Genomic DNA, 144179 nt, shown 5'->3' with positions numbered 1-144179 from the left:
GGTTCAATGATTGATGGACTGAGTTGTCTCAAGGGTATTTTCGGTTGGGAATTGAGCACGGACGAATGATCAGAGGCAGGTTGCAAAGCAACAAAGATCTCTCTTGGCAGGGGAAGCAGGCTTTTGAAGAAGGTGAGGGATATGACTGAGCAGGACAAGAGGAGGAAGTAGTGGAAATGACACCAGCTATGTAGAGGCAATCCTGGGTCTTTCAAGTTCCATATCTATCTGCAAATTCACCCACTCACTAAAACTTAAGTGTAACCCCAAGATCAATACTCACAATGCTTTCACAGCCCCGCGTGGACCGGGCACAGCCATGAGAATCTGTGTCTCCTTGTGCACACATTCCCAGCAGAGGTCAAACAAGGCGGTGCTCTGCCTTCTTGTTCAAGCTCTTGTACCATAAACCCGTGTCCTTTGGGGATTTGTTTAGTGCCATGTTTTCGCATTTTTGTGCTTTTTGTTGGTGATTTCACTGTTTAAAATGGCTCCTAAAGGTAGAGCTGAAGTGCTGTCTGGTGTTCTGAGCACAGAAGGCTGGGGTGTATCTTATGGAGGAAGTACATGTGTTAGATAAGCTTTATTTGGGCAGGAGTTATGGTGCTGTTGGCGTGAGTTCAATGTTAGTGAGTCAACAGTGTACATTAAATAAGATGTCTTTAAGCAGAAGCACACAAAACGAGGTCATTTATCCATCAACTGATGAACATGCAATGGCTAGAGGCTCTCAGCAACTGAACCCTGTCTTGCTCCCAGGAACAGTGGTTCAATATTAGCTGATTCATTGTTTGTGGCAACTTTATAGACCGTGATTACCACGGATAATGAGAATCGGCTGTGCATAAGACCACCCCAATATCCACTGGTAGGAAAATGAAATGTCTGACTTTAAAGAAATGTTCCTCCAACACAATCTTCATCTTCATATGCCTGATCGTGGCACTTAGGGGCTGATGAGGATGACCAATCTCAGCCCACACCTTCCTGCCATCCTATCCATCTCGCCATCTGACCTGCTGCTCATCCCACTGCCACAGTGTGGACTGTCCCCATGCCCCTTTCACTTTTCTGGTAGCTGCCCTCCAGGGGTTCAGACTCCTCCCAACAACTCAGGGACTCTTACAGATTGTCTGCACAAGCCTCCTGGTTGGCGTTGCAGGAAGGGACAGAGTGGAGGCTAAGATTCTCCATCTGACTCTTGCAAACATGGCCACAGACTGAGGCCCAAGTAGCAAATAATACAGAGCCGTGGTCCCCAAGCCTGGTAGCACATGACAATCACCTACCCAGGCCCTGCCCAGGTAATTAAATCAAAGTCCAGGGGTGGAGTGAGAGGGACTCAATCATCAGAGCTCCCCAGCTGGTGGCGATGAGCAGCAAAGATGGGGAACCACTGGGAAAAAGCCTAGTCAACATCCTCGGAGGATATGGGGTATTTGTATATGCCAAACAAATGGTTTCTACCTACCACCAGTGTTCCTAATAAAATACATTAGAAGGCCTTTCATCTAACACATGCGGAGCAATGAATCAAAAAAGCTGTTTAATGTGGGGAAATAATGAATGCGATATAAATGTGCCTTAGATATTTGACTTGAACTTCAACCTAAAATTGCATTCACATTCATTTACTCACTGCCAATCTCTCATGTGATGCCAGGCCATTGCCCCTGAGTGTGAATCTTGATTTGGCATTCTGTGTCATCTTTCTTACCTAAATCACACCCATGAGCCCGCATCTCTATTTCCAGTTACAGCTTTGTGGAAGCAGAGGAAAGGCTCGCAAAGCCATCTCTCCCACGGTCTCTGAGCTTCTACAACCGCTTCACTACCACCTAAATAATTCCTACATCAGCAGAATTATTGCTTTTACCATTTTACCTGTGACTCTTTCCAAATATTCAGCTTGGTTTACATAGAAACAACTCTTTCACTCATTTTTCTAAGTCTCTATTTAATTAAACTCCCTATCTATCGTATCAGGCACACACTGACATAAAAACAGCTGGAAAGCCTGCGGGGAAGAGGGTTCACTTTGCTGGAGGGATCCAGCAGGTGTTTACAGAGGCAAGCTTGAGTGCTGACTCATCGAGAGTTCTTTGTTGGGAAGACTTTGATTGCCAGGGGTTTCTGTCACAACTACCGGTGAGGAACTAGGCAGGTTGCTTTAGGTTAACGCCTTCTATCAGTCCTCACAACAACCGGGCTTTCCTTTATACATTTGATAGATAAGAAGAGAGCCTCGAAAGAGGAAGGTGACCCACCCAAGTTCACCTTGAAGTGGCATACACTGGATTAGAGCCCCATTCTGTCCACCTGACATCATAGGTCAAGCTCGAACGTTTGGCTTACAATGCCTTCTGGAAAGTCCCAGCTTCTCAGCCTGGAATACCACAGAAGCAATACTCCAGAAAGCACACGGAGCAAAAGCTGGGCCAAGTCCTTATCAATCCTTGGACATTGTAAAGGAATAACCAAACTACCTAAACGATCAATTATTTAAAAACTGAGCTAAATAATGACGGCAAGCATACCAATAACCTAATTGAGATTGGAATCTTATCAAATTTTTAAAATATTTGTCACTCGATGATACACAAGATTGTACTACATGGTAATTAGACCACAATAGTAAAGTATGTGTACAGAAAGGTCTCATGTGGTCAAACTGGGCGTCTGGGGGCCTACTGGGGAATGTCCAGAAGGTAAGAAGGAGAATTGCTTGTGACTTCATTTCTGTTTTCTCTCAGAGGGAGGAGGCCCCAGTGCCACATTCCCCTCTTTCCAGACCTTCTGATCTTCAGCAAGTGTGCCTAGCCCCTCAAATCAAGCTGGTCTCCTGACTCTGGGATCTGCCCTGTCCCCAGTTCTAATTCTAGAGAGGCCAAACTTCCTTTCTAGGTGCTCTTATGGTATCTAGGAACTCATATACTTAGCATTTCATAACTTCAGACTTAAAGTTCCAAAATGAGCACAAAGAATCACCATACCTCCTTCAGCCAGATTCTCCAACTGTTAACATTTAACCAGATTTGTGCTCTATCAATCGATAAGTGTTTCTGAAATGTTATTTGAGAGTAAGTTACAGACATGATGCCCTTTTACTGCTAAATCCTTTGGTGGGTATTTGCTAAAAACATTCTCTTATCCAGAAACTAACATTGATACAACACTATTAATGAATCTGCAGACCATTCAAATCTCAGCAATTGTCCCACAAATGCACTTCATAGTGAAAGAACATCCCAGATCATACTTTGTTTTGGGTTTATGTGCTATTTCCTCATAACTAGAGTCAGGCTATGACTTTCTACAGAAGCATCCCTCAGGTGAAGTGCTACTGACTTCTTGTCAATGGAGCTATCAAGAGGGTCGGTTTCTGTCCTCACAAGTGAGGTGGAGTTTGATCACTTAGTTAAGGTGGTGTCTGCCTAGTTTTTCCACTCTGAAGACACTATTTTTCCCTTTATAATTAATCAGTATCTTGTAAGGAGATACCTTGATAATTGTATAGGTTTCCCATTCTTCGTTAAACTTTTACCCACTAGCTTAGCCTCCATTGATGATTCTTGCCCAAGTCTGTAATTACTGTGATCATTGCCAAACAATATATCTGACTTTTGAACAGAAAGAAACTTCTGGAATTGGATTGTGTCAGTCAAAGGAGGTAGAGAGCTTTGGAAAAATAAGTAGCAAGGATCAAACAAAAAAGCATAAAAAACCCACTTAATTTTCAGAACAGCCTCATGATGTCATTTATTTATTTATTTAGTAATCTCTACACTCAACATGGGACTCGAACTCACAACCCCGAGATCAAGTCTCATGCTCTACTGACTGAACCAGCCAAGACATCCCATGATGTAGTTGAATCAGAGAGCTTTCTTAGGAGGTTATGAGCATTAAGACTGGCAGTTTGGATGAAGGTGGTGGTGGGAGGAGCGATGGTCAGGGGTCACGTGGCACCCAGGACCTCATGCAGAAAGAGGTGGGCTTTGAGGGAAGTAAGAGTCTAGAAGCAGGGCTGGAGCCTGTGGGAGGTGCTGGGCAGGAAAGGGCTGCAGAAAACAGACTCCCTCACCCCCTCCCCCTGACCCAGGGCAAACCTTGGAAGTCCAGGGGTGCATCGTACAGACACTGATCTTGAAGGCTTTATTGTATAATTAAATTTCCTCTGGAAGATGCAGCTCCACTAATCACCTTTAATGTTCACAGCAACACACAAGCCATTAACAAAGGGGGCAGTGGATGGGGTGCCAGTCTCGAAGGGCGAGCAGAGCCAGCAACCCCTCTGTCAGAAACTGGGCAGCATCCGGCTCAAGTGGGCTGGGCCGTGGATACAGACGCGGTCTAGCAGTCAGTGCTCAGCGGCAGTGCCTCTAGGCCCTCCCACTGTTTCTCCTCCATCTTTTTTTACATTCTCCTCATCTAGAAGGCAAAGGCTACCTGAGTCAGTTGGATACCATCATGACGTGAGTGTGTCTGGAAGAGGGCTTGCCCGGTAGGCTGGATTCTGGTTTCAGAGCTGTGGGTGGAGGCTTTGGTCCAGGCTCACCTGCTTCTTCTGGCTCAGGACCTGGGTTTTTCTCCTTCTTGGAGACAAGGCTCTGCCCATTCCATCGCTTCTCGCTTTGTCTCTTCTCTACGTACCAGAGATTTGCTTCTATTCTCGTATTGGGCTCCGCCATCCCCCCACCTGGAAACCAGCTGTCCTAACAGCAACATCCCCACCCAGGGCCTCTCCTGGCCCCAGGACCTCCACTTCTAAGAGAATCGCTTGTATACATACATATGGGTGAGTAAAACAGTAAGCTTTAAAAAAATCAAGCCTGTGTTACCAGCAAAAAAAAAGAGTGACTTTAGCACAAATGCTTATTAATAGAGGGAATTATTAAAGAAAAAAGAAAAACCATAAAAACCCTTTCAGGCTTCAAAAATCTTTCATTAAATACTGTTTATGCACAAATTACCACAAAGCAGAATTTCTTGAACTGCTCATCAAATATTAATAGATGTTATGTGGAAAAACTTGTCATGGTTAAATTGTCTGGGGGATCTTGAGATGATCCCAGCCTCAGAGGTTCCAAGTAGCACAGTGATGTTGCTGTGGGTCTTTAGGAAGGGGCCCAGGTATGCGCGTGTTCTAACTCATGGACCCAGGGGATGAGTGTGCTGAGAAAGGCACTTGGGACCAGCTGTCAGAGAAAACACAGCTGCTTGTGATCATCGAGAGCCCTCACTGCCACCTGGTGTGAGCAGGGCGATGCATCGGAGGCAGGACCCCGGGAATGTGATGCTGCCTTGCCCACCACCACAGACATGACAGCAAAATAGGTTAAACCGTGAGCATGAACAAAGTGCCCATGGATGTTTGCACCCCTTTCCCAGTATGAAAACAAACCCAGCCTTCTTCCCAGAGATCTATGTCAGTCCATTTTAACAGAATTGTCCCTCAGAACTTTTCACTATGAGCCGGTCCCCTGGGGTCTCGCTATTGCCATCACCTCTCATTCATCCCCCACCCTTGCAGTCCGCCTTGTTTCTGTTCACCGAGTACTTGTCATGGACCAGAAAGAAGCTATGTGCTGAATACAATTCCCCCAAACAGCTGTCTTGTGAAGACACAACCAGATTTGGACTTTTGTGTCAAGTTGATCACGATTTTACATTCTGGTTACATTCTTTAACTGCACTGACCAATGTTGTGTTGTTTTTATGAACATTATGTATGTAGTTTGCTAACCGCCTTGGATGTTGTCTCTCAGTCTGTGCTGCCTTGGCATGAATTCTGCTCCAAAGCCTACTTCTGTTTTTTGCCCTGGTAAGAGGCAGGGCAGCTGAGTCCTCCCAGTTCTCTGGAGAGCCAACCTGATAAGATGATTTGGTTATTACCATCGCTATGAGAAGGAAAGTATTTCAGAGGAATCTATAGATTCTAACTATGTGGAAAGAGGTGTTGGTGTGCTTTATTTTTTTATTTGTTTGGGGTTTTTAAAATGATTTTATTTATTTATTTGAGAGAGAGAGAGAGCAAGAGCACAAGTTGGGTGGGGGCAGAGGGAGAGGGAGAAGCAGGCTCCCTACTGAGCAGGGAGCCTGATGTGGGGCTCTAATCCAGGACCCCGAGATCATGACCTGAGCTGAAGACAGATGCTTAACCGACTGAGCCACCCAGGCACCCCTGTTGGTGTGCTTTAATATGAACCCCATTGACTTGTCTTCACAGAGTAGTTCATACCAACAAGCTAGTGATAGCTGAAGTGTTAGGGGGGACCTCCATGGCCTCACTGTGCTCATTTTCCGTTACTCACCTCCACCTCCAGAAATGTCCAGAAAATGCAAAGGATTCCTACAGGTCACTCAGTAAAATCTCAACCACCCTCTAAAGGTAGAATTCGTTCCAGGATGGATTTATGATTTTCTCTGACTTTGGGTGTGCCTTTTTGTTGATCTAAATAGTTTATGTGTGCCTATTCCTCTGAAGTCCTGTTTATTTTGAATCGCTATTGTTAAGCTCTGAGGACACCACTATCCTAAAAATATAGTGTCCTATGAAATATAATATTTGATTCTTACTTAAGGATTCTTCAGATCTGATTGTAGATAAGATTCCAAGTTATAAGAGAAAAAATTCACATTAATTTAGAATTTGAGAGTATATGTATTTGCCTTACCACCCAGTGGGAGAGTTTTGATTAAAAGGTATGATGATGAGCCCAAATTGCTCATCTACATGACCCAAGGATATCAGAAGAAGTCCTTTGTGATTGCTGGGTAGACTACACTGTAATTCGATTCTGTTTGCTCATCTATAAAGTGAGTCATGTCTAGCTCATCCATGTCCTGTAAAGGCCGGCAAGTTACTCAGTTTTCCTAGTCTCTGCATAAAGCGATGGCAGGAGGGGAAGAGGTGGGAAAGAAGAACTGAAGCCCAACTAATACTTTAGGTACACAAGATACTGAGAATATTTCTATGTGGTTTAGTTCACACTGACATACAACTTTATGTCTTTCTTTTCATGTGTTTCCCTTTCCCTCCATCTTCACCTGAACAATTTTTACCCATCTTTCAAGGACCACTTCAAATGCCACCTTATCAAAAATTCACTAAAGCTTCTTTAGAGTCATGGCATCTCTTAAGTCCTTAGCATCCTATGAAAGGTCACCTCTAGCTCTGTTGACACTTGTCACTTTATACTTCTCTTCTACTATTGTTGTTTATCTACATGGAGTTCCTACACCAGAAGGCAAGTTCCTGATGGAGGATCCAGGCCTGTTCCTTCTGTCTTGATTTTGCGTGTTGTTACTCTCAGCACTAAGCACGGTACATAAAAGCAGCAGGTCCTGAGAGCGAGTTTGCCAAGTGAAGAGTTAGTGTGGCAGGAGAGGCTCTGTTGGAACCCAGAGAAGCAGTATTTTGCTTTGGTTCAGCAGTATTTTGCTTTTGGTTTGCTATGAACTACCTATGAACCACCACCAGCTAGCAGTAGTTGTTCTGGGTTGAATTGTATCCTCCAAAAGATGTTGAAGTCCTTATCTCCAGTGCCAATGGGTGTGACATTTTTTGGAAACAGGATCTTTGCAGATAATCAGGTTGAGAAGTCATTAGGGTGGGCCTCAATTCAGTGTGACTCTGTCCTTATAAAAAAAAGGAAAATATGAACCCAGATAGCCACGCTTGCACACAGGGGGAATGCCATGTAAAGATGAAGCCAAGGATTGCCAAATGTTGCCAGGAAACCAGCAGAAGCTAGGAGAGAGGCATCGCACACACTGTTCTTCACAGCCTCAGAAGGAACCAAGCCTGTCAACACCTTGATCTTGGACTTCTGACCTCCGGACCCAAGAGACAGCAGATTTCTGCTGTTTAGGCCACTAGTTTTGGGACCTTGTTACAGCAGTCCTGGCAAAAGTATCCAGTTTTTGAGTCCCTACCCTGCTTTAGGAGCTGGGCAAGTCACTCACAGACATCATGTATGTAGTTTTCACAGCAATGTTTGAGACCCATGCTGTTTCCTGTGTCTTACATGTATGAGAATGACGTCAGAGAGGAGTTACAAGCAGTTTTCAAGATTGCGTGGATCATTTGCTCACACCTTGTGGATAACAGAAGCAAAATTTGACTTTAAGTTTAATTAGCCAAGCCTATGGCCTTCCCGCGGCACCCTACTGCCTCTTTCCCTCTCCTTCCTTCCTAGATTCTTCTGTAGCTTTAATGTCAAGATTGACCATCTGGTAGCAATGAGCATCTATATAGCTCTTGCTACACTTAGCTAAAACTCAGATATTTAGGACCCCTATATTCACAACATGGGAACTGCAGACATATTCAGGCTCAGTCCTAATATTTGTGGGACCATTTGCGAGTGGCCTAAATAATACGTATCTAACATGTCTAGTCTATATAAAACCAGTGACAGATAAAATATGATCAATCCTCTTACCTTGAAAAATAAACCTTTATATTAGGATGCTTCAGAGAAACAGAATCAGTATCATATAATATGAGAGCAAGAGAGATTTTAGGGAATCAGCTCATGCAATTATGGAGGATAGCAAGTCCCAAATTGGCAGGGCTGGCCAGCAGGCTGGAAGCCAGGGAGGAGCTGATGTTGCAGCTTAAGTTCAAAGGCAGTGTAGGAACAGAATTCCTTTCTCAGAGGACCACAGTCTTTGCCGTTACGGCCTTCAACTGCTTGGATGAGGCCCACCCACATCACGGAGGGTAATCTGCTTTAATCAAAGTCCACTGATTGAAATTTTCATCTCATCTTAAAAATGCCTTCAGAGCAACATCTACACGGGTGTCTGACCAGATATCTGGGTACATGGCCTAGCCAAGTTGACACATGAGACTAACCATCACAACCTTCAGAAGGACTTGGAAAGTTAGAATCAGAGTGTGGCAGTACCAGGGCTGGCTGAAGGCCCTTCCTGTGCACTGCCACCCATCCTCTGCCTCTCACTCTGAGCAGCCTTGCCTGCAGGAGTGTGGCCCTCCTAACCCACATGTCCAAATACCATCTGCATCTCTGCAGACAACGGTCTCTTGGCCACCTCTCCACATAGGGCGATGTATGCTACCATCCTCTGTTCTCTGGGGGAGGAGACCTGAACATCTGGTCTGCTCAGGGACACTTGAGCAGGGACTCTGTGCTTTGTGGTACTTCAACATGGGTTGGGAGGGGCACAGGCTCCAGGAGGGCATGAACTCATGGTCTCCTCTCTGGAGGGGCATAATGTGCTAGGGACAGGGCCTCTACCATGTGGGGCATCAGGCCAGGCTCTCTTCTTGCCTGGCTCCAAGAAATAGGCATAGCCATGCATTCCAGGTTTCTTCTGCTGGATGTGAGGACCTGCAATTCAGAGAGCTTCCATGATATGCCTCAGGGAGTCAACTCATTCGATTCACGGCAAACACTACTAGCTGTATATCCTAATTCCCTTGAGAGCTTGTTTAGAGGTTCTAGCAGGGGAGCACAGCTATTTGTATGCCCTGACTGAAGAATGGTCCTCCTCTATCGGGGAAGGTCGTCCTCTTCGACTGAGCATGCAGCTTCAGGAGGGACGCACATGGAGTGGTGAGGGAGGAAGAGGACACCTGCCTAGCCAGCCAGATCAGCTGAATCAACCTTGGCGATCGATGGGGTGACAGATGTCACAACCAGATCGCCCTCACATCCAGTATATCCTAATCCCCAACCAGTACAATATACATTATTCCACTCAGCATTCCACTCTAGACACTGGAGTTAGTTTCATCCCAAATGGATTGTTTGGGAGACCCCTATAAGCTGCCCTCAGGTATGTGTTATGAAACCACCTTATAGCTAAATGTATATCAAGGGAGAGTCTTTCTTTTTAAAGATTTTATTTATTTATTTATTTATTTATTTATTTGAGACAGAGAGAGAGCACAAGCAGGCAGAGGGGCAGAGGGAGAGGGAGAAACAGACTCCCTGCTGAGCAGGGAACCCAATGTGAGACTCGATCCCAGGACCCTGAAATCATGACTTGAGCCAAAGGCAGACACTCAGCCGACTAAGCCACCCAGGTGCCCCAACGGAGAGTCTTTCTAATATTCCCATGACCACTGCTCTTGAATAAAATATTGGGTTTGACTATATGAAACTGCCATTTTTACAGATACAAAAATGGTTGTATATTGGCAATTTTACATGGTTCAACATATTACAAAATTATTAATATCTTTATTAATCCTTAATATCTTAGTATCTGTGATATCTTTATTACAAATATAGACTAGTCTTTCAGTAAACTCCGCAGAGACAAAACAAAAACAAAAACAAAATCTTGATACACTGAAAGACTGGAATTACTACCTAACTTCTCTGGGAACTTAGTGCAAAAATAACTTTGATCGAATAGCAATGGGGTCAGGCACACAGAAACACAACTTCTTCCTTAAATTATCCTCTTCTTATTCTGCTCTTTGTGGTTTTTGGAAGGTAGACAGATGGATTTTGTTTAAGTGGTTGGAATGCTTGAGCTGGAAAGAAACAAGGAGTAAGCTAACAGTCATGATCATATTGGGGTGAAAGAAACATAATAATAATATTTACAAATTATTTTAGAATGCATTGTTTCATTTAACCTAAAAACAGAGAGAGAGGCAAACCATAAGATACTCTTAACTCTAGGAAATAAACTAAGGGTTACTGAGGGGAGGTTGGGGGGGGGATGGGGTAACTGCATGATGGGCATTAAGAAGGGCACTAAATGTAATGAACACTGGGTGTTATATGCAACTGATGAATCACTGACCTCTACCTCTGAAACTAATAATATACTATACGTTAACTAACTTGAATTTTTTTAAAAAAAGTCTTAGAGGTATAGAGGGTAGATGTGATTACTACCTCTGTTTTTCACCAACAGGGAAAAGGAAAGGTAAGTAACAATTATTGAGTTCAAAGTACATTGCATGTATCCTTACATCATTTAGCCCTCAAATGGTTACTCTGACCCTTATTCTACAAATGAAGGAAGCATGACACGGAAAAATTAAGAGACTTACTCCAAGTCATGTAACTTGTGAATGGGAGGCTGGGACTCAACTCAGGTCTTCTGAGCCAGAACCAGGTGCATTCCATTGCTCTCCACGATCCACTGGTCTTCAGTGACGACCCCCCTTACCTGTCCATTCCCTGCCTCAATGCAGATGGACATGATAAGATCCCAAGTTGTGTTCAACAGGTACATCTAGGAGGACCCTGAGCTTCCGTCAATCGAGGACAGTGTTTTCCACACCTTTCCATCCCTGTGCCTAGCGCAATGCCAGACACGTGAAGCTGCTTAATGAGTATTTGTTAGATATGAGTTTTCCAGTGTATTAAAAATTAATTTTATAAACAAAATAATTTTGTGTTTTTATGCATTAGTAAAGCCTAAGTTCTCTGGGATTTAAGCTGGTAATAAAAATAACCTTTCTTTGGGTGCCTGGGTGGCTCAGTTGGTTAAGTGGCTGCCTTTGGCTCAGGTCATGATCCTGGGATCCTGGGATTGAGCCTCACATCGGGAGCCCTGTTCACTGGGGAGTCTGCTTCTCCCTTTGCCCCCACCCCCCTGCTAGTGCACTCTCTCTCTTTTTCTCTCTCTTTCATAAATAAATTTTAAAATCTTAAAAAAAAATAACCTTTCTTTGAGAGAAAGAATACTGCATAGAAATTATAAGATCTCTGTTTCAGCTCTGGCTTCACCGTTCATTAGCTATGAAACCTTGGTTTCGGGGCGCCTGGGTGGCTCAGTCGTTAAGTGTCTGCCTTCGGCTCAGGGCGTGATCCCAGGGTCCTAGGATTGAGCCCCAGATCAGGCTCCTCTGCTGGGAGTCTGCTTCTTCCTCTCCCACTCCCCCTGCTTGTGTTCCCTCTCTCACTGGCTGTCTCTCTCTCTGTCGAATAAATAAATAAAATCTTAAAAAAAAAAAAAAAGAAAGAAACCTTGGTTTCCTCACTTTTAAGCTTAGAGGCTGGTCTGCATGGCATCTATAAGAACTTCCAGGTTTCAGAGTTCATGTTTCTGACAGTAAGACGTGGTGGGAGCACTTCTGTTGCCTGTTCAGGGCATTTTACCCCAGACGATAATTCACGGGACCTGGAGCAATTACGTGAGCAGTATAAAGCACCATTTTTGCTTAGGCCAATCGGAAGCAGCTTTTTGTTTCAGTAGGAAAATAATTTGAGGGGCATCTGCATGCGAAAGAGGTGGTAAGAAGATTGCTTGTACTAGGGAGATTAAACCTTCACCAACTATTATGAGCTCTTACAAACCAGTCCAACTAGATGCTTCTGTTAAATGGAAACAAAGAAAACCTTACAGGGCGACTGAGAAGCTAAGGCTGCATCTTCTAAAGTTCGTTTACATGTGAACGTTTTTGTGATCTGAACTTGAAAGTTTAGAACACTGCTCAAGTACACGGTTTGATTAGGGCACATTCCCGAGAGAACACAAATGGTTGTGCTTAATGTTTACTTATTCCTCTGGCAGTGCCTGGCTTTCAGCCCTAAGAGAAGGGGCCTTCAAAGAAACCAGCTCTGGATTGAGAATGATTGGGAACCAATCAAGCTAGAGCCGTCAAAGACGTTAGGCTAACATAACAGACAGATGTGGGGGGGATTCAAATTTTAGGACAATTTATTAAATGAGGTTGAAGAGACTGTAATTGTATATCTGTGTACATGTGTGTGTATGGCCTGTATTATGACCTATGTGTGGTATAAGACTGGAAAAAGGAATAAGAAATATCCCCCAACCCCTATCCCCCAACCCCACCCCCAACACCGAGAGGGGGCTCCATGGGAAGCGGCCAGAAGATCCAGCATGCCTGAAGTCCAAGACCTTCATTGGCACAGCTCTGTCAGGAAGTGGGAAATTCAAAGATGTGATGAGATTTCTGAAAACTGGATTCTGTTTCCAGCTTTTCTTCTTCTTCTTTTTTTAAGATTTTATTTATTTGAGAGACAGAAAGAGATAGAGTGTGGGTGTGTGTATGCAGAGAGGGAGAGGGTGAAGCAGACTCTCTGCTGAGCAGGGAGCCCCACGTGGGGCTCCATCCCAGGACCCTGGGATCATGACGTGACCTGAGCTGAAGGCAGCAGCTTAACTGACGGAGCCACCCAGGCGCCCCGTTTCCAGCTTTTCAATCAATGTATAGTCTTGCACACCTCTCATTACACCAACCAGGGCACAGTGGCCCAGCTCACGTAAGCGAGGCTGACTAGCTATAGGATTAGTGACGGCGTGGATGTACAAGCCCTAACTATCACTCACTCTCGCTGCGTGATCGTTCTGCATTTGCCACACACGTCCTCTCAGGCACCTCTTAGATGCCACCTATTTTTCATACATGCTTCATTTGTAGAAAACTATGATCAGTCTTGGGGAATACCACCATTCTTCTTACAGCCTGAAAGCACCTATATACGCTGATGATACTACTTATTTTCTCTCCCAATAAAAATCTGTCAGGTTTTTTGTCATTTTTCCCTCGAATATTAGAGTAAAGAGTCAGAGAGCAGGAAGGATCAGGAAAGGGAACCCGGTCGCTGCCTACCAATGGCCAGCAGTGTGCAAGGGGCTTCACATGCTCATTTGTGTTTCATCTCATCAGAAGAAAACTGAGAGGCAGAAAAGAGAAAGTCCTTGTCCGATATCAAACTAGGAAATCGGTGGTTCTGGCCGGAACACAGGCTTTTTGACTCCAGAGGTTGCTGGTCATCCCACCCACCATGATTGCTTTGTTTTCATTATGTGCTAAGCAGGACACGTGCTGGATGATGTTTTATTTACTTCTCATAACAATGATATGCTGTTGGTATTGTTAATCCCTAGGTTGCAGAGGAGGAAAGTAAGGCTCAGAGAAGCTAAGTAACTAGTCCACTATCACAGAGCCAGTAAATGTGAGAAAGAATAATTATCAGTCATGCAGTACTTATGTATAGATATATTAATATCTATAGTTAAATGTTTAATTAAGCTCAACTAATTGCATGTTTATCTTTTGGGTTAGATTGATGATTATAACTTTTTGATATGAAATAAGATGCTTAAGATATTTGAGGGCATTTGTAAAAAAACAAATACAATTCAATTTGTTAATGTTTACTAAGGGTCATTCTCGCCAAAGAAACTCCAAAGTTTATTAAGTAAAACCTGAATAATAACTTGTTAATTTCTTAACTGCTCATCCTGTTTAAACATATTAGCTGACTTTTACTCTATTCTGGTGAATCCTGAACCATTTTCATTGGTGGCCCACGGTCTACTGTCTACTTGATCTGATGATTCTGTCACCACTCCATTGGGAAGAAACGTAAAATCATTTCAAAGTAGATGTGGGAACTCTGTAGAAAACAGCATGTTAGCAAAACAAAATTAAATTATATCTCCTTTAGCCTTTCAGAGAAATCCCTTCTTTCCCAGTAAAAGAAAAAGAAATTGCCAATACTAAGCACATGGCAAGAGTAGAAGTAAGGGTAGAAAAAGTACAAATGAGTAAACATCAATAGAAAGGGGATTTGTGCTCTAAAAAAAAGTCTGTTTTGCAGAGATGTTATCAAACACAACAGTCCTTCCACAGCATCTTTACGATTCTTTCTTTTTGTATACAATTGCAACTATCATTATAGCATGTTTCAGTATTTGGTTAAAATTGGGTTGCCTTTGTGTCTCATGCAGAGCCAGAAAAAAAAAATAAGGAAAGAAAAGAAAAGAAAAAAAAGAAAAACTTAGAAGCATTGGAAAAACTGCATGGTGCCTGCAGGATGTCCTGTTACATTTATCTGTTTAGACAGACCCATGACTCACTATAAAACTTGACACATCGGAAATGGTTTTATTGTGCATAGTACTTTTCTCCTCATAAATATTAACGCATAGATTTGAGGATAACAAAGTATATTTGTCCTAATATAAAAGTTTCTACTCTCATTCTTTTAAAAACGAAAGAAATTTAACCTCAGACATATAGTTGCTGAGAACCCAGAATGTGCAAGTAGCATGAAGTCAAGCCTTTTATCTGAACTCTCAAAAGCTCTAGTAGTTCTACCTCTGTGAGTGGTTGATAGTAAATTGTCTGAGGAAGATACCTCTTGATGGAATCTCTGTGTTTTACCATTGCTTTGCAAATCTAGGATAGCACTTGCTCTACTGAAAAGCTTCTTAGCTCTGGAACCATACAAAGGTGACCTATTGCAAAAACTCGCCGGTAATTGAATAAGAAGAGCAGCCTCGCATCATAAGGGCTGGCAACATTTTCTCACTGTAATAAAGAAGAACAAATTCCATATACTATTCGGCCATCAAAAAGAATGAAATCTTGCCATTGGCAATGACGTGGATGGAGCTGGAGTATTATACTAACCAAATTAAGTCAGTCAGAGAAAGAGAAAATACCACGTGATTTCACTCATCATGTGGAATTTAAGAGACAAAATGGATGAACATTTGGTTGGGGGAAAAAGAGAGAGAAAGACGTAAACAAATCACGGGAGACTCTTAACTATAAAGAACAAACTGGGGGTTGCTGGAGGGGAGGTGGGCGGGAAGATAGGTATTAAGAAGGGCACTTGTGAGGATGAGCACTGGGGTTATATGTAAGTGTTGAACCACTGGACTCTACTCCTGAAACCAATATTGAACTGTAGGTCAACTATCTAGAATTTAAATTTAAAAAATAATAATAAAATAAAATTTAAAATTTTTAAAGATTTTATTTATTCATTTATTTGAGAGAGAAAGACTGGGGGGAGGAATAGAGGAAGAAGGACAAGCAGACTCTGTCCTAAGCCTGGAGCCCAATATGGGGCTTGATCCCACGACCCTGAGATCATGACCTGAGCCAAAATCAAGAGTCAGAAGTTTAACCGACTGAGGCACCCAGGCACCCCAAAATAAAATTTTAAATAAAAAAAATGCATTCCATAATCTTTTTAAAAAGCAAAACAAAATGAAGACACGCAAAGGTATCTACTTCTTCCTCTTTTTTTAAATGTAGTTACTTACACCATCTTACTTTGGGTGGCCTAAAATGTCTCTTCTGCACAAAAACTTCTGGACTACATTACCTGAAATGATCTTTCTCCTCTTAGTATATATTAATTGCCAAATAACACTATTAAGAAAATTTAACAAAGAGAGAAGATTTCCTTTAGTCCCATCATTGGAAATTTAAAATAACATGTAGCCTTAGTGTCTTCCACTTTCATCCATATTCAGATCGTGGCTGAGTGATTGCGTGTGTCAGGTGTGCATCTGCGTGCAAGTATCTGTGTGTCTCTAGAGTATGTATTTAGGGGTGCGTGTATGTGAATGGTATTTGTATGTGTGTAAGGGTGTGTATATGTAAGGGAATGTGTGTGTATAGGGGTACGCATGTACATAGATGAGTGTGCAGGGTGTGAGTATGTGTAAAGACATTTGTATGAGTAGGATGTCTGTTTGTGCTCAGGGGTGTGTGGGTAAGGACGTGTATGTAGGAGCGTGTTGTAAGGATGTCTGTATGTTTATGCAGGAGTGTGGGTATGCAGGGATGCGTGTGTACAGTGTGTTATATTGCATGTGTATATGTTTGTGTGCTTGCAGACACGGGCTTGTGTGTGTGTGTGTGTGTGTGCATGTGTGTGGAGTATCATGTCTGGGGAAGAAATTTTGAAATGTGAGTCAGCCATGGGGAGGCACTGAGCGAAGTTTGGAAAAGAAAGAAGACGGGATGGTTGAGGTCTGATTGCGCTCTCTTGAATACTAAGGCAAGGAGTTGTGACTTCATTAGTGGACAGCAGAGTCACTGACCATTGCTAGGAAGGCAGGGAGGGGACGACATGAAGCTGTTTTGGGGATTACTGCAGTCCTGCTGCCTCTTGTGGATCGAGGTGTGGGAATTTGATGGCGGGGCTGGGAAGCTTGGGGGAAGGAAGGTGGACGCTGCTTCTCCGCATCTGAGTGATCACGTCATGGGGGACCAGAGGCTCGGTTATGTCTCAGCCAGAATTCAAGCTCGGGAACCTTGGAACGCACTAAACTCCAGTTTCTGATTTTTAAAACGGGAAGACTATGACATCAATGAGACTCAACTTGTAAAGGATTTGGTGTAGCTTGGCTCATGGGAAATTCTCAATAGATGATCTCAAAAGAGAAGGAGAAGAGGTAGAAGAGGAAGAAGAAATTTCAGGGAAATGCAAGGAATGCTTTATTTTGGTATCGAAAGAGGAACGATTGTGTTTTTGACTTTTCAAACTCTTTCTGCTGTGTCTAATTCAGAGTCAAGGGATGAATGCCTCCAGACTGCAGGGAGGAAAACTTAAAACATAATTCAGATACGAGTTGCCGGTGTAGGGTAGGAGAACGATGCCAGGGGGGAATTCGGTGCACTTTTATTCACGCTGGAAGGTGCACGGTGGCCATCCCGGGGGAGTGTGTCCCCCAAACTGCTTCCTACTGCAGTGGCAGGGGAGATGTGACTCAGGGGATTTCAGAGGAATTGCAAATGCATCTCCAGGTGAAGAGCTGGGTCTGAAGACTGGATGTCCGCCCAGAGTGCAAAATGGAACAAAAGAAAACTGTGATGGTTTGTGTAATCTACCATATCAATATAAAGATACAGGATGGTTTATCTAAAGAAAATGAGTGACAGTTCCCCTAATTTTTGACTTACCTTCTTCCACACCAATTACTTAATCCTTCATCCTATAGATCTACTGATAGAAATAATTAAACTTGCCATTTATCTCTCTTTTTCTACTGCCTTTTTTCTTGATTCTTCTCTTGGGCTAAGGAGCACTGTTGCAGAGGGTTTTGCACACGTTATCTCTTTTCAATTCTCACATTTGTTCAACACTGTTATTGTTGAGCATTTTCCGTGTGCAAGGAGCCCTATTGATAGTGGCGAAGATCCCATTTTACAGCAGAGGAAACTGACTCTCAGCAAGATCAAGAGTCTTTTCCCAAATGGCGCAGCTGGAAGGTAGTGGAGCTGGGCTCTGCTGCCTGAGCCATGATACTGAGCATGCATCCTCCCCAAGCTTGTTCAATAGAGCCTGATGCAGAGAAGCTCTGTGAAAATCCCTCGTGACAAACATACATTACTGTTGGCCAGAGGGAGATCAGATAACACCCTTGTGATATCCAGCATAAAATGCACGTGGGTGTGGGGACCCCTCCAGACAGTCAGCCCCCTTGGCCACCCTTATTTCACACCCTCTGTGCCAAATGCTGTCTGGTTAGAAAACTGAAACCCAAATGGGAGGGAATATTCTCTGGTCTTTTTCAAACATTGTGCCACATGAAGGAAAAAAGAGACTGGGAAAGAAAAGGAACAAACAATGTGGTTAACCAGAAAATCAAGTTTTAAATTCACTGTAAGATGAAATTACTTTTTTCCTAAAAATCACATTCTGGTTGACTTTGAGGTTGCTGGCACATTTCAGATTAATGAATACTAATTTGTGAAAAAAGTAAGATGGAAATAAGTGGAGAAGAAATCTGTTTCTGTTCTAAACCAGTTTAAATGTTAAGAAAAAAAGGGGGATCTTCTGGTTAAATGTAGAACTGATGATACTGTAAAGCAAAGAATGGAATTTTTGAGAATAGAAATGTTTCCATGCTGTTTTTACTTAGCTTGAGGGTCGGTCTTAAAAAAATGGCTTTTTAACAAATCAACGAACTCTAAAAGGACATTTTTTTCAGGACATTACAAGTAAAATTAAAATTAAAAATTGAATATAACTGCATTACATATATTATGGAGAATAGAGCCCCCACAGACCTATGGGAAGTGCCTAGAAGGAAAGGTCTTTAACTGAAGGTAGTCGTGGCCCATTGCAATTTAGACAGTCTTTCCACTAAAGAAGGGGAATTATGATTTTTTTAAAAAATCTTCATTACCGTTGGTTTTGTTTGAGCTTGACTTCTCCCGATTTAGAACATATAGACCTTTGCCAAGTTGCATGCTGATTTTTCTGGTAAATTAACTATTATAGGCTAAATTGTATCCTCTCCCTCCCAAACTCAAATGTTGAAACCCAAACCCTTAGTACCTCAGAACGTGACTGTATTTGGAGATGGGTCTTTAAAGAGGTATTTAAGTTAAAATGAAGTCATGTGGGTGGGCCCTCATCTGATATGACTGGTGTCTTTATAAGAGGAGATTAGGACACAGACATGCACAGAGGGACGACCATGTGAAGACATAGGAGAAGGCGACCATCTTCTAGCCAAGGAGAGAGGTCTTGGGAGAAACCAGACCTGCTGACACCTTGATCTCAGACTTTCATCCTCTACAACTGTGAGAAAATAAATTGCTGTTGTATAAACCACCCAGTCTGTGGTATTTTGTTATGGTAACCCAAACAGATTAATATACCAACCAACCAATACACAAACGAAAACCAGGAAAGAACCGAACTCTCAGGATCCCATACCTGTTGGCAGCATCCACCCTATCATATCCTTGTCCAAAGATAGAACCACACATTAGAGAGATATGGATAGAGAAATAATTTATAAACATAGCGTGTGTGTGTGTGTGTGTGTGTGTGCGCATATATGTGTACACGTGCATATAGGTATAGCAATGCTTCCTATTCTGCTCACCAAGATGGCCGGGGAGCAGCAACACCCTCATAAAAATGAACACATCCAGTGCTGAGATTTTTACTTCTAAATACAATCACCCTCTGAAAAGATATGCGACTGCTTGGAGAAATGGTCAGCTCCTGGGCTGGGGCAAGGAAAGTACAAGACAAGGCTGGAACATCTTGTTGAGAGAGCAAGCCAGGAAGTACTTTACAAAATTATGGGGGCATGGCAAATGGATATTGGGGCCACTTTTTAAAAGCACACACTTGGTAAATCTGGGTCAATCTGAACATAAAAGGAATAATGAGAGTCACGAGTTATAATGGACTGTAGTTATAGATTATAACCTATTGAGTAAAATAGAAAGCAAGAGTTTATGCAGATACATAAATGGGAAGTTTGACAAGGAACAGGGTATTTACATAGTTTCAAAGTTTTTTTCTCCACAAAATACTGATTAATTATAAAGGATAGGAGTAACTGTTCCATGGAAAAGCCTGGCAGATACCCATTTCATCAAATGATCCAAGTCACCGGGCGAGCTGAGGCTGTGGTGACCCTGCTGGGACATGCTGAGGACACGGAATCATTTCTGTGATATTTCACCAAAGATGCAGAACCTGAGTCTAATCATGAGAACGAACAGCTGATGGGTGCAATGGAGGGACTGCCTACAAAGTAACTGCAATCTGTAATCTTCTAAAAGGTCAAAGTCATGAAAGCCAAGGAAAGACTGAGGAACTGTTCTGGTCTAAATGATACTAAAGAGGCCTGATAACTAAATGTGATGTCTGATTCTGGTCTGGATCCTTTGGCTCTAAAGGACACGATTGGGATAATGGGCAAAACTCAAAAGGAGTCTGAAGGTTAGATGGTAGTAGTGTTATCAGTGTTCAATTCCAAATTTTAAGAGTTGTTTTCAGGGCACCTGGGTGGCTCACTCAGTTAAGCATCTGCCTTTGGCTCAGATCATGATCACAAGGTCCTGGGATGGAGCAAGACAACAGGTTCCCTGATCAGCAGGGAGTCTGCTTCTCCCGCTGCCCCTGCCCCACTCGCATGCACGCTCTCTCACTTGCTCTCTCAATAAATAAAATCTTTTTAAATAAAAGAGTTGTTTTGTAGTTATATAGGAATTAATACATGAAGCATTCACAGATTATTGTGGTTTAATTGGTTTTATTATTATTATTTAAATATGGTAACAGTAACAGATCAGGAAATGACTATCAATGAAAAGATATTTTGTTACCGTTTCCGGGGGGGGGGGCGTCGCCACACCACACAGGCCCACAGGGGAAGCACCCCAGGCTGTAAGGAGGCAGAGGGAGCAAAGGGAAAATGTCAACAAGAGCTTTTATTGTGGTTTCCATGGGAAGAACAGGCAAGGCAGGGCAAGCAGATGTGGGATTGGCTATTTTGAATTATTTCAGTGGGCTCTAGGGAATAGGACCTGTCCTTGCTTGTCTGGTACCTGCCTTGGGGTGATTAGGGTAAGTGTGTAGTGGCCCAGAGTGCAAGAGTTGTGGGTGTGGACTCTGGCTTGGTTGGTTTGCACTGAAAAGCACGTTCGATGGGCAAGTTGTTTGTTTTCTTGAGAAAGGGGGCTACCCTGTTAGGGCCAGTCCCTCCAAGGTCAGCAAGACCCCAGCTGTCAAAGCATCACAATATAGAAAATAAGAGACATGGTTATTATAAATGGGACAACAGATCAGCAACTTAGTGTAAACTGATGGAAGAAAAATGTCTTCCTATTGTACATGCAACATTTCTGTAAGTTTCTGATTATTTTGAAATTAAAAAAAAAAACAGAGAGAGAGAGAGAGTGAATGATATGTGGATGTGTCCACCCTCTCTACAGTGAACTTCTGGAGGACAAAAGGGATGCTTATTCACTTTGCATTCCCAAGGTGCCCAGAACACTCTAGCAGTCAGCAAGTGTTCGACAAGAGTGGGTGCACTAATGAAGGAAACAAAAAGGTCTCGCTGCTTCCCTTTGTGTGTTCCCTCCTCTGATGCTTCCTATTAAAGAATCTGTCCCTTACATTTAGGTGGAGGACAGTTTAATGTTATAGATTGCGCTTCCCTCCAAAATCAAAGTCTGCTGCTTTCTCAAGATTCTCAATCAAGTACGAGAAGTCCAATGTAAAATCATTGCACCTTAACTTTGTTACTCCCTCCTTCTTCTTTTGCTGCTTGACCTCTACTTAGACCCCAACAAGTACAAAATCAGAATTACTCTTACAGGTGCTACTAACAGGCTTCCATTGTTTTCTGTACTAGACAAGTGTTCATATTTTCTCAAAGGGGAGGTAGGTCTTGGCAAACAGAAAGTTTTAAATTAGAACTTTCTGGAAAATCAGGTCATTGTATTTACATGAAATGGAAACAGCTTTCTGGCATGAGTTATAGAACAGCCATTGTGGGGAAAGGGACATGAGGGCCAGAGATGCTGTGATGTGCCAGCTTTGAGGCTGAGAGAAGGCAGAAGGGAAGGTGATTGGTGGAGGGTCATCCATCTTCCCTTTGCACTGACCTCCCCTCTACTTAGGTCCTGACGATAGGCATGGGCTCAGAGAGGAGAGGGAGAAGGAGGAAGAGACACTCCAAGATGCTGAGAAGAGAAAGGAAAGGAAGTACTGTGGTTGTGGAGCCACCGGATCTGGACCCCACTCCCCAGTCTGGTACTGTTTAAAGATGATGATGGGTTAGGACCTGGAAGTCAGAGGCCACCAGAGCTAATAGGGGACCATAGTGCTACCTCTGGAGATACCAGGGGCGACAGAAACCAATGAACAGAGTGTCCTTTTCTGTGAGGTGAGGAATATGAATAGATGATTTTCTCACTGTAGGTACATTCGTGGGAGATAAAACCGTAATGAGATATGTAGGAAGTTAGAGTTTTGGGGTGGGTGATTTTTTTGAAGGTGACACCAAAGCTGATGGATTATTCAATAGACAGACTATGTGGGTACACAGGGCACCAGCAAAAGGGGGGCAGGGTCAAGAAGGAAGGAAGAAAGAAGGGGAGGGAGGAAGGGATAGAGAGAGAGGGAGGGAGAGAGGAAGGAAGGGAGGAAAAAATTACTCCAAATTTGACAATAGAGAAATTTAGAATGAAAAAATTTTGTTTTAGCATACATGTACTTTTGTATTGTATGGCTTACTTCTGTCTCATTGCTGTTTTGCATGACATATGAAATGTGAGCTGGACTTTTTGGTGCCATGGGGCATGGAGACAAGAGGAGGTGAATGCCAGAGCCCATCGTGGCATGGCCAGTGATGCGAAGTCAGACATCTCACCAGTGTGACCAAGTGAGGCACAGCTTATGTGGACAAAGATAACTCTGGCCTTTCAAGCATTTAGAAAAAAAACCCGCCCACTTGGGAGAAAGGTTTGAAAAGGTCTGAAAGCTTCGCTTTCCTTAAGCCTTTGGAAAATGAAAGATACTTGCCGTGTGCTGTCATTCTTGTCCAGGTTATCTTGAACCACCATTCCCGGGCCTGTCTGCTCACATACTATTAATATGAGACTATTCCTTTTTTTTTTTTAAGATTTTATTTATTTATTTGATGGAGAGAGAGACAGCCAGCAAGAGAGGGAACACAAGCAGGGGGAGTGGGAGAGGAAGAAGCAGGCTCCCAGCAGAGGAGCCTGATGTGGGGCTGGATCCCAGGACCCCGGGGTCACGCCCTGAGCCGAAGGCAGACGCTTAAAGACTGAGCCACCCAGGCGCCCCGAGACTTTTCCTTGAAACAATTGTTTGGGAAAAGATACAGTCCTCTGGTCCTGAAAATAGACAGCAAGGCAATGTGTCCCAGTTTCCCAGACACAGGGACAACGGAGGCCCGGCCGAGGCCCAGCGGACATCTGCCACTGTGGAGGTCCCTCAGCTTTGTCCCTCAGAGGTGCCCGGAATCTCTGGACCTCTGAGCCCCTCCCTCGCCACCAGCTTGGGGTGTTTGGGGACCTCTGGCATGTTCCATGGCCGTGCTGGAATTCTGCCTGATTCGCTGTGCTCTCCACGTATGACCAACGGAAGCTTTTCCCAGAACCTCAACAGAGGGTTTGCTCTGTGCTGCGCTCCTGAAATAACACTCGTGGCTGCTCGGAAGAGAGATGGCCGGTTATCAGGAGCCATCCATGTGTGGGCGTTGCCATCCATTTCCTCAAACATCTGGAATCAGGAACTGCCCCCCCTCCCTGGCCTGTGCTCCACTATCAGTGGTTGGTGTAAATCTAGTATCCTCCAGCCTTCTCTGATAACTCGACCACTTTCATAAATCTACAGCTGTCTTTATACCAGGCCCGTACATTTGAATGAATAGTTAAAACCCTTCACCTGTGCGTCAGATTTTTTGTCGTAATAACACCGACCATTTGGATGTTCTTAGGTTCCAGCTATTCGGCACCATGCAGATGCCTTCTGAGATCTTGTTATTTCCATCTGCCTTTCATCACTTACCTGGTATTGTAACCCCTACAAGGTAGGGAAAGNNNNTTATCCCTTGGGAAAGAAGATTGCTCTTTATAAGCATCAAAACAATGTGAAGTCCATTTTCCTCTTTTATAGGCACAGAGGAATGTGAAACAGGTAGAAATCTAGACAAGATTCGAGCCAAGATACCTGGTTATTGGAATCCGTGTTTCTTTCCCTCTGCTCTGGGGTGCTGGGCAAGCCATGGTCTCCCGCTGTCAGGTTATTCCGTGAGATCTGTGATTCTTCCAGGCAGATACTGTCGGATGCAAAGACTGTCTCAGGAAAGTGGGGCTCCTACCTGTTTAGTAATAAATACCCATCCTGGATGTTACATCACCTTTGGAAAAGACCTGAGATGGATGTGGGGCTATGATGGAGGGAGATATTATAATTCTCGTGGTAAGGCCTGAGATTATTATCGAACAGTGAAGTTAACTTGAAGGGGCAAGTCCATTCTCCTCGTTATAGGAGAGGGTCCTATCTGACCACGATGGGCTGTTTGGTTGGCTGTGGATGATGTAGGTGACTGTTTCAGACTGAAGAGCAGAATTGAATGGGAGGAATATGGGAGGTGAGAGGCACAGAGAACTTTTGTCCTGGATTGGTGCCAGGAAGTAAGCAAGTCCCCTGGAGAAGGCTCCCGCGAGGCAGGAGATGAGGCCGTTATTTGAGAAGCCACATCCAATGGAAATATAACGGTAGTCACATGCATCATCGTGAATGTTCTAATAGCCACTTTAAAAAAGGCAAAAAGAAACAGGTGAAATTAATTTTGACCATAGTTTTTGCTTCTCTCCAAATATCCAAAATGTTATCATTAAACATGTAACTAATATAAAAAAGTATTCATATATTTTGGATTCTTTTGTGGTACTAAGTGTTTTGAAATCACGTGTGTGTTTTCCACTCAGAGTTCTGACCTTTTCTCGTTGACCTTAGCCACGTATGTACGGGACAGGGAAGCTCGGCAGACTTGCACAAGACGGAGTCAGTGACCCTGGGACCCCGAGCTTGTCCTCTGGAAGCAGAAGCTATATCATCGCCACTATCGGCAACCTGTTTTTTCTGTTTTGGTTTGGTTTGTTTTTTTTTTTAAGTTATTCCTTCTTTGGTCGCCCTTCCCCTGTTGTTTTCAAAATGCCAGGCTGCTGTGCTATACTAAGTAGAATTCTAAAATTCATGTGCTTGAGCCCCCAGTGGGAATACTCAGATAATTAAAGAGACGGAAAGAGAAATGGCTTTGAGCTGGAGACCACGGGTGAGGAGGGAGTCACAGAGAGAGATGCCCTGCTGTCCCTGGGCACTTGGAGCTCTTCCAGCATTTTCTGCGGCTGTGGCCAGGACAGTAACAGAACTGGTGCCTTCCTAGGGCTCAGTTAAGTGGGGTCTGGAAAGGGACGAAGACGGCGGGAATAGAGCCTGAAACAAATGGTCACAGATGGAAGATAACAGATACAGAAACATCAAGCTGTGGTTTGTGACTCAAAGGCTACAGAAGCCACATACCGGGACTGCCCTGACCGTGGCACGAATTACACAGGGTGTGTTGTAAACTTTTGAGAAGTAAGGAGAAGGACAGATCAATAATTACAATAGAAGATCCCCCTCCTGGGCCCCTGCCCTTTGATCCGTCGTTCAGCATGAGTGCATCTGGGATGGCCTGGAAATTAAAGCACGAAGGATTATCATCGCCAGTAATAAAGGGAATAATTACACAACTCAGTTGGTTTGGGGCCAGACTTTTGGCATGCCTCTGGTAATCAAAAATAGTAGCACAGACAATTTAATAGATAAAATAAAAACAATGACAAAATATAATCCCATTGAAAAAGATAATCCTTTTCATCCAAACTTCGCTGCAGCCAGGTAATTTTTTTTTTTTAAGATTTTATTTATTTATTTGACAGAGAAACACAGCCAGCGAGAGAGGGAACACAAGCAGGGGGAGTGGGAGAGGAAGAAGCAGGCTCCTAGCGGAGGAGCCCGATGTGGGGCTCGATCCCAGAATGCTGGGATCACGCCCTGAGCCGAAGGCAGACACTTAACGACTGCGCCACCCAGGCACCCCAACAGCCAGGTAATTTTTAAAAAACGTCCTGAACCACTTAAACAGTCACTTAAAGTGCTCCTGGGGACAGGAGTTGGGATTAGAACGCTTCTTAGCAAACCAGCAATTTCGATCTGAGGCTCCTGGCTGAGAAATTCCATTCCAGCAAAAAGCCCTCCTCTGGCTGCTGCTGCTCGCACACCTGCGGACAGGTGTCTGTCAGGTAGTGCGCGGCATGGCATTTCTGAGAAGCCAGGGGAGGGTCGAAGATTCCAGCGATGCCCTGCCCTTGGCATGGAGAAGGGCCCCTGGCTGTGCCGAGTCCTCTCGGCATTCATGGGGAACAACAGAGCCTTGTTGGGCGCGTCATAATGGGAAGCTTGTAGGGATGACGGGGATACTGTGACACCCCATTGGGGTTTCCCTTTGAAATCCCTCTAGGGTCTGAGTCCAAAAGTGAAACAGCAAGATCTCGGAGGGAGGGGTCGTTTAGGTGGGGGCACGGGGATGCCACAGGCGAGGCACTCAGAAACCCACGCTTATCTTCACTGGCCTCCACCCTCTCCCTGGAAGCCTGTCTGAGTGGCAGTTGGAGCCACTGTCTTTCCGCATACTATCTCTCCACCCCTGCCCAGGATTCCTCTCCGCTCAGCCTGAGGCTGTGAGATTAACACTTCAAACTGTGCCATTACCCCTTTCTTCAAGTGCATTTCTGCATATTTCAGACATGTGTGCAGAGAGAGGTTTACCGAGCTGTACAGAGTATTCCCCATTTCTCTCTACAAGAGTAGTCGGCATCCACGCAGGAGGGTCATGCAGACAGACGCTGAGTGGGAAGGCATATGGTAGCTTTCTTTTTGGTTTTTTATTTTTAACAACGCTCCCCGTCCCCCCGCCGCTTTCCTTCCCAACCATACTTTGCACAGAAATCTTGCTCCGACTTCATTCATTCGGCAGCCTTTCGTGAGTCAGACTTTGTTGGAGGTACTGTGCCTATGCTAGGCTTCGGGGACACAAAGACAGCTGCTAGCTCTACCTGGAGGGGAGCCAGCTCTTCATCAAAATGAGGTCTCCATGAATTACAGAGTTCAAGGTGCATGTGAGTTACGGTAGAAATGCAGCCCGCATGCTGCCCTATTACAGATGTGCATAATAGCTGTGCAACGTAGTTTTGGTGGGTGACTAGGTTAGGAAAATAAAAGTAGAACACTAATTATGGAACAGAGTGGAAGCTTTTAACTGGAAGTTGAACAGTGTTGGACTTTTATTTTTAAGAAATTGCAAGGCACATAATATCAGGTCCTAGAGACAGAAGCCTGCAATCGAAAAGGTAATTTAATGATAAATGAAATGGCTTCATCCAAATTAGGAACGAGCCCAAACAAGACAAGACTGGGGGAGGGGGCCATGAATGTGGTATTCCCTGCAGAGTGAATAGCGTCGGAGCCCTCCTGGAGCTCCCTGTCCGTTCAGCATTGCTGGCATTTTGCATCCCCTGGAGCAGGGAGGGCGTGGGCATTAGGTCTTCTCAGCACCTTGGGCGGCTCTGAGGTCTTTCTCATTCCAGGACCTGGGGCAGAGATCTAATTTTCTTTCATTGTCCGAAATAGTTCACTAATATTTGGAGGAACTCCAAAATCTCCTCCACCAGCATGTAAATCCTTCCTTGCTCCATGTGTTCAGCAGCTTCTAGCTGTCTGCTTACGGTGTCAGTGACCGGGGAAATCTTGCGGCCTTGCAGAAAGGCTGGACAGACCCCCAAGAGCCAGGGGCCCGGGAGCCCTCCCGCCGGCCCAGAGATAGAACACTGTTAAGTCCTCTAATGCCTCCTGCCTGGAGGGCCTTATCAGGGCTACAGAGAAAGGGCCAGCTGTTAGCCAGCTGGTCACCCAGGAGGAAGCCCAGGGAATGGAGAAGTGAGAAGTTTCAGCGCTGTAACTAAGGGCACAGCTCCTCTGACTGTGGCCGGAAAACCACGAATGGAAAAAGAAAAACTGCCCTGAGAAAACTTTGAGAACTTGCATGAAGTGCACAATATCAGTGCCTGCACTTGATTTCCTCACCCGAATTCAAAGAGGCAACTACACACTTTTCTTTTGAACTGCGGAGACCCCTCTGCCTGGCTAGTCCAAGCTTCTGAATCATCTGACAATGGGCTTCGATGAGAAAGACTGGACTTGTGGGTCCTCCTCAGTTAGGTTTCCAGGAAGGCCTCGAGGAGTTCCCTGCTGGCAGCTTCACCGAGGCCCGGACTGGGACCCTCCAGTTGTGCCCTGGAGCGCGGCTGCCTTTCCAGGCCCCCATCCCCCGGTTCTGTGTGACCTGCCAGGTTAGGGGCCGACTTCGTCCAAGCTCAGTTTCCTCGTCTGCGAAGTGTAGCCACTGGGGGCGCCTCTGTCCCAGGCTGCTGTGATGAGTGCAGGAGATGAGATCCAAGAAAATCATTTTGGAAAGCCTTAAAGCACGATTTCAATCTTTGGGTTAACTATTAACTAAACAAATCACTCACATAGAAATGTCAGTGTCTACCCCAAACTAACTTTCCCCCACTCTTTTCTCACTTCTTCTTTTTCATAGAATCGTTACACATTTTGTTATTAGGTGAAGTCAGTAAACATCTAGTGAGTTCTACAAGGACACTGGGCTATATAGGTTTGGGTTGAAGTGCCCCCAAGAACCTCACTGTCTAGTTGGGGATAAAACAAAACACACTAGAAGTTTTAAATGGTACTCATGACATATAAAAACAGGTAAAATGTAAAAAATATATAAAAATTATGTTAAAAAACTCCCTAATGCACCATGAATTACTGTATTAGTTTGCTAGGGCTGTCATAACCAAGTGCCACACACTGGGTTCTTGGAGACAACAGAGATTAATTTTCTCATGGTGTCAGAGGCTAGAAGTCCAAGATGAAGCTGTTGGCATTTCTTCTGAGGCCTCTCTCCTTGGCTTGTAGATGGCCTTCTTCTCCCTGTGTTCTCCTGTGTCCTCACCTACTCTGTCATCTGTGTGTGTCTAAGCCCTAATCTTTTCATATAAGGACACTAGTCTTTTGGGATTAGGGCCCACCCTAATGATCTCATTGTTACTTAATTACCACTTTAAAGACCCTATCTCCAAATACAGTCACTGTCTGAGGTACTGGGGACTAGTACTTCAACATAACAATTGTGGGGACATGGTTTAGCTTATAACAATAACCGAGTAAACGGTGGAGACGAGGGATCCAGATGTTACCAGGGGCGTCTTGATGAGCCACAAATGGACTTCCCACAGCAAGCACAGACAGACGCAAACGCAAAAATCCTTCTTTGGTTCTCTTGGTGATAGGTTGCCTGCAAATTAGTGCTATATAAATAAATTACTATCTTCTAGTTAAATATATTCAATAAAATTCCTAATGTAGTTTTATCTCTACAGGCTATAGTATCAAATATTCAAATCCAAGGAGAAAGTTCACATAATCATTTGAATAAATGACTTTGCGTGTGGAAAACGGCAAATAAGTTTATTGCAATAAAATTACTTTTGTCTCTCCCCTCTCTCTCCCTTATTCCTTTTTTTAAAAAGATTTATTTATTTATTTTAGAAAGAGAGAGAGAGAGAGTGAGCATGGGGGGAGGGGCAGAGGGAGAGAGAGTCTCAAGCAGACTCCCTGGGGAGCGTGGAGCCTGATATGGGGCTCGATCTCAGACCCTGAGATCATGACCTCAGCTGAAATCAAGAGTCGGATGTCTGCTTAACTGACTGGGCCACCCAGGTGACCCTCTCCCTTATTCCTTGGAAATGAGGATGGCCCACAGGCTGTGGAGACTTTACTAGAAGCAGGCCATAGTTACAAAAGAGGTGGGCAGCAAAGCCAACACGGGGCAGGAGAGATTTTGGGAAACTCGGTGGTGTGGAGCCTCCATATCTAGGAGGTGGCCCTGAAACTGGGGACTGGATGTGCCCCTATATCAGTAGCTCCAGTTTCACCAGCTTGTCATAGGACTGCACAGAACTTCTCAATGGAGTTTTACAGACTACTTCCACAGTAGTTCTGCATGGTTCTAAACTGTGTTTTTCTATGTGTATGCACCACAGTCTATTTAAAAATTCACTCTTTTAAAAAACTTTTTTGATATCTAGACTGTTTTCAACTGTTTACTCAAAAGAGCACAGCAGTAAACATCTACATGATGAGTTTTATTTGGATTTAAATTCTTACTCTCTTGTAGCTGGACTTTTTTTTAGTACAAGCAAAGTTTCGGCTCTCTGGACCTATGATGGCTTGCTTCTGGTTATACTCAGTTACTGAGCTGGTGTGGCTATCACACCCTTTCTTTCTTTCCTCACACACACACACACACACACACACACACACACACACACACACATAGTTCACTGACTGCTTTCTTCTGTAGGGGGACACAAGGCAGAAGGAAGGAACAGCAAAATCAGAGGCTAAAGCCACTCCAGAGACTGGAACACTTCAGTAAGCCCCAGGAGGCTTGTAAAGGAAAGGCTTTGAAATTCTAGGCTGGATATAGTCAACGATAAGGCCTGTCTTGCCACCAAAGTAAAGTAGAGAATTAAGGGAATTGTTTCAACAGTTGCTAAAATCTTGAATAATTTAGCCAAAGCCCCCAATTTCATCTTTTACAGTACCCATCTCAGATTAATGTCTATTCTAGAACAATTGTTTTGTTTGTTTGTTTTGCATAAGTATTTCAGAGACCACCATGGGATAGCAAGTGCTTATCTGACACTCGGTTTAGAGAATAAAGATTAAATACAATACTTTTTGACATGCTTTTCCCCTTTGTTTAAGTCAATTCCTAAATATTTATTGATTAAATTCTGGAATTAATTTTTAACTTCTAGCACTACTGGCAAATCAGAATTTATCATATTAAAAGGCAAGTATTTCTTGTTTTATTTATTAATTTATCTTTGTTCAACTAAAAGGCAGTGGGAACTTCCCAACTAATAGTGGAGCTCTGCCTCTGCGGTGTGAAAAGCTCTCATAAACAATATGTAAATGAATGGGTTGTGTTCCAATAAAACTTTATTTATAGACACTGCAATTTGAATTTCATTTCATTTTCATTTGTCATGAAATAGAATACTCTTCTCCTTTAAAAGCCTATTGATAAATGTAAAAACCATTCTTCTCTGACAAGCCTTACAAAAAAAGGTGCTGGGCCAGATTTGGCCAGTGGACCATAGTTTGCTGACCCCTGACCTAGAAGAACTGAGAAATTGCGAATATTCACCACTATCCTTTGGTTAGTTACAGGAGATTGAAGGGCGGTTGCTGTAAGAGAAGTGAGATAAGGTGTAGGAGCCAAGGAGTGAAGTTTTCTTGCTTTAAGTGCTTCTAGAGAAGCTAGAGCCCTAGTAAGTCTGCACTTGTCGGGCCCTCCCAGGCTGCACTGGTGACTTGTTGCACGGTGGCCTTTAACAAGGGCCACAACATGTTTTGAATGAAAAAACACCTGCTTATAATGCTAACCAGACTCAAAGGCAGAAAGCATAGCAAATGAAATCTTTCCATCCAAGCAGGCTTTTCCGGTAGTGAAACTAAAAATGCAGCAGCACATACTGGTGAATCTGTTTTCACATTTGTACTTGAGGGCACGACGTGGTGACCCCACCTGGGAACTCTGCTACTCTGAGTGGCTGTGCAGTAGAAACCACCAGACTTCCCAAACAGGGAAGCTAGCTCAAGAATGTTTCGTGTAGTGGGCCCGTAAGTGCCTCTAACCTTGAATCCTTTTTTTTCCAAGTCGTGTTACTACAGGAAGCAACAGAAATGATAACCTATATTTTCTTAGCGCCTTTACAACACTACAGCATCATTTCATCAACATCCCCATTATAGTTCTGATGTTTTGAGGCAATACCGTTTCTGGAACAGCTGTGTGCTAAGCCCTATATCACCTATGAGAACCTCTCAAGCAAAGGGGCTTCATTAAGACCCTGGGCTGTAAACACAGGTGCAAATGACTCTATGACCTTTAGCCACTCTTTAGCATCTCTTCATTTCTTCTCCCAATTATTTTGCGAACCGGCAATTGTTATTTCCATTTTAACATGCAAAGAGTCAGAGACCCTGAATCGCTTGCCCAAACTGGATCACATCACCGTCTTATGACCTCAAGCCCAATACTGAAGCTTCTTTAGGACTAAAACAATGTGATCAGGAAGGTGAGGGTTTTAGGTTCAAAAACGAGAAGACCTAATGACCCTAATGTTCACACCTCTAACTTTACTCATTTGCAAAAAGAAGAAAATTTAAATTTACAAAATTCGTAAGAAGGTAGTTTTTATGTAACAAAAATAAAAGTTTTCATCAACATTCTGACAACCATTTTTTTATATTGAGATATAACTGATATGTAACATTATATTAGGTGGACAGCATGATGATTTGGTAGATGTATATATTGCAAAATGATAACCACAATGAGTTTCATCATGGATACAACTCTTTTTTTTCTAGTGATGAAACTTAAGATCTACACTCTAAACAACTTTTTTTTTTTAAGATTTTATTTATTTATTCGACAGAGATAGAGACAGCCAGCGAGAGAGGGAACACAAGCAGGGGGAGTGGGAGAGGAAGAAGCAGGCTCATAGCAGAAGAGCCTGATGTGGGGCTCGATCCCAGAACGCCGGGATCACGCCCTGAGCCTAAGGCAGATGCTTAACCGTTGTGCCACCCAGGCGCCCCTCTAAACAACTTTTTAAAAAAAATATTTTTTTCTTTTTTTAAAATGAGATTTAATTGTTATAACACATGATATTTGTTTCAGGTACACAATGTAATGATTTGATATCTGTATGCATTGTGCAGCGATCACCACAATGAGTCTAGTTAACATGTCACCATTATTACAAACATTTTTTTCTTGTAATGAACACTTTCAAGATTGACTCTCTTAGCAGTTTTCAAATATGCAATATGATATTGTTATCGATAGTCAATACGCTGTACATTATTATATCTCTGGGACTTCTTTATCTTACAACTGGAAGTTTGTGCCTTTTGACCATTTGCCCATCCCCTATCTCTGGCACCATCTGTTTTCTGCATCTATGAGTTTGGTTTATTTTTAGATTGCACATATAAGTGAGATCATATAGTTTTGTCTTTCTCTAATTTCACTTAGCATAATGCCCTCAAGGTCCATCCATATTGCCACAAATGGCAGGATTTCCTTCTTTTTATGGCTAAATCATATTCCATTATCTCTATCTCTATCTATCTATCTATCTATCCATCATCTATCTATCTCACATTTTCTTCATCCATTTATCTGTTGATGGACACTTAGGTTGTCTCCAACCTTGGATTGATTCCAGTCTTAGGTTATTTTCAACTCTTGGCTATTGTGAATAATACTGCAATGAACAGAGGGTGCAGATATCTTTTCGATGTAGTGATCTTGTTTCCTTTAGATAAATACCCAGAAGTGGAATGGCTGGATCATATATTAGTTCTATTCTAAAATTTCGGAGGAATCTCCATATTGTTTTCGAGTGGTTGCATCAATTTACATTCGCACCAATGGTGCACAAGTATTCCCTTTATCTAAATCCTCACGGACACTTGTTAATCCTTGACTTTTTGATAATAGCCATTCTAACAGGTGTGAGATGGTATCTCATTGTGGTTTTGATTTGCATTTCCCTGATGAGTAGTGATGTTGAGCACAATTTCATGTACCTGTTGGCCATTTGGATGTCTTCTTTGGAAAAGTATCTATTCAGATTCTCTGCCCATTTTTTAATTGGATTTTTTCTTTGAGTTGTATGAATTCTTTATATATTTGCATATTAACACTTACCAGAGATACAATTTGCAAATATTTTCTCCCATTCAGTAGGTTGCCTTTCCATTTTGTTGGTTTCCTTTGCTGTGCAGCTTTTTGGTTTGTTGTAGTCCTTTCTGTTTATTTTTACTTTTGATCTCAGGTCCAAAAAATCATTGCCAAGACTTGTCGAGGAGCTTACCTCTATGTTTGCATCTGTTTTTATGGTTTCAGGTTTTATGTTGAAATCTTTAATCCATTTTGAGTTGATTTTTGTGTATGAGGTAAGAAAGTGGTCTGGTTTCATTTTTTTTTGCATGTGGCTATCAAGTTTTCCCAGTCAAGCTTTCCCTTTGATTGAAGAGACTGTCCTTTCCCCAGTGTATGTTCTTGGCTCCTTTGTTATAAATCAATCAACCCTGTATGTGTGGACTTCTTTCTGGGCTCTAATGCTGTTCCATTGATCTATGTATCTGTTTTTGTGCCAATACCATACTGTTTTGACTAATATAACTTTGTAATATAGTTTGAAACCACAACGTATGATGCTTCCAGCTCAGTTCTTCATTCTCAAGATGGCTTTCGCTATTCAGGGTCTTTTGTGGTTTTATCAAATTTTAGGATTGTTTGTTCTATTTCTGGGGAAAATGCCATTGAAATTTTGATAGGGATTGCATTCAATCTATATATTGCTTTGAATATTATGGACATTTTAACAGTATTAATTCGAGTATAAAATATCTATCCTTTAATTGTGCCTTCTTCAATTTCTTTCATTTCAATAGTTCATTATTGGTGTATAGAAATGAAACTGCTTTTTGAATATTGATTTTGTATCTTACAACTTTCCAAATTTATTAGTTCTAACAGTTTTTTTGGTAGGGTTTTGGGCGTTTTCTATATATGATATCATCATATCTCCAAATAGAGACAGTTTCATTTCTTCCTTTCTGATTTGGATGCCTTTTATTTATTCTTGTCTAAATGCTCTGCTTGGATTTCCAGTACTATGTTGAATAAAAGTGGCAAGAGTGGGCATCCTTGTCGTGTTCTTGATCTTAGAGGAAAAGCTTTCAGCTTTTCATTGCTGAGTATGATGTTACCTGTGGGCTCATTTTATATGACCTTTATTTTGTTGAGGTACACTCCTTGTATACCCGGTTTGTTGAGAGTTTTTATCATGACAACCATCTTTGATTCCTAATTTTTCCTTAAGAACAATGATTAATACTAGATAGTCCTTACCACATGCCAGACATACACAGCACTTTACAAAGTCATGTCCATTAACTCATGTAATCTTCATGACCACTCTATGAGATAGATGTCATTATTATCTGTTTTTCAGATGGAGAAACCAAGGCACAGAGAGAGAAGGTCCATTTCTAGATGTATTTCTGTAGCCTTATAGGTCTGGGGCATAAAGAGATCCCCAGTTTGTTAAGTTTCATTTGGGCAGAAGAGTACAATAATTCGGGAGACAGAGTACCTGGGTTCGAATCCCAGGTACTGTTTACTAGCTCTTTGAACTTGGGATAAGTTACTTAGTCTTCCACTACTTTAGTTTCTTGATCTACAAAATGAGCAAAATACTACCTATTTCATAGATTTCTTATATGTGTTAATGAGTTAATATATATAGAGTTTTTACAAAGCTGAAATCATCAAAACAGTATGGTACTGGCACAAAAACAGACACATGGATCAATGCGACAGAATAGAGAACCCAGAAATGGACCCTCAATTCTATAGGCAACTAATCTTCGACAAAGCAGAAAAGAATATGCAATGGAAAAAAGACAGTCTCTTCAAGAAATGGTGTTGGGAAAATTGGACAGCCACATGCAGAAGAATGAAACTAGACCATTTTCTTACACCATACACAAAGATAGACTCAAAATGGATGAAAGACCTAAATATGAGACAGGAATCCATCAAAATCGTAGGGGAAAACACAGACAGCAACCCCTTTGACCTTGGCTGTAGCAACTTCTTGCTAGATACATCTTCAAAGGCAAGGGAAACAAAAGCAAAAATGAACTATTGGGACTTCATCAAGATAAAAAGCTTTTGCACAGCAAAGGAAATAGTAGAAAAACCAAAGGACAACCTATTGAATGGGAGAAGATATTTTCAAATGTCTTCTCAGAAAAAGGGCTAGTGTCCAAAATCTATAAAGAACTTATCAATCTCAACACCCAAAAAACAAATAATCCAGTCAAGAAATGGGCAGAAGACATAAACAGACATTTTTCCAGAGAAGACATATAAATGACCAATAGACACATGAAAAAATGCTCAACATCACTTGGCATCAGGGAAATACAAATCAAAACCACAATGAGATAGCTCCTCACACCAGTTGGAATTGCTAAAATTAATGAGTCAGGAAATGACAGCTGTTGGCGAGGATGCAGAGAAAGGGGAACCCTCTTACATTGCTGGTGGGAATGCAAGCTGGTACAGCCACTCTGGAAAACAGTATGGAGGTTCCCCCAAAAGTTAAAAATAGAGCTATCCTATGACCCAGCATTGCACTAATAGGTATTTATGCAAAGAATACAAACATAGTGATCTGAAGGAGCACCTGTACCCCAATGTTCATAGTAATAATGTCCATAATAGCCAAACTATGAAAAGAGCCCAGATGTCCATCGACAGATGAATGGATAAAGATGTGGTATATATATGCAGTGGAATATTATTCAGCCATTAAAAATGAAATCTTACATTTGCAACCATGTGGATGGAACTAGAGGGTATTATGCTAAGCAAAATAAGTCAATCAGAGAAAGACAATTATCCTATGACTTCAGTCATGTGGAATTTGAGAAACAAAACACAGGATCATAGAGGAAGTGAGGGAAAAATAAAATAAGAAAAAATAAGAAAGGGGGACAAACCATAAGAGACTCTTAACTATAGTGAACACACTGATTGTTGCTGGGGGGGTGGGGGGGGTGGGGTGGGGGGGGGATTGGGGTAATTGGGTAATGAGCCTTAAGGAGGGCCCTTGATATAATGAGCACTGGGTGTTATATACAACTGATGAGCCACTAAATTCTACCTCTGAAACTAATAATACAATACATGTTAATTGAATTTAAATAATAATAATAATATGGGCTGCCTGGGTGGCTCAGTTGGTTAAGCAACCGCCTTTGGCTCAGGTCATGATCTCTGGGTCCTGAGATAGAGCCTCGAGTCAGGGTCCCTGCTCAGCCAGGGAGCCTGCTTCTCCCTCTCGCTCTGCCTGCTGCTCCCTCTGTTTGTGCTCTCTTTCTCTCTGTCAAATAAATAAATAAATAAAATCTTTAAAAAATATATATACACAGAGCTTTTGGAGCAGTCTCCACCCATTGTGAGCACTGTATTATTTCCTTTACCACAGTAGGTGTTGGCTCTGTGGAGCTGTTTCCCAGCCCTGAAGATGACTTGTGCTGATGTCACCCATTTTGAATCTGCTCTCTGGAATGATCAACGGTTGGGCAGGCAAATAGCTTAATGAGGAAGTGAGACAGATAAAGCCACATTAAAAATGATAGTTATATAATTATGTAACAAATACCACGTATTGATGTATACATAATTATGTAATAAATACTACATATTGATGTATGCTACACGCACACACACTCTTTTCCTTTTTTTATTGTGGTAAAGTATACATAAAATTTACCATTTAAAATGTGACATTAAGTACATTCACATTGTTGAGTAATCAACACAACTGTCCACCTCCAGTTTTTTCCATCATCTCCATCATAAATACTGTACCCATTGAACAATAACTCTCCAGTCCTCCCTTCCCCGAGCCCCCAGTACCCACCATTCTACTTCGTGTCTCTATGAATTTGACAGTTCTAAGTACCTCACGTAAGTGGAATCATACAGTATTTTACACTTAGACATATAGACTGAGCACCAAGAACTGTGTACATGAATTAGAGGTTATCCATGTGCCACACACCCATTATTTTCCCTTCTTCTTTTTCTTTCTCTTCTTCATTTTAAAAATAAACAATCTTTCTTTTTTTTCATGTGGAAAAAAAGGTTCCCCAAATCTGACGAGAAGGCACATAGACTTTGGGGCAGGGAAAGAGTGGCACAGGAGAAGGATGAGCCTCATAAGAGAGGAAGAACAGGAAATCATTAAGACAGGAAAATTATCCCTCTAAAAAGAGTAGTAACTCTCTTACTTTAGAGTCTTACCTTCCTGCTGGTTGAAGTGACTTAGACTGTGTGTCCACTTCTAATCCAGTTGTTGTGACAGAGCAGATGTGACTACACTGATTTGCTTTGGCTACTCTCAGCCCACCCTTGGAACAGAGGCTGGTGGCCATCTACCTAAATCCCATGACAGGGAAATTCAGGATCCTTTCAGAATGACTGGTAGGTTGGTAACCATTAATAATATCCTCTATGATAACACATGGGTTATTAACACGAAACAATGTATATTATACTTCATAGGGTAATTTAGGGAATATTAAGTCAGAGCTTAAAATACCCCAAGTCCAACTGGCTTTGTTTTGATTCAAGCTCTGACTTGAGAGACTTGCCCCCTGGCTATGATGTGACTCTGATAATTGAGTGTTAGATCTTGGTTTTAAAAGATACACATTGTGGCTCTAGCTCTTGATAACAAATCCACTCCTAGAACCATGCCATAGGCCCCAAGCTTTAGACGCTCCACATATCATCAACACCAAAAGGCACACAGTATGTGGACCTCCACTGTACTCTTGGCCCGGGTCCTGCAAATGGTAAGTGGGGCAGGCCATGGATTCATTGAAACTCGCTCGATCCCTGCTCATGGACAAGACAGGGATGATGGCTCTCACACATCATCCTGGGGTGTCAGGCAGACTGACTGAGGTAGTAGCTATCTAGAGGTACATGCTGAACTATGAAAGTACTATACGTAGATATGAATTGCTACAACATACAGTTGTTGCTCTATTCTCTGGAAGGATATAGATTGCTTTATAGGTTTTGTTTTTTCCAAGTGCCCAAATATTTAGTTTTGATTACAGATCTTTTTTTTAAATGATTTATAGCTCACTTTTTCAACTGGAGTAGGTTGCAATTTTTTAAAACTGGTCACATTGCAGGCTTCCAAATTAAAAAACTAAAAAAATAATTTAAGAAAGAAATTTAGAAAGTTTAATGTAAATTTATAAGCATTTAAAAAGCAGTAAATAGTAAAATTTCATCTTTAAAACTGTCCTTTCACGTACAAACAGTAAAAAATCTGGCAGAGCTAGGCTAGAAATTAACTTAAAATTAGTACTTTAATATCGATCACATGGTGACGTGAAAATCTCACTAATTTTTTTTTATTGTTTTCATCAATAAAATAGAAAAAGTAAGTTTATCATTCAGATAAACTTGAATGGATATGAGTTTTCCAGTTAATGGTAAAAATATTTATGTAAAGATTTCTCTGGCCAAACGTATTTGGGGCATATGTAGTGTTTTGTAATGCTGGCTGGGTGTTGCCTTTTGTCGTAGGCAGAAAGGAGAAGTCAATGGATTTGTGAACATGAGTAGAGAGAGGAAGTGTTCGTAAGAGCTCAGGGCAGAAGTCAGAGATTCAAGAATTGTATGTGCTGTTCTTGATTTTGAAACTAACCAATCACGTGATTGTGGGTCAGTCTCAATTTCTATAAATGGAAAGATTAGATGATGCTACAAATCCTTACCATATATTGGATGCAGTAATTTGTAAGAATTTTTTGTCATCTTCCCACAAAAGTAAAAGGACAATGACAACCTAACTATTTTAGCTGAGGACACAAAAGGCTGTGATGAATACGGTTTTTTTTTTTTTTTTTTTTACATTTTAGCAGAGGTTTTCTCCTCAATGCTTCAACTCGAAGAAGGGGTCCAAAATCTGTGCGAGGACACTGTGAGGGGTCTGCAGGTGAGTAGGGCAGAGAGTCACAGGAGCTCAGGGAAGGGTCTGGTCCACAGAGGGTGGCAAGAGGGGACTGGAAGGCAAGGCAGTGACAAGGGAGGCCTCTGAGCTTGGAGAGCTAGGCTGAGTTGGTTCTAGTCAGATGACCACAGTGTGTTGGGGGAATGTCCTAGCCGAGGAAATGACCTGTACAAAAGCTGGAACTGAACAGTAGGATCAGGGCTGGATGGTAGGATGAGTGCAGAGTGAGTGGTGTGGCTGGGAGATGAGCAGGAGTGGGCTGGCTGTGCTGGCCATTAGGCCATGGGAAGGCTTTATGAGGGCAGCATGAGAGAGGGTTCAGGAGTGATACTCAGGGTTTTCTCTTAGATGGAATAGCCATTAAAGAATTTTAAGTTGGGAGAAATGTGATCAGATTTGGAATTTAGAAAGCCTTGTTCTGGCTGCAGAGTTAGAAGATCGATTGATGGGAACAGCCCTGGAACCAGAAAGAACAGTTAGGAGGCCATTGTAGAAATTCATGCTAGAGATGGCCCGAACTAGGATATTATCCGTGAGAAACAGTAGAGAAAAGATGATTCATTAGTTATTTAGAAATTTGAAATTCTTGCTTATAAGCTATGAACAAAAAGTCAAAATGTATTTGGTCAACCATGTGGCCATAGTAGACTTCATTGCTCAGTTACTGTGTTTGTATCTATAGCCATGTAACTAATTATCCCCAAATTCAGCAGGTTAAACCAATATACATATTTACCTCACAGTTTCTGTTGCCTGGGAACCTGAGTGTAGCTTAGCTGGCTGTCTCTGATTCAAGGTGTCTCCTGAGATTGCAGTTAAGCCTTTGGCTATGGCTGTGGTCTTATCAGAAGGCTCCACTGGGGAGGGACGTGCTTCCGAGCTCACTCATGTACTTGTTGGCAGGTGTCAGTGGCTTGCCACACTGCCTCTCAACATGGCTTCTGGTTTCTCTCTGGGTGAGCAAACCAAGAGTGAAAAACAGTGCCCAGATGGAAGCTACAGTCTTTTTGTAACCTAATCTTAGAATCAGATTCTTTCACTTCTGCCAAATTCTATTTGTTTGTCCCCTCACACTAAAGGGGAGTGTATTTACACAAGGGTGTGAATACCAGGCAGGGATCACTGGGAGGCCATCATAGAGGCTGCTTACTAGTTAACAATTATACTTTACATTAAAGACATCATTTTAGGGGCACCTGGGTGGCTCAGTCAGTTAAACGTCTGCCTTCAGCTCAGGTCATGACCTGGGGCCCTGGGGTCCAGTCCAGCATCAGGCGCCCTGCTCAGCAGAAAGCCTGCTTCTCCCTCTCCGTCTGCCCCTCCTCCCTGCTTGTTCACTCTCTCTCTCTAATAAATAGATAAAATTAAAAAAAAATGAAGACATAATTTTAGGTTGTCCAACAGTAAAAATTTTACAAGGTACTACTGTAAAATGATGCAAAATTCCAAAGGGCAGGAATTCTGAAGATGCACACCTGTTTTTAATGTCTCATTATTGGTGTTATTAAGAAGCACTAATGATTATCTGATGACAGTGCAAAGATCTACCTCTCATATCCTTTGTAGATTTTATCCATCTTTTCTATGTCTTTTCCCGCTATACTGCTTGCCTGATTTATTATCATATGCTACAGTATAAAATCTCAAAACAGATGGTGTCTCAACTGTTAATAGTTGTCTGGTAAAATGCAACTAGAAACAATTTCTCTCTAGAGAGAACACTGATACCAAATGGTGAGACTGTCAGTAAAATGTGATGAGCAATTAAAAAAAAATTAAAAACTTTTTTTGTGCAATTTAATTCTGGGGAAGTGAGCCATAATGGCTTCAAACTGTGCTTTACACTTTCTCCAAGAGAAGGGCATGGGACTATTCCAAGGAATGCTGTCTTCTCTAGCCCAGGTGTTAATTTTGTGGGCATAAATCAATACACTCAATGATTCCATGCAGTGCGGCACAGAGAGAAGAACAAATGGCCCGAGGGGCTGCAGTCCCAAACGGTAGAGCTTGAAATACCCTTTACAGCCCACTCTCAGTTATCCAGGGCTCCCCAGTGTTTGTCTTGAGGCTGAACCAGAACAGAGCAGGACAACATATTTGTGCTGGCTCCTGCAAGCCTGAGCAGACAGTACTCACAGGATCTGCTCTGATCAATGGAGAGAGGGTAGCAACACCTAAGAAGGGGGCCTCAAAGTGCACTGCTTTTTGTTAGAGAGTATGCTATGGAGATTCTCTTGAGCTATAAATGCATTTACGTGCTTTCATAGTCTTAATAGTCACAGTGTAAAAAACCATTTCTCTTTAGAGAATATTTGGGTTGTTCTCAAAATTTTCCTTAGATGCAATGAATATCTTCATGTATATGCCTCCCCCCCGCCCCCGCCCTTAAGTATTTATTTCCATAGAGTAGATCCTCAAGAGTCAGGTAAGTGACAGAGGGAGTATACTCAGACTAGACTGAGGGCTGAAGATGAAGAGGCCAGGATGGATCAAGGCCATGTCTAGAGGTGAAATGGAAAGGAACTGCTGTGAGGCCAGTCCAGTCAATGCATCTGGAGGAGCAGCAGAATCTGGGGATAAGCTGTTAGATCCGAGGGACATGAGACAAGAAACTGTGTATTTGGAACTGGAGGTACCTGTTGGAACTTGAAGTCTGAAGCTGTAGCCACCAGCTTGGGTTGACAGTGAGCGCTAAAGGACTCTGAGCCATCTCAGATTCCATTCCATTGCTTTTGCAAAAGGTGCTAATGATGGACAGCTCCTGAATGAGTGAAGTATTTATCATAACAAGTTAGCATGGGATGCTACCACTTTTAAACTGCTAATTGATGAGATAAAATCTGTATCTAAAGGGTGTTTTAACTGGTATTGTGAATTCCCAACATCTAGCTGTGCCGGGCATACTTATTTGTTTAATAAATGATTATTCAGGAGAAGTACATTTCTTGTGTTTGCATACAATTTGCATTTCCTCATGTACATTAATGTTTAGATGCTTTTTTCCTATTTATTTACTAGAAAGGTAATTTAAAGAAAATGAATTTGAATACAGGGAGCATACGTCTTAAAACTTAGAGTAAACTGCTTCTTCTGTCTCTTGCTGTGGTGCAGGTTGAGAAGGAATTCCCCAGAATGGCAAATTCCCCAGAGTTCTCGTGGAGCCCGAGCTATTCATTGGCTCCCAGAGAGTGGCTGTCAGGCCTAAAAGAATTAAAGCAAATTCATCTAAGATCCATAGCTCGTCTAGGCTCAGAGACAAGTCACTGTACAGTTACAACAAAAGCCTTGAGCATATGTGTTCACTATTTTTAATCTCAGTTATATTATTGCTAATTATTTAAAGGATTAAAATCATGATTATACTTCATTTGGGACAATTAAACTGTTATAACCTTAATGTAGGACTTTCTAAGCTCTTATTTGAAATACTGTAAAAGAATCTCCATACTTCTGGTTGGAAAGAGGAAGACCTACGCACTATTTCATCCTATGTTATAAATTGCAAATCTGGTCATTTCCCTTTCCAGCTTCAAGTACTATGTCTCCTTATCAGCTGAGGATGAAATCTGAATTCCTAAGCATTTGAGGTTTAATTACAAGATACCAAAGCCTCAAAATTTAAGTGTACTTTTTTATTCTCTAGAAATCTAGATCCACAGTCATCAGCAACTGGCCTCCTGTAGGTACAAACACAAGAAGCGTAGCTGGTACCAATGAGATGTACCGTAAATTTAAAATACACACCGGATACCGGAAACTTAAGTGAGAAAGTAAAATATCTCATTAATAAGGGTTTATATCATTTACATGTTGAAATAATATTTTCAATATAGTTACACGTATTATTAAATTAATTTCACCTGTTTATTTCTACCTTTAAATGTGGCCTCTAGAAACTCTAAAATTACGTTTGTGGCTCCTGTGATGGTTCTATTGGACAGTGCTGATTTAGATGATCCCCATTAATACTGTTCACTATTTCCACAGGGCATCTTGCTTAATTACAGAATGCCTTCCCCATTCAAAGCTGGAGAATGAACCCACTCTTCTTCTTTTTTTTTTTTTTTAAAGATTTTATTTATTTATTTGACAGAGATAGAGACAGCCAGTGAGAGAGGGAACACAAGCAGGGAGAGTGGGAGAGGAAGAAGCAGGCTCATAGCGGAGGAGCCTGATGTGGGGCTCGATCCCAGAACTCCGGGATCACGCCCTGAGCCGAAGGCAGACGCTTAACCGCTGTGCCACCCAGGCGCCCCTTGAACCCACTCTTCTGTTGCAGAAAGGAGAGTTTTGTCTTAGAGTCCCCAGGAACTGAGTGTCTCCTAGGAAAGTAAGGAATTGCCCATGGGGCTGATACTGGCTTGCCTCTCTCGTGCGAACTCTAAACCTCTCTTAGATCTGCCTCTGCCTTTGCTCCTCCCTGCCGCACACACACCACTGATGTGGATGAGGGCCTCCTCCTTGCCTCCGGCTCCTGGTCAGGCTCATTCCTGAGTCTGAGAGCTCTCTCGAAGGGAGTTCATCTGGAGCCTGTGGCCGCCACAGGGATCAGGGCTGGAACTCAGGCAGTCTGTGAATATGCATGGCATACACAAAAACAAGATCCTAGAGGTACCTGTGCCCTGCCACCAATAGACATTTTATGTTTCCATGTAATATTCCAGTTGTTGCTGCTTTCTTGAAATACCATTTACAGGTCTCACTACTTGGAAACCCCAGTAGCTGGTAGATCCTCCAGCGGATTTTATTTAATGTGTTGATTAAAAAAAAGCTACACTGTGTTCAGGATGTAGTGGGTACTCGTTAGCACAGCATCGAGCAGCATGTTTGTTCTTCAGCAATTTCACCATGGGTTTGACATTTACTGGATGCTCAAACACACTCTGCATGCTTTTGCCTTTGTGTCTTCTAAATGCTGTTTCCATTCTTGGGGTCTCTTGTCCTGATTTGTTAACCTGTGATAACCTACCACGCTACTCAAAGGGCAGCCTTTTCATGGTACACATGTCACACTTCTCGGCTCCTTGAGGGGACAGTGTGGGTCTTTATCGTTTGCCATCCATCCTACTGTTCTCAAAGTGTGGTATCTAGCATTGTTTTTGGTAGGAAATGAACATTTTTTAAATCTTAGTATACAAATATTAAAAGGGAGAGTGATTTTTCATTTATGGCAATATTTGAAATTGTTTTTCATATACATTTTAAGTTTAAGAAAATTAGCTGAGTTAAAAAAAAAAAAAAACTAACCCTACACATTGACATGTTAGACATGGCGACATTACGATGGTAGCAGACAACTGCCTGAAATCTGGGCAGCCCTGGCCTAGCTCATGTCTTCCTTCTGTCTGGTTAGGCTGTCATCCCGGTGGCTGAGGGCTTGAGGAGTGTTTCATGTTTTCTCTTAGACCCTCCTTTATTATCTCCAGGATTCACCCAGGTCTACTTCTGAATAGTAGCCTGAAATTAGACATTAACCTTTGGAAAATGAGTGACCTGTACACACACACAAAATTTTTTTTAAAGATTTTATTTATTTGACAGAGAGAAAGAAAGTGAGCACAGGCAGGGGGAGTGGCAGGCAGAGGGTGAGGGAGAAGAAGGCTCCTATTAAGCAAAGAGCCCGACGCAGGACTGGATCCCAGGACCCCGGGTTCATGATGTGAGCTGAAGGCAGACACTTAACTGACTGAGCCACCCAGGCGCCCCCAACGGAAAAATTTTTAATGCTAGTTTTTCAATCTTTTTATGACAGAAATTGTCAAAAAAAGTTAAACAATGCAAGTGCAAGTACATTATCATAAGAAAATGTACAACTATATATCAATAAACCAAAATCTAAGTGAATGAGTATTTCCTAGGAAATTATAAATTATTAAAACAAAACTTATGAAAGAATTAAAAAAAACTGAAGAGGATTTAAAAAAACGATACAATGAATATCTCTCTTGAAAAAGTATCAGGCCCGGTTTTCCTGGAGTTCTAACCAAGGGTTCAATGAACCAATAATGCTAATGTTATTTAGGATTCAGAAAAAATGGAAGCATTTCCAAAGCATTCTGCTGGAATAGCCTAACTCTGATACCAAAACTAGGTAAGGTGAACAGAACAAAAACCAAACATAAACAGAGCAAACTTACCAAGTGAAATCCAGTAGTGGACTAAAATAATACATTATAATAAAGTAGGATTTAATGACAAATGCCCATATGGTTGAATAATTTGAAATTCTAAGAGTAATTTACTACTTTATTAGATTAAATAAGGACAAAAAAAGCCTCTAGGATAAAGCACTATCTCTAATTTTAAAGGCACGCTCTAATATTTAATAGAAATGCTTCTAACTTTTCACTGCAAAATAAAAAGCAAGGAGTAAGTGCCATTAGCATAACATTCCTGGCAGTTCTAACCAATATAATAGGAAAAGAATAAGAATTAAAAGTCATACATATTAAAAAAAAAAGGCATACATATTGGCAAAGAGAAAAACTCTTACATGGATGTCACGACTGCCGATTTAGAAAATTAAAGTGAATCAGTTAATAGAACTATTAAAAAGAGTTCAGTGAGGTGACTGGATATAAGAAAGTAAAAGCATTGTTACATGCAAACAATACATCCAAAGGAAATGTAACAACAAAAAAGATCCCCATTCAAAATCAAACAGTAAGTGTGAAATACCAAGCAATAGACTTGGCAAAAATATGCAAGATTTATACAACTAAAATAATGAAGGCTTTACAGAAAGACACAGATCAGAAAGGGACATACAGTTTAAGTCTTTGTATAGAAAGATTCGATGTTGTGACATCATTCTTCCTAAACTGAAAATTTTAAATCCTAAAGGGGATTTTAAAAATAGAACCGACAAATTCAAGCTCATCTGAAAAAGTAAAAAAATGCTCAGGAAGAGCCAAGAAAAATCTGAAAGACTAATGATGGGGCTATTTGCAACTATTAACATGTACATTGAAAACTACAGTAATCAAAACATGGCACAGGAATGGACAAGTGATTGATGAACAAAAAGAATTTCAGACACGGAATCACACACACACACGATTGATTTCAAATTAATGGAGAAAGGTTAGTTCATTTATTAGAAAATGGTGAAAAAATTAGATGCCTAACAACACATGCATTTGAATAATAATTATATGTATGAAAAACTGCTCATACCTCACTGGTAATCAGGACATGCCAATTAAGATAACTTTATTGATCAGTTTGGCAACAATAGGAAGTGAAGACATGCCATGTTTTTGAAAGTCTGGGAAGTGGCCCCTTTCATGCATAGTTGGTAAGAATATATAGTTTTCTAGGGCAACTTGATAACTTGACCAAATATAAAAATAAGCATGACTTTTAACCTAAAAATTTCACTTCTAGGATCCTACCCTACTTAGAAATATGCACTGCAGTATCATCTGCAGTTGCAAAAACTGGGAACAATTTCAATGTTCATAGTAGGGTAATGGTTAAAGAAATTCTCACATCTGTACTATGTGACGGTTAAAAATGATAGTGCAAATGTGTATGTATGCATGTGGAAAGATCTGTAACGCATATTAAATGAAAAACAAAGTCAGGTGCCGAAATAATATAATCCCATCCCATCCCAGTGTGTGTGTGCAAGCGTTTATTAGATAGGGAAACGTCTTGAAGCACACACATCGAGTGGAATGGAAACGTGGGAGAGGAGGTGCTCCAGACAGAAGGTGAGGGTAGGGGTGTCACTTCTTGAGTTGTTCACTTTGTGTTGAAATTGACAATACTCATTTTTTACAAAAATGTCTTTTAAGAAGTTTAGCAATGTTAACAAAAGAAAAAAAGAGTTGGAGTAGAACAAGGGCTGCTAGTTTCCTCACTTGTCTTATCTGAAGCAGCTCCAGCAGCTTTACTTTTTACCCATTTTATGTATATTTGGCTTTTTGGTAAGATTTTATTTGAACACAGGAGCTGCACAACAAAGTTCTTTTGAGCACTGATAATCTCTGAACAAGTCTATAAATGTTATATCTGTGTGTGATTAGTGGAGAGAAATATTTTAATCTTGGTGAGGCCTCCTTTTCTACTCATTTAAGGTTATGTATGTTCAGAAAGATAATTTTAATACTAACAATACATAAATAAGAAAATGTATTGTGGGGGCGCCTGGGTGGCTCAGTTGTTAAATGTCTGCCTTCGGCCCAGGGCGTGGTCCCAGGGTCCTGGCACTGAGCCCCACATCAGGCCCCCTGCTCCGCTGGGAGCCTGCTTCTCCCTCTCCCACTCCCCCTGCTTGTGTTCCCTCTCTCACTGGCTGTCTCTATCAAATAAATAAATAGAATCTTAAAAAAAAAATGTATTGTGGAAAAAAGGTATGTATGAAAGGTTAAGGGACACAAACTAACAAACAACTGGTGATTTTGGAAATCTGCTTTTACTCCTCCACCTCCTACCTCAGTGGCTCAGTCATGTTCTAGTTCTAGAGGCCACGTTTATGACCAATGTTGCCATTAATTTAAAAATGATGACAAATTTATGACACATACACTAATGTTCCATAATGGCAAAGTATAAAAACAAAGTGCTGACAGATTTTGATGCTGCAAATCAATAAAAAATTAACCTTTCATGACTGGCTCTGTTGCTTCTACAGTGCAGGATAATCGCACACACATTGTAAAGTTTAAAGAGACAGCAGTTAGCACTGCTTCTCCATTCTCCAACAAAGTTGTTTTTATTTAATAGTTATTCTTTCCGGGACTTACTGAAAATCCCCTAATTTATTTCAATTCCCCAGCTCCATCCCAGCCCAAACCATGTTTTGTTTAATGTTTAACATGCTCACGATATTAAAAGATAAAGGCCCCAGATCCCTGCTGGCCAGAGTCCTATGTCCCTCTCTTTTTATCTACCTATAAAACTAACCAAACATACTTTTTTAGATGAATAATTAAGCACCACACATTCTTCCTTTCATTGCCATTTTAATAGAAAAAGAATATAAATCCCAATGTTACAAAATATATTGCGTATTGTTCTTGCAATGGAGATTAAAAAAAAACCACACTAACTTTATAAGAGGATGTTAAAAAGCAAATTCCAGATGAAGCAAAGACACAAAAACAGTAAAATTCTAGAAAAAAGCCTGAAAAATGTATTTGTATTCTGCCAATGCAAAAGCTCTTTCAAAAAACCATAAACCCAGAAGCAACAGAGAAAAAGACTGGTAAGTCTGACTACATGAAACTTAAAAACTTATGAATGGCAAGTAAAAGTCACAAAACAAGCAAAGGCCAATAACAAACTGGAAATACATTATTTGCTACACCTACTGAAGACAAAGGGCTCTTTAATTTATGAAGAATTCATACATATTAATAAGAAAAATAATCCAAAAGGAAAACTGATAAGATAGGGCAGTCAGTTTAAAAGGGGAAAACTATTGTAAGACCAAAATATATGAAAATTATGTTCAAATCTCACTCATAATTAAGAAGTACTTACAAACACTAAGATACCATTTTTCTGACATGAGATAACAAAATTAAAATGCCTGATGATGCCCACAATAGTTGATAGTTACAAAAAACTGAGAACAGCCCAAGTGTCCGTCACCAGGGGACTGGTTAAATTAATTAATTCCATCTTTTAGATGGAATACAAGATAGCCATGAAAAGGTATGAGGTAGATCTCTATATATGTAAGCACAGGAAAGGTCTTCAAGATTTATTCATAAAATGTACATAGTTTAAAACAAGATTAAGTAAAAAAAAGGAAGGAGTATTGAACAGTGAGTGCATCAACTAGAGAGAAAAAAGTATATTAAAATATACTGCAGTTCCTTTTCTGTCCTCTAAGGGAATTATAAAATACTGTTGGCTGTAGTTTTCTTTAGATAAATGAATAAAGGGTAGGGCCAGGGGGTGAGAGAATTTTACTTTTTATTTTGTACCCTTCTGTACTGTTTATGTTTCTACCCTTAAAGGTTTAACATTATTTATTTCAGCAGGGGTCAAATGGGCAGACTACGGCTCATTGTTTTCTTATATCTCTGTTAGAAAAAACACAGTAATTATTTTTTATACACACTTACAAAGATGTTATACCAAAACATATGCAATTATTAAAAAAAAAAAAACCAGACACACACACATACATAAATATACATTGTCTGACAGTTAAGCACAGGAGAAATCTACCTTTTCCATTTCAGATACTTACTATCCTAATGTATAATGTACAGAGTTAATATTATCCAAAGATGTCAAAGTACTTCATTAATATGCCTTAATCTACCATAAGTTTCCATTTCATATGGTGATATAAGATGGTGGGTACAAAATATTAGTGAATACAGAAATTCCAAGGGTCTCATGTGAATAATGTTCTGACCACACATGAACTTTCTGTCCTTGTACCACCTCACAGCTACGATTCAGAGGCTGATCTTCGAATCAGGTCCCCAAAATAAGCAGTGATTGTTTTCAATTTATTATTAAGAAAGTTTTGTTCTATTTCCACTTGCCCTCCAGGCCCGGCTAAGGACGCCACCTAAAAAAAGGAATGGAAGAAAGTCACACATAACATAAACATGATTTCAAAATAAATCTTTTATTTATATGCTTTATCAAATAATAAGACTCTGGCTTTTCATTTAAGTTTTTCAAATAATGAGGCATCTCAAATGTTCACTGTTACTTTCCAGGCAAGCATTAATGCAGTTGTTTGGTGGCGGAAACACTTGTTTCAAACACTTTCGATAATATGGGTAAGGCCATTGTGCTATGTTATTTGCGCAGGAGCTAACTTCTCCAATGCCAGAAGCTAAAGAACTCAGAGGAAGAGAAAATGAACGTATTTTCCCCAAACATCAGTTTTATTTATTAAGATAGAAATTTAAAGAATAACTTTCTTCCCTGAAAACTTTTGTCCTCTTCACCTTACCATCTCACTCATTGAACATTATTTACCGAGCATCTGCTACATGATGCTAGGAATACATCAAAGAGGCTAGACAGACATGATCCCACTCTCCTGTGAGAGTTCTAGTCTCTATTATATACTTTTTCCTTCTCTAACTGGTCTCTTATGCTGGTGTCCCAACCAGAACCACTTCCTCCATCTGTTGCTCTTGTGTATGTATTTTTAAGTCCCCCTACTTTTTGAGGTCTACTAGAATACAGTGACCAACGTTTATTATTTTTTTTAAAGATTTATTTATTTTAGAGAGAGCACGTGGAGGGGAGGGGCAGAGGGAGAGAGAGTCTTAAGCAGACTCTGCGCTGAGTGCAGAGCCTGATGCGGGGCATGGGGCTCCATCTCTCGACCCTGAGATCACAGCCTGAGCTGAAACCAAGAGTCGGACACTTAACCGATCATGCCACCCAGGCGCCCCAAACCAACCTTTTTATTAGGAAGCTAAAAGCATCACCCCCTTTCCATCTCCACACAGTTAACATCAAAAGGATGCTTCAAGCTTGCAATGCTTTCCCCTAAGTTCTTATACAGATAAAAGTTTTGTTTTCATCCAACAGCTTTTCATGTGACCTCTCAGGTCTATTAATTAGCAAATAATGTTACCTTCTAACCCCATGATTATATTACCAGAGATAAGCTTCATCTTGGTAGCAGTGAGAATGATTATGGGGAAGGGCATTGCATCAGGAAAGCCCTGGGAGTCTGATAACTGAAGACGCACAGTGATGGAAAAAGGGATACTTAAAATGCCAGAGGTAGGTTCAAACAAGAGGAGATGTGTAGTTTTTTTTCTTTCTTGCTTTCTTTCTTTTCTTTCTTTCTTTCTTTTTGAGAGAGAGCAAAAGAGGGTGAGCAGGAGTTGGGGTGAGGGGGAGAGGGAAAAAAAGAATCTTAAAAGGGCTCCACAGGGCTCGATCGCACGAACCTGAGATCATGACTTGAGCTGAAATCAAGAGTAGGATGCTTTACCAACTGAGCCACCCAGGTGCCCCAAGACATGTAGTTTCTGTAACTCATTCTGTGATCATAATTGGCAAAACTGTGTATTTTGCAAAGAGAGGTGCTGTTGATTTATTTTGGTTTGAAGGTTCAGAGATCTAATCTCAGTGGTATTATACATGCTACACCAGCATCTGGCTGAGGGGAAGATTTATTGTGCATCACCAATGAGTATGTATTTTAAAGCATTTCAACTTCCTCTTAGAAAAAAAGTCACAGATACAGAAATAGGGAAGAAACCACAGGTCATTCTAAAAGAAACCGTCAGTAGCACTGTCAATATCAACCCCCATCTGCAAAAGGGACACAAAGAGATGGCTGTGTTTTTATCAACAGGAATAGTTGACAACTGGAGTCAAACACAGTACTTGTCATAATGATAAAAAGCACATGTGTATCCACTATTCACTAATAAGGAATATATTAAAGTAAAACTTTTGAAATTAAAAGTATCCAGCTAGTCTCAGAGTGGCAATTATAGGAATAATTGTTTTATTTTCTATTTTGGGATCTTTATGCCAGTCTGATTTTTTTTTTCTTTTCTTTTATAGTGGGCTCCACATCTAAAGTGGGGCTTGAACTCACAACCCCGAGACCAAGAGTCACACGCTCCACCGCCTGAGCCAGCCAGGTGCCTCTGCCAGTCTGACTTTTCATAAGGAAGGGCAAAATAAAAAATTTTGTCTTTAACCAATGAAAGGCATTCTGACTGGTACATCTAAAATATAATTTCATAGTAATTTTTCTAGGAGTTAGATATAACTCGGATGCAGTATTTCTCCTGTTCCTTTAATTAGTGATTTACTTAGAGGAAGTAACATTGGCAGCAAAAGCTCTAGTTTTCCCTGGGGGAATAGTGTTGGTTGGGGAGGAGAGAGAAGGAGAGGGGAGGAGAGAAGAGGGCAGGTTAAGAGAACCAGAGCAGAGCTGAAACCATAGCAAAAATCTGCTAGGGTAGGTCTAGCAGAAAACCAAAAGCAAAGTCAGAGGCATATCTTAATACCTGTTCAACCATCAATTTAGAAAGATCTGAAAAATAGGAATACTACCTATCTCCCTAAATGGTATATTTTGTGAGCCATAAATAGAATTACATTAAAACAAATATCTGAGAAGGTGGGGTACTTTCTTTTCCCTTTTCCCCCACTTTTTAAAGGGTTGCCTGGACTTGGGTGCTTTGGATAGAGAAAGGAGTGGAGATGTCCTCAACGTGTGGGGGTTTTCCCATGTTTGTTGCAAAACAGTTAATGAATTATTTATTATTTTATTCAACAACTATGTACTGAGCACTTAGAGGTTTTTGTCCCAGGCAGCTGATGATCTCTGCCTTCATGAAGGCTGGAGAGTCAAATGACAAACTAATAAAACAAGTGTGCACCGTTCCTGATATTGGAGGAAAAGGTGAATCTATGTCAAAATACAATGAGAAAACTTGTTTCTATTCAGTGTTTAGAGAGAAAATTTAAAAAACCCACCTTAATATGTTACTCTCACATTCTAATTAAAAACATTTTCTAACTTTAGCCTTTTTATACTTTAAAAGGTTAGCATTCTGAGGTTGAAAAGACTATAAAGATTATGTAGTTATTAATGCTTTGCTTCAAACTTAACGCCATTAACTTCCAGCTGTCTTTATTTTTCACTAGCAGGCTTAACTGGCAAAATACTATTTGATTCCTTACCCTTTCTTAAAGTTTAATAAATTGAGAGAGACAATGAGGAAAGGAGGGGGTGAGACTGAGGGGAGGGAGAGAAAAACATAGGTAAGAAAATAGATAAAGGTTAACAACGGCTCTGGATTACACTCTTATGTTTTTGGCATACTACCCAAGTATACTAACTAGATTCACCAAAGAAATCTCAATTATTTTGGATTGGAACTAGAACTAAGGCTGAAACTCTCATCAACTAGATTTTGTAGTAGTTGTTCCTTGGGGACTAGGAATGGAGAAACGGATAAACATCATGGTAAAGGTGAAAAGTTTAGTGAAAATGAAAGGCTTCTAAGATTTAAAAGCCAACTAAACATTTAAAAGTGCATTTCTTTCTTTCTTTTTAAAAGTAAACTCTACACCCAACATGGGGCTTGAACTCACGACTGACCCTGAGATCAAGAGTTGCACGCTCTACTGACTGAGCCAGCCAGGCACCCCTGCATTTTTTTTTTTCCTTGCAAACTGATTTGAAGTAAAAATGTATGGCAGCTGAACAAATGAGAGAGACTAACTACCAAACTGGATCCTAATGGAAAAAACATAATCAATATCAAGGACAGGAACACTTTATTGCAAGAAAGATACAGAAATATTAGAGCACTGAAAACAGTCCTATTACTACACTGGAGAAGGGTTTGTATCCGCAATATGCAAAAACTTGCTTAGACACAAATTACATCAGGTGAAAATGAAGAGCATTTTTTACGGGGGTCTATGGATTTCTGTCAATTAGTGACCGGAACAGCAAGCACCTGAACGATTATTGGTTGTGATTAGAAACCTAGTGTCCAACAGGTAAGTACCTATCTATGGTTCCTTTTGCCTTCATGTTCTTTTTCTGACATCCCATTAATAATTATACACAAGTGAAAGTAAGCTGGGTAAAATATTTCTGATGGACAGTTGTCCAGGAGATAAAAGGAAATATTTTTTATCAGTAGAAAACCAGGCAATGCTCAAAACCTGTAGATATTTATTAAGATTAGTTCTATTTAGTAGCACATGGTAAACAGAAATGAGATTTTTATGCTTAAGTGAATGAATCTTAATTTTCTGCTAATAGTTTTTCAGATAACTTGAATGCTACCTCAGGTTCTCACATATCATTTCCTGTTTCTTTCCTTTTTCAATATTTACTTGTTGATTAAAACAAGTATGATTTTTAAAAGCCACCATTGTTAACAGAAGGGCAGTGGGGATACGTCAAAAAAATTCTCCTGGGCATTAAAAGTTTACCTGCTTTAGTCTCTTAGGAGAAGGCTACCAAAAATCAGTTCACTAAGCTTTACTTCTTACCTGTTCTCAGAGCTGGAACCTGGAAACACGAAGACTTCTCAAATTTAACTAGTTACATAAAGCACAACAGACCGGAGAATCAGGAAGTCCCCAGCTATTAGCACAGGACTTGTTCGTAGCACTACGTGTGGTATCCTCTATTTATCTACATCATTTACTGAAAAATTTACCCAAAGGGATGAAGGAAATATAAGCTTATGTTCAGAAGCATTTGTGCCTTTCCAATTCCACTTACGAGACCAGGTGCACGGCCCCTGTGGAGAATGAGAATATATGGAGTACAAGAACGAAAAACACTGCTCTATGGTCCAACAGCAAACTTCACAAGGGAAAAGCCAGCTAATAAACATGAGAAGCTGGTCAACTATGTACTTAACTGCAACACGTGTACTAAGCAGTGGGGTTCGCTAGGAACAGAGGTGGTCTAGGAACCTGGTAGCAGTTACTAGACGAGATAAGAGAATACCTGTAGCAGACAAAGCTCAGCAGCAAGTGCCTTCTAGTTTGTGGTGAATTTTTAGCCTTCTTTTGCTTTTCTCACCGATCAGGAATGGAACAGAACTGATTCAGCAGAAATTCTTCATAATTCCTTTTGCTTCTCTTGTCACCTCAACTTCTATTCATTGCTCCCAATTTCAGGGTGGGCTAACTCAGTGATAAGAGATGGGATCTGTTCCTTTTGGTAATGAATCCCTTGTCAGTGGGAGACAGTAAGGCACTGCCATTGTGAAACAGAATGACCAGGCAAATCACTGAACTCCCCTAGTTCACTTTTCTATAACCTTTAGGCGGATAACCTGACCTGTCTACTTTAGCTGCTGTGATAATCCAATGAAATGTGCAGGGGAAGCCCCAAACTCTAAGTATGACATCCAGACAAGAAACATTTATTAAGCACTTATAATTAACAATTGTGTTGTATACAAATGCAGGGTACTGGTCCTTTGTAGTATGTACTTTTGAGTGTTCGGAGTCTTAGAGGCTGGTTATTTTCAGGTTCAACGGTTTGAGTTTACTATTCCTACACATACCAGAAATCCAATCCAGTTCTTGGTCCTCCTTCTATTCTCTCATGCTTCTGGTATCTACACCTGGACTAAGGGTCCTCTACTTGTTGAGATGACTTCATCGTACTTACTACGTGGACACAGTTTTGGCTATCTGACAGTGCTGCCCTTAGACCAGATTTCTACTATGGAAATTTCATTTAGAAGAATTTGACACAAATTTCTTATCACTCTTAATATTCAGAAACCAGTAAGGCCCTAATTTTTCATTTATTAAATGAATAGATACTATAATAGCTTATAACTAATATTTGCAAACAAATTAGTGGTAAATTTTTATTGTACTCAGCTAAAAACAAATATTAAAAAATGTTAATGAACTGAATTTAATTATATTTAAAATATTTTCCCAAATAACATTACTTAATAGTTTCCATATTTATAAATAACTTTAATTATTCAACTGCATAGCTGTATTCTTCTATGTGGTTTTAGAAATGTTACCTATAAATAAGTACTCCTTTCCTTCCTTTCTCCTTTCCTGCCTGCCTACCTACCTAATGAAATAAGCTATTAGAAGTGTGATGACTGCTCTAATTAGGAATCTGCCCCTTCCTAGACACGACATACTGGTTCCAGTGGGAGCTTCAAGAACTCTGCCCACTAGAAAGAGCCCTCTTGATTAAATCTCATAATTTCTATACTTAAGGATACAACTTAAACAATTGCAGGTTAAGTTTTACCTATGGTATTAGGTCAATTTGCAAGTATTTTCCTGTTTTATCAGGAAATAAAATAGGTGGGGTCTGGCTTACTTGTTATCATGATGTCTGTGTGGGGGAAGTAATGGAAGGGTGGAGCATGGCTACTAAACAAGTGCCAGGAGTTACATGATAAAGGGCCACCTCCCAGTTCACTTATGAACACAATTCTTAGGGATGCTGCTCAATGTTGCTTTGCCTTCTATACTGGTTTAAACAAATTATAAAGGAAAGAGCTTTAAATTAATTTGACCTGAAATGCATAAATGCTATCACTTTTCTGAGGCCAGACATTTTGAGAGAGAAGGATAAGGAGGTGCTGTATCACCCCAAACAGCAGCCACTCCTCCCCTTATTCCAGTGTCTGCCTAGGAGACAGGGCTCCTCCTGGTTTGAGCTTCTGCTCACAGGGACTTCATACAAACATTCTACTCTGCTCAGAGACCTCTATCCATATTGTGTATGTTTACTTTTTAAAACAGAAGTTTTCCATATTTGGAATGCCTGGTGGATCCAAAGCTAGTATTGGCTGCAACTGGATGATTGTCAAAGGAAAGAAATGAAAGAAAACACAGCAAGAAAGAGGCATCCAGTAGATAAATACATATATTCTGGGCCTTTGAACTGAAGCTAATCAGTTCCGAAGTTTCACTTGTGATTTCCCTCCAAAGAGCCTAGCACAAAAAGACTTTCTACATTAGTTAGTTCTTGAGTTGGACAGTGAGAGTTTGGGTAACAAGGGAATTTGTGTCCTGGAGTAACCCCCACACGGAAAAAGGGAATAAAAGACTGAGATAATAGGGGACCTAGAAAAATATTTTGCTAGATACAGAAAACAACTGGCCTCATCTCCCATGTGGAGAGACTACAGGACAAGCTGTATCTGTATTGGGCCCATACTCAGTTTAGTTACCCTAAATATAAATATAGTCCAGGGTATAAGTCTCCCTGGATGGGAAATTAACTGTTCTTTATAGACATTTCTATGGGAAAAATGAAGTCTGAGTTTCCAAGAGCCAACTCATAAACTTGGGGAATCCAGCCCATTTGTAAGTTCAGGTCGCTGTGACATTCTAAATGTTCCTTAATAGAGAAGCTGACTTCTCTGTAATGCTGCGTTCTCTCATTCTTGCAGTACTGCAAGTTTTCTCATTTAAAAAATCCTACATATGGATAGATTTTCCTCATTTTAAAAAGAAAAGTTGACTTCCTTCTGTAATTTGATCCAAACTTAATACCAAACAATATAATATACCTGAAATCTCATTTCCTTTTGACTTCTATTATTCTTCAGTGTCATTACTCCCTCTACAGGTAGAAAATGTGAATGAACTACCAACTATGATTTAGCAGGTTTCTGAAGTAAACCAAAAATCCAAGTTAAGGAAAAAAGTTAACTTTCTCCTTGGAAAAGTGTTAATTTAACTAGAAAAAATGTACTCATTGTAACTTTTGCAATAAGTAGTAAATTTCCTATTGTCATTCAAGTATCCAAGTAAGCTCATCTAATATTTAATTTTAGGATATATAACCTCTTATGAGACTAGTTATAGAGCATAATATTTACATGGGCAAATAAGAATTATGGAATCAACAGGCTCAACCCTATCTGGGAGTCTAGGATGCAGATCAGAGTCACATGAGTAGCAGGTATGATTTAATAACAAATCTGATATAAAAAATGCAGGGAGCAAGGGGACGGTGCTTTTTCTTGTAACTGGTACAGCATATAGCATACAGTGTTTTGGAGGTCTAATGTTTAAATAGAGCGGCTCATAAATAGATGACAGGTGACAAGATCTAATTTCCTCTCCTTCTAACCCACACAGTAACAGCTCAGGGTTGTTCATTTTATTTATCCTTCTCTTAACCCAGAGAATCTCAACTCTGGCCGCACATTACAATCATTTGGGGACTTCTAAAAAATTTATGCGTGGGCCTCACCCAGAAAATAAATCAGAGAGAATCTTTCCGAGCGGACCAGGGTACTGGTAGTTTTAAAAAGCTAGTCAGCTAAAATGATAAAACTCTCAGAAGAAAACACAGGCAAGAATTTCATGACATTGGATCTGGCAACAATTTCTTGAATATTACACCAAAAGCACAGGCAATACACAGGAAAAACAGCTAAGTTGAACTTCATCAAAATTAAAACTTTGTGCAGCAAAGAACACTGTCAAGATAGTAAAAACGCAACCCGCTGAATGGGAAAAATATGGGCAAAGCATATACTGATAAGGGACTAATATCCAGAATAAACGTATGTGAATAGACGGTCAACATCACTAATCATCAGGGAAATGCAAATCAAAACTACAATGAGATACCATTTCATACCCGTTAGGATGGCTATTACGAAACAAAACAAACAGAAAAAACAAATGTTAGCAAGAATGAGGAGAAACTGCAACTCTTAAAGAACTGCTGGTAGGAACGTAAACTGGTTCAGCTGCCATGAAAACTGTATGGTGGATCCTCAAGAAACTAAACAGAATTACTCTATGGTTAAGCAGTTTCGATTCTGGCTATATACCCAAAACAACTGAAAGCAGGAATAGATACTGTATGTCCAAAGAAGCATTATTCACATCAGCCAGGTGAAAATAACCCAAAATGTCCACAGATGAATGGATTAACAAAATGTAGCATATACATACAATGGAATATTATTCTGCTTTAAAAAGAAAGGAAATTCTGACACATGTTGAAACATGGATGAACTTTTAGGACATTTCGCTCAGTGGAAAGAGCTAGATACAAAAGGACATATACTGTATGATTCTACTTATTTGAGGTTCCTGGAATGTCACATTCATGGAGACAGTAGAATGGCAGTTGCCAGGTAATGGGGAGTCAGTGTTTATAGAGTTTCAATTTGGGAAGATGAAGAAGTTCTGAGATGGATGGTAGGGATGGTTGCACAACAATGTGAATGTATGTAATGCCGTTAAACTGTATGTTTACAAATAGTTTATGGTAAGTTTTGTTATGTGTATCTTACCACAATTTGAAAAAAAACCACTCAGGCAATTTCAATTAGGAGCCAGAGCTGAGGGCCAGGGTTCCAAAGACCAAGGAAATAAGCCAAGATTGGGAGAGTGTGACAAACTGACACAACAGTATGTCCTTTCAAGCGAGTGTACGTCTCTGATAAAGGAGAAAAACATATGATCTGGGAAGTGTGTTTATAAATTAAATTCTATCATTTCACAAACATAAAACCTTCTATTCTATCTTCTAGAGAAAAGATGTTATCTTTCTGTACTGGCCCTCCTCCAAGTGTTAGTAACATCTACATTCTTCTCACAAAAACTTTGTAACAGGATCTTCTGAATCACATACACAAGACTTTATTGAGAGTTTATGGGCTAGAGGTACTGTGATAAGTGCTTTACCCACATACTTATTTATGCCTCAGAACCATTGCCACACAGACTAAACTAGGTCTGTGTGACTCTTAATCTCTCTCTCTCTCTCTCGTTTTGAGCCCATTAACTGAACATTATCCACACATGCTCACTTCCATGTCACTGGTGCTCTTGCCACCTTCTCAACTCCTACAATCAAAGCTTCTTTAAAGTCCAGTTTACATCCTAGATCATCAGAGCCTTGAAGTCATCCAATGAGAGAGATGGGGCATTTAATCTCCACCTTCTTAATAAGAAGGTTGCACTGCTATTTATGTCCCGATGACCAAAGCCCTAGGAAGATGCTAAACTAGCATGAATGTTGGCTACTGCAAGACAGCCCTAGAGACACAAGAGAGGGAAACCACCAAACAAAAGAAACCTCTGGAGACTCAGGATGGTCTGAATATGTGTGTGTAGGATGGAGGGGAGTGCTTCTGGCCCGGGGCAAGAAGGAAGTGCTTGTGCTTGTGAGAAGCTAAGACAGGAAGAAAGAAAACGAGAACTTAGAAATTCTGCTCTCTGGGCACCTGGGTGGCTCAGCTGGTTAAGCGGCCAACTCTTGATTTCAGCTCAGGTCATGATCTCAGGATTGTGAGATCGAGCCCCGCATTGGGCTCTGCACTCAGCGAGGAGTCTACTTGCAATTCTCGCTCCCTCTCCCCACACTTGTGTTCTCTCTCTCTAAAATAAATTAAAAAATTAAAAGATATTCTGCTCTTGCTGCTCCCTCCCAATCACCCTGTATTTGGTATATGATGCCTCACTTACAGGAACTGGGAACTCTGGTCTATGTTCAGGAGTAAAGTTAGGGCAGTCTGCAAAGAAATCTTGCTGTGAAGAGCTGAGAGGAACAGGTGGGAATTAATCCCTGAAAGTCACTGTCTCACTCTTCCCTCTCCATGCCAGTGAGCTGATGAATGACACTAGAAGATTAAAGAGTATAGCCTTTAAATCTGGTTTTGTCCAGCTCCTACCCAAAGCTGAGGAGCTGTATGAGATGGTGTTTGGTGATAATTAATTGCAGTCTTCTGGTGCCTGGGTTGGCAACCCCATAGCTTACCCACTTTCATCCCTTGAGGTTATCAGTGGGGCTAATACAGACTTCAGCAGTGGTTCTCAACCCAGGCTACATATTAGAATGATCTGGCAGCTTTAAAAAACAGGTTAGGTCAATTTCTGAGGTGAGGCTTAGATAGTTACAGTTTTTACAAGGGTCCCCAGGGACACTAAAGCACAGCCTGTATCCTTCTGCATTACTTGAGAACAGCCAATACACAGTAAGATGAGACATTTGAGGACCACAAGTACTTCACGGAAGAAAAACAAAATGGATTCTAAATTATAGGAAATACAGAAAGGATAGACCAGATTAGGAATTTAAACTTCTTAAAGTAACACTAAGAAGGTATTATTATTAGAGTGTAAAAGAAGAAAACAAAAAACAGTGCAGAAATACTAAGTATAAAGAATATTAATAGTTGAACTAAAAAATACAATAGATGAGATAGATAATAGAACACATATACCTGAGGAATGAGCTAGTTGGAAGACCAAATCTCCCAGAAGAAAAACGAAGAGAAAAAGCACCACGAAATATAGTTATGAAAGATTAATGTCCACATAATTGATGCCCCAGAAAAAGGAACAAAGGTGGTGAGAAATTTAGTTGAATACCTAATGGGAGATAATTTCTTCAGAACAAGATGAAAAAGGTCAGAATGACAGGGTCAGCTATCAGTATCAAACAGGAGAGAATGGAAAACCTCAGAGCTAGTAACGCTACAGTAAAATTCAAAATATAAAAAGACAAAAGATTTTCAACAGAATACTTATCACACATTAGATATGTAGTGTTTATAGAAAGCAAATCAACAAAAACATGAAGAAAAGACATCATTGAATCTTTAGGAGGCAGTTATGCCAAATCCAATTCTACAAGAGAAAAAAATAACATTATTAAATAAGCGTTTATGGGAAGAATGGAATAAGGACATTAAACCATTAGTCAAGTGTCCTACATTTCAAGACTATAATTAAAGTTGCTTCTGGCCAAATTAAGGTTTCATCTGTCTGTATGTTTCTATTTAGGCTTCTTTTGAGGAATACCTAAAACCTCTACTCTCAAGGTAGGTCTCAATAAAGACAGATCTTGGCTAGTTTAGGTATGCGCATTTGAAACACAACACATGCAGTCATCCTTTCAGAACATATAACTAAAAGACCAAAGGGTTCTATTTATGTGTATGTCCTCCAGGAGATGTGGAGATGAAGTGGATGAAACAGGCATGGATTTAATTGCCAAACACCTCCAGTTTTCCAATAATAGTCAAAATCCATAGACTTCTTATAAATACATTCTCAAAGGAAGGCCTTGTACCTTTTTTTCTGCCCATTTTTTGTAAGTTATGCCAGAGGCTCATAGGAGTTCTTTAGTAGTGGCTTACCTGGTCAATATCAGCATTTCTTGGAAGAAAATAAACAATATTATTAGTGATCTTCTGGGAAAGCCTGAAGATTTCAAAGGTGGACAACAGTTGAGGAATGGTAATAAAAAGAGCAGCTAATTTCTGATCAGAGATATGTTCTTATGTCATAACCCAAATGTATTTTGATACATAACTTTGAGACACACATTTAGATCCTCTAATGGAACCTAAAAGAGAATTAAGTAGCAGATTCTGTAATTCAGATGGGTCAGAGATTAGAAGTTGAGCCTATTCATTTGATTATCCTTGTGGAAAGCAGCCAAGAGTCAGAAATACACTTTCTCTTTCTGCCATTTCCTAATTATTACGAAAACAGAACAGGAAAGCATAATACCACCTCTTTACAGTAAAGAATAAAGACAAATAAATCTGGTCGTTGTGGTTTACATTCTAAATTTTAATTAGCAATTTAGAAACATGCTTCCTGTTAGAGTCAAACAGTTGATTCCTCTGGGGAGGAGAGATAAAGAAAGGGACAAATAATAAATGCTATTCTTTATGAAAGAAGGGTTTGCTTCAGTTATCTTGGAAGAGGGACAGGAAACATTTGAAGATGCAAAGAGAATTAGCACAAGTCAGAGTAAGTCGAAGAAAAGTCTCTGGCCACCCAGAGTCTACGGACAGATATTTGAGGAAACTCCCTATTTCTAAGACAATAATTTCAAGTAATTAATATTTCCTAGTTCTTGTATTATAATGATAAAATTGGATAGTACCCGAAGAAAATATGACTTCACATCTGCCATTCCTCTTGGAAATCAACCACCACTTAATTTTTACATACTGGCTTTTTATGCAAAATAAACTGGAATCTATCAAGTGCTATTAGTATTTCCCCACTTCACTAATCTCTCTTTCCGAAACACACACACACACAACACACACTCACTCACACACACACCATTCTCTCCACAACCACTGTTTGAGTAAACCCTCAGCCTTTCAAAGGATATCCATCAGGAGACATCATGGTCCTGATGTCAAAGGTCTCCGCAGTAGCGTAGTCTGGTCCTCCCCAAGGTGGGCTAAGAAATACAACATCAGCCTTTAAATGTGAAGCCAGGAGGAGAAAATCTCCACAGATGAACTCTATCTTGTCTGCTATTCCATAAACTTCTGCATTATTGCGAGCAAGATCAATCTTCACAGGATCAATATCAATGGCAATCACTAGAAGTGGGAAAAGAAGAGTCAATGACACCGACCTATAGAAGAGTTCATCTTCTGAGCAGTCTGATTTTTTTCTCTGTGTAAGAACTTTTTTTAAAGACTTGAGGGAGTTTGGTACATATACCAGAGATAAAGAACTTAATTAAATTAAAGATTTTAATTTAAATTAGAAAGATTCACTTGCGTAATACCAAGAAAATGTGACTGAAGGACCTGGCTTTCAAAGTTGTGTCATTCAGCCAGCTTTGCCAGAGCAAGTAGTGACAGTTGCCACACAGTATCTACTGAGAGGTAAACATGCGCTCAGCACTGTGCTCTGAATGGCCTGAGCAGCAAACACTTGGAAGGGTCACTGCATAACAGGCCTATAAGACTAGGATTTCAGAAACGACCAATTTCCTAAAATGAGACACAGCTTCCAAAGACAAATCTGACAACTTCTACAGAAAAGCAAATTTAAACATATTTTGACAAACCCATATAGCCAGCTTACAAAGAAGAAGTGTAAAAACATCTGCTGATAATGTTTAATGAGACATCTTAGGAAGAGGGAACCGACAATGTTATGTTTTCATCGAATGGGCTTTCATTTAATTTATTCCAATTTCATAATTAGCAATACAAACATAAGTTAATTTTAGCTTACTCCTATCTGGCAGTCAATAACTCAAGTGCACCTGTATGTGCACCAGTATGCTGGTGTCAATATTTTATATTTGGAAGGGCTAAGTGGAACCCTGATGCATACACCATGGTTGTCATGGAAACATAGCTGGTTTTCTAGAAAATGCCAGTTTCAAAATTTGTTAACACTTTTGAGAAATAATACACTAAATAAATCACTCGAACAATGAATACAAGCTACAATTACGTGTTGAAATCATGTTTACAATGCTATTTTTTTCTGTTCTAAATAAACTAACATTCATAAGAGAAAAGATGAAAATGCCCTTTTCAGCTGTTCAATCTGCTCCATTAGTAGTACAGAGACAGATGGAAAGATATGCTGACAACACCAAAAACTCAATGGTAAAAATGATTTTTAACATCAAATATATTCAGTCAATCCTCATGTTTTTATCTTCATTTCTCCTAGAGGCTGCTTTGTTTTTAGGCCTAACAGATTATAAGCACTCAGTCTATCATGTAAATGAAATGCTGGCAAATGTTGGATGACATTATATAGAACTGCACTGTCCAATAATGGTAGCTACTAGCCATACGTGTTATTAACTTTAAACTGATTAAAATGAAATAAAGAATTTAGATCCTCAGTCACACTGCCAAATTTTTTAAAGATTTATTTATTTATTTGCAAGAGAGAGTATGTGTGTGCACATGTGAGCTGGGGGAGGGGCAGAGGGGGAGGGAGAGAAAATTCTCAAGCAGATTCTCCACTGAGCGTGGAGCCTGACACAGGGCTCCATCCCAGGACCCTGAGATCACAGCCTGAGCTAAAATTAAGAGTTGGCTGTTTAACCCACTGAGCTACCCAGACACCACCACACTGCCACATTTCAAATGCCCAACAGCCACATATGGCTAGTGGCTATCATACTGGACAGTGCAGATACACAACATTTCCATTATCACAGAAAATTCTACTGGATAGCAGTAATACTGAAGTACATAGAAAGGGAAAAAATCTTTAACATCAAAATGCAAAACTTTGTGGATTCTCTAACCATTCAGTTGAGTATATGCCTAGACAACAACTGGGTCTGGGAGAACATGGCAGAAGTAGCCTTCCTTTAGCTTGGGACCCATATTAGACATTTTTCTTTACCAAATGTGTACTAAGCTACAAAAAGCCTTGGCAAGAGACCTACATTCAAAGAAATATAAATCTACAATATGGATGGTTTCCATATTTTGAAAAATTTCCAGATCTATTTGCTGCTTTATCAGAGGGCAGATATTTTAATTGTCATGTTATGATACAATGTCAAAATGAAGACAAATTTGAAAATTTTTGAGGAAAGATCATTTCCATGCAATAAACACTGATACGAGCTCACAGGACTGGCTTATTTGGCAAGCACAAAGGAGAACTTTAAGAGTAAATAATTTAAGGGAACAAGAAAATAACTCCTATTCCAGTAAATGTGAAGACAACTTTCATTCTGGCTACTAGAAGACCATATGAGGTGAGACCTGTCATGCCCTGGAGCATGATTTAATAAAGGTCACAGTTCATCAGCATGGGTCAGGGTCTTCAATGTTAAGTTGTCCTTCACCATTTTCTAGCTTCCATATTATGCTTCCAGAATCATACTTTCCTAATTAACATTAAAAACTTTATATAAATTAATGAGACTTAACTACAATTCACTGAAATGGAAGCTACATGTATAATATAAAGATATTGGGGGAAAAAAGCATCTTCACAGTATGACTTAACAACTGATATCTTTAAAATGTCACATTACACTACACTTTCAAAAGAATTTAGAAAGAACAGGGATATCAGAAAAAACTGAGTAAAAATCCTGGCTTCATGACTCAGCTATGCCCATTTGGGCAGACAGGTCCAATTCTATAAAGTTTTCTTTTCTCTGAGAAATAGCACACATACAACCTACTTGACATAGCTCCTGGAACATTTATAGTGACAGAGGGTTTCTTTTTCATGATTCCAAAGTCAAACCACCAGGAGAATGATCTAATACTTAGATGATTTTTAGAGTTTTACAATGCACAAGCTGAAAGGTATTACAGAAGTTATCTCAATTTAAGGTCTCCTTTAAATTGAGGTTAAACGATGTCCAAAGTCATAAAGGTGGCAAAGCTGGAACTCCCTGTCCACGCTTCTTCTAAAGAATGGTTCCCCATTTTAATATTTTTAGTTTTATATACTATTATAATCTTGGCTTCACCAAGCTGTGTCTGTGTAATCCTGGACAAGTTATCTCATCTCTTTATTTCCCAGTTTATCTGCGAAACGCAGACAGTAAAAGATAACACCTCACAAGAGTGCTGACTAATAAATTAATACATATTAAGCACTTAGACCAGTATGTGATACAAAGTGTATGCTTACTATAGGCTAGTTATTATTTTAAATATTTAGCATTAAATTACTAATTATATATTTAATCTCAGCCAAGATAGGCTAAAGCAAAATGAAACATTTGCTGAATAAACTAAAAAGAATTACTTTTCTTCCTTTGATGGCTAATTACCTCTCTTTCCTGTTAAGGCAAACTGAATAGTATTTCCTCCAACTCCACAAAATGCATCTACTACAATGCCACACTTGAAGGACTGGCTGACCCGGCCAGCAATGTGTTCAGCAATCTTCTCAGGAGTAACTGAAAACCAGCCCTCTGTGAAGGGAAGAGCATGTCTGTTAAGATGTTCAGTTTCAAGAAGTCAACCCACGCATAAACACAGCTAAACATTACTATATATTATACATACTTAAGCAAAACTTAGTTTCTCTTTTCCAAAAATTATAAATTACTTAGTTTTAAAAAAAGTTCCACAAAGCTTGTTTAAAAATGCTCCACAAAGGAGCAGTTCCATCCCCATTCCCAATTTCCACCAAAGCAACTGCCTCAATTCTTGCCTGATTCTTTTGTAATATACTTCCAACAACTGAATGCAGTTTTAGTTTTTCTGTTTGAAGTATTAACTACTGACAATTATGGAAAATGGAAAGTTAGCTATTCAACTAGCCAACTCCCCAGACTCCACTGAGTTTCCTGATTATTTCATTTCTAATGGGGAAGCAAACTGACCTCCTTTCCCAATAGAAGAAATTAACATTTTTTTCAGAGAGCTATTTCTCTGAACAAAATGATACACCAATTTTCCTGTTCCCTTTCCTTATCAAAACTTTAAATGGCTCCTCATTGCTGGAAGAATAAAAATATAAATTCCTTTTATAGAATTAAAAAGATTTTATTCAATCTTATTTCTCCAAACTCCTATGCACTTCTTCACTACACAACATTTTGTAAATTATTATAAGAGGTTCACAGAACCCAAAATTCTAACCCCAGATCAAGCCTCCTAATTTTGACAGTTAATAAAGATTCCTTTAGTTATCTATCCTAAAATATAGATTAAGTATAGATTAAACCTGAATGTGAAGTTTTAAAAAACACATATATATCCAAATTGAGAGACACTGTAGAAAATAACTGGGTGCTTTTCTTTGGAAAATGTCAAAATCATGAAAGACAAAAAAGCTAAGAAACTATTCCAGATGAAAGGAAACTAAAGAAACATGAAAACTAAATGCAATACATGACCCTCTACTGGAAGGGAAAAAATGCCAAAAAGGACATGATTAGGATAGCAGATTAAACTAGTCTGGACTGTAGATGATAATATTGCAGCAATGCTAAATTCATAATTTTATCATTGTTACATAAAGTATCCTTGTTGTTAGAAAATACACACACCAAGCGTTAAGGGGTAGAAGGAACTGGATCAGAAACACAGACGGAATGATAAAACAAATGTGACAAATGTTAAAAATAGCCAAATCTGGGTAAAGGGCATTATGAAAATTTTTTTTACTATTCCTGCCACTTCTCTGTTAAGTCTGAAATTATTTCAAAATAATGTTAAACATTATATATGTATTTTACCTCTGTCCAATTTAATCCCATCATCAAAACGGGAGAAGAGCCTGTATCTCTGGGCCCAGTACTTTGCCAGCTCAGGAACAGCAGCTATCTCAGGAGGCAGACCAATTACCTTTTTGTTCTTGTTTTTTTTTTTCTTCTTCTTCTTTTTACTTTCAGCTAAAATAAAAGAATATAAATACAGATGCTCACTATGAAAAAAGGCAATCATAGATGAATTTATCTAAAAAATATAGCCACATTCAGTATTTACAATTTGGGAAGGCACTGCAGGAGAAGCAGGAGGGTACACTGCGAACAGCACTGACTTTAGATTACAGCCTCTATTTTGCTATTTATCAGCTCCCTGAGCTTGGAATGGTAACCCAGGCTTTCTAAGATCCAATTTTTAATTCCTCAAAAGGAATGAATGAATAGTATTTTACCTACTTACTTCACAGGATTGTGAGGACATACATAGATACACTATATAAGTATAAAAGTTATTACTGTTAGAGAAGACACTGCTTTAGTTGGTCAATTATGGAAATCCAAACATTTCTTTAAAACAAAATCTCCTAAGGACTGATTAAGCCCTTAACTTTCAGCTTGGTCAATCCTCTGAATCCAGAAGTGACCTGAAGGTCATATGGCCTCCAGAAAATTAAAACAGGTCACTGCTTTAATGTTAAGAGAAAAGGATCTCATTCATTCAGAGATTGACCTTTTCTGAGATAAACAATTTTTATTAATTTGGTTATGTGGTTTAAGTTCTGAGCAGATTAGAAACAGCAACTTAGAAAGACTGCTGTCACAGCTAAGTATAATGACCAGAACTGAAGTTAACAAATAAAACTACTACATTTAAATGATCCTCAAGGATAGGACTATGTCTTAATATGGTCATCTGATCACTGCAAACAGCACAAGGTGTCATCAACAGCAAAGTGTAGTAAGAATTTTTTAGGAGTGGGGACACTAACATTTTGAGTGAACAGCTCCTTTCTGTGCAAGACCATCCTGTACACGACATAACGTTAAGCAACCCAAAGTACTGAATGACAGTACCCCCAGGTCATTCTAACAGCAAATGTCTTCCAAATGACCCTGAGGTGGTGGTATCACCCCAGGTGAGAACTACCAGCACTATGAGGTAAGGTAATTAGGGAAGTTGGGGAGGGCGGGAAAATGGGACTAATCAGACAACCTGGTATTGAGTCCTAGCTATGCCACCGACTGGCTCTGTGATCTTAGGCAAATTTCTTAGTTTCTCTGAGCTTTACTTTCTGTATTTTTAGAATGAGGATAATCCCACCTACCTCACTGGGTGATTTCATACAGTAAATGAAAATAAGGCACATGAAGGCATTTTAGAAATCTGTAAGTACCACATGAACATCAGTGGTACATGACAATAAAAAAATTTAATCTACCTTGAGTATGCTTTTTAGAAAGAGAAAGAAATATGTGATAGAAGAACACAGCTCTACACACACACACACACACACACACACACACAGGAAAAAAATTAAGAATCAAATGAGGTATTTTCCTCACTACTAAATTAAGAGAGAGACCATCACAATATAAATTGTTTCACTAGAGCAAGTCTAAAATCATTCATCAATAAAAATGAATACACGTCAAATCAAAATTTTTACCTCATAAAAGACTCAATGTTCTACTGAATACAATTATAAAAGAACATTTACTGTAGAATACATTCAAACAGTACAAAAGGGCATAAAGTGAAAATGTGACTCCCTGCTGCATTCCTTACAGGCAACTACTATAAATACCTTATGTCAGCGTACCATCCAAACACCAAACTACCACTACCCAACCATTACCACAAAAGCCAAAAAAGAAAAAAAAAGAAAAAAAAAAAAAAAAGAATTATCAAAAGGAAAACCAGGGCAATACCAAATTTCAAGAGGGATAAAAGGGACTGCCAGTCACATTTAGCCCAGGGAAGAAGGTAGTGGCACAAACCAATCTTCATGGCCTAGACAGAGGTACTCAGTTTTCCCATGTGTTTGACCTTTCATTTTATCATGCTTGCTCAGCCAAGAATGTAGTGTTCTGGTGCCAAATCATAGCCACTAGCACATTTACACTTGCTATGTCTTCTCTCCACTTAAAAATAAACAGCAGTGAATCCTTAGTTATAGACGATTCATAAATGAAGACTAGGGAAGCACATTATCTAAATTCATCAGCAAGTTGAAGCATACTTAGTCTTACCTTCAGTTTCTACGTGAAGAGGACCTGGCGTAATCTGAGTAATACCATCCTCCTTATCTGTAATAGCTACTACTGCACTGTCTCCTTCATTATTTTCTGTTTCAAGTTCACCAGCTAAAGACATGGCAGGACACTTTTCAGGCTCTGGATTACTTGTCTCCAATGGGTCATCACCTTTTTTAACAGACATTTCTTGTTCCTCTGAATCACTGCTTGTGCAGGTGTCTTGCACATTGTCATGAGAAACTGACTCCTGCGATGCTTCCTCATCCATGGGTTCATTAATCCATTTTAGGAATTTTTCTACCTGAAATTGTAAGTCATTACAAGCATGAATGAATTCCAAATGTACATAGAACATTCCCACCTGTTTTACCATTTGGACTTCGCTGAGAAGCTGTTGTAATTATTAGCTCTAATAAGTATACTATATCATACAAGCTAATTATACATAAGTAATTCTGAGCTAACTACACTTTTGTATCTGGACATACCATGACCTTATTAAAGATTTCTTTAAAAGGAAGAAAATATCAGATTAAACACATAATGATGACCTTCTTGTGATCAATTAACACTAAGAGGATAAAGCTGTCCCAGTAGCTTTCCATAAAAGCTTCTAACAATATAACCATACTATGTGATGTTACCATTACAAATGTACCTACTTATTGTTGAGTCATTATTACTAGCTTTTCAAATTATACAGACCTTTCTTCAATGGCCCAGGCTATGTTAAATTGTACTTAGCATCAAAGATAAACTCTAAAAAGGTCTAGTGCCCATCTATCTGTAAGAAAAAGAGCAGTGCTATTTTAGAATGCAAGCTGCCCTTTAATGGAGTAGAGCCAGTAAAATGATTCCTAAAAACTGGGTTTCTTAGAAATGTTAACAAGGTGTTTACAGATGATATGTACTTCCTTGCAAACTTCTGTAACAAGAACATTCTTCATAACAAATCTTTGTGACCTTCCTATGAGTCAGGAAATTGGAAGACGAGGATAGACAGCAACCCAGAATCTTCAAAGGGACAGTGCCTATACATCAGTCAGATATCTAAGGACATAACAGCCATATTTCTTTTCTCCTTGGCAATACTTAGCAGTTATGTTTCTGGTCTTTGTCTATAGATGGATGTATGGGGACTATCACAACCAACATGTAAAAAGTTCTTTAAGACTGATTGGTCGGATACTGGGAAATGTGTTCCAGATATAACTAGGGCTACTAAAATACTAAAATATCACCAGCAACCAACCAATCTAAAATATAACAAAAATAAAGCCAGCTACAAATCTGTCGCAATTTTTGGAAGAATGCTGAAGTTGGGAAGGATAATGTATCCTAAGGGTAAAACGGGGTCTGAGATTTTGTTTTGTTGCCTGAAGGAGCTGCTGGAGAGGTAACTGATACAAGGTTTTGCTCACTAAAGGTGTTTTTGTTTTTTTCTCCTATAATGGATAAGTATCACTCATCAAACCAAGCAAAAATAATTCTAATTACCCATGTTTTTCAGGTGCTTGGACAGCAGGCATAGCAGAGTCCAAGAGAGGGGACATGAATATTCCAGTTAGCAGTGTAAATCACTAAATTAGCATGAGACTATTAGGATGAACTGGTTAGGGCAACGTTTGATTGATTACCTCTAGATGACCTCAAAATTAAGGCTTACAATAAAATGCTGGACCAAAAATTGACTTCCAAGATCCTACTTAGCCTGAGGCAGATGAGAAATTCTCACTGTTACTATGTATACAAAGCAATTTTATCTATTTATCTTCCCAGACACTGATACTGGCTTTCAAAGCATCCCCTTTTCATACTACTTCCAACTTACTCTATTTCAAATTTGGTTCACATGATATATGCCTTTAGGAAGCAAGGGGAAGAGAATTTTAGGTACCCTTATATCTGATAGAAATTTCCACTTAAAGAGTCAAGCTCACAAAATGAAATTTTATCTGTAAATAAAGAACAAAATCTATACATACCTTAGTCAAAGTTTTGCTTTTTTTGAATGTTTTTTCTGACTCTTCAGTAAAGAAAATGTGTTTGTTTTTCATATTTATTTGTCTTCTCATGTCCAAGAACTTTGACTTATATTTCACATTCTTCTGTAGGTATCTGACCCGCCGATGACTGAAATTTGAAATTCCACCGTATCTGTGACCAAACCAAAGAAAGTTGACTCAAACCTTAAGTTCTATGACTTTGTTTTCTTATATGAAAAGAGAATAAAACCAACAATTTTCACTATTTTTCTACTAGCAGCCACCATTTTAATCTTATTTTTCTAAATTATAAAAATTACGAAATAAAGTTCGAATGTAGAGGAGTTTAAGGTCTTGGTCATATGCTAATTTTCAAGTAAATGTGAAACACCAGTTGGGGATATCAACATACCTTGCATACAACAGAAAGCAGATATTACATAGAAAAATGTAACAAAGAAATAGCAGAAAAATATAACCCCCCTGCACGTTAGGGAAATATAATTTTTTCTCATGGTGAGATGATACCAAAACGCTTTAATATTAAGATTTTGGTACATTTGAGTTACTTTATCTTTTAAATTTTTATTTAAATTCCAGTTAGTTAACATACAGTGCAATATCAGTTTCAGGAGCAGAAGTCAGTGATTCATCACTTACATACAACCCCCAGCGCTCATCACAGGGTGCCCACTGCTAACAAACCCTCAGTTTGTTCTCTATCATTAAGAGTCTCTTACGGTTTGTTTCTCTCTCTTTTCTCCACCTTCCCATATGTTCATCTGTTTTCTTTCTTAAATTCCACGTGAGTCAAGTCATATGGTATTTGTTTTTCTCTGACTTATTTTGCTTAGCATAATACACTCTTAGCTCCATTCACATGGTACTTGAAGGCAGTTGCAAATTGTAAGACTTCATTCTTTTGGATGGCTGAGTAATATTCCGTTGTATATATGTACCACATCTTCTTTATCCATTCATCAGTCGATGGACATTTGGGCTCTCTCCATAGTTTGGCTATAGTTGATATGAATTATTTTAAAAGTGGTCACTAACTTTTTAACCTAAATTAATCAGAGCTTACCAAAGAAGCAAACTCGTATTATCAAAATAATTAGAGAATATCTGCTGATCTAACCATATGAATTTTTCCAGTCCTAAATCATACAGATCTGCTACAAAGACTTCTCTGACCATACCTCATTTAAGTACCTCTTCCACAGTCCCACAGACTATTAGAAACTTAAAGTGTAATATACAATTTAGCACTTATAAACTCCTGAACAGTTTAGTGTTAAATGTCAGGTGTTATCTTCTAGCCATAATAAACTTCTTTATAAAAAGTCTATTTTATGTTTTTTTTAAAAATATTTATTTATTTTATAGACAGAGCATGCATACACAGTGGAGAGGGGCAGAGGGAGAGGGAGAAGCCTTAGCACGCTCAGTGCTGAACATGGAGGCCTGCCCCATGACCCTGAGATCATGACTTGAGCTGAAACCAAGAGTTGGACATTCAATTGACTTTGCCACCCACAGGCCCAGATGTTATCCTTTTAAGTAGAACTGGGAATCCCAAATAGAAGAAAAGTTAAATTCCAGGTAACAGAATAAATCTCCACAAATGTACTAGAGCAAGAGCCACCCAAGTAATTTCTCAATAAAACTGTATGTGCGCAGAAATAAATTCTGCCAGAAATTTAAACATCGCAATATTAGGAAAATATTTTATATTACTAATCTTTATGATCTTTAGCTTTAAATGCTTATATGAGCTGCAACTGCCTTCAAGAACCATAAAAGAGAGACAACTGATAGTTTAAAATATGTTCATAGTATTATAATTATAAGCATGTATTTCTGTACTAATTTGGATTCAATTTATAAGTCAATTTTGAGATCTATGTCCTTTTCTTGCTGACTTCATAATATATAGGTATCAGTTAAAATTTTACAACTAACAAAATAAGTCTCACCCCTTAGAAATATCAAAGACCTTAATCTTGGTTTAAATCACTGGTGCAAGCTGACATAAATGGTAGGGCTTTGGGGCGCCTGGGTGGCACAGCGGTTAAGCGTCTGCCTTCGGCTCAGGGCGTGATCCCAGCATTATGGGATCGAGCCCCACATCAGGCTCCTCCGCTATGAGCCTGTTTCTTCCACTCCCACTCCCCCTGCTTGTGTTCCCTCTCTCGCTGGCTGTCTCTATCTCTGTCAAATAAATAAATAAAATCTTTAAAAAAAAAAAAAAATGGTAGGGCTTTAGTGTGCCTTAACTACTCAGTTCAGTCCTCACGGTATATGCAATAGACCCTTCAGTTTTCTTTTATTTTCTTCAGTTTCAGATTTCTTATAAATTTCAGATTTAAAAGTTTGGGCATTTATTCCCAGAGAAAACTTGTACTTTCCACATACAAATGTTCATAGCAGCTTTATTTGTAATAGCAAAATACCACACACAATCCAAACGTCTCTGCATAGATGAATGGTTAAAACTGGGATATATCCATACAGTGAGTACTATTCAGCAGTAAGTAGGAATGAACCATTGATAAACACAGTAACTTGTGGGGAACCGCAAGGGCATATGCCAAGATCTTAGTAACACCTAGGAGTACACACAGGGTGGTCAATTAAACACACAAGATAAATGTGCATGTACTGATAAATCAGGATGTTCATAGTACATTGTTGAGGGGAAAAAAGCAAGCAGCAGAACATGTATAATATTCTATTTTTGTGTTTTATAAAAAGGGAGTAACCTGTTTATATGTATGTAAAAACACACGAGTAAATTAGGAAGGATATATGCCAAACACTGTCTACCTCTGAGGAATGATTTGAAAGATTTTTACTCTTTGTTACTTCTGTTTTGAGTTTTAATGTTTTCATAATAAAAGAGAAAAAAGGCTACTGCAGATTTGAACTTTTCATGACATGCTCGCTATACATGTCAGATGTATATAAAGGTAGACATGTGAGATGCAAGGTGAAAAAGGGAACCATGCTTAGAAGTCTCAAGAGCTTGGCCTGAATCTCTGATGTGATCCTGACCAAGTCACACCTCCGCGGGCTGCAGTTGCTTTATCCATGAAATTGCAATAATGATGTTAGATTGCTATGAAGTACAACTGAGTTAATAACACATGTGAATATATCAAGCATGTAGCAATGTCTCTATGAGAGGTTAGTGTTTTAACTGTAATATCTCAAATTCAATCAAATCTCTAACCATCGTTAGCTATCTGAATATCAGAGAACTTGAAGATAGCTGACGTGTTACGATTTCAGGAAGACAACAGTATTTATGTTATATTTATGTATAATTACTTTTGTCCTGAGCCATGCTTGAATCCTAGAAGGGAACCATTGTCATCAAGGTCCGAATCTGGGTTTTCATCAACGTCCAGTTCATGGCTAAACAAATAAACAAAAGGTAAACAGTGATAAGCCATTACATCCAGAGCCCACCAGAGCAGGCAAATATCAAAAGAGACATACAGTCAACCTACACACACTTTCCTATTCCAACAATCAACCACAGCTCACAAATCCGGGAAGACAGGAAAGAGTAGTTTAATCAGATTTTCCAAATCTGATAAAGTACCCAGCAGTGTTTGGAACACAGCAATAAGTACTCAAATCCTAATTACCTCTATTCTTGAACGTGACACTAATACAGATCTCTCCATTTGCCTTTGGAGAGATTGTTTTGAAAAAGATTGCCTTAAACTAATCTCCTTAGAGTGCTATTTTTAGTTTTCCTTAAAAACGAAGTCAGAAACATTTGAGATGTATCAATGCAACCAAGAAAATTACAAAAAAAATATATTAAGAAGAATAAGGTTGTGATACAAGTGATAATAAGTAACCCATGATCATCGATCTATTGCGGATGCCTTCTAGTGATCCCTACTACCTGGTGAGAGTACCAAGTAAGAGAAAGTGGTGAGAAATAATTCTTACAAATTAAGTTAAGGTCACTGAACATTTATGGTGGACCTAGTAGGTTCCAGAAATATAAGTACACCACACATAGTCTCTGCCTCCAGGAACTGAAGCAGGAATTAATGAGCATTGTATACCATGTAGGAAGAACACGATGGAGGCATGCTTTTATGTATATACTAAGTTAATGAGCCTCCAAAGCTTGCATATTGTTTCTTTAGAAGCTGTATGGAACATAAAAGTCTTATGTGGAACACTTCATATCCTGTCAAAGAAATGTTATTAGCTAATATCTAAGTTCTGCAATTTCCACCCTTTCCTTGTATTTTACAGAATTAGCATTTGACCATATCCTACCTATATTACTTGCTACTTGTTTATGTATCAACAGTATACTAGCACTGCTTCCAGAAGAGTTGGTCTAGGTATTAGACTTGGAGCTGCCACTGTTTTGCTGTGTAACTCTGAGCAAGGCATTTAACCCCATTTCGTCTTAATATTCCCATCTATAGATTAAGAGCATTAGATTACATACTTCTGGAGGTCTATTTTAGCAATAAAATTCTGTGATAATATACACTCAGACTTTTGGAAAAAAAAATGAACTTCCGTGAGAGAAACCATATCAACTTATATATTAGTTAAAAGCTGTCATCCATTGATAGCTACTGTCAGATATATTACATGCTAGTTTTTGTCTTCCCAATGAGCTCATAAAAAAAGCATCAGTTTCATTTTAGAAACAAGAAACTGTGGCAGAGAAAGAGTTGGGATTTGCTGGGTGTTCCAAGGTGCAGTGTCTTGCTAGCATGTCTTGTCTTTTCTCCTCACAAGATTAACGGTACTGCAATATAACAAGCACTTTATAGCCCCTCCCTCACGGACAGCAGTGCTTATGCTACCACACTGTGGAGAGAGAGGTAATATGCAACTTGCCTCCTCTTGAGTTTGCTTGGCTTACGTTCAGGTGGATCTTCTTCACTCTCATCTCCATCAATGCTGTTGGGATGTGGTCTTTCTTTGATTGTGTTTGCTTCTGAAGAGTCCTGTGAATCTAAAGAGGCAGAGATATTGCAGTGGATTTCCCTTTTAGTTTGACAACTCTTCTGCCTTTTGCAAAGGCTATCAAAATACTTTTGTTACTTTCCTGCAATGAGCTGTACATGCATTATCAGGCACAGTGCCAGACCACATCTACCTATTTTGTGTATCTACACTCAGAGTCTGAGCATAAAAAAACTATAGCTATGTCTATCTGTTAAAGTTTAAAAGTTTCCATGATTTAACTACTTAAAAAGCAAACTAAAACTACTTTTTCCTCATAGCTATCCAAATCTACACAAAGTAATCCCAGTTACCTTTGTGATAGCTGAAGAGTTATTATATTTTGATGGAACTTTAATTAATTAATTTTAGAGGGAGAGAGAGAGAGAGATCTCAAGCAGACTCTGCTGAGCATAAAGCCCGATGCGGGGCTCAATCTCATGATCCTGAGATCATGACCTGAGAAGAAATCTAGAGTCAGATGCTTAACTGAGAGCCACTCAGGCACCCCACATTTTGATGGAATTTTAACTTAAATCACTCTAAAGACAGCATAATACATTGATTAAAAATGATTTATCCTTATTAAGAAGCAAATACATTTAATTATCTCTAATATAGCTCTTAAATTAAAAGTAACAGCAAGGTAAGCACCACCACTTAGAAAAAATATTTTCAACTTGTGGTAGCTCCAACTGAGGCACCTGTCTGTCTTTCTTCAGACTGGCACAGGCACTGAAAATGGATAACTGACTGCAGTGTAGACAGTGAGAGGCTTTGATTGTATGGGCACAGACTATTTCAGGAGAACACCTAACCACAAACAGTAGAAAACATATTTACATAGAAATGCAATATACACTTTGAGTGTTTTTTAAAATTTATTTATTTGAGAGCAAGAGAGAGCACAACTGGGGGCAGAGGGAGAGGGAGAAGCAGACTCCTTGCTGAGCAGGGAGCCAAATGTGGGGCTTGATCCCAGCACACTGTGATCATGACTTGAGCCAAAGGCAGACACTTAACTGACTGAGCTACCCAGGCGCCCTACACCTTGTGTTTTGATCGCAAGGCAGGATCTAAAACAAATCAAAACCAGAATTCTCAGATTTATCCTGATGGCACTCACCCTGGGACTAATTAAAGAAACGGACAATCTATACATATAAGTTAGGAAATAGGCAACAGGAGGCGCAGACTATGAGGTTTACTATGTTCGACAAAGGGAAAAATAGGAAGATAAGGGAGGATGATCATAGGAATAGCATGAAGGAGTAAGACAAGGGAAAATACATTGGCCAGTATACATATTTCAACTTTTATGGTCAAAATCAGCACAGAAAGTAATCAGGAAAGTATAAAAGAGTATCAAAAGACCAATATAAAATAACCACATTATTTAAAAAATATGAAAATAACACCAAAACAGAAAGGAATGAGAATACCTAAGTAAGTTCCATTGGAAGAGCACAGAGACGAAAGAAATTTAGAAGTAGGTAGAGTCCTTTAGTAACTCTCTAAAGGAAACTCTCAGTTAGATGAAGATCGGCAATCTGAGGAGCAAAGCAAATCCAACTGTTAAATAAAAGGCCAGAAACCTTTGCTTCATATAGGAATGAGGCTGGGAAGAAAGTCCTATATTATAAACCAGACTTTTCTAGCACCAAACATCAAAGATGCCAAGAAGACAACTTAGTGGCCTTCTGGAAATTCAGAAGTTATAAAAACTTTCTCCTCTCTCATTTTCCTGGTGCCATCAGTTAGAATTCTCCTTGCCAGCAAGAGCATTCTTACCCACCTCTGACTTTTCTTAACACACCTCTCACTGGCTTTCTTTAGTTTTTTAGACACCAGTTTGCCAGACAGGTTTTGTTTTCTTTTGTTTTAAATCACTTAGGCTGGAGCCAACCAAGTTCCTTATCCTGGGTATTTTACGAGAATTCTGAAGTCAACCCTTCCAGTTATAAATTAATATCATGCCCTGTTGAGATTCCCTACAGAGCAAGACTTCATTTGTTCTGAAATAAATTCCAGTATGACTTACAATCAAACTTGCCTGATGTCCACTGTGTACTCTGAACAATTCTCTAATATGCCTCCTATATATTCATTTGCTCCACAGAAACTTTGAAGTTCCACATCCACTCTATTAAATTTCTCAAGGGAGTTCCAAGTTTTAATTCACTGGCCACCAAGGTTTAAGTGGAAGGAATGATACTTTTGAGAACCCTAAACAAATATTCTTTTTATTTACATGAAAGGTAACAGACAACTTGTGACATATGGATTAAATCGTATGATACTATAAAATGCAGCTGGCATGTGTAACCCTACCATAAAGGATAGGTGTTAATTATTTTGCTCAGTAGGTTAATTTTCCTGTTATTTAGTAGGATAAATCTTGGCCAATCTTACCCTGAGCTGGTTGGTTTGTGCTTCTGTTTCCAGATAAGCTGCTGTCCTTCGTTCCTCCATTACATGGTTCACTCTGGCCAGAAGCAGGGCATTCTCTGCTGCTGCTGACTTCACTTAGCCACTGCCGTCCATCACAACTTACTGAAGAATCTAACTGGCTCTGTTCCACTTCCTCTGAATTCAAACTTATATTACTAATTCCACCAAGGATTTCATTATGCTCTTTATCACTTGAACTAGAGCATTCACTATCAATTGTAATACATGGAGATGGAAAAGACATTAAGTCTGCTTTCATGAAATTTTCGTCTTTTTCATTGTCAACTTCTATTTTAGACCCACAAGTATCTGTTTCATAGGTTTGTGAGGTATCAAAAGTCCAACCCTGAGCTTCCCAATACTGAAATTGTTCCAAATAATACCAATAAAGTTGACTATAATGTTGTTCCCATTCCTCCTTTGTATCAGGAATGTTCCAAGGTTCAGAACACAGTGTCTGATCTGAATGTTTTTCTTGCCAGCTTTGCCATAATAGTCCTCCACCATATTCATTCCAATACTTTTCCCATTTTTCTGTGATTTCCAGCTTTGGAGATAATATATTTTCAACAGGAAGATTTTCAGTTTCAATGTCTTTTTTGGTTTGAATTTTACATGTCTTGGTGCTCTCATACTGTTCAACTGAAGATGGATCGTCTGAAGCCAAAATGTCATCTTCTTCATATTCTTGTCTCCAAGATTCTCTCATAATTTCATCTAAGTACTTCTTTTGATGTTTTTTCTTTTTCTTTTTTATTTTAACTTTATTTCTAGTATTCATAGACACCTACATAAGATAAATAACTTAAGTCTGAAATCACCTCATAAACTATAAGAGAAAGAGAATCCAAGTCTATTTTAAGCATTAAATTAAATAATATACCATCAAACTCCCGTCCTGGGTTTTTGGTTATACAAACAAGTTAATCTTACTATTTATGTTTCCAGGAGGAGGAAAAATGACACATGGACATATATCAAAACTTGCCATTTTAATTAATTTATAAATATGTACATTTAAAAAGAGGGGGAATGCACTAATTAATGAATATGTTAGATTTGCGATAAAAAAATTCTTTGTAGTATCTTCTGAAGAAAATTAAGAAATAGAAATATAAGTAACTTACCTCAAAATTCTTATGTGCAGATATCCCACCAAACTGAAGTGGTAGTCCCATACTTCTCATGAGTTCAGCCTCAGAATCAAGTTCACTTTCATCTAGGCCTAAGCCTTTACTGTCATGTGACTCTGCAGTGCCACATTCCTCCTCTTCTGTAGCTTGGTCTCCTACAGACAGCATTTGTTAGCTTCATCTTAGAGACAATGCAGATGCAGGTTTTATCATTCTCATTTTATCTTTTAAAGCTTTATTTATTTATTTATTTATTTATTTATCTGAGAGAGAGTGAGAGAGCAAGCACACATGTGCACAAGCCCACAAGAACAGGGGGAGGGGCAGAGGAAGAGGGAAACAGGCAGAATCCCCTCTGAGCAGGGAGCCCAACACAGGGCTCGATCCCAGGACCCTGAGATCATGACCTGATCATGACCTGAGCCAAAATCAAGAGCTGGACGATCAAACAACTGAGCCACCCAGGCGCCCCTCATCCTCATTTTAAAGAGGAACCTGAGACCCAGAGTTTTGCGAATGTTACCACTTTTAAGGGGTAATACACACTAGTGAAAAAATAGCCAATTAAGAATCAGGAGACAACTTCTAGTCTGGCTCTGCCTGCTACCAGCTGCCTGTTCAACTTACACTTACTGAGCATCTCCACTGAGCTGTGCACCGTGCAAAGTACTGAGGATATAAGAGGAAACATGGCAGAATAACCACAGGGAAAACACTTACATTTTCACATTCCTTATATGCAGTATTACTAGACTAGATCAGTGAATTTAAAATGATGATTTATGAAGTTACTTTAGGAGCTAGTAATAATAAGAGAGGTGAAAAGTATGTCTTTAGGCCCCTCATGGATATTTCAATCACAACTGGGATTTATATTCTGTGACTCTGTGAGAGAGATGATTTAATGAAAGCGTTCTACTATTAAAAGTCTGAAATCCACTGAACTGGAAGATCCTTTCAAACTCCGATTCTCCCAGAAAATCTGTTTTATTATAACAAAACAATTTTACCTTTATACTAATACAGTTATATAAAAGTGCATCACACCATTAATTGGACAAATGCCATTCAAATGCTCCATTAACCATTTAAAATGTGAGATAAATATCACTTTATACATTAGCATACTCAATTAGGGCTGAGCTGCACTCCAGCTAAATGATCGTAGCCATACAAGAGTGAATCTTACAAAGCAAAAATGGGGACTGTAAAGAAGAGGAATCTTCTGTGTATAAATTCTAAAACAAAGAGGGGGAAAAAAGATATCTACCTGAATAATAAAGGGGATTCCACTCACCACTCCATTCAATGAACTTATGAAAGTTCAGGAGAGAGCAAATAGGAAAAATAAATGTGCTAAGTTTTATGTTCCTTTCATGGTATGCATACTTTATGTTCAATAGGAGCCTGGTGTCCAAAGAAACCTTATTTGTACATTGCACTGAAATACAAACCAAACATTTCATTCAGTGATCAACTGAAGAAAGTGATTTGTTCGAACTCATGCTAGTTTTCCCTCTATCTAGAGCAACAAAAAAGATCTGTGTGGAAAGAACAAGTGGGGTCATAGAGGGAAGTCTGAGAGAGAGCAAGACAGTTTTCAGGTAACCAGGTGAGACTCAAAGTACATAACAAATTCTATTTGTTATTTGGAAAGTTAACCCAGATTGTGGCCTCTTTACTTCAGGCAGAAGACTACGGATGTTCACTTGGCATTTATCCTGAATAATTTATCTATATAATTGTTAAAGTATCTAAATAAGGAGATCATTAGACTGAGGTGGCTTGAAGGCCTTTGAGCCAGAATCAAAGCACTCAAAGCTAAGAAAATAACACTTAAGAACAACTAATCACAAACAGCTAACTAGGCTTCCCCAAATGAGGTCACTGCTTTAGGCACAGCCAATCAATTTCCTTGCTTTGCTTCTACAGCTTCTCTATAAAAACCCCTCCCCTAACTCCTGTCCTGGAGTGGTGCTCCTGTCTGGGAGCTGGCACTGCCCGAGTTGCACAGATGTAAGCTCAAATAAACTCCTGAAAAATTTAATGTGCCTCTGTTTATCTTCCAACACAATGAAATTATGCGAAAAAACAGTATGTTCTCTACTTTTCAAAGCTTCAAATTTTAGCTTGCTCCTATCTAATGGCAACAACTCAGGAAGGAATGCTATATAGAGCAAAAGAGTCCTCAAGTCCATACAGGAGCTAGCTACAGAAAAAGAAAAGATGTGCTTTGATAGTGATTCTAAAGCCATGTTATAATAAAAAATGAAGACTGTCTATGATTACTGGTTGTCATTTATATTTTATGCCAACAAATATAGTATTATAGCAAATTATATTTAAAATCAATACACTATTAGTTACTTTGAGCAAAAAAAAGGGCCGTATCGTTTTATACTGTATTACCTGCATTATCGCCATTGCCTTTGACATAGTAGCCTTTTAATCCCAAATTGCACAACTTCCGATCCCTACAAAACAAATTAAACAGTGAATATTGAAATAAATTATAAACTTGAGAAAAAAAACAAGTTTGGGGCAGCACAGGTTAATTAAAACGGTTAAGGAACAGAAAAGCAATCTGCTAATACATTTTCCTCATCTATAATGTACAGGTAATAATACATATCTCATAAAGTTGTTATAAGGACAGTATATGTAAAATGTTTAATATATATCACATGGGAAGGATTTACAACTACTAATTATTAAAATTAAATGGCAGCTCTGGTATGGGGGAAGAATCGATCTTTTTACATGAACAATGAAGTGTTCTCTAAATTTGCTGTAAGAAGTGAGCATAAAAGTGGGAAGATTTATCTTACACATATATAAGTCCACACACAGATCCTACTCCATTTGCAAACAGGCCAAGTTATCATTGCCTAGTAGACAAGATATTTATGGTCTAAGCAAAGGCCATTTTAAAGACAAACCCCAAAGAAATTCTTAAATATTTTATCAAACTGAAACATAAATAAAAACAATTCAGCCTCAACAATTTTAAATTTTATCTGTCTATCTATCTATCTATCTATCTATCTATCTATCTATCTATCTATCTATCTAAGCTCTAAGCCCAATATGGGGCTTAAACTCATGACCCTGAGATGGCAGAGTCGTATGCTCCACCGAGTGAGCCAGCCAGCCATTCCAGTCTCAACAATTTTTTTAAAAAGTGAACGATTAAACTTTTTTTACATATCTACTTCTACATTTTTTCTCTATCTGCTAAGATTGGAAATTACTTAGCCCAAATACACTTAACACTTAAAAAAAAAGAAATTTTGCTATTATCTTTCTACCATTAAATTCAGCTGTAATAAACTCCATCAGAAGTGCCATAATAAGGCTATCTTCAAGTATTAGCTAATACTATTTTTCTAATGGAGCCACAATAAATTCAACAAAATAAAATTCTTGTATACTTGATATATTTCACTATCCTGTTTATTTTTTGATACTTTATAGAACATTAAGTAGGTGATGACTCATAGCAGGATAGTTAACAGGCCCGCAGATAAAGCGCAAATGTGCTTTGGCAGCATGCCCACTGACCCCCACAAAAACTGGACAATAGAGAGGTGGTTGGGGTGGTGGGGGGATCAGCAGCTGCACAGAGGACATCAGTGGTGTGCCCACCAGCACCCACAGATATGGGGCAGTAGATCTCATTAAGGCTGCAAGACTGGTTACATTGAGCAAATAAGTAAATATATTGAGGATGATGATAGCCAAGATTTTCTACACACATACATGTATTTATGTATGTATGTAAAATAAAGATATATCCTGACTAACTGTGTCTGCTGAGAGAGTGTAGAGGCAATGAAAACTCAGGAGCAATGAACATAAAGAGCACCCAAGTCTTGGTTTTGGAACACTATACTCTGCTAAAAGGAACCAAGGTACCTTGGAGAAATGGCAGCTCCAGGTTAAGAACGGACTGTAAACGATAAGCCTGAGTCACCTTCTGCGCCAGAAGGTTAGTTAGGAGGATGTCAAAGAATGCCAGGGACATGTCAAAATGATACACAAGCCTCCTCAAAGGGCCCATACCAGCTAAAACTGAGATAATTACGAACATCAAAATGAGAGTAATAAAACAGAACTTATTAATAAACGAATAATCCAGAGTCCATGTTAATGTAAATGAAGGAGTAAACAAATACATGGGGAGAGAAGGGAAGATGCTCCATACCGAATGCCAACTAATAAAAGTAGAATGACAGAGACAGAGAATCGCTCTTTAGTAACCTTCAGAGGCAACTGATTCAGGCAGAACAGGGTACTAGTAACACTGGAGTACTTTCCTCCCAAATACTAATACATACAAAGGGAACCACTGTGCCTTTACAGAGGAGACAGCTATGAGACTGCAATATGATTAGGTAACGGAGGTCAATGTCACCAGTGGTGGAATGGGTCCACAGCAAGTGACTGAAATGATGCAGAGCCAAATACAGGATCATTTCTGTAGCATTCCTGCCAAGAAGGCATGGCTCAGCTCCGTTCCTACTGAAATGTCAGATAGACCCAGGTTAAGGAAGGTCAGCACCAAAGGTAAAGTCTGCATTTTTTAAAATGTTGAGGCCATTGTAGGGAGGGAAAGGGTGAGGAAATTTTCCAGAGGAGGAACTGACAAGTCATAAGTAAACATAAGAGGAACTACGTGGAACTCTGAATCAGAAAGAAAAGAGACACTGCTGGGAAAGTTGGGGAAATGTGAACCCACTACAGTGGCTATGAAAGACAATACACTTGTTTTAGGGAAATACACAATGGAGTATTTAGGAGTGATGGGGAATCATATGTGTAGCTTGCTCTCAAATGGTTCAGAAAAAGACTAAATATTGTTTCCAGGGGAGGAGGGGGGCACACACGTATGTCTGTGTGTATGCAGAGGGAGAGATGGATCAAATGCAGTTAACTGTTAACACTAGGTGAATCAGGAAGAGGGAAATATGAGAGTTCTTTGACTTATTTTTGTTTTTTTGTTTTTAAGTTTGAACCCATTCTTTACTCCTCTCCTGACCTACTTTTGCAAGTATGAAATTATTTTAAAATGATTTACTAAAAAAAAAGCAAAAAAACCCCACAAAAAAATTAAATAAAGCCTGTTATTTATAGCACAAACAACTTTATAACAAAAATCTACTACTCCATCATTTCAGTATTTTCCTATGTTCTATTCTAGGCTTTATACATAATAACACAAAATTTTATGTAACTGTAATCATAGTGTAGGTATTTTATATTCAGATGTTAATTAACACAAGGTGTTTTTTCATGTTACTACTGAACCATTATAAAGATTATTTTTAAGAGCTCCATTAAATCATGTTTACATGTTTTCTTCATATATGTAACATATAGAAAACTGAATGTGCAGATGAAATAGAATTATTATTCTAGAGCTCATAAAACAGTATGTTAATATAATTTCCTCAGATAATAAAAATGAGTTATGATATTAAGTTCTATTTCCTGCCTTTGAGGAGAGGTGTACAATAACCTTACTCAGTATGAAAATCAATTCAATACTGAGAAGGTATTAGGCACCTATGCTAATGCTCATTTTCTGTTTCTGCTACATGGACTATTTTTTCAGTTTAATAATTATTCTAGAATTTTGCTATCAATCAATCTGTTTTAAGACTGTGAAACAAACAAACAAGACTGTGAAACAGACCTTTTCTCTACCTGCAAAGTAGGGTTATACTAACAAGCCTCTGAAATTCCAGCATGTCTCCAAGTCACAAAGACCCTCAAATGACTACTGGAAATAATTCCAAGATGGCGTTCTTTTCGTTCTAAAGGGTTATAATTTTCCTGAGCATTAAATGATCTAAAGGAAAAAGCCATTCTTTTCTCTTTACCTATTTTGGCTCTAAGTTTTAAGAATATGTATGAAATTATCTGAAATTTAAAGGATGAATGTTTTAGTTCAAAAAGACGAAGTTCAAAGTAATTGGTGATTTATATGGCAATTAAATTGTGTTTTAAATAAAGTTGCTTTAATTGAAATCTAGTAGCAAGCATATTGTTTTGTAGGGGTCCGGCCTGACAATTTTTCTCAACTTTTTCTATTTTATTTTATTTTTTAAAAGATTTTATTTATTTATTTGACAGAGAGAGAGAGAGACAGCCAGCAAGAGGGGAAACACAAGCAGAGGGAGTGGGAGAGGAAGAAGCAGGCTCCCAGCAGAGGAGCCTGATGGGGGGCTCCATACCAGGACCCCGGGATAACGTCCTGAGCCGAAGGCAAACGCTTAACGAAGGCAAACGCTTAACAACTGAGCCACCCAGGCGCCCCAACTTTTTCCATTTTATAACATATATTCTCCTTCTCTTCTTTTTGGAAAAGAGGCTTCATGAAGACAGCCCCAAAACTCAACCCAGCTTCAGGCTAAGAACTAAGTATGTAGCCTTGGCTTTCTTTTGCTTTTTATACAGTGCTGCTTGTTGCTCCCTCCAGCTCAAATATACCCCAATTTACTTCCACTCTTCAGACCTCTTTTCAAATGCTACTTCCTCCAAGAAATCTCTGTGATCTGTGGAGAAGGTTAGGTTTTTGCTATCATATATAACTGTACTTCTCTCATACAACTGTAATTAGCTAAACAGCTACATAACAATTGTCTTAATATTGATCTCCTTTGCTAGAAAGTAAACTCAAAGGGTGTAGGGACGGGCTGTGTCTTGTACCCCAGTGCCTACCAGTGTAGCTAATACAAGGAAGCACAAAAAGCATTTGTTGAATTGCATACATGCATGCATGTATACAAAGATGACAATACTTTTTAAATTAAAGTGTTTGATTTCCTTTTGGATTGCTTTTCCGATTACTCCACAAAAACACAATGACAAACAGTAAGAACTGCTTCAAACTTAAAATCTACTACAGTAAACTATATTACAAGTCTAGCACATAATCAGCCTGTGAGATAACTGGGGTAGATATACCTGTTTTAGGGATGAAAAAAAAAGATTCAAGTGGCTAAACTCACACACCTAATATAAAGAAAGCCATCCCTAGAGTCCAATTCTTTGGTCAGTTTTTTTCCTATCCACTGGCTATCTTCCACGCAGGGCAATGTTTACCCCAAACACATATATTCCAAAAATACAGCTCAAAAACTGATGCAATTAGCGTTAAGTCTTTTATCTCAGGTAACTAGAAATTCTATTTAAGCGCATCTGCGCTTTAATAAAACTTAAAGTTTTCAAAAATGTTAACCCACCGAAGTTACTCATCTGAAAGTCTTCAACTTGTGATATCACAGCCACTAAGAAGATTTCATTTTACATTTCGCTTCCCCCGATTTTTAAATGTCCCCTCATTAAAACGAAATAAATCAGCTACCACATTTTTTCACAACAGCCTACAAAGTACATTTGCTCTTTTACTTAATGGCAATCGGCGACCTCTCCGTGAAGCCCGACTTTTTTTTTCTGAAACATCACCCTGCCCAAGAGTCTTACACTCCGGCCGTGGATCCCAATGTCAAGTAGTTTGCAAGGCCTACAATTCTGGGAAATAACTGTGCTAGAGATGAAGCACACGTTTTTACTTACTCCACAAATGCCCTGGAGCAGAGGCAAAGGATCTTATAATCCTCTTCTAGGTCTTCAATGAAGAGAAACATTTCGGCCACGCGGCTCCACTTCTCGCAACACATTTTACTACCTCAGTGCAGGAAGCTCTGCGGGAAACGGCACCGAACAGGGCTTCCCGGCCTCTGCTCGGTTCCTGGAGACCCAAAGAATGTCTCCCCGGCGCGCCGCGAGGGGACATCAAGGGTTAGGAACGGGCCCGGGGCCGCTCGAGCCTGTAGCGGGCTGAGGAGCCCCCGCCGGAAGTGGCTCCGGGCGCCCACGGGAAGGGGCGGGGCGATGGCAGGTGTCACACTCAAAGCCGTCCGGCCTGCAGCCGCCGTTTGTCTTTTTCTTCCCAGGTTGCTCGGGGGTGAAATCGGTGGCTGAAATTTCTCCTCTTCCCTCAGTCGCTGAGCCAACGAAGAGCTCCCGCCGCTGCTCGAGGGTGAGGGCGAGCCGCTTCTGCCCCTCCCGCCCGAGGTGCGTCGGTTCTCATCTTGGCCTCCTCGAGCTCCTCCCCTCCGGGCGCACCGCTCCGCGTCAGTCGCGCGGGGCTCAGAGCGGCCAAGGCCGCATGTCTAGTCTCCGTGGGGCAGCCCGGGAGTCCACGGCGCGGGCGGGCGGGCTGGGCTTCCCGCCGCACTCGGTGTAAGCTCGCGCACCGGCGTGGCTGGGATGGGTGATCCTGCCTGGGTCACAACGAGTCCATTCACTCCGCCGCTCATCCTCCCTCGCGCTCAGAAACCTCGTTTCGTCTCAACTTGGGCGGCGGGGCGAGGTGTCAGAACCTCGGCAGAGGCCTCTGGGCTTGCCCGGTGACCTCTCTTTCCAGGATCCGAATCGAGCCTCAAGTACTCGGGCGGCCGCAGGATAAGTGGCTAAGAAGGCTTCCAGACAAGTCAGGCTTGGAATCCGGGTTTGATGATCCATTGCTACCTGTGTGATCCGGGCAAGCGACTTAACCCTTCTGAGGCACCTCGTGATCCTCTGTAAAATAGGAATGACGAATAGTCGCTGCTTCCTAGGGCTGCTGGAAGGACTAAATGAAACTGTGTATATCAGATCTCTTTTATGCTCTTAATAGTTTTAGTGGGTACCTACTTTGTACGCGGCAGACACTGCGTTGGTCCCTGGGGTTGGCAGCCTGTAGAGCAGGTCTCTGTCCTCAAGCTGCTGATGCGTGAGAAAAATACGTCTGCAGTTAACCGGGATCCCGGAAACTGGAACACCACGGCTAGATTTGAGAAAGGCAGTTCGTATTTGGTGTGTGGTAGTCGTTGAGACTGTCCAGGCAGCTTCCTCAAAAAAGCAAGTTCCAACTTGAAGGCGGTTGGAGCATTTCAGTACTTGGTTGTGCTATTAATGCCCAAATGGCATTGTTATTTCTTTAGAAGGTACAACAACTGAGGTGAAATCCGGATATTTTAGACAGTCCCTAATATTTCGGTCGCGTTTACTATTGGATGGAAATAGAAGACTAATTTTCAAATGAAATGTTTATTTCCACATCCTTACTGCTGTCTTACTTTGATGTCCGAGATATGCTCATTTTAGTGACTCAAGGTAAGAGTGTTGCACAGTTGCAGCTACCCCAGTATAGATGTGCCACATTTGGATGATGAGGATAGGTTAAGAAAAAAAGGTAGAAAGTAATCATCAGAGTGGAAGATTTTAGCTAGAAGTCGAAGGACATTCTGGGGTTTTAAAAAAACTTAAAAAGTAGCTCATAATAGAACCTAAAGTGTAAAGCTTGAAATCTAAAAGGTATTGTTTTAAAGATAAAATGATTAGGTTTGCCAGATATATTTATTTAATTTCTATTAGATAAAGCTACATTTGGTTTGAAGTAGAATGCTTATTCACTAAAACTGAGTCCTAACCCCCCTGTTAAACAATTACTAAAAATGCAGGGAGGAAAAGGGATAATTAATTTTATTTCCGTGAGCATTTAATTTAATTGGTATTTTCAATGTATCTTCAGTATGGCTTATATACTAAAAGTAAAAATGGATCTGCTGCCATCCATGGCACTAAAAGTCCTAATGATGGGTGTTTAAAAATAGATTTATTTCCTTAAGGTTTTCTAGAAAACAAAAAATCCTCTGTTCTGCTTTATTAGTTTTTGAAATACCTTTATTTTAAAATGTTTAAAGTCAATTACAGTAAATGTTCCTCATGATCAATATCAACATGGTGATATTTTCTTTATATATGATGCACAGGACTGTGTTTAATTGTAGATTTTTTTTTTTTTTTTGATAAGAAGTGACCTGGAGTTTTGGGAATTAAAATATTGTATCTCCTCCAAAACATCTTTTAACAATTATAGTTTTTAATTGGATTAAAATAAATTGGTAAGGAGTCAAATATAGCCTATGGTAAATTGGAGGGGGAGAAGGGCTGGGCAGAAGTAGAGGGAAGAGAGAGATTGCAATCTTAATATTTTCAGCCTTTCTGTGAGAGAGAGAGAGAGAGGGAGGGAGATAGTAAAGAAAGTGTAATGAAAACCAGAGTAGGAAGTAGGAGAACTGGGTTTTAATTTTGGCCCTTGGTTCTTCACTGAATTTAGTAACTTTGGGCAAATCAACTTGGCTTTCTCTTTTTAACTGGTTTCTGCAAAATTAAGAGATTGCATTCATTAAATTCTAAAGCCATGCTCTCATATTATCAAAAGTATTTTGCAACTCAAAATCTTGTTATTCAGACTCTTCCGATAGTTTTTTAGTGGCAAGTTCTAGGGCACTGTCTTGGTCCACATCTTTTGTCAAAGATTTGAATGAACACAGGTAAGGTCTATCTTTATGTAGCTTGTAATTTGTTAGGTGCCTACTATGTGCCAGACATTATTATTCTAAGTGCTTCACATATGTTTTCTCATATGATTTTGTTTACCGATGTGTCCCTAGGTGTTTAGAATAGTGTCAAGCACAAATTATTTGTTTAGTAAGCATGTTGAGTAAATGAATTAATAACCCAATGATTCTTGTCTGAGCCGTGCCCTTTCTTATACACTGTATTCTGTCCCCTCTGGCCTAGTCAAGGACTGGTCCCAACAATTATTCCTCTTCTGCATTATGTGTTTCTTACCTCCCACTGACGCAGTACCATTGGTATTAAAGACTGCTATGTTTTCTTTCATCTTAAAACAATAACAGACTTGGCCTACATTCCTCCTTAGATACTCACCCATTTCTCTTTTCCTTTTTGCATCAGCATTCCTCTGAAGAGTGTCCATATTTGCTGTTTCCAATTCATTTCCTCTCACTTTTTCATGAATTTACTCTACCTGACTTTCATCCCCACTGTATCAAAATAGTTCGTAATTATCAGGGTTTGTCATTGTCTCTGTGTTGTAAAACCCAGTGATCCGTGATCATTTCTTAGACCTCTCTGCATCATTTTAAACAGCTGAATACTCCTTTCTTCTTGAACACTTTGTTACTTTGACATACAGGGTGCCACTCCTGGAAGGGAAATGCTGGTTCCTCATAGTTTTCCCAATTTCTACAATGTTGAGTGCCCCAAGGCTCAGTCCTGGGGACTCTTTTTTTATTTTATATTTCTTCTCTGAAAGGATCTTTTTTAGTTTCATGGTTTTCATACAATCTATATGTTGCCAATTCCCAGATATATTTCTCCAAACCTGATATTCCTGCTAATCTCTATGACCAGCTGCCTATATTTAAGGTCTTCATTGGGATGTCTACTAGAATCTTAACATGTTCAGAACTGAATTCCTGATCTCTATCCCACTCCCAAACCTGTTCTTCCTGTAACTCTCATCTTTTCACAAGCAAGCTAATAATGATGACAATGCTAGCAATACTTACTTAGTGCTTATATAGTGGTGGGTACTCTTCCAAGCTTTTTTTTAAAAACATATATTCTTCACAACAGTCTTAGTAGATGGGTACTGTTATTATCCCCACTTTACAGATGGAGAGACTGAGGCAGACTTGATAAGTAACTTGCCTAGGTCACAGTAAGTGGCAGAGTCTCCTGGAATACAGACCCACCTTGCCAAAAAACCGTGTAGTCAACCCAGACTTCTTTCTCTCACGCGTTCTACATCCATTCATCAACAATTCTTTTTGGCTCTATCTTCAGAGTATATCCAGAAATTGATCATCTCTTACAGATCTTCACTCTGTCACCCTTGTCCAAGCCACTTTCATCACTCATTTTCAATTATTGCCTGAACTTCCGATTTGTTCCCTGTGCAGTGTATTCTCAACACTGCAGTCATTTAAAACCCAAGTTAGGCAGTTTCACTCTTCTGGTGCCTTCTTCATCTCACTTAAGATAAAAACAGGCCTACAAAATTCTGCAGTGCTACCCCTCTGCCCATTTCTGACAGCTCTCCCTATCGCTCTTCCTTAGCCTGCTTCCTTGCTGCTCCTCAGACCTCACCAAGCACACACCCTTTGTATTTACTTTTGTTTTAGCCAGGAGTTCTCCTCCAAATACCCACATAGTTTGTTCCTCACTTCCTCAGGTCTCTGCTCAAGTGTACCTTTCAAAGAGTCCTTCCCAGGCTACTGCATATACCATAGCAACCCCCCTCCTACCCTCTTGCCTGCTATAGACCTCCATTTTCCTCTTACCCTGCTGTGTATTTTTCTCCATAGTACCTATCATCTAATGTAGTGTATATACTATTATATCCCAGTTTTACAGATCTTAGCGAGCTGAGGTACAGGTGAGTTACTGTACATGCTCTTCTCAACATCAAACAAATAGAGTCAGTCACGGGGAGTGACCTGAGTGGTGAAAGGTTATGAAACTAGGGTCTGAGGAGTGGTTGAAAGAATTAAGGGTTCTGACCAGAAAAATGGGATTTTGCAGCTTATCATCCCTTTGTTGAAACTTAAGTTTGTCTAATGGAAGAGGTTCTGTGGTATAGAACTAGGTCCGGTAGGGAAAAGTTACAGTGAGGTGAGTATGTGGAAGATCTTTTTAGTAGTTCAATGGATGGTTTTGAAGGTGGAGTCGGACACATTTTGAGTTTTCTGTTCTGGAAAGTTTTAAATCAAAATTGAGGATGCCCATTTTGGAGGAGGTTCTTGCATGCAGCAGTGGGCCACTGTTCAGGAACTACTTATGAAGATACCCATGTAACCCCACTGACCGGATGCCTCCCTATGCACTGTCCCTCTTTGCTGTACTGTGTTTGTATTGTGTTTGTTTGATAAATCAGAGTGTAATTGAGGATAAGCAGTATAGTTCTATTACCGATTTGAGTGGGGGGAAAGTACTAAAGGTTTTAAAATCGCAAGGTGTTATGATCATATTAAAATCAGAAATGAGACTAGATTATTAGGGCAATTGTATAAGCAGTAGGGTCAGATCATCAAAATGATTGGTTTTTTTAGGCCTAGGAAAAGCTCCTGTTAACATATTTGAGAGGCTGTCGTAAATTTTAATTTATTAACAATATTTAAAATCTCTTTTTCTGTTGAGGTGTAATTCACCATAACATTGACCATTTTAAAATGTACAACTTCATGGTTTTTAGGGTATTCCCAAGGTTGTACAACCATCACTACTATGTAATTCTGGAACCTTTTCTTTATTCCCAGAAGACACCTCTGTTTCCATTAGCAGCCGCTTGTCTTGTCCCCTCCCCCAGTCCCTGGCAGCCACTTACCTTTCTGTCTCTATTGATTTAGCCTATTCTGGGTATTTCATATAAATGGAATCATACAGAATGTGGCCTTTAGTGTCTGGCTTTTTTTATCTAGTATGTTTTCAAGGTTCATGCCTATTGTAGCATGAACCATTACCTCTTTCCTTCTTATGGCTGAATAATATTCTGTTGTAGGGGTGGAGCACATTTTGTTTATCCATTCATCAGTTGATGAATATTTGTGTTGTTTTCACTTTTTGGCCCTTAGGAGTAGTTTCACTATCAACATTCGTACACAAATTTTTGTGTGAATGCATGTTTTCAGTTTTCTGGGATATATACCTAGGAGTAAAATTGTTGGGTCATAAGGTAACTCTGTGTTTAACGTATTTCCACAGTGGTTGCACATTTTACATTCCCACCAGCAATGTGTGAAGGTTCTAATTTTTCCACATCACTTTTTTCCATTTTTGTGATTCCAGCCATCCCAGTGGGGGAAGCTCTCATTTTGAAAATAGTAAGTTTCGCTATGTTTATGTTGCCTTGTAAATATTCAAACCCTGATACATTATAGGGGTTCAAGTCTTTAGATGGATTGATGAGAATATGATATAAAGCCCACATCATTGTGTGGTGACAGATGGCAGCTACACTTGTGGTGAGCACAGCATAACATATAGAATTGTCAAATTACTATGTTGTACACCTGTAATGAACTTGGCATTATGTGTCAACTATACTTCAGTAAAAAAAATAAACAAAGCCCAGACTGTGGGCTTAATGTGTGTTGTGTTTACCTTCTGTTACCATAGCAGTCCTACATTTCTCACAAGTAAATGCTATTGGTTACAAGGAAATTAAATTAGACTAAATCTTCCATCCCTGGAGGACTAAGTCAAAGTGTATGCTCTGTTAATAAGTCAGTCAGCAAGACAGTCTTGGCATAAAGACAACATATAACTGCTCTTGTATATCTGCCTCTCCCTCTCCCTCTATTCCTTTCTTTATTTACTCATTTCCTGTCTATAAAGGGTTTGAGATGGTTTTCATAAAGATTATGTAGCATGGAATAATGACAAAATATCTCTAAGAATAGAATCAGAACCAGGGAAGATATGAATGAAAGAAGGAAATCTTGTGTAGGAGAACATGATCATAAGAGCTAATGTAATTATATCCTTGAATATCATATTGACATAGCTTATTATCTGGCAAAGTTACTGAAAATAGACATGGTCAGTTACACATTTTACCTTCATACTTTTTCTCCAAAGAAGCAAAGGTTGTTATAGCTCTGAATTTTAAAAAACGTCTCAGGTGGGGCTTTATGTAATGGAAACAAATGGTGTATAGAGCTGTCCTCATTAAAGCATTGGTAACAGTATAATTTTAAACTGTGATACACTAGTGAGGGGGTATAATATTTGTCACATATTTGTGAATGTTTCTTCCTATTAATTTTATGGACACTTTAGGTATTAATAATTATCTTTTTTTAATCATATTTTTCTTCCATTTGTATACTGTTTTCCAGAACATATGCACTGAAGCTTGGAACAAGATATTTACCTAATTTCTGGTAAGTTAAGTGACTGGTTTAGAGATAAATGATATGAAATAATTGTATGGCTATAGTTTCAGTCATTGATCACTTCAGAGAAATTGTAGTGACTGTAAGATAAAATGACAGTGATAAATTTTTATTATTGCATAGTGTTAAAAGAATAGTGGATTTTTTTGTAAACCTGCTTGTAAAAGCTAGTAGCCAAAAATGTATATCACCATTTCCTAAAGAATTGGGTTACCTTTATTAAATTAAATATTGATGCTTTCTTTTGTGAGGAACAGTTATCTCAACATAACCTAGTTTAAGATAGAAACATTCAGTATGATCCACTTAAGATGTAAGTCAGATTATTAAGATCAATCCGAAACTTCATTCTTCATCAGGTTTATTTTTCTCTTTCAATTATAGCTTGTGAGTTATTTCAAAAGCTAAACCTGACATGCTTCATGAGCATGCAAATGAAACCTTATAATTTTCACATTGAAGTCTGCAACAAAGTTAACCATTAACAATCTACTCATTTTTGGTATTAAGAAATGATTCTGTGTAGTGTTTATGTAGACTAAAACATTTAACTTTTCAGCTGTGAAAAGAATAACATTGGATTATTTTTCCTTCTAGTGGCCAAATTAAAGACCTACCATGACAATGAAGAAAGAGACTGAATTTGTCATTTTCACCTAAAGAAAAATGCTAGACAAAAATCAAACCTGTGGTGCAGGACAGGATTCTATGCCCTATATGACTTGTCTGATTCACATACTCGAAGAATGGTTTGGTGTGGAGCAGTTGGAGGACTATTTGAATTTTGCAAACTATCTCTTGTGGGTTTTTACACCACTAATACTTTTAATACTTCCTTACTTTACTATCTTTCTTCTCTATCTTACTATTATTTTCTTACACATCTATAAGAGGAAGAATGTATTAAAAGAAGCCTACTCTCATAATTTATGGGATGGCGCAAGGAAGACGGTGGCAACTCTTTGGGATGGACATGCAGCCGTTTGGCATGGTAAGCAAGATTACTTTGTGTGTGGCTGTTCAGGTGTGTGGCACTGAAACTGTATCATCATTCCATTTTATTGATTGATAGTGAAAAATATAAGGGATATTTACTATGTCCTTTTATCTCTTTGCATGCATTGTGTAGATATATGTCTTTCTTAAAATGAGTTTTCCAAACACATTAGTTTCCATTAAACAAAGAACCATGCAACAGTGTAGCCTCTTACTATAACCTAAAATATTAGTTTATATGTGGGACATCTAAAAGACTAAGAAACTAATTAAAACTGTATAGAAACCTATTTTAAAAATGCTTTAACAATTTAGTATTTAATTCCATTTTGTTCAAAATAAGTTTGACTTTTCTAGTGTAGAGATTTTTAAGAAAATGAATATTAACTAATAATATTAAATATAATTTGTATACTGTAATTTACCCATTTTCTGTTTGATTCATTTCAGAGGTCACATGTCTCTTGAATAAATGAGATAGCAACAAGTACCTTTCCAGGATATTCATTCTTTTCTTTATCATTTGAGAGATTGTGTTGTTCTACATTTAATGATTGGTGGTTCTTTGGCTAACATGAAAATTGCCCTCTTGTGGCCTATTATCAAGGACTTGGTGTCTTTCTCTACCAATTTTTATCTTACTTGTTGGTCATTTTTGCGTTGGGACTATAAAAATACAGAGAATTCAGTAGGTATGTAACAAAGATGTACTTTCTATTTCATTTGGAGCATCAAAGTGGCATCACAGAAAGACACAGAAGCACAGATTTTGAAATAGATACCAGAGGATGTATACCATGGGACTACAAGGCTGCTATTAGCAAAGATCACCAGTGACATGCTTATTAGACCAATGTGTCATCATTTTAATACTACATGCAGTCTTATAAGTCTTTTTTGAGCACTTCTTATGCCATACACTGTTGAATGTTTAACATACATTCTTTTAAAACTTAGAATAAATTCGACATATTATCTCCATTTTACAGTTTTCCTGGGAGGAAGTTAAGGAACAGAGAGATTGTTATTTGCCCAAGACACACTAGGAAGTAGAGCCAGGATACAGTCTCAGATCTGTGCTGTGTGGTCAGTTTGTCCGAGGTTGGGGATTCAGGGTCAAAAGTAGTGGTATTCAGCAGGTTTGCAAACAGGAGCCATATGCCTTTGATGTAGTGAATTCTGAATATTACTCATTAATACTAGTGCTCTTGCCAGTCATTACAACTCTCATATCCTTTTATGGTTGTTTTACATGAGACAAGGTGATACTTCCTCATGTCACATGCGTACATCTGCAGAGACTGCATCTTTGTTGGCTTCTGTTGGTTCATTGTCTTTAATACAGTCACACACCACTTAAGTAACTTTGTTTCCAATACTGGTTGGGAATATGTATCCTCCCAAATATACACCCCCTATATTTCAGGATAATATATATCATAAGGAATTGCGTTTATTTATGTTTTAGGAGACATGATTTAATTTAGATAACTTCAAGCACTAAGTTTATTTTGTAGTAGAATATATAATTTTGAGGTGTTTTTATCTTTCCGAGGTATTTTTAAATATGCATTTATGGCTCGGAGGTAGTAAGATATATAGTTCTTAGCCTGTTTTAATTTTTTTCATGGTAACTTGACATTAGATTTTATTAGGATAAGTGATACTCTTTTAAAAGTGATTTTTCCTTATTCAGCCATAAAAAACGAGGAAATCCTGCCATTTACAAAGACACAGATGGACCTTGAAGGCATTATGCTAAGTGAGATAAGTCAGACAGAGAAAGACAAATACTGTATCATTTCACTTATATGTGGCATCTAAAAAAAAGAGAAAACCCAAACTCATTGAAAAAGAGGTCAGACTTACGGTTATCAGAGGCAGAGGATGGGAAAGGGGGATTGGAGGAGGCCGGTCAAAGGTACAAACTTTCAGTTATTAGATAAATAAGTTCTAGGGATGTAATGTACAACATGACTATAGCTAACACTGCTGTACAATATATAGTAAAGTTTTTAAGAGTAAATCCTTAGAGTTCTTATCACAAGGAGAAAAAATTTTTTTCTTTACTCTTCTTTTATCTATATGAGATGATGAATGTTAGTTGAACCTGCTGTGGTAATCATTTCACAATATATGTAATTCAAACCATCATGCTGTATGCCTTTAGCTTACACAGTGATACATACCAATTGTTTCTCAATAAAACTGGAAAAAGTAATCTTCTTTGCCCTGTTGTTTAGTGACATATATAAAAAGCATTTGTGTGCATATTTGGATTTTGTATTTGTATCAAATCAGTTTTTTTTTAAATCTTTTTTTTTTTTTTAAAGATTTTATTTATTTATTTGACAGAGGGAGATAGCCAGAGAGAGAGGGAACACAAGCAGGGGGAGTAGGAGAGGAAGACGCAGGGTCCCAGCGGGAGAGCCTAATGTGGGGCTCGATCCTGTAACGCCGAGATCACGCCCTGAGCCGAAGGCAGACGCCCAACGACTGAGCCACCCAGGCGCCCCTGTATCAAATCGGTTTTAATTCATGCTTTTTAAAGAATCTTCAGAGGAATTTTTCAACTAATAAAATGTTCATTGTAAGAAAATGTGGCAAAAAAACATAAGAAAAATGATGGTCACCTAAAATTTACTATTGGAATTGCTGGTGTGTTTATAATTTTTTATATGTGTTGCCAACTAGTATTTTTCATGTCACTAAGCCTTAGTGACTTCTAATGACTACATGGAACTCTGTGAATCTTATAATGAATTTAGTCAGTTATCTGTTGAACCATCATTTACTTATAATTTGTTCACTGTAAGTATCTTTGTATAAGAATCTGTCCAGCATTTTCTGTTTTGAAGTTGTATTTTATGTCATACCGTATATAATTTAAGTGCTCTGTCATTTTTCAAAAAATTCTGTGATTCTTACTTGCTGCATAACATAATGCCTAGTGTAAATTGGGAAATATTAATTTGATGTTTCTTAAATACCTACATTTCTAGGCAGTTTGCTTGGTGGTAGGTCAATGAAATCCCTACCCTCAAGTTAGCTTTTAAAATATTAAAAATTTTGACTTATTTTTCAAAAAACATTATACCTAGAAAATATGAATATTTTTAAAAGCTGGACTCATAATATTTAATATTTCCCCTGAAAATTAATAGAGTCAGGGAGAGTCCTCAGGAAGATACCAAGATAATTTTGAGAAAAGTAAAAACTATATATTTTAGCACAACTGTGAAGATAATGAAGACTGTAACTTTCACCTTAGGGAGGTAAGGAATATTTCATTTGGGGGCTTTTAGTTGTTTGTTTTTTTAAAGATTTTATTTATTTATTTGAGAGAGAGAGAGAGAGAGAGAGAGAGCACGACAGGGAGGAGGGGCAGAGGGAGAGGGAGAGGCAGACTCCCCACTGAGCAGGGAGCCCAATGTGGGACTCAATCCTAGGACACTGAGATCACGACCTGAGCCGAAGGCAGACACTTAACTGAGTCAGCTGGGCGCCTCTTAGTTGTTTGTTTTATCTTGTTTTATTTTGTGTTTGTTTTACAAGGGAAATTTCCTTCATTGTCTGAAAATTTGTATGCTTACCTAATGCCATCTTTAAATTCATTGGCAGTACAATATTTTTGAAAAATACGATGGTTTGATTAAGTAGGCTGATCATACGGTTTATTATTTATGTTACTGAGTTTTTTTTTAAATGGACCATAATAGCACAAACTCAGCTTTCTTTTACTTTATATTTTATTATTATTTCATAAAGAAATGGATACATTTTATTCACTAAAATGGTCCTATAAATTAAACGGTATGTAGCAAAGTCTATGGGAAAATTAAATTGAGGTATTAAGAGACATTCCCTCTCTACTTCAGTTGGAAAAGCATTTCCTTTAACCTCTTCTGTCTTCTATTGAGTGAGGGACTGCCTGAGCTTCAAACCAGGTTCTCTCCGACTACTGGCTGGTGGCCTTGACAAGTTACCTAACTTCTTTTTCCACTTCCCCCTCTCCTTTCTCCTCCCTGCCTTTTGTAACAATTATGATTATTTTTAAACTTCGTTTTTTTTTTTTAAATTTAGAATTACAGAGTAATTTTATAATTAAATTAAATAGTACCAAGATTCCTGCTTATTTTTCACCCAGCTGCCCCAAATGTTAACATCTTACATAACCATTTCTACAGTTACTGACTTAATAGTGGTAGAATACCGTTAACTAAACTACAGGTCTTACTCAAATCTTACCAGTTTTATCACCAGTGTCCTTGTACCAGAGTCCCATGCTGCCTTTGGTTGCCATGTCTCCTCCAGTCTATGGTGCTTATTTAGTTAGGTGTTCTGTTTTGTTTTGCTTTGTTGTGTGTGTCTTTTATGACTTTCACAGTTTTGAAGAGGACTGTTCAATTATTTGTTAGACTCTCAGTTTAGATCTGATGTTTTCCATAATTAGACTTAAGTTTCATATTTATGCCTATTTGACAAGAATACCACAAAAATGATGATGTGTCCTTCTCAGTGCATTTTTTCAGAGGTTCATGATGTTGGTATGTCTTATTACTGGTGATACTGACTTTGATTATGTGGCTAAGGAGATGTCTCTGGGTTTCTCCACCATAAGGTTGCTATTTTTTACTTTGTAATTGATAAATATCTTGGGGGAACCACTTAAAACTATGTAAGTAACCTTTCTCCTGAAACAAGATACTTAATGTTTTTGAACCTCATTTTTCTCTTCTAGAAAATGGGTTGTTGTAAGGATTCAGTGAAATTTCATGTAAAGTAGTATTTAGCATAATTTCTATTACAAACTACGTGTTTAATGTTAGCTATCATAATTGTAGAGCACCTTTTTTTTAAAGATGTATTTATTTATCTTAGAGAGCGAGAGCACATGCAAGCAGGGGGAGGGGCAGTGGGAGAGAGAGAGAGAAGGAGAGAATCTCAAGCAGACTTCCCACTGAGTGTGGAGCCCAACCCAGGGCTCCATCTCACGACCCCGAGATCATGAGCTGAGCTGAAATCAAGAGTTGAACGCTTAACCAGTTGAGCCACCCAGGCACCCAGAGAGCATCTTTCTCCAATAATTTGGAAGGCACCAAAATACATTGTATCTTGATCATTATTAAATTCAACTTAACATACCTACTATGTTCAGAGTCCCTAGTATTTTCAAAAAATTTTTTAGGCCATCAAATTTTTTACTATTATTTCTAGTAAGAAATGCATTTTGCTACCCAGTATACACACAAATGTATATATATACTAGTTCATGAATAGTATATGTACTTTCTGCAGTGATCTGTTTTCTTTTCTTTTTTTTTTTTTAAAGATTTTATTTATTTATGTGACAGAGAGAAAGCCAGCGAGAGAGGGAACACAAGCAGGGGGAGTGGGAGAGGAAGAAGCAGGCTCCCAGCGGAGGAGCCTGATGTGGGGCTCGATCCCAGATCGCCGGGATCACGCCCTGAGCCGAAGGCAGACGCTTAACGACTGCGCTACCCAGGCGCCCCTGTTTTATTTTCTATTCTACTTTCTTATTTAAAAAGAAAAGTGTTCATAACTCACCAAAGTGATTTCAAAACTCACTAATAGATCGCAACCAGCTTTTACAAATCACAGATGTAGCTTAGCATGGACGTATCTGTAGTACAAGTTGTGGTATGGGGCGAGAGCACAGATTGGAGTTAGACAGATGTGGGTTTACACCTTGGCCCCACCACTGTGTGACATGGGCCCAGGGCCCAAATACTCAAAATCTGCTCTGCCCTCCCTGGATAGTGGTTGGATGGAGAGTGACAATTAATTGCCCTTTTGATTACTTTCTCTGAGCTTGTATTGCTCATCAGATCCCCTAAGATTGGTGTACTATAGGCAGGAGATGATAGGACTGCACTTTGAAACTAACATTGGGAAGAGGGAGGGATAGATTTAAGAGGGTTTGGAGGTAAAATGTAGAGGACTTGGTGACTGGTAAATATGGAGTTTTGAGGGAGGAAGAGCTAAAGTGCCCTAAAATTTCTACTTTTTTTTTTTTTTTTTAAAGATTTACTAATTTATAAGAGAGAGAGAGAGAGAGCGGGGCGGGGGGGAAGCAGAGGGAGAGAAACCCAAGCGGACTCCATGCTGAGTGCGGAGCCTGGCGCCGGGCTCCATCCTATGACTCTGAAATCATGACCCAAGCCGAAATCAAGAGTCGGACGCTCAACCAACTGGGCCACCCAGGCACCCCTAAAGTTTCTACTGCTAGACAGGGAAACATTGGACAGGAAGCATTCCATTTAGAGGCAGTGACATGCATGGAAGCACAAAGATGGGAAAGTATTTTTAGTGAGCCACCATTTGTCTATATATTTTATGAAAGAATCTGACTAATAACACATGATAGGCAATTGGGCTTTAAAGGCCTTGAAAATTTTGAACTGGAGTGTCTACTGATGCTTTCTGACCAGTGACTGGTATATTACCTCTGTGTTTTAAGAGTGACCATGTTAAATAATATTTGGACTTCATGTTTATTGCCACTGTGGAAAACCATAGTTTTTGTCAGTAATTGAATTAACTGAATGTTTCTGCTTTCAACCAGATGATTTGGTGTTACATAAGTACAATTATTTATTTATTTATTTTTTTAATATTCTGGAAAGCAAGAAGGAACCTCAGGAATATTCTGTGTAGTATCCTTCAAACAGGTATTTCTTATTTCTCAAAAAATTTATCTGATGAGACAGTTGATTCTTTTGGTAACTTGAGACCGCCTCAGTGATTGTTCTGTAGAGCTTAAAAGTAAATCCAATTAGTTGAATTAGAACTACGTAATTGGAAAGAAATGTTGAAAGTATACATAATGTCGAAATACCATTAAATTCAATTTTTAAAAACATTCTTTTAAGTCCGTTTGAGATATTACCAAGTACTTTCTTCTTTCAATACTAGAATCCCAGTTACCACACTCACTTTCATCTGTCTGGTGAAGACATTATAAACTACTTCAAAAAGGAATTTTCTGCTCTAAAATTTATACTAAAGTTTTTATTATTCAAGTTTGTTTCTTAGCAAATCAAATGGGGATACACTTAAGGAAAGAAACAGATAGTTTCGGATTTTCATATTCTGGACTTTCCCTTTTTCTCTTATACATGAACGGTGGGCTTCTTTGGACAGCTGTTCTGTGTGAGGCAGTATGGCTTTTCAGGCTTCCTTTTCTTTTCTGCTCTAGTCATTGAGATTTCCTTCCTTCTTAGCTTCCTTTTACTTTGATCCTACCTCTGCCCTTGGCCTCTAAATGTGTGTTTTTCCCCCTTGTTTTGGGGGTGTTTTTTGGAGAAAGATTTCTACATTTTTATTTAATTGAGTGAATTGAAGTATAAACCAAAGTTGGTGTTTCTTTTATGACATGAAAAAATAGTAATAGCAAGAACAATTTCTGTATCACTTTATGATTTTCTTCCTTTTTAAAAACTGAGATATAATTAACATCATATTTCAGGTGTACAACATAGTGATTTCGTATTTGTATATATGTGAAATAATCACCACAATAAGTAGCTAAAATACATCATCATACATAGTGACAGAAAATTTTTTTGCTTGTGATGAGGACTTTTAAGATTTATTCTCTGAGCAACTTTCAAATGTATAAAACAGTATTTTACTATAGTCACCATACTGTACATTATATTACCATGACTTATTTATTTTATAACTAAAGTTTATATCTTTTGACCCCCCTTTTGCCCATCCCCATCTCCTGCCTCTAGTGACCTCCAGTCCATTCTCTGTATCTTTTTTTTTTTTTAAAGTCCTCATATAAGTGAGATCATATGGTATTTATCTTTTTCTTTCTGACTTATTTTATTTAGCACGTGCCCTCAAGGTCCATCCATGTCCCAGATGGTGTAAGATACTGTTCTTTTTTTATAGGTGGATGGTATTCCATTGTATGTGTATATGCTGTATCTTTATCTGTTCATCCATTCATGGACACTTACGTAATGTTTTTGTATCTTGGCTATTGGAACTAATGCTTTAGAGTGAACATGGGGCTGCAGATCTCTTTTTGAATTAGTGTTTTTGTTTTCTTTGGGTAAATACCCAGAAGTGGAATTGGTCGATGGTGTGGATAGTTCTTTTTTTAACTTTCTGAGGATCCTGCATAGTAGTTGCACTAATTTACATTCACACCAACAGTGCACGGGGGTTCCCTTTTCTCCGTATCCTTGCCAACACTTGTTATTTTTTGACTTTTTGGTAATAACTATTGTAACAGATATGAGGTGATAGCTCATTGTGGCTTTGATTTGCACTTCCCTGATGATTAGTGATGTTGAGCATCTTTCACATACTGGTTGGCCATCTGTATATCTTTGGAAAAATGTCTAGATTCTCTGTCCATTTTTTAAAGGGATTGTTTGTTTTTTTGCTATTTTTGAGTTGTAGGAGTTCTTTGTGTTTTGTATATTAACTGTTTATCAGCTCTGTCATTTGCAAATATCTTCTCCCTTTCAGTAGGTTGCCTTTTCATTTTGTTGATGGTTTCCTTTGCTTTGCAGAACCTTTTAGTTTGATACAGTCCCATTTGTATATCTTAGTTTTTGTTGCCTTTGATTTTGGAATCAGATTTAAAAAACCATTCCCAAGTCTGATGTCTGGGAGCTTACTGCCCATGTTTTCTAGGAGTTCTGTGATTTCAGGTCTTAACATTAAAATCTTTAATCCATTTTGAGTAAATTTTTGTGTATAAGGAAGATAGTAGTCTAGTTTTATTCTTTTGAATGTGACCATCCAGTTTTCCCAACACTGTTTACTGAAGACACTGTTCTTTCCCCATTGCATATTCTTGGCTCTATTGTCAAAAATTAATTGACCATATATGTGTGCGTTTATTTCTGGGCTTTCTGTTCTGTCCTGTTGATCTGTGTGTCTGTTTTTATTTCAATACCATACTGTTTTGATTACTATAGCTTTGTAATAGAGTTTGAAATCAGGGCACATGATGCCTGCAGCTTTGTTCTTTCTCATGATTGCTTTGTCTCTTTGGGATCTTGTGTGGTTTCATACAAATGTTTAGGATTGCTTGTTCCAATTCTGTGAAAAATGCCATTGAAATTTTGATAGGAATTGTATTGAATCTGTAGATTGCTTTGGCTGGTATGGACATTTTAACAATAGTAATTCTTCCAATCCATGAGCATAGAATGTCATTCCATTTATTTGTATCTTCTTCAGTTTCTTTCATTAATATCTTCTAGTGTTCAGTATATAGGTCTTTTACCTCCTTGGTTAAATTTATTCCAGATATTTTATTCTTTTTCATGCAATCTTGTATGAGATTATTTTCTTAATCTCTCTTTTTGATAGTTATTAGTGTACAGAAACATAACAGATTTCTGTATATTGATTTTGTGTCCTGCAACTTCACTGAATTTGTTTATTCTAACAGTTTTTTGATGGAGTCTTTAGGGTTTTCTGTGTAGAATATCATGTCATCTGTAAATACTTACAGTTTTACTCCTTCCTTTCCATTTTGGATGCCTTTTATTTCTTTTTCTTGCCTAAGAAAAAGTACTTCCAGTACTGTGTTGAATAAAAGTGGTGAGAGTGGGTATCCTTGTCTTGTTTCTGATCTTAGAGGAAAAGCTTTCAGTTTTTTACCATTGAGTATGATGTTAGCTGTGTGCTTGTCATATATGGCCTTTATTATGTTGAGGTATGTTGCCTGTATACTTTGTTGAAAGTTTTTATCATAAATGGATATTGAACTCTGTCAAATGCTTTTTCTTGAGATGATCATATAATTTTTATTCTTCATTTTGTTAATGTGGTGTATCACACTGATTTGCAAATGTTGAACCATTTTTACATCCTTATAATAAATTCCACTTGATCGTGGTATATGATTTTTTAAATACATTGCTGAATTTGGCTTGCTAATACTTTGTTGAGGATTTTTACATCTATGTTCATCAAGGATATTAGCCTATAATTTTCTTTTCTTGTGTCCTTGTCTGGTTTTGGTATCAGGGTAATGCTGGCCTTGTAAAATGAGTTTGGAAGAGTTCTGTCCTCTTCTGGTTTTTGGAAGAGTTTGAGAAGAATTGGATTAATTCCTCTTTGAACAGTTGGTAGAATTCACTAGTGAAGCCATCTAGTCCTGGACTTTTTTTGTTGGGAGGTTTTTGATTACTTATTCAATCTCCTTACTAGTTTGGTCTGTTCAGATTTTCTGTTTTTTCAGATTCAGTCTGGAAGGTTGAATTTATCCATTTCTTGTAGGTTGTCCAGTTTCTTGGCATATATTATTCATAGTAGTCTCTCATCCTTTGTGTTTCTGTGGTATCAGTTGTAAGGTACCCTCTCTGAGTTCTGATTTAATTTTTTTGAGTACTCTCTTTTTCTTGTGAGTCTAGCTAATGGTTTGTCAGTTTCATTTATCTTTTCAAAGAACCATCTCTTGCTTTTTAAAAAAAGATTTTATTTATTTATTTGAAAGGGAGATAGAGAGTGTGAGAGAGAGAGCATGAACAGGGGGAGGGGCAGAGGGAGAAGCAGACTGCCTGCTGAGCAGGGAACTTGATGTGGGGCTCCATCCTGGAACTCTGGGATCATGACCTGAGCCAAACGCAAAGGTTTAGCCAACTGAGCCTCCCAGGCGCCCCATCTCTTGGTTTCATTGATCTTTTGTATTGTATTTTTAGTCTTTATTTTGCTTATTTCCCCTCTAATCTTTGTTATTGCCTTCCTTCTACTAATTTTATTCTTTCTATAGTTTCTTGAGGTGTAGTTAGGTTGTTTATTTGAGACTTTTCTTATTTTCCTGAGATAGGCATTTATCACTGTGAACTTCCCTCTTAGAACCGTTTTTGCTGTATGCCCCAAGTTTTGTTATGGTATATTTCCATTTGTCTTAAGGTATTGTTTATTCTCTTTTGATTTCTTCATTGACTCATTGGTTGTTCAGTAGGCTTTTTTCTTTTTGCTGGGACTGGCTGAGGCTGAGGTCTGTATGGCACCTGACAGCAGTGAGATGGGAAGGAGAAACAGATCTTATGACTAGAGCTATGATCACATTTCATCTGCTACTCAGAGTATAAGTTCCAACTCTTGTGATAAAATATGTAGGGTATTTTCCTCTGAAGCATTGGTGGAGCTTACTTAAATCTTTTATATTCCCCGCAAACACCAGTAGCACAGGATTGCCATGAAAAATGCGTTGGTATAGCAGTGTAAAGGGCAGTAAGCAGGTTAATCTCTATCTGGCAGAGGAGAAAAAAAACGTATGGACAGGAAGCCAATGTAAACTAGGTCATGTTAGACGGAAGCCTCCAGAGATCATCCCCCTCCCCATCTCCACCAGCCTTATTCCCCTTATGATGACTTGGAGTAGGGTTAACAATGTGGCAGGAAGGAGGGTTAAGGGGTGGTGCAAGTCTTTAATTTCACTTGTAGTACAGGAGAGAAATTTTCTTGACATGTAGTTGAAATTTGTCATCACAAATTTTTCCATGCGTGTAGTAGTTAGATTCTATGAAATCATTTTTGTTTTTGATGAATAAAATGGGGGGAATTTCTAAAGTACAATTTATATGTTTGTGAATGAAACAAAAGTTTACAACATTAGTAAGTTACCCAGTGGTATATAATAGTTTAAATGATGTTTTATTTTGCATTGGGTCAAGAGTTTCTTAAGAGTTTTCTTATTTTTATCAATGAATTATTTTAGTATATGTGCTGCCAAAGCAGGCCCTCAATGAATTATTTTATGACTAACTGTTAAATTTTGCTCTAGATTGTATTATCCCAGGGGAGCTATAACTTACTTGATGTTTCCTATCCTGGCCCTCTTCACTAGTCCCCTTTTTCTGTTCATTCCCCCTTTTACAACCTGCTGGTAATAAGTAGAATCACATACTCCTGTGAAACTACTCTGTATCAAGCTTACACAGAAGGGTCCAGATTGTGTTTTCGAAACTAGTGGATTCAGTAAAGTATGCTTGTTGTTTCACAGATGTGTGACTCCTTGAATAGCCTTGATTAACAATCAGAGATAGTCTTAAGTTTTAATATTGTCTGTTAGGTTGGAACCCAAAGGTTAGCTTTGTTTTATAGATTCTATGATTCTAAGATCTTAAATGGTTTTTCCTTAGAAAGCAATAATGACTATTGCTTTTATTCATAGACTTTTTAAAAATTAATATTCCAAGTATTGTGCAAAGAACTTATCTTCTAAATCATTTGACTGTGAGTGCCTACATTACCCTCTCTTTAAAATACACTTTCAGTGTATATTTCCTACAAGCAGGGATGTTCTCTTATTTAACATCAATAAAACCATTAAAATCAGGAAGTTAACATGGATATGTTACTAATCTTTAGATCTCATTCGAGTGTCTGGCTTTCCATTTGACTCACTGTTTTTATAATTTCCTTCTATCTGCTGAAATTTATTTCTTTTCTTTTTTAAAAAGATATATCTATTTATTTTAGAGAGAGTGCATGTGCAGTGGGGAGGGGCCGAGGGAGAGGGAGAGAAGGTCTTAAGCAGACTCCATTCTGAATGTGGAGCCTGACGTGGGGCTCGATTTCACAACCCTGAGATCATGACCTGAGCCAAAACGAAGAGTGGGACGCTCACCCCACTGTGCCACGCAGGTGCCCGTATCTGCTAAAATTTCTAATCTGATTATATATGTGTTCACTTTTCCGCTAAGTCCTTTAACATATTGACCATGGTTATTTTAAAGTTATTAGCTGATAATTTAAACATTTGGGTCTGGTTCTTTTGATTAAACAATCTCTTGACAATGGTGTTGCTGTTTTGTATGTTTCATAATTTCTTTTTATTGAACTCTGGGCATTGCTTGTAAAAGAACAGGAGAGAATGAGGTAACTAGTATCTACAACTGAAAATTAACATTTTTCTGTCAGGCCATTAGTGAGTGGGGTGGACTTTAATTCAGCCTACTCTGTAGTTAAACTGGGTTTGGGTTTTGTTGTAGCTCTAGGTACCTTAGTTCAGCACAGACTACTAACTCCTGCTACCTTGTGCATTAGTACAGGGCACGGAGTGCCAGAGGGTTTTTCTCCATCTTCGTCTTCCATCCTCAATCCAGTATGCCTGTGCTACAGAGGGGGTCTCTCTTTGCCTTTGCTTATAATTCCACATGAGGCTTGTGGTGGGACGGGGATGACAGGGGCAACTCTTCAATATTCTTGGTTTAGCCAGAATTGTACACAGGCCCTGTATGCCTGAGGCTCAGGTGTGAGACTTTCTCAATGTCCCTTTGCCTCTTCCCAGTGGGAGGCAAACTCTGCCCTGTGTAAGTGGGAGTTTGGGGTTGGCAGCAAGTTTCTTACTCTTCCTCCGAATGGTAGCAGATCTCTGCTTGCTGTCATTTCAGAACCTGGGCCTACTCTCTACCTCCCGGAAGCCCATGCTTTGTCTTCTACCCTTTCCTAGCAGTGGTAGACTTCTACCTAAGAGTGGGATGGTAGAGTGAGGCAAGGGTGAGAGGAGGGGGAGTGAGTTCTGTCCTTTCCAGCATCAGATGCTTTTCTTAGAAGGGATGGAAGAGTTTCCTGCACCTCTCCCACTGTCAGGTTTTGCTTTTCTAAGAGAAGCTTCTGAGAAGCAAGTGGGTTTTGTTCTCTGTACCATTTTCAGGGCTCTCTTGTGTCTCTTCCCTGCCGTGCCCCTGCTTTTTCTTATAAGTGCCCACTGAGGCCTGTGGAGGAATGTTGGTGAGTGTGGATTCTTGTTTGTATCTGGGATTCCCGGGAGTTCTACACTCAATGGTCACCAGCACTTGGCCTTTGAATTTGTTAACATTTCAATTATTTACTTCTTGCCTACTTTTAGGGCACCTACGTCTTCTTCCCATACTCAGTTTGTCTCTCATTAGAGAGGCTTGTCACCCATTGGAGCTGTCAGTTCATCTATTTGAGAGAGCGATCTCAACTTTCTGACATAATGCTTTTTCTTTTAGGGTAGGAGTGAGGTTCTCTTACAGCTTGAGTCTGTTCTAGATTTCTCCTTTTCTGTTCTTGTAGCTACCTTCTCCAACAGTGAAGAACCAGGCTCACATTATCTTTAATGTGTAGATTCATTTGACCACCCCCCCCCCATGTGTAACTAACCTCTGATCACTGCCGCCATCCCCTGCCGCTCACGGACACCGTCTTACTCCACTTGGGCTGATATCCCATACTAGGCCCTTGAAGTGTCTGGATGCTCCTCTAAGCCTTACACTTAATCTCACCCCTGGGTCCCCTCCTTTTCCCACTCAGGTCCCAGCACCCTGTCCTAGACTCTCCTCCTGTGGGGGTACACTCACAACTCCGCTTGGGCTTTGACTCCCCACTCTGGGCCACCTCATGTGGACGCCCTCCTCACCCCTCCTGGGCTCCAGTATGCACACCAGGCCACCCCTCCATCCTAGACTTTGCTCTGGCCCACGTAATGGCTGTAGGACTGATTTGTGTGAGAAGGGAAGGAGAAAGAGGAAGGCTCATGTGCTTCTATAAAAAAACACTGAGTTTCTGAGTTAGTAAACATCCTTTAGTGTAAATAAACTATAAATATATTTTAACCATCTGTATTTTGTCTTTCTAACAGGTTATGAAGTTCATGGGATGGAAAAAATACCAGAAGAAGGACCAGCGCTTATAATTTTTTATCATGGAGCTATTCCTATAGATTTTTACTACTTCATGGCTAAAATTTTTATCCATAAAGGCAGAACTTGCCGTGTAGTAGCTGATCACTTTGTCTTTAAAATTCCAGGTAAACTTTGACTGTGGATAGTGATATAAAAATGTTTAATTAACATGATCAAATTATGTTAAATTTTGTGTCCTTGAGCTCTCTAGTATCATTTGGAAAAGATTTTTGCCTTTTTAGGGTAACACACTTAGCTCTAATTTGTGAGTATCTAATTATGCTATTTAGCTAATATATCTAAATATAAAAATATTATGGTCAAAAGTGTTATCTAAATTTTTTCTTTATTAACAGGTATTTAGTCATTATTTTTCTAAGTTAAATGCTGAACTTCCACTTTAAAAAAATAAGTTGTAACTTTTGCCACATAATTAATTTATATTTTGGTATAGAAGGTAGTTGATTTTTCAGATGATGAATTTTTCAATGAGATATTGATTTTTGGAGTTCAACTTCATAGTAGTTAAAGTTTGATTACTATCAGTATTATAGCAAATCAGAATTATTTAAAAAAATGAGCCAAGATATATTTTGTCTTCATATAATAATATTGCTTCAGAAATCCTATCTTAAAGAGTCTATATGTCTTTATTATACTTGACTTGCCTGCTAGACTTACAGCTCTTAAAATTAAGTGCTATATTCTTCCTAATCTGTTCATAAGGCTTTATACCTTTTTAAAAAGATTAATTAAACAAGTGGTTTCAAACAGAGTTTTTAAAAAGCCATTCTAAAATAAACTCGTTGGTAATAAATCTCATTTTCTTTTGTCCATGAATCACCAGAAATAAGCCAAATAAGCCAACAAGCTTATAGTATGTCCTCTAGAATAATAAAAGCCAAAGCCACCCATCAGCAAGAGAGACAAAAATCAAGCAGTGAATTAAATAGCAGTTTAGTCAGTGCCTTTCATAGACATGGTTAATGTTTTGGGTATCTTTGTGTCTGTATAAACTAAATTGGCTAGAAAAGGTTTTTCTTTAGAAAGCAGTATGATCACTTATAATCATAATCTTACCACCTGAACATAACCAGTTATCGTTTTTATTTATTATACTTCATTTTTAATTTGCATATTTTTTACATGTTATGCAAACTCTTTTGTGTTCTTTTTTAAAAAAATGTAATGTTAGCATTAACATTTTACCATGCTTTATAAAGAATAATTTTAATGTATGGCTAAAATATTTACTTAACTAGTTTTCTCTTACAGATTATTAGGTTGCTTCCATTCTTTTCTTTTTATACATAATATAATGTGAGTATTTTTATTTAGCTTTTAAAAAGATTTCCCCTTTATGATCTTGTAATTTATGAAACCTATTATGAAAATGCATCCAGTTAAATCAATGAGCTTTTAATGTAATATGGGGTGAATATTATTTCAGTCTTTATAATATTTAGAATCTTTCTTCAATTCCTTAAACCTATGAGAAGTTTGGTTAGTCTGCACAGTTTTCACTACTCTTATTTTCCATTCTCAAGAATAATGTATTACACTAACATTAGTCCTCCAAAGTTCCAGTTTAGGATTTGGTTAAAATAGTTAATTACTGATAGGATTATTTCTTTCATCCATAAATAGTTGTGCTTTGAAAAACTGTATAATATTAAGACCTGGAATTGGCTGTTACTGAATTAAATACTCACTTTATTAAAAACTCTTAATGATTTTGCTATTATTATTGATTTAAAAAATTTACTTGTGGGATTAACATCATCTAACTTTTAATTTCAACAGATTTGGTTATGGCTTGCCAATTTTGGTAGGGCTAAGTATAGTCAGATTTACATTCTCTTGAGTGATTCTTTTTCTTATGGGGTTAAAGGAAGATTAGATTTGTGATTGCTGATGGGATATCATTTCTGATTGCTCTAATAAATACTGTAGACAGTGTTTGGCCCTGAGATGCAGTGGAAGGAGCTTTGGACTAAACATACCTGGACTGGAATCTCTGCCCTGCCATTTGCTAGGTGTGTGACTTTGAGCAAGATACTTACCCCTGAGCCAAATTTCTTTGTCTGTAAAATGGGGATCAGAATCCCTGTTTTCCAAGGTTTTTGTGAGTTTTAATTCAGAGTTTGAATATGTACTGTAACCCGAGTAGTAGGTGATCACTGAGGAGATGATCAATAAGAGGTGGTCAATGAGACATAGCTATTACTTTACCAGCAGTATTAATCTTATGTAAACCTTAGGAGTTCTTGTTGATTTAAAAAAAGTAAGAAAAGGAGTTTACTGCTTTACGTATAGATACCTATTTATGTAGGTTGTAAGGATTTTTGTCTTGAATTGGACAAGAAGTACTTAAGATATATCTTCATGCTAATGTTTCTTACAGGGTTTAGTTTATTACTTGATGTATTTTGTGCTCTACATGGACCAAGAGAAAAATGTGTTGAAATTCTGAGGAGTGGTCACTTGTTAGCTATTTCACCAGGTGGAGTTCGAGAAGCCCTAATTAGTGATGAAACCTACAACATCATTTGGGGTAATCGTAAAGGCTTCGCTCAGGTTGCAATTGATGCAAAAGTGGTGAGTTGTATAAAACTAATTATTAAAGTAAAGCTAGGTTGAATTTTAAATAAATGCTTACGTAGTGGGCCAGAATATATAAGAATTTAGATACTTTCATTGCACTACTTAAAAATTAGTGTACATAACTCTTTGTAAGGTTAATGATAGAGAAATATTCTTTGTGCTTGGGACATCATCTTTAAAAAAATCAATCTGGAAATGTGGCAAATATCCATCCAAGTTTTATTTTACATTTCAAAATCCAGCTTCTTTTAATTAGATTTGTAAAATTTTTTGCATTCCTTCAGTTACACCTTTTTCAAAAGTATAATCATTTCAGTTCTATGTATTTTAAGCCTTTGGTATGATTGAGTTGGCATATTTCAGTGATGGTTGTTGGTTGGTTTCATTGCAATGCTTTTATCTGTGACCAATTTGTAAAATAATAGGACTTGCATAATATGTAACTCCTATTATTTTTTATCAGCAAAAGTGATCAGCTATCTGATAGTATGAATAAAGATGAGAAATAGATATTAGTGTACTTTAGATCTTTTAAAAAGATTTTATAAAAGAATTAGGAAAATTAAGTGTTCCTCAGGGATCCATGGTAATTATTCTACTTCGTAGACTGGAGAATGTGAAAGCCATTTTGTCCTTTTCTTTTGCATTGGAAAGTAATTCTCAACTTTTTGGTCTCCATATTGTACTTTATCCTATAAAACATTTATTACTTATGGAATGTTTCTTCTTTGTTTTCTGTTTTCATTTTAGATTGTCAGAAAAAGAAATGGTAATACCTTTGACAGGATGGTGTTCTTTTTCTAGGCCAATTAGTTAGAGACTGTTGCCAATACTTTCATTCTCAGTTTTTTTTGTGTACTCATTGCTGCTACATAGAGATCAGTATGCACCCTTAGCTTGCCTGTTCATCTTGCAAATACAGGATTAAAAGGGAAGAGTTTATGGATGTCTCATTCTAATCCAAGACCAGTATTTGGAGAAAACCAGAAATTTTCTTTTTTTAAACTGCAGAGTTAAAATAAAATGTGTTGAGCTTTATTCTGTCCTGTACACATGTACATGTAACTACTAGAAGTTATTGCTGTAGTGCTTTAGTAATGTGATCCCAGAGTAAGAGTTAACGTACTTGCCCAAGTGTTTAATAAAAGGCAACATAAAAATTTAAACATTATTGTCCTACAGTAGATTATAAGCTCCCTAAGGACAAGATCATCCTTTATATTCTGAGTCCTTAGTACAATGACTAGCACTTAGTAGACTATTTGAATTAAATTGAATTGAATTGATTTTGACACAATATTAAGCACTACTAGAAAGGGACATTTGGAATTTAACTTTACATTAATAGTATTGTGATACAGAAAATTAATTCACAGCACATTTTATTTCCCAAAAAGTCTTAAGCACTGATGTATAAAACAAAATCTTAGAATATATGAAAAATATAAAGTACAAAAGGATATATGCACCATTGTAGAAAAATTAGGGGTAACGAAAGTAATGTTTATTAAAGCAGTGATAAACACTAAAACCCCAATCAAAGTAGTTTAATTTTCAAGTTTATATTTTGAAAGGATTATTTTATAAAGTTTTAGGATAAAAATGACAAAAATAGATTTGGAATTATATAAATTGATCATGATATTCTAATTTTTCATCCTTAACTTCACAGATTTAAGGAACATTGCCTGGAAGAAGGCTGGAAAGAAAGAAATTATAGAGAGAAAGGAACTATTTTTTTCAATCTTTGATAGAGTTTCTAGATAATTAAGATAATCTAGATAACTTAAGGTTTTTGTATGAAACTTGAGAACATTTTATAAACATCCTTTTGTAAGTTTAAAGCCAGGAATCTTTAACATTATTGATTTACAGATAGCATTGTACATTTGATAACTGTTGTACCACCCCAACTTTTGTAGTGCTTTTAAAGGCTTTCCGTCGGTATTCCTGTACATTAGTAGGTGACATATATAATTATTCCAATGTTACAGATGAGGAAACTCAGGCACAGAGAGATGAAGGGATGGAGGGATCGGGTCATACAGCAAGGCAGAAGCAGAGCAGAGCATACAGTTCAGGACCACAGGCAACTGGGGCTGTTGCCATCCTGACTTCATTTCACAGTGAGTCTGCTGACCTTGAGATTAGAGGGACCCTCCAGATACATGATGAAACTCTTTCAACCATATATGGAGATAGTTGTAAATGGTACAAGTGTTCCATCTGAGAAACTCCTTCATGGTCCTCACAGAATTATCATAAACTTCGAGTAAAAATTTAAGACTGTTGGTAGAATAACTACATTTAAATTGTGACATAGTAACAAATTAAATGAAAAAAATCTAGATTGTCAATGCAAGTTCACGCAATATTGGTAAAAAATGTTGAAGATTCATCTCAAAGTTACAGGCTTTCTAATATAATTTAAGTCACTCTTATTTTGTGAAATTCCTGAGAATTTCTAGGTAACTTCATATCTAAATAAGTTGGAAAAATTTTAGGCCATTTACTCAAGTTGAAAGACAACTGATGTAAAAAATAACATTTGTTCTAATAAAATTGTTTATATATATTCTATCACTCCATAAAATAACCTTTGAGATGGTATAATTAATATTATTCCCACTTTATGTATGAAGAGCCTGAGGCATAGACACGGTAAGTAACTTGCTCAGTGGTGCTCACTTATTTTTAGGGGCAAAGTTTAAACTCTAAGACCATATTAAACTAATTCCCCAAGAACAGTTTTAACAAAATACACATTCTCTTTCTCTGCAAATGTGTACACACACATACATGAGGAGACATATGTATACATGCAATCAATTTAATTCTAGGTTACTTATTCTAATACCTTGTATGCAAAAGGTGTACAAGGAAAGGAATGAATAATTGTACTACAGTATCAAGTTGTAATAAAGTATTGCTTATAGCCTTAAGACTGTTAGCTTGAATGCAAATTTAGAAACCATATGCCCAGACTATAGCCTGAAATACTGAGCCTGCTAGAGTCAGCATTTTCCTATATAGTAGGTTCTAGATACATCGAGCTTCTGGAGAGTAAGCTATTTAAAGGGTGGTATGTACCCTGAAGAGTCTTTATAAAGTGCATGCTTCAGTATGAACCTGGGGTTCATGCCAGTCAGTAGACATAAATCCAGAAGAAGACAAAGGGTGTGTATATGAGCCAAAAAGTTTCGGTTCCTTTTTGGGCATTTTATGTTCTCAACTCTAAAGACATTTTATAACTCTTTAAAACATTAGGATGTCAGCAGTCACTATTTCACAAAACTAGTGGTAGTTTCCTAGATCATAATCTGAATTTTGTATAAAAGAGTCCGTGTACTTTGTTTTATGTTTTAGCTTTGGGAATTAACACCACGAAATTTTAAATTCTTCCGTCAGAGTGCCTTTCTTTACCTGACTTCTTTTTTCCCAACTGGTTTTAAGATTGCTGCTGCCTGTTTCCGACACTGTATTCAGAGAATCCAAACTACTTCACTATGTGCATTGTCTCTCTGTTCTGTGTCTTCATTCCTCCTTTAATTCATCCATCATACTTTGTTTTAGCACCAAGTCTGTTCCAGGCACTATTCCAGGTGCTGGGGATACAGCGGTAAACAAAACAATGTCTCTGCTGTTAGGGGTCTTCCTTCTGCTAAGGGGAGAAATACAGTAAATAAATGATCAGTAGTTCTATGTGAGGTAATAAGTTTTATGAAGAAAGCTATACCTGTAGTCCCTTTCCTTCGGTCCACCATATTTAATGTTTTCCACAGCTGAGTAAGAATGGCTTTTTAAATGTGAGCTTATTTAAATATCTCAAACCCTGTTCACTAAGGCAGGTAACTCTGTATTAGGCAAATACTGATGGTAGAATGTAAGTAGTGATACTCAGTTTTTTAAATTCTAAAACATCGTTTGATTCAGTGTATTTTGTATGCATTTTAAAAAGTTTTAATTCAATTTTTTATCTACTTCAGTTTTACCATGTTGGAACCTCCTTACATGATCCTTTGCTACTTTGTCATTGTTTTAGGACATTTAATTAAGGTCTCCATTTAGAAAATCATACTTAATCATAGATATTCATGGAATAATAAAAACCATGACCTTGTGAGCAGAAATCCTCTAATATTTGCTTTTCCTTTTTTCTGTTGTTTTTTGCAGTGAGTCTTATACTTTTCATTGATGTTCAACATTTTTAGATTTAATAATCTCACAAAAAAATAGTGTTTTGATAGTTCCATGACAGCGTCTTGCCAAAACTTGTCATTTAAATTTATATAAATTTTCCCACAGAGGGAATATCAGCCTTGTAACTTTTTCTCCAGTGAGCATACTATTCAGTGGATCACTGAAATCAAATTTACCTCATTAATTTTGTTTAATGAAATTAATAATTACTGCAATCTTTATTTTGAGTTTCAAGAGTTTTTGTGGAAGGATAGGAAAGTTGGTAAATGAAATATTATATATTACCACTAGAGGGTAGTGTTTCCAATTTTTGTTTTTACAAATGATAAATTTAGTCTGATAAATCACACTGGTGATAAAAGTATACCTTTATTTTAAAAATACCTCATTTTCATTATCTTGAATAGGCCCCCAAAAGTTTGCATTATTGACTCAATGGAGATATTGAATGGATCAATATATTTACTTTTTAATTCGAATTCTCTCTTTAGCCCATTATTCCTATGTTTACACAAAATATTCGAGAAGGATTTAGATCACTTGGAGGAACAAGTAAGTTCTGATTCATATGGTTTTTCTAATTATAATGTAATATTTAGAATATAATCCTTGAAATACTTGGGCTTTTGAACCCTATAAGAAATTCTTTTGACTTAATACTTTAGATAATGGGGGGCACCTGGGTGGCTTAGGGGTGCCTGGGTGGCTTAGTCATTAAGCATCTGCCTTCAGCTCAGGGTGTGATCCCAGGATCCTGGGATCGAGCCCGCATCAGGCTCCTCTACTGGGAGCCTGCTTCTTCCTCTCCCACTCCCCCTGCTTGTGTTCCCTCTCTCTCGCTGGCTGTCTCTCTCTCTCTCTGTCAAATAAATAAAATCTTAAAAAAAATACTTTAGATAATGGATATATTATTTAGATGTCTTTCTATTTAAAGTCTAAATGATAACTGATTCTAAGCGATGGCAGTTCTTAGATGTTAGATTTTTGTTAAGAGTCTCATATACATACTGAAGCTTGTTTGTTGCATGGGCTTCTTAAAATTAGAGTAAGTTATCTAGTTTCCTTGGTTGAATCACGCTGTGGAGGTTTAGAACAAATGTGCCTGTTACCCAGACTATCTTCCTAACTCACCGCTGAAGAAGTTACAGCTTCAAAATGGATGACAATATGATATTGAATTAAGATTAACAACCTAAGGATGTATCATGTCCTTTGGTTCATTTCTGTTACTTCTTGTTTTTTGCTTTTTAAAATATTTTGAACTGTGGTACATTTATATTGTAAAGTTGTTTTTGCCTAACTTTAATTTATGGGTAACAGAATAAGCTCTGAGTGTAGTTATAGGAGTGATAACGATTAGAAGTGCTTTTTCTTTGCAATTTTTCTGTTGTTTTCTTTTTATTTTGAAATTTTCAGTTTTTTATACCCTATGGTTTATACATTATATTTGATTGATTATATTTAATTTTATATCCCTAGCACTATATTGTTCCTATCCACGTGCAAATCCCCTCCTAAAGAACTTTAAACTTCTGTTGTTTCTTTTATGTGTAATATTGGTATGTTGTTGATATTCTATTACGTTTTTTAGGTGTTAACATTCCCCCCCCCCTTTTTTTTTCAAATTTAAGGTGGAAAGGCAGATTGATATGATGTTTAGTTGTTGCTGTAGACTTATTTCTTCTAATTTTCTCTCAGGTCATTTCTTCAGAATTTAAGTTGCATACCAGAAATTAGTCCTAATTTTGTTTCTTTAATTATGAAGGGGTTTAAAAATTACTGTTGACTGCTTTTTGACTTTCTTTTTTATTTAATCCCCCAGTTTATTTTACATTATTACCACTTTTAATCTTGCTAAATTTCATACTTGGTCATTAGCATTAGTAATTCTTTGCTACTCTTTGCGTTTTTCTTAATTTACAGTAATGTTTTTTTTTCTTTACCTATTTATTGGTACATTTTAGTTTCATGTTTATGTGAATTTATCTTATGCTTTTATTTTTTTCTTTTATTCACATAAGCCTGTATTTGTGAGTCTCTAGACTTTTTAGCTTCTAGCTTTTAGTTGCAGTCTTTACTCTTGGTTTTGTAATAATAGTAATTGGTTTGCCTTTTAAAATTCTTATGTTTTTGAAAGCTTACTTTTAAAAAATTAATAAACCTTTGGGGGGCATTTTTAGGTTTACAGAAAAATTGAGCAGAAGTGCAAAGAGTACTCATAAAGCTTCTCACCACCCTCCAGTTTCTCCTGTTATTAACATCTTACATTAATGTGCTACATTTGTTACAATTGATGAAAAGCTCATCTTTAAAAAAATCTACATATTGTATTAATTGCCAGGAGGTGATACTGTTTGCTACCTTCTTCTAAGTCTTACATTATTAATTTAAAAGTTTACAGTTACTAGCTCAGAATATTTAACCAATTAAAATATTTTTGTTTACTTTAAAACAGGGTTATTTAGGTGGCTTTACGAAAAATTCCGCTATCCATTTGCTCCAATGTATGGCGGTTTTCCAGTGAAATTACGTACCTATTTAGGTGATCCTATTCCCTATGATCCAAAGATAACAGCAGAAGAATTAGCTGAAAAGGTAAATTATTCTTTCTTTATTAATCTTTGAACAGATTTTTACTTTCAATTATTGTATTAAAAATGAATTCATTAATTTATTCTACAGACATTTCTAGATCAGTGGTGCTCTTTCCCCCAGGGGACGTTTGGCAGTGTCTCAAGACATTTAGTTATTGTCATGACAGGCAGGTCCTGGGAGGTGGTGGGGCTATGGGCATGTAGTGAGTAGAGGCCAGGGATGCTGGCGAACTTCCTACTATGCATAGGACGGCCCCCTACACAAAGAACCACTAATTTTAAAATGTCGCAAGTGCTGAGGTTGGGGCTCTTGGCACTGGTAATTAAAAAGTTTCATAAGTGATGTCCAGAAGAAAGAGTTGACCTCCATAAAAAGAAAGTATTATTCTTGTTTGATAGAAATATCCTGGCAGGAAAATGGGAATAGTTTTTAAGAGCGTGGTTTATGAAATCAGATCGTTCCTAGCTCCGCCATTTGTGTGCTGTGTGACCTCAGGGAGTCCACAGCTTACTCTGTTAGTCTGCAGAACAGGGAAGAGAATAGTACCGACTCACAGTTATCCCTGAGGATTACGTGAGATCGTATGTGTTCATTGTTTAGAACAGTGAGTGGCATATAGTAAGTGCTCCATGAATGCTTAACATTATTAACAGTAGTGAATACTGTCATTCTAGGAACTTACAGTCCGGTGGGGGAGATGAATAACTAAATCAGCGTTTATATGGTGATGCATTAACTACCATAGTGTGCTTACAGCAAGGTTTCTTAACCTAGGTACTATTGACATTTTGTTGTAGAGGCCTGTCCCGTGCACTGTAGGATGCTTACCACCATCTCTGGCCTCTACGCACTAGATGCCAGTAGCACTCCCCATCCTTACCCCTCACTCATTGTGATAATAAAAAGTGCCTCTAGACCTTTCCATATAACCCCCAGGGGGGCAAAATCCCACCTGGTTGAGAACTGCTATCTTAGGCTGTTACGGAAGCACAAAGGAAAGATATCTAAATGAGATCAGGGATGCCTCCTTGAGAGAGGTGACGGTTGAATTCAGTTTGGAAAGATAAAGAATTAGCTGGACGAAGAGTAATGAGGTAGAGGAAACTGAATGTATAAATGGATGGCAATATGACATAGCATAAAATCTTTGGGGAGTTGAGAGTAGTCTTGTATAGCTAGAAGAGAGATATATATTATGGGAGATGAGGCTAGAAATGCAGGACGGGTCTGGACTATGATGGCCTATAATTGATTTTGTTTCCGGAAAGTCTGGGCAGGGGCGGGGTGTGGTACTCTTGAAAATAGGTGAATGGTGTAATAGGTTTGTATTTGCAAAGATCACTGGAAGCAATATGGAGGCTGAATTTGAGTGAGACAGTAGAAGCTCAAAGGGGAAAAAGACTGCTTTGTGTAGGAAAAAATAGGAGGAGCTTTCTGGAACGAGGGCATTTGCGGTGGGTCTTGGAAGAAGGATGTGACTTGGACGTGTGGACTTGGGGTTAGAGGGGGAGTATGAACAAAGAAATGTGGTAGGAAAGTTGACCTTATACAAACGGTGTTGAGCAGTCTGAGGGGGTTAAAACAGCAAGGTTGGGAAAGACTGCCTGATCAATTCTCCTCCAGGAATTTTGCAAAACACATTAACATATTAAAGGTTCTAAGAAGCCCTGCAACAAAGAGGTCTATTTAACTTTGCTTCAAAGCGCATTTCCCATTCTCACCTGACTGAAAAACCTTTTCCTTGAATAGCACTTAATAACAGCTGTGGAATAAACTTGGGGCTTCACTAGCTTAGTGGGTAGGGTTTGGTTGAGATAAAACTGGAAAAGTAAGTAGGAGCTATATTTTTAGGCCCTTAACTATCAGACTAGGGAATTTGTCTACCAGATATCTTTCAATTAGGCTAGGCCTCTGTTTGGGAGTGGCTCATATCAGTTTCATTCACATTTATTTGGCCGAAGCAAGCAGATGTATAATCCGTTTCTCTATAATTGTTTGTGAAGATGGCCCTAGCGATTGTGATTACTTAGATACATATAAATGTAAGTGTGCTCTGTAAGAGCAGAGGTTATGCTATGAATTCTTGTGTCTCCAGTTCCCAGCACAGCGTTCAGTATTTAATTAGATCAATAAATATTTGATGAAGGAATGAATTACATAATGATCTTTTTATCTACTTGAAAAGGAGAGCAAGGTGCAGATTCGAGAGATTTTACAGAGATAGAAAATACCAGACTTGAAACCTAATTCTATAGCTACCTGCAGGATATGTATGTATATATTTATATGAATAGGGTTGTGGTTTATTTTAAGATTTTATTTATTTATTTGAGGGAGAGAGAGCACAAGTGAGGGAGAGGGAGAAGCTCCAGGGAGCCCGGTGCAGGGCATGACCTGAGCCGAAGGCAGACGGTTAACCGACTGAGCCACTCAAGCGCCCCTGCATAGGTTTTAAAAAATATTGCACTGGTGTTTGGGAGAAAGGTCAGAACTGATGATGAAGACTTAGAACTTACCTGCATGAGACAGTTACTGAAGTCATGAGCTTCACAAAGCAGCTTACAGAAAGAAGGAAGAGGACATAGGACAGACTGGAGGACAAGTAACATGTAAGGGGTGTGCCAAGGAAAACACCCAAAGCTGACAGAAAGGGAAGTGGCAGAGAGGTGCAGAACAAGTAAATTTGTGTGAGAGAAGTCAGCAGGTGAGGATGTTTAAAAAGTAGGAGTGATCAGTAATATCCATCCCTGCAAAGACATCAAGGGAGAAAAGACCACTCAGCTTGTAGTTATACCTTCAGAGAGTATAAAACTACATAAAAGTCATAAATGTCATATTATTGAATCACCTGGAAAATGAAATGAATGTGTTTTGATTATAATTTTATACCAGCCTTTTGTATGCATACTGTGACTTTTTTTAAGTTTTAAAATTGTGGTAAAAAACAAAATTTATCACTTAACCATTTTTAAGTGTATTTTTTATTAGTGCTAAATATATTCACATTGTTGTGAAACCAGTCTCTAGAACGTTCTCATTTTGCTAAATTGAATCTCTTTACCCACTGAACACCAACTACCTATTCTTTCTCTCTCTCTTATTGATATATATATGTATATATATAAATCCATATATATACATATATATATAAATCCATATATATATCCATCAACATTTTATTCTGGTTTCTTTATGGGCTATGCAAGATTCTTTTTCTCCCCTGGCTTTATCGAGATATAATTGACATATAACACTGTAAAAGTTTAATGTGCAAGGTGAAAATTTGATACATGTGTATATTGTGAAATGATTATCATAGTAAAGTTAGACAACACTTCCATCACCTCATAATTACCATTTTGCGTGTGTGGTGGAAATATTTATGATGTTTTCTCTTAGCAACTTTCTAATACATAATACAGTATTATTAACTGTAAGTCACAATGCTGCACATTAGATCCTCAGAACTTACTCATCTTAGAACTGTAAGTTTGTACTCTTGACCAACATCTCCCCATTCCCCCACACCTTGGCAACCCCCATTCTATTCTGTGTTTCCAAGAATTCATCTTTTTTAGATTTTACATATGACCGGAATCATATACCAACTCACCACTTCTTCCTGCAGCCCCTGGCAACCACCATTCTACTTTCTGGTACTGTGAGTTGGATTACTGTAAAGAAGTGGAATCATAGTGACTGGCTTATTTCACTTAGCATGTCTTTCAGGTCTGTCCGTATTATAGCATGTGACAGCATTTCCTTCTTTTTTTAAAGCTGGATAATATTCCATTGTGTGTAGATACCCCATTTTATTTATCCATTCATTCGTTGTTGGACATTTGGGTTGCTTTCATTTTCTTGGCTGTTGTGAATGATGCTACAGTGAAAATTGATGCACAAATATGTCTTCAAGATCCTGTTTTGAATAATTTTGGATATATACCCAGAAGTGAGATTGCTGATCATATGTGGAAAGAAAAAACTCAGCTTTTTCCCTCCTATAGGGAAAAGCCTAGTTCTTTTATACTATGTCTTTCTTTCACTTGTGAATCTCCTTTATTTTTACACACAGCATGACTTCTGACACTTCTGGTCACCAGATGTGTGGAGGTTTTTCCCCCACTAAGCAATTCTCTGATACCAGCTGGATGTCCTGTAATTTAGCTCAATTTGGACCTATCTACCTGGAAATAGTGTAGATCCCACAGGTTAAGGGCTCAGTCCCACAAGCCTATTCCCACCCCACTCTAGATGCTAATCATAAGTACTAGGTCCCCAGGTAACCCACAACTTCTCTCCGAGTTGGGTACAAATTGGAGGTTCCCATGACCCCTCCCCAGGTTCAGTTGATTTGCTGGAATGTCTCACAGAACTCAGGAATACACTTACTTTTATTAGTTTATTAAATGATAGAGGATATAGATGAATGGCCAGATAAAGAGATACGTAGGGCAAAGAATGGGAGGGCCCCAAGTGCAGGGCCCCTGTGGAGTTAGGGTCCATCACCCTCCTGGTGTGGATGTGTTCACCCACCTGGAAGCCCCCTAAACTCTGTACTTTTGGGATTTTATGGGGAATGATGGAATCGAGCTGAACATTCCAAGCTTCTGATGATGGTTTGCTCTTTCTGGTGACCAGCCCTTATCCAGAAGCCATCCACGAGTCCAGTAGAACAAAAGACACTTTTATCACCCAGGAAATTATAAGAATTTTAAGAGTGCTGCATCAGGAACTGGAGTCAGAAACCAGATATTAGAACAAAAGATGCTTCTAGTGCCATTTTCACTTAGGAAATTGTAAGAGTTTCAGGAGCTCTGTGCCAGGAGCCAGGGGCAGAGACCAATATGTATTTTTTATTATCTCACACTATGATAATTCTATTTTTAATTTTTCAAGGAGCCACATCCATACAGTTTTTTCTTTTCTTTTTTTTTTAAAGATTTTATTTATTTATTCGACAGAGATAGAGACAGCCAGCGAGAGAGGGAACACAAGCAGGGGGAGTGGGAGAGGAAGAAGCAGGCTCATAGCAGAGGAGCCTGATGTGGGGCTCCATCCCAGAACGCCGGGATCGCGCCCTGAGCTGAAGGCAGACGCTTAACCGCTGTGCCACCCAGGTGCCCCCGTCCATACAGTTTTCTATAGTTGGCCATGCCATTTTGCATCCCTGTCAGCAGTGCGCAAGGGTTCCAGTTTCTCTGCATCCTCACCAACACTTGCTATTTTCTATTTTGTTGATGGTAGCCATCCTAATGGGTGTGAGGTAGTATCTCATTGTAGTTTTGATTTGCATTTCTCTAATGATTACTGATGTTGAGCATCATTTCATATGCTTGTTGGCCATTTGTGTATCTTCCTTGGAGAAATGTGTGTTTAAGGTGTTGGCTCATATTTTTAATCATATTATTTGGGTTTTTTGTTGTTGAATGATAGTTCTTTATATATTCTGGTTATTAACTCATTAGATATATGATTTGCAAATATTTTTCTCATTCCATAGGTTCCTTTTCACCCTGTTGATTATTTCTTCTGATGTATAGAAGTTTTTGAATTTGATATAGTCCCATTTGTCTATTTTTCCTTTGTTGCCTGTGCTTTTGGTGTCATATTCCAGAAATTATTGCCAAATCCAGTGTCATGAAGCTTTTCTCCTCATATTCTTCTAGGAGTTTTATAGTTTTAGGTCTTATGTTTAGCTCTTTAATCCAATTTGAGATAATTTTTGCATATGATGTAAGATAAGGTTCAAATTCATTCTTTTTTAATGTGGATATCTAGTTTTCCCACCACCATTTATTAAAGAGACTGCCTTTTCCCCATTATATGGTCTTGGCACCCTTGTCAAAGATCATTTGCCATACATGCAAATGTTTATTTCTGGGTTGTCTATTCTATTCCATTGGTCTATATGTTTGTCTTTATGCCAGTATCACACTGTTTTGATTTCTGTAGCTTTGTCATATGTTCTGAAATTGAGAAGTATGAAGCCTGCAACTTTCTTCTTCGTTTGTCTATTTAGAGTTCTTTGAAATTGCAAATGAATTTTAGGATTTTTTTTTTCTATTTCTGCAAAAAATGCTGTTGGGATTTTGATAGGGATTGTCTTGAATGTGTAGATCGCCTTGGATAGAATGGACAGCTTAACAATATTAAATCTTTTAATCCGTGAACACAGATATCGATTTGTGTCTTTAATTTCTTTCAGCAGCGTTTTATAATTTTAAATGTGTAAGACTTTCTCCCCCTTGGTTACATTGTTTCCTCAGTATTTTATTCTTTTTGATGCTATTGTAAATGGGATTGTTTTTTGTTTTTTGTTTTGTTTTCAGATGTTCATTGTTAGTGTATACAAACACATCTGAGTTTTGTGTGTGGATTTTATATCCTGCCACTTTGCTGAATTCATTTATTAGTTCTAACTGTTCTTTTATGGAGTCTTTTGGGTTTTCTATGTATAAAATCATGTCATCTGTGAACAGAGATAATTTCACTTTTTCTTTCTATGCATAAGTCTGATTTAATCCTGTAGGGTAGACCTTATTATTGCTGTTTTACACATAAGAATGTGTAATGGATGATTTAGTCGATTTTGCTAGGGCATGCCGCAGTAACAAATAATCAGTCTCAGAGGCTTAGGACAGTAAAGCTTACTTCTTGTTCATGTTATATTTCCCCTGAAGTCCATGTCTTCTTTCTCCTGGTTTCAGGCTGATCATGTGGGACGTTGCCATGGTAAAAAGAAAATGTCAGGAGTGGAACCTTTTAAAGCTTCTGTTTGGAAGTGGCTCTCTTGCTCCCACTGACATTTTACTGGCCAAAGCAGTCACATGGCCACACTGGACTTTACTGGGACAGGATCTCTTATTCCTCCCACAGGATGGCCCAGAAGAGAGGGACTGGTAGGCAGACGGAATGAATCACTGTAAGCTATTATACCATACTGGGACTCAGCAAGACCAGACACTTAGAAAAGGATATGCAGCTGAAACAGCTATAATGTTATATTAGAAGAGACCATTCAAATAAGGCAGCTGATAGGAAGTTTCACAAAGGGAACAGTAAAGAAACATTATGTGCCTTGTCTATGAACTTCATTCTTAGAAAACTTACCTCCAGTTATGCTGCTGGTCCATTAAGTATACTCACAGTTTATTGCCCTCCTGCATCCTGAAAACAAAACTCTGTGACACTGGTTTTTAGGGTCAGGACATGCTCTTCTGCATAGCAAGATGCTTCTGTCATCCCAAAGTGATAGGGCTCCAGGAGCCTTACTCCAGGGTAACGCCTTACCCAGCGACGTTGCTTCTACCCACATGCACTTTGCTATTAATATAACACATTTCCTTGCTGCCCCTGAACAGTGCATTCTCCTGTAGGATATAACCAAATTCTGTTTTGTTCTTGTAAATTTTTTTCCTCTCTATCTGTTAGGATTTAAGTGGGTCAGAGCTACTTAGGAACACTTTTTACAAATACCATATATTTTTATGGGCAAAATAGAAGATAATAGAGAAGGAGGGGAAAAAGCCTGGTGTGGAAGTTTAGGGATCTGGGTTATAATCCTCACACCACCACTAGGCAGCGGTGTCACTTTGGATAAATATGTTCTTCTCTAGGTCCCAGTTTCCTTATTTGTAGGGCCGAGAAATTGAACTAGATGATCTCAGACGTTTCTTTCAGGTCTCTTAAAGAATGCTGATCCATTATTTTCCTCAGTTATGGAAAATATATTACTGATAGTTAAATTCCAGTGCCTTGATTTCTCATATGAGGGTTTTTCATATGAGAGGAAAATTTACTCACATTCATGTCACTGGTAGAATTAGAAATTTTATATATTAAAATATATAAACATTGTACAAACTTACCAATTTAAACTAAGTAAGAAAGAAAGCCTTTCTGAATCCTTGAAATACCTCAGTTACCATCTCCAGTTATTTTAGGTACTTTATTATCAGTACCTAAAGTAACAAGTAGTCTACCAAGGCATAATAGAATTTCTTGGGGGAATTTATTTAAATACGTAGTTGCCATATTCGTATTTTTGATTGCAAGTTGTCATTATTGAACTAAAGTATACTTGAACTAAAGAATACTCGAAATTTTCCTTTTGTGAATATATTGTCATGATTTTCCAATCTTCATTGTTAATAATATAAGCATAAGCTATAAGGTAATGATCCCTGGATTATCACAAACTCAAAATTATTAGCATCCAGATTAATGTAGAAATGAAATCTCATTTAAAAAATGGGTGATATGGGGTGCCTGGGTGGCTCAGTCATTAAGCGTCTGCCCTTGGCTCAGGGCGTGATCCCAGCGTTCTGGAATCGAGCCCCACATCAGGCTCTTCCGCTGGGAGCCTGCTTCTTCCTCTCACACTCCCCCTGCTTGTGTTCCCTCTCTTGCTGGTTGTCTCTCTCTCTGTCAAATAAATAAGTAAAATCTTTAAAAAGAAATGGGTGATAGATTGTTCAGGCATTTGATTGTGGAAAACCATTTTGTAAGCACTATCTAAATCTAAATTAAAATATAGTGTGCTAACGCTGAATAGGGCACTTGGGACATTTCCTGAAAGTTCTCTCAGTCTTAATCTATTGTTTCATCTCTGCGTTTACAGTGTCTGTTTTTGTCTCTTTAACCCTCTCTCTACAGTCTCACCCACACATCCACATACGTATATAAATACAGGTTTATTTATATATACATGTATATATCATATACATGTATTGTTAGGATGGAAAGAAGATGGAGAGTAGTGGATAGATGTGAGTGGTATTTGGGAGGTGAAACGAATGGATGTTGCCAATGGATTAGCCATTGTGAGTGAGAAGCAGGAGTTGTTAAGGATGATTCCTAGGTTTTGGCTTACTTGGCTAGGTTCATGGTATTGCCATTTGCTAAAATAGAGAAGGAACTAAGAAAAGGACAAAGTATAAGGGAAAGAATGTTAGGTTAATCTTAAACATATTGAATTTGAGGTGCCTTTAAAACATTCATATCGAGTATTCCTATATGCAGCTGAGTGGGCTGGAGATACAGATTTAGGAGTCATCAGCAAATGAAGGGTAATTAAAAATGTCTGAACCTTTGAAGAATAAGTCAGTGCCTGATTTTGGGATTAAATCTGCAAAGAAGATTGAAAAGGAGCAGCCTGAAAGCTAGAAGATCTACCTTTTCCTCAGTATAGAATTTCAGGAGCAAGATCAATGGTGATTGAGAGGTCAAGTAAGAGTAAAAGAAAGTTACTGGGCTTGGTGACAGAAGGGTGTCATTGGTGATTTTGCAAGAGTTGTATTTTCTTAATGCATTGCCTTGATACTTCACCCAAAACCCTTTCTTGACACCTCAATTCATATTAAATAAAGTCTATACTTTTTCACTTGGTGTTTAATGCCTTTCATGATTTAATTGAATTCTAATTTTAGAGCCTTGTATACCCAGCTTCTGAACACATACCTGAGACTCCAGCCAAACTCCCTAACTCCCCATTCCTTAGGCAGTTGTTTTCCTGTGGGCTTTTTCCTCCTGCTCTTGCCTGGAGACCCAGACCGAACAGTACCTCATTCATGTGTCCTTCCCTGTCATTGCCCACCAAATGGCCTCTCAAGTCTGAACTTCCAAATGCTTTCTTTCACATCTCGGGTGATAGATGTATTTTACAAATGATCTTACATTTTTATTACTTTGTACTTGATCCATTTATTAAATTATGAGCTTGAGATTAGAGACTTGTTTCACTAATGTTATAGCTTCCAAAGCATCTGTTTTTTAAATAAATGAATAAAATTTAAAGAATATACTTCGCGGGGCGCCTGGGTAGCGCAGTCGTTAAAGCGTCTGCCTTCGGCTCAGGGCGTGATCCCGGCGTTCTGGGATCGAGCCCCACATCAGGCTCTTCTGCTATGAGCCTGCTTCTTCCTCTCCCACTCCCCCTGCTGTGTTCCCCCTCTCGCTGGCTGTCTCTCTGTCACATAAATAAATAAAAATCTTAAAAAAAAAAAAAAAAGAAGATACTTCGCAGAAAAACAACCTATATTAGCCACTTTAGTCACTGTGCCGAGTACCTGAAGACATGGTTGCAATTTCATTTAATACTTACAATAAGTGTATGAAATAGGTCTCCTTTCACAGATGTGAAAAGTTGTGGTTTAGAGAGGCATATTTTTAAAATACATCTTTGGGCTTGGGTTTATTAATTATATTTTAAAAGAGAGGCGACTCAGACTCTTAACTGTAGAGAATGAATGGATCCTTACTGGAAGGGAGGTAGGTGGGGGGATGGGTGAGATAGGTGATGGAGATTAAGGAGGGCACTTGTGTATGGACTCTGGGAAACAAACAAGGCTTCAGAGGGGAAGGGGTGGGGGATTGGGATAGGCCGGTGATGGGTATTAAGGAGGGCACATATTACATGGAGCACTGGGTGTTATATGCAAATAATGAATCATGGAACTCTACATCAAAAACTAAGGATGGTGACTAACATAACATAATAAAAAATTATTATTAAAAAAAAAAAGGAGGGCTCTTGTGATGAGCACCGGGTGGTGTATAGATGTGGCGAATCACTAAATTGTACACCTGAAATTAATATTACACTATATGTTAACTAACTGGAATTTAAATACAAACTTAAAAAACTGGTGAAGGCCCAAGATTTATAAAAAGAAGGCCGTTGAAAGGCTAGCATCTAAAATGAAGTGTGTTTGCGCACATACACATGCGTTACGTGCATGCACAGAAATTTTTTTAGATGGCCACAAACTGGTCTAAAAGTAAAAATTATTGAAATTTGTCATGAATTTAACTGGAAACAAATAGTCTTAGGAGTTTTCTTGTTATATCCTAATTGACTTTTCCATTGCTGTGACCTAATTTAAATTTCTTTTAAACTGTCTAGAAGTTGACCTAGTGAACTAAAAAGTATATCATCTCATTCATAGTTTTCCTCACTTTCTCCCCTTGCACTGCTTGCTGTAGTTGTTGGGATATGTAGTGATGAAAGAAAAATACACAAAAGTTTATTCATGAATAGAAGGAGTAAAACTTCCTTTCCCATTTGCCCACCAGAAACCTTCCTACTACTTTTTTCCTTCTGATTTTTCTCCTTGAATTCCCTGTAGTGTATTGTATGCAGAACATTGCTGTGCTCAGTGCTGGAGAAATACAAAGCTAAGTCTTAAGGAACTTACAGTCTGGTGTAGAAAATAGCTATGGAACATCAACTGTACTTCTAGCATCATAAAATCAGTATGAGGACTACACTACACTGTGGGTGTGCTGAGAAGGAAATGACTCATTTTGAGGAGAGATGGGTGCTAAATTAAGGAGCACTTTTTTGGATGTAGTATATTAAAATTTTAACAAAATAAATGATCTATTTTGAGAACTAAAAGAATAATGACTTTTCTTTTGTTTTCTTAATAGACAAAGAATGCTGTTCAAGCTTTGATTGATAAGCACCAAAGAATACCAGGAAACATTATGAGCGCTTTGCTAGAACGTTTTCATAAAAAACAAAAGACCAACTAGAAGACAGTTTAATACATTTATATTAGTATGTTGTGTCTGTGGTATGTCCTCTAAATTTTGTAGGTTCTATAATTAGTATTTTTTAAAAAAATGTTGAGAAGCATCTTAGACTGAACTTGTTTAAATTTGTATTGTTGATTTTGTTTTTGCAATCAGTTGTGTCAAATTTAAATAGTAACTCATTACATGCCTAATAATTCAGAAAATATGTTTCTTTTTATAAATTCCTGATAATGTAAAATAAACATATAGATTTTAAAAATTAATGTCATTAATAACAATAATTTAGGTTAAACAAGCATTCCTAAAATAATGCATCTAATTTCTGTATCTGTTGCACTGAGCTAATTTTGCAAGATGGCAGAATTCAGTACAGACACTGAAGTTAAAGAAATGCTCTTTCATCTGCTCCTCATTCCTTTCATGACCTTGGGCGAATCATGAAATGTTTTTGTGCCTCAACAATTCACTTTTTAAAAACATGCTAACACTCTGTTGAGGAATATTATTTTAAATTCTTTTTTTAAATTTTAAATTCTTTATAGTTGCTGTGATTGATAACTGTAGAACTGAAATTGTAACTGAATCAAATAATACCAAGAACTTTTAGAAGTTTGTGTATATATTTGGTCCACACGATGTTTAAATTATTTCTTTAGGTATGATGTCAAGTTGCCAAGCACAATGGAAAAGATACACTGTTTTTCAAATTGAATAAAAAAGAAATTAGGAAAAGTAAAATTTCTAATTATTATTATTTTTAGTATTATATTTTTTAACAAGAATCTGTAGACACCCCCTATAGGGTGTGCTGTGCATTGTCAGCTATGTAATATGGCATTTAATAGTATAAGGTTAAAAATCACTGTTGTGCTCTGCATTTCGTATGTTAGAAGTTGATTCTAGGCTGGTAAAAGCAGAGATAAAGAAAGCTCAATACCATGGCTTATTCAGTTTGACTTTGCAACCAAACGGTTTATTGTTTCAATAAAAATATACTTGAATGATAAATTTATGTGAACACAAAGCTTTCTGAAAAATTAATGGCTTTCGACTTGTTGTCTCCTTGAAATCTGAATTTTAAAAGTATTTAAATGGAAAAATACCAGAAATCAAATGCAGTATCTTTTTCTTCCTTTTTTAGATATTAAATTACTTGGATTTTTGTATAGATTTTTGTATAACAAGTATATATGTATGCTACGTGTAATGTATGTAAAATTAAGCAACATAAAATAAAAGTAAAGCTGAATTGCAATTCATTTTCTTGTGAAATTGCATATGTGACATTTTCTTATTTTAAACTAATTTTTTTGTTTTACTGTTTATTCATTTTTCACCCGCATAACATATTCATCTATCTCAGCCACAAAGAGTAAACCTTACTTTCTCATGTAATAAATACATTTTAATTTCACTTTCAATGAAAAGAGTCAATTAATGATTATTTGCAGCTTTCCCCTCCTCTCTAGCAGTGAGCAGTATTTGTTTGAAATTGATAAATATTTCCAGAATGAATGAATAAATTATTATAGAACAATGAGAATAATGTTTGGGGACAACTATTGGTTTTTAAAAATGGAAGAAAGAACAATATTCATTGCTAATGTAGCAAAAGCTATTACTTTTTTTACAGTATTTAAGTTTTACTGCTTTACTTAAAACCTTGTTTTGTTCTCTGATACTCGGATTAACTGGAAGCCATCCTGTCTTGCTCAATGCAAGATCTTTATCTTTGCTATTTGAATTTAAGTGCCATTTAGAAGAATGAGGGAGTATGATCAAATATCGAAATACAAGTGATATTGAAAAGGGGATGTTTTTAACCCTTTTTGAAGGGAGTGTTCACAAGTCTGATGAAAGCTAGGGACTCTCCAGAAGCATGAACATGGGCTACATCTATAGAAAATCTTTCATATCCTTTAAAAAAAAAACAAAAACTTTAACTTTGAAACAATATCAGATTTACAGAAAGTTGCATAGTAGTACGTAGTACTCCCATATAGTCTTCACCCAGATTGACTGTTGTGTCACATTTGTTCTTTTCACCCACCCCTCCTCCTATCTCTCTCTCTCTCTATATATATATAAACAATTTCTTCTTTTAAAATTTTTTCTTCTGAATCAACTGATAGTAAATTGCAGATACTATGCCCCCTACCTTTACTCTTGATTATAAGGCCATCTACTCATAGCACCACAGAGCAATGATCAAAATCAGGATATTTATCGTTGATATCTAGTATTACCCGATCTTAAGGCCAGATTTAAATTTCAACAGTTGTCTCAATATCTTTTATATCAGTTTCTCTTCTTGATGCATGGCTCACAGCAGGATCACGAATATTGCATTTACTTTTCATATCTCTTTAGTCACCTTTAACCTGAGTGATTCCCTAGCCCTTCTTTGTCTTTAATGATATGGACATTTTTGGAGAAGACAGACTATTTGTTTTGAAGATACCCTTCACTCTGTTTTCGCATGATTTGATTCAGGTTATGCATTATTCCAGAAATACTACATAAATGATGCTGTGCTCTTTGAAGTGTTTCATGTCGGGAGGCACATAATGTTGGTTTGTGTCATTAGCAATGGTTGTAACTTTGATCACTTGGTTAAAATGGTGCCCACCAGGTTTCTTCCCTGTAAATTTTTCCTTCGTATTAAGTTTATGGAGAAATACTTTGAGGCTATGTAAATATCTGTTTCTCATCAAACTTTTACCCTCCAGTTTTAGCATCCTTGAATTATTTCCTGAAATAATTACTACTATGATTTTTTTCAAAAGTGTGATTTTCTAACTCTATTATTCTACATTTATTAGTCAGCATTCTATAAGAAAGAATTTTCCGGTTTCTGCTCTCCCCACATACTTGATGTTATCATTGTGGACTCTGAGATTCATATTTTGTTCAAAGGAGTATACTTATACTTTTAAGTGATTTAAATATGAGACCCTCTGTAGTTTATAGCATTTATGAACCTTTGAAATAATAGATATTTACAAGGGTAAGTGGGGTATGTTTTTGTATTTGTATATGATTACTATTTTTAAAATATATTTTTGTTACCTTTTATCATAAAATGTACATAACAAAATTTATCATTTTAGCCCTTTTTAAGTATACAATTCATTGGCATTAAATATATTTACAGTATTGTAGAACCATCACTACTGCTCATTTCCAGAACTATTTCATCATCCCAAAGAGCAATTCTGTAGCTTTTAAATAATATCTCTGCATTCCCTGCTTTCCCTAGCCCTTGGTAACATCTTTTCTACTTTCTGTCTCGATGAATTTGCCCAATCTCTGTATTTTGTGTAAGTGGAATCACAATATTTATTCTTTTGTGTCTGGCTTATTTCACTTAATAAAATTACTTGGTGTCTTCTATGACACCAGATAACATAGTTACATTGCCAATTCTCCAATCTCTGACATCAACCGGATTTCCTACAGTTCCATTCAATTCTGATACTAACTATTGGAGTATTTAACAAAGACCTTAAAAGGTAGGGCCTCAGTCCCATAAGGCTGTCCCCACTTCAGGTGCCTGTTGCAAATAGGGTCTCCAGGCTACCCCCACTTCTGCATCTGCCTGGCCTACCACAAATTTGGAGGTTTCCATAACCTCCTCCCGTCTTCCCCCACTCAGGTTGGGTGATTAGTGAACAACTCACAGAACTCAGGAAAATGCCATACTTACAGTTTTATTTTAAAGGCTACAACTCAGGAACAACCAAATGGAAGAGGGAAAGGTATGGTAGTAGGGGGTGGGTCAAAGCTTCCATGTTCTCTGAGTCTACCACCTTCCCAGCATATGATATGTTCACCAACCCAGAAGCTTTCCTCACACCTCATTTTGGCATAATTGGAGTAATGTTGCTATGAACATTGGTGTAAAAGTATCTGTTGGAGTTCCTGCTTTCAATTCTTTTTGATATATACCTAAGAGTGGAATTGCTGGATCATGGTAATTCCATGTTTAACTTTTTGAGGAACGACCAAACTAATTTCCACAGACTACCATTTTACATTCTTGATAGCAATGTACCAGGATTCCATTTTCTCCATATCCTCACCAACACTTGTTATTTTCAATTTTTTTGATAATAACTATCCTAATGGGTATGAAGTGGTATCTTATTGTGGTTTTGATTTGCATTTCCCTAATGACATGATTTAACATCTTTTCATGTGCTTGTTGGCCATTTGCATATTATCTTCGGAGAAATGTCTATTCAAGTCCTGTTTTTGTTCTTAGAGTTCTTTATATATTCTGGATATTAATCCCTTATCAGTTATGATTTGTGAATATTTGATCCCATTCTGTGGGTTGTGTTTTTACTTCCTCGATAGTGTCCTTTGTTAAACAAAAGTTTTTAAAATTTTTTTGAGATCTAGGGGCACCTGGGTGGCTCAGTCATGTGGGCCTCTGGCTCCTGATTTAGGCTCATGTCATGATCTCGGGGTCATGGGATTGGGCCCCACGTTGGGCTCCCCACTCAGCAGGGAGTCTGCCTGGGATTCTCTTTCTCCCTCTCCCTCTGCCCCTCCCCTACTCTCTAGAATGGCTAATAAATCTTTGAAAAAAATTTTGTTGAGATCTGATTTATCTACTTTTTCTTTGGTTGTATTTGCTTTTGGTGTCATATCTAAGAAATCATCGCCAAATCCAATATGAAGATTCCCCCTATTTTTTCTTACAAGTGTTTCATGATTTTAGTTCTTAAGTTTAGATCTTTGATCCATTTTAAGTTAATTTTTGTTTCTGGTATAAAATTTATACTTTTGCATGTGGATGTCCAGTTTTCCAGAACCATTTGTTGAAAAGACTGTCCTTTCCATGTGTGGTCATGGCACCCTTCTCAAAAATCAAATGATCATAAATGCAAGTGTTTATTTCTGTACTCTCTATTCTGTTCTGTTGGTCTATATGTCTGTCCATATGCCAGTACCACTGCTTTGATTACTGTAACTTATTGTAAGCTTTGAAATCTAGAAGTATGAGCCCTCTTTGTTCTTTTTAAAGATTGGTTATTTGGAGTCCATTGAGATTCCATATGAATTTTAGGATGGGTTTTCCTATTTATGAGAAACAAAACTATTGGGATTTTGATAAAGATTGTATTTAATCCATACGTTCTTTTAGATAGTATTATCATCTTCACAACATTAAGTATCCAATGAACAGAATACTTTCCATTTATTTATATCATCTTAGATTTCTTTGAGCGATGTTTTATACTTTTGAGTGTTCAAGTCTGCATTTTATTCTTTTATTCTGTTTTAAACAATTGCTTTCTTAACTTACTTTTCAGTTGTTCATTATTAATGTATAGAAATACAAGTGCTGGGGCGCCTGGGTAGCGCAATCGTTAGGGGTCTGCCTTCAGCTCAGGGCGTGATCCCGGCGTTTCGCGATTGAGTCCCATATCGGGCTCCTCCACTGGGAGCCTGCTTCTTCCTCTCCCACTCCCCCTGCTGTGTTCTCTCTCTCTCTGGCTATCTCTGTCAAATAAATAAAAAATCTTAAAAAAAAAAAAAGAAATACAAGTGCTTTCTGTGTGTTACTTTGTTTCATCAACTTTGCTGACTTCATCTATTATCATTAACAGGTTTTTTTGGTGGAATCTTTTTATTTTAAAGATTTTATTTATTTGTCAGAGAGAGAGAGAAGAGAAAGCACACAAGCAGGGGGAGTGGCAGGCAGAGGGAGAAGCAGGCACCCCACTGAGCAAGGAGCCAGATGCAGGAATCGATCCCAGCACTTGGGATCATGACCTGAGCCAAAGGCAGACGCTTAACCAACTGAGCCACCCAGGTGTCCCTTTTTTGGAGAAATCCTAACAGTTACCTGTATATAAATTTATACCATCTGCAAACAGAGATAATTTTACATCCTGCTTTACAATTTGGATATCTTTTATTTCTTTTTCTTGCCTAATTACTCTGATTAGAACTTCTGACAGTATGCTGAATAGATGTAATGAAAGTGTACATTTTTGGGGCGCCTGGGTGGCGTTGTCGTTAAACGTCTGCTTTAGGCTCAGGGCGTGATCCCAGCATTCTGGGATTGAGCCCCGCATCAGGCTCCTTGGCTGGGAGTCTGCTTCTTCCTCTCCCACTCCCCCTGCTTGTGTTCCCTCTCTCGCTGGCTGTCTCTCTCTCTGTCAAATAAATAAATAAAATCTTTAAAAAAAAAGTGTACATTTTTGTCTTTATATGATTATTTTTCATGTTCAAAGATGAAAGAATAGATGTTATTCTTATATCTCTTCCATGATGTTTGTTGATTTCTAAACATCAGGCTGGTTTGTGGTATTAGGGTTATTTTGAGTTCTAGGTGGCTTTATGATCATAATTCAATATCTGTGAAACATTTGTTCTGTCTTGGTCATCCCATTTAATTTACTCTATAGAAGCTATTTACTTGTCCTATTCTTATCTCTTCTCTAATATGTGTCATCATCCAGCAGTATTGAAAACCAAGTATTCATTATTTATTCAAAACTTTTATTTAAATTCCACATTTAACATTATTTTCCCCTTTAGGACTATTGTTTTATAGGTAAAAGAACACATTCATCAACTGGTGGGCAAAATCAAATTCCAAGCAGAACTCTCACTTTTAATATTTGGCTATCTAAATATTATCTTATACAAATAAAAAATGACCCTAAACTCTGTAAATCTAAATCAGAAGAAACTATTTTTTCAAAAAGCGATGTTTATTGTTTGCCTCTCCTCAAAAATTCTGTAACACAAAGCTGTCTTTGGCTTATTCTGGTGAATAAAGGAAAAAGGATTCTCAACAAAATGTATATTGAGCTCCATATGTATGGAGCTCCAAAATGTATAAAAGCTCCATAATTTTCTGCCATTGAAATTGAGCTTTGTCTTGGTATCTATTACATTGTGGAAGTAAAAATATACTCATATTTTTTAAAATCTAATTTTCATTTATATCAAAGTAGTACATGCGCTGAATAAACTTATAAGGAAAAGTAGCAGTCCTCTATCCTCTCTTTTCCCCCATTCGCCTTCTCCATCTCTAGATACAAACACTTCCAGTTCTTTTAGCTACTTTTGGTAATTACTTCAAATAACATGCTCTTATATCACGACTTCTAGATTGATCTGCTGATTTTTCTATGGATTTCCTACTAAGAAGGCTGGTGATTTAATCCATTTACATCCGCTGCTTCCCATACCTCTCCTATTCCCATTTCTCCAGTAGAGTTATCACAACTGGATGAAATTAGTATCCCCTGTGATTTGCAACGATGCAAATATGTTTCCAGTTTAGCCATACAGTGTACTAGGATTAAATTTCCTTTTTTGAAGAGCCTTCTCACTTCCCCTGCTGAATTAGTAATTCTCTCGCTTTCCATTTGGTTAATTTTCTGCGGGCCCTAATAGTTCTTCCTCGAGCTGTTCTACAAAACTGTTAACAGTCAAAACAGTTTTGCAGTGAAGCCCATCAGCCAGGCTCTTGGCTGCACTCTACGTCTGCTGGAGCTGTCCGGACACATGTTGAGTGAGGTCTTGCATAGTTTCTCTCTCACCAGACTGTGGCATCCTAGCAATTCTTCTGACATTTCTCTTTTGGATTCCTGCTTTCTGGATCCCATTCTTCCTTTTTCTTGGCTTAAGCCCACTTTTGGTGGGACACATCTGCCGGCAGTTTCCTGAGAAGGGCTGCGTGAGACACACATGTTGAAGCTTTTGAGCAGCTTCACACTTGTTTGGTAGATGACCTGGGGGTAGAATTCTCTGATGGAAATCACTCTCAGATTTTTTTTTTTTAACGTGAGGCTTAAATTCACAACCCCGAGATCAAGACCTGAGCTGAGATCAAGAGTCAGACACTCAACTCACGGGGCCACCCTGCCGCCTCCGTTCTCAGAATTTTTGAATCATTTCCTATTCTCTTCTAGTATCTATTGTTGCTCCTATAAGATACTTCATGGCATTTTGGTTGTGTTTTCCGTGGGACCTCTTTTTCTCTCTGGTAGTTTCATTTTATCCCAAGTCTCCTGAGATTTGCTGATACTTGTTTAGCTCTTTATTCTTTGAGCTGGATATTTGATGGGTTCATTTTTCTTCCTTCCTTCCTTCCTTCCTTCCTTCCTTCCTTCCTTCCTTCCTTCCTTCCTCCCTTTATGAGAACTTTAAAGATTTACCCTCTTAGAAACTTTCAAATGTGCAGTACAGTATTGTTAATTCTAGTCAACATGCTGTACATTATATTCCCAGGGTTTATTTATTTTATAATTGGAAGTTTGTACCCTTTGATGCCCTTTGACTTTTCTCTGGAAACCACCACTCTGTTCTCCATAACTATGAACTTGCTTTTGTTTGTTTTTTGTTTTTTAAAATTACACATAAAAGTGAGATCTTAGGGTATTTCTCTTTCTCTGACTAATTTCACTTAGCATAATGCCCTCGGGGTCCATCCATGTTGTCACAAGAGGCAAGATTTTATTCTTTTTTTATGACTGAGTAATATTACACAGACACACACACACAGACACACACAGACACACACACACCCCATGTCTTCTTTATCCATTCATCTGTTAGTAGACAGTTATGTTGTTTACATATTTGGGCTTTTACAAATAATGCTGCAATGTACACCAGGGTGCAGATATCTTTTTGAATTAGTATTTTTGTTTTATTCGGATAGATACCCAGAAGTGGAATTGCTGGGTCATATGGTAGTTCGATTTTTAATTTTTGAAAGAATGCCCATAGTGTTTTCCAGAGGGCTGCATCAGTTTACATCCCCACCAACAGTGCACAACAGTTCCTTTTTCTCCACATCCTTGCCAGGATTTTTTACCTCTTGTCCTTTTGATAATAGCCATTCTAACAGGTGTGAGGTGATATCTTATTGTGGTTTTTGTTGAGCATCTTCTTATACCTGTTGGACATCTGTGTGTCTTCTTTGAAAAAATCCTCTGCCCAGTTTCAATCGGACTATTTTAAAAAAAATTTTTGCTATTGAATTATATGAGTTCTTTATATGTTTTGGATATTAACCCCTCTATGAGATACGTGATTTGCAAATATTTTCTCCATTCAGTAGGTTGCCCTTTCATTTTGTTGATGGTTTCCTTTGCTCTGCAGAAGCTATCTAGTTTGATGAGCTCCACTTGTTTAGTTTTGCTTGTGTTGTCCTTGCTTTTGATGTCAGAACTGAAAAATCATCACTAAGACTGATGTCAGGGAGTTTACTGTTTTCTTCCAGGAGTTTAGTGGTTTCAGATCTTAAATTCAAGTCTTTCAATCATCTTGAGATACTTTTTGTGCATGGTATAAAATACTGGTCAGGTTTCATTCTTTTGCATGTGTCTGTCCGATTTTCCCATTGACACTTATTCAAAACACTGAGGGAGTTATTTGTTTTTCTGTGGAAATCAAAGAAGGGGACCAAGATTAATGTCTGGGTGGGTTAGGGGCAGTGCCAAGAGAGCTCACTGGAGCCTTCTACACAATTCTTGAACTGGACAAATCCAGCAGAAGCTAGGGTCTGGAGACCATCATATCCAGGTAAACTTTAATGCTCCTGGGAACTTGCAGAATTTCATCTTTCTTGATTTTCCCAGCAACTCTGCAAGGTAAGTATTATCAATACCCCTATTTTAAAGATGAGGAAACTGAGGTTTAGAGTTTATTCCACTTGCTGAAGTTCACACAGGAGGAAAATGGCAGAATTGGGATTTGAACCTGCCAAGTCCCCACTCTAATGGGGACTATGGCTATGCTTCCACATCCTCTATGATCTTTGTTTAATATTCCTCTTTACATGTAACATCTGGAGTTGATACCATGTCCCAATATGACCAGAATTGAGTACAATAAGACTATTCCTTTTTTAACCTGGCCACTCTTCTCAAAGAACTCAAGATTAACCATCTGATACATTTACATTAACCGTGTGACCCATTTCGCTCATACTAAATTTATTATTAATACAAAAATCACAGCTCTTTTTCATGAGAACTGTTTTAAAGTTACAGATCACCTGAAAAAGGAGGATGAGATGAGAATTTATTTCTCTGAACCAGACATTGTTGATTATCTACCCAGCATCCATTTGTCTAAGGGATGACCCAATTTGTCTAAGGATGATCTCATGCCCTTGATCTGTTCATAATTTTGACCTGGGAAATGGAAGTAGAAGTGAGTCAGGGACTTTGGGAAAAGTTTTCCTCGTTTTTCTGGGTGAGCTCCTGGAAATGACCCTTTCTCTCTTTGTCTGGATTTATTGTCTGGATGCAGTGAGTCTGTGGGGATCAAATGATGTAACATGTGATTTCTTATATGCTAGTTTCTTTTCTCTCTAACACTGAGAGTTGCAATGTGTGATGGTGACATGTAAGAGTTTTGTGTTGCAAGGTTCTCAGTGTCCTACCTCCTCCCAGTTAAATGACTTTGGGTAGAATTACTTACCCTCTCAAACCAAGTTCATCTCTATGAAAAGGAAGGGTAATAAAAACTCCTTATCTCTCAGGTTTGCTGAGAGGGTTAATGGAAATCACCCCTGTAAGGGGTTTAGTACTTTGTGGCATTTAGTTGCATAGTATTGAAAGCACAAAGGGTAAGGCCTGGCTCATGATAGGCACTTGGTGCTCAGTAAATATCTCCTATTATTATTTACTTTCCTAGTGCGTATGTGGGTGTATGTGCAATTTAACTGTGGGAACTTTATTAAATACTTCTTATGCATCCCTCTTTAATTTTATATTCTCTATTTCACCCTATCATTCCAAGTTGTAATGATCTCTCTGACTCTATCATCAACATACTGATATTTCTTTCTTTCTTTATATGTTATGCCTTTAATTCTGCCCCTAATGTTCTATAAATACGGATGAAACCAGGAGCTCAAAGAACTTAAATAACATATAACTTGCTAGCAAATTGCTGATCTGTCAGCAAAAGTCCTTGACTTTTCCGCAACTACCAACGCTGCCTCTGGTCTCAGCCCTGCTCAGGGCCCAGGAGGACTGTAGGCGATCTTCCTTGGTGTTATGGAGATCCGGCACCAGGCCAAGTATAGTGGGTGAAGTGAAGCATCCTCCTTTAGGACAGAGGTGCTTTCCCCCCAGCTACTGAAGGCTCAGAGCTGGGTGTCTCTCCTGGCATTGCCCTCTGCTGAAAGGGCTGCAGCATTACCCAAAGGCACACCCTTCCCCAGGCACTAGCTCACCCCTAGTGACTAGTCCATTGTGGGAAGAAGATAGGCCTGGTCCCTTTCTCAATTCAGGACATCTTGAAAGGGCCACCCCAGCTCCAGACCTCCCCATGGAGCTGGCGTCACTCTCTTGCAACTGCACTGTAATTCACCTTCTCCTGCCCATCCTGGACCTCATGGTCCAGAGACCATAGCCCTTTGTGTGCTAATATCCATCTCAGAAACCAACTACACTGCTCATTCAGCTCTGTGCATGTGCTCTATTTCTAGCTCTGACCAGGATCCTCAGACCCTAGTTCTGATCATGGAGTTCTCAATTCTGAATTTTTTGTCATTTCTCATCTTCCACCCTGGGTACCTGTGAATCTTGTGTCTACCCACCTGCTGGAGCCATGAATATCGTCTGCTCCTAGGCTCCTGGATTTAATATATGGTTCTCCCAGATCTCTTGTTAAATTAACTTTCTCCAAAAAAGAATCAAGATTAGTGTGGTATGACTTGTTC

At 38.4% G+C, this 144179-nt stretch overlaps 2 protein-coding genes across 5 annotated transcripts; one reads left to right on the top strand and one right to left on the bottom strand.

Moving 5' to 3' along the window:
• Positions 1-49562: 49562 nt before the first annotated feature.
• Positions 49563-88941, bottom strand: TGS1 (trimethylguanosine synthase 1). The gene is made up of 13 exons (XM_008706700.2): positions 88639-88941; positions 83467-83531; positions 81052-81212; positions 79886-80711; positions 77366-77483; positions 75812-75898; positions 72482-72653; positions 70491-70797; positions 68271-68426; positions 66855-66998; positions 63456-63672; positions 62461-62539; positions 49563-50402 (listed from the first exon to the last, which is right to left on the bottom strand). Exons 1-13 carry the CDS (start codon positions 88740-88742, stop codon positions 50280-50282), a joined length of 2559 nt encoding a protein of 852 aa, XP_008704922.2. The 5' UTR covers positions 88743-88941; the 3' UTR covers positions 49563-50279.
• A 58-nt stretch (positions 88942-88999) lies between these two features.
• TMEM68 (transmembrane protein 68) lies at positions 89000-133728 on the top strand. Of its 4 annotated transcripts, none has more exons than XR_572401.2 (9): positions 89000-89139; positions 94684-94802; positions 95820-95864; positions 96474-96867; positions 111487-111654; positions 113934-114127; positions 116128-116259; positions 118825-118885; positions 120789-120816. XR_572401.2 is itself a non-coding variant. In XM_008706699.1 (9 exons), the coding sequence occupies exons 4-9, from the start codon at positions 96543-96545 to the stop codon at positions 132464-132466; spliced, it is 993 nt and encodes a 330-aa protein (XP_008704921.1). In that variant the 5' UTR covers positions 89004-89139; positions 94768-94802; positions 95820-95864; positions 96474-96542; the 3' UTR covers positions 132467-133728. The 4 variants fall into 4 exon arrangements, 3 of the variants coding, with proteins under 3 accessions (XP_008704921.1, XP_008704920.1, XP_008704919.1); XM_008706699.1 differs by lacking the exon at positions 116128-116259 and adding an exon at positions 132362-133728 and having other exon boundaries at positions 89004-89139; positions 94768-94802; positions 120789-120928; XM_008706697.2 differs by lacking the exon at positions 116128-116259 and adding an exon at positions 132362-133728 and having other exon boundaries at positions 89015-89139; positions 120789-120928.
• Positions 133729-144179: the final 10451 nt, after the last annotated feature.

Source organism: Ursus maritimus, unplaced genomic scaffold, assembly GCF_017311325.1.
Source record: "Ursus maritimus isolate PB19 unplaced genomic scaffold, ASM1731132v1 scaffold_9, whole genome shotgun sequence".
Taxonomy (NCBI): Eukaryota; Metazoa; Chordata; class Mammalia; order Carnivora; family Ursidae; genus Ursus; species Ursus maritimus.
The sequence above is the reverse complement of the archived record's forward strand: the minus strand, read 5'-3'. Positions and strand labels throughout refer to the sequence as shown.

Excerpts from the sequence above, each read along its gene's own strand:
- TGS1 (XM_008706700.2), bottom strand. The coding sequence starts at position 88,742 with ATGTGTTGCGAGAAGTGGAGCCGCGTGGCCGAAATGTTTCTCTTCATT. Across the intron at positions 83,532-88,638 it reads TGCTCCAGGGCATTTGTGGA|GGATCGGAAGTTGTGCAATT; the intron begins GTAAGTAAAAAC and ends TTTGTTTTGTAG. Across the intron at positions 75,899-77,365 it reads CCAAGCAAACTCAAGAGGAG|CCATGAACTGGACGTTGATG; the intron begins GCAAGTTGCATA and ends TTATTTGTTTAG.
- TMEM68 (XM_008706699.1), top strand. The coding sequence starts at position 96,543 with ATGCTAGACAAAAATCAAACCTGTGGTGCAGGACAGGATTCTATGCCC. Across the intron at positions 96,868-111,486 it reads ACATGCAGCCGTTTGGCATG|GTTATGAAGTTCATGGGATG; the intron begins GTAAGCAAGATT and ends TCTTTCTAACAG. Across the intron at positions 111,655-113,933 it reads CTTTGTCTTTAAAATTCCAG|GGTTTAGTTTATTACTTGAT; the intron begins GTAAACTTTGAC and ends TGTTTCTTACAG.